Genomic DNA, 105366 nt, shown 5'->3' with positions numbered 1-105366 from the left:
CCCACCTAGTTTTATTAGGAATAAAAAAAGTTACTGGCCGTTATCAAATAGGTACAATAGCAACCTGAGTAATGAGTAAGTAGGTATAGCATAAGAATAGGTACGTTTATCAGAGTATCAATACCATTACCAAAGTTTCGATTTAAAATTTTAGGCGTTCAAAAATTTTCCTGTGAAAAGAACGATTTCGAATATTCACGTTCTGAAAGAAATTAAATATTTATGTCATCCAACAATACTCGAATACTCGTAGATATGATAAGCATACAAAGTATATTTTAAAAGCCGCAAACAACAAGCCTGCCAGCTGTGTTTCTAAATAAAATGCGATAAAATAAAAAGACTCGGCGACAAAACGTAGATACTTACGTTCATACAATGTTATTGCGAACCAGCTTTTTGTTTCATGAAGCTCTTGTTGCCATGAACTTAAAGTTTAAATTTGAAAATAAATATGTTTCGGAGAGGGCTTAAATAAGTTTGTAGGTTTATACATATTTACCACAAAAGCGGCTCAGAGAGAGATCGCGGGATCCGTTCCCCAGTTTTATTTTTCCAAGCTCTAAATGGAGTCGGTGGGGCATTTAAATAAGCTTCGCCGCCTGAAGTATGGTAATGTTGGTAATACGGGAAGTAAGAATGCGTCAGCGATTCAAACATACGCCATTTTGAATTGATGATATTTTAATTTATACATTTATTTATTTCTTTTTTTAAGAAAAGAAGATCTAACTTAACCTATATCTTATTGAACACTCCTTATAGCCCGCGATTTCGTCCGCGTGATATAATTTAGACCAGATAAGTACTAAAACATCTATCTACATAATTTTACCCGACTGCGGCAAAGCCAAAAGGAAGGGTTATGATTTTAACAGTCTATGTAGGTATGAATGTGTGTAAGTATGTGTGGATGTTTGTATTCAGATTCTGTGTGTTCCATCGTAGTGCCTAAACTACTGCGCCGATTTCAGCGTGTCGCAGTCGGATTTTTGTTTTCAACTTTATCTTGTTAGCTACCTATCTAAAAGTGGACAACAATCTACAATAAATAAAATGAAATAACTAAAAATATTTTTATTCAATTAAGCTTTTACAATTAGGTATTCAAATGCATCCACTATATTATTGCAAATTAACCCAAGGGAGAGCTTTCTTTTAACCTTTTAGATCCTCTATCTCCTATCTCCTACATTATATTCTATCTCCTACATTATAAACTAACAAATACAAGTACATCTATAGGTACATGTACGAAAACTTCAAGTTACAAAGGCAAGGTCGTTTCTTCTATGAAAATCTATTGCCTAAAACAATTAATGTAGCCATGAAATCTAAAACCTCGAGCTCCTGCTACGTTGCTACGTAAGTACCTAAGTTGCTAAAAACTATGAAATGAAAGCAAAAAGGTAGCAAAACTATCACTATGGAAATCTAATGCCGAAAAAAATTAACAGCCATGAAAATCGTAAATACTTATATCAAAATATCGTAGCTACTGCTACGTTGCTACGTAGGTACCTAACTACCTACCTAAGTTGCTACGCATTAAATCTACTCGATTTTTTTTTACTTTGATGAATTGATGTACCTACTAAGGCTAGGTAGGACTTGCAAAAGTGATCTGGATTTGTAGGTACCATTTTTTTTTTGTTGGCCAGCACTTTCAGAAAAGGCCCAAAAATGAATGGAACTTGAAATCTCCTTTAATAATTTTTTCTACCAGTTTAAAATTCTTTTGGGTAATCAATCGGTTGATAGGTTTTTTTAACTCAAAGTTAAGGTGTCCACTTTGGGCACACCTCCCCTAAGTACCTATCCATACGTATAACTACGTTTTGGATAAGTAAGTAACCAAACAGTAAACCAACGAGCACATGAAAGGACCGATACCTAAACAGCTGCCGGCGTCTTTGTACCATAATTAGTAACAAATTATGACAAAAACGTGACAAGACAAGATGTCTCCCTTTCTCGCCGCCGCGCTCGACCGTGGCGAAGTAGCTGAACTATAATGATCAGCTAATTAAACACATATTTCTTTGCCGATCACTTACTCTGGGAATTTTAAAACATCTACCTATGTTTATATTCCATATCTATATAGAAAAAGCCGTTAAATTCAAAAAATATTTTAAGAGTTATCGCCAAAAATATTGGAAATTTAGAAAAACTGATGTTCCTAAATAAAGTTTCCAAGCTAAAAACTAACTAAAAACTTTGGTCCTCCGTGGCATTCTTTTTTATAAACATTAGTTTTTCACCATATTTGTGGTGACAACTTTAAAACTACTCGTATTTTTGCAGTTATCGAGATTTTTTAGATAATTTAATTAATGAAATTTACCTAGTTAATTTAAGAACAGTACTTACTTAGAAGTATGAAATTTTGCAAACGGGTTTTCTTTATATAACAAAGACGCTAAAAGTCACTGAGCCTAAGTAATGTCAGTAAAACAAGTGTAAATTAAAAATTTATAACACCCCCGACAAGTGAAAGTTACAGTAACGAGAAAAAAGCTGATAACTTTCAAACGGCTGAACCGATTTTCTTGGATGATAGCTAAAAACACTCTCGATCAAGCCACCTTTCAAACAAAAAAAACTAAATTAAAATCGGTTCATTAGTTTAGGAGCTACGATGCCACAGACAGATACACAGATACACACGTTAAACTTATAACACCCCTCTTTTTGGGTCGGGGGTTAATAAGTAGGATTTTTTAAGAATTATTAGCACAGACGTAAATATAACTGCCTGCTGCCATAGAAGTCATTATGGGTCCTGTAGATCGAAATAATCTTTAGGGTCCGGCGGGTCATCCATCACGGCTCAGGTGTCGACGCCAACGGAACTAAATACGTGTCACTAACCGGTAATGTGCCGTGAAATTACAATACTTACGTATTGTGTGAACCAGTTTGCTTGTGAGGTTAATGATTGATTGATCTATTTGTAAAGAGAAACTGACTGACTGGCACATCAAAGTGTTAATCAAACAGCTAGTTGTAGAAAAGTGTAGGAATTGGGAATTTTGCGTGAAGAATTTCTTTATAAGAAAGAGCCCCTCAGGATTAGATACATAATTTTTGAGCCTATGAGTGGGTGTTAATATTAAAATACCTAAGTAAGTACATTAAAAATTTAGGATTATTATTATGGAGCTAAGAATTAGGAACTATTATTATTAACATATGCCTAATTGCACTGCCGCTGCCATAGAAGTCATTATGGGTCCTGTACATCGAAATAATCTTTAGGGTCCGGCGGGTCATCCATCACGGCTCAGGTGTCGACGCCAACGGAACTAAATACGTGTCACTAACCGGTAATGTGCCGTGAAATTACAATACTTATTGTGTGGTTTCTGATTGATTGATCTATTTATAACGAGAAACTGACTGACTGGCAAATCAACGTGTTGATCAAACAGTTAGCTGTAGAAATTTGGAATATTACATGAACATTTTGTTTATAAGAACGACTCCTCAGAAATACACTGAGCCTCTACTCAATAATACTCAAAATTAATAACTAAGTGCGTTAAAAAATTAGGATTATTCAGCAGTTAGGAATTAGGTATAACTTGCACCGAATAATCGTATTGTCTGATATCATATACCTACTTACGAGTAGAAGTCATTATGGGCACGGTAATATTACCGTGTTATGGGTCTAGGGTCCGGCGGGTCATCCATCACGGCTCAGGTGTCGACGCCTACGGAACTAAATAAGTACGTGTCATTACCGGTAATAAATAAATGAATAATTATTCGTTTATTTTGGACTAGATAGCGCAAACACAGAACACAGGATGCAAACCAGCAACATACAGAGAAAAAATACAAATACTCACAAAATAATGTGTCGTGAAATTACTTATTTTGTTTGTCTATGTGATTAAGTAGTTAAGTATTATATTTTGATTCGCACTCTATCTAAATATAAAGGCAAAGGTGACTGACTGATTTATCAACGCACAGCTCAAACTATTGGATGGGTTATTAGATCAGATTAGATAGATTAGTATCATGTATCATTAGTTAGATACCTATTAAACAAACTAAGTCGTTGTTACACCAACAAAATCGGTCAAGTTCGAGTTGGACTCGAACACGAAGGGTCCCGTATCATCGTACCAGACAAAAAAACTAAGTATTTATTTATTTCAATTTTCATGGTGACCATTTTTAAATTTTTACTATTTTTGTTATTATAGCGACAACAGAAATACATATTCTGTGAAAATTTCAACTCTCTATCTATTACGGTTCACGAGATACTGTTCCGTAACTAACAGATAGACGGACAGCGGAGGCTTAGTAATAGCCATTTGCTCGCTTCGGGTACAGGACTTTTTTTTTTTTAATTTACAGAGCCACAGCGAAAACGCTTGGCTGCAATCAGACTTGCTAGCAAGTGATGATGCGGCTTACGATTGAGCGCGCTTGCCTAGAAAAGAACCCTAAAAAAAGATTCCGACAAATTGAGAACCTCCTCCTTTTTTGAAAGTCGGTTAAAAACAAGCAATCTACACCATCAATCAACCATTATAAACCGATAGACATCACAATCGCATTCCCATAGCAATCGATCGCTCGTTAGATACGTGATCCGGGCCCGCCCTCCGCGTCACGGGCGAGGCTGCGGGGCAATTACTAGCGATACGGAGAATAATTGAAAGGGGATCGCTTTCTAATTGATTGTTTCTGCCTCACTGATTGATATGATAGAACGATTATTGACGCCCACGTATGCGACGATCTAATTACCCACCTAGCTACTGGAGGGGACGTAATGATTGGTCTAAACTAGAACAACCACTGAATTAGTCTATAGAGGAGCCAACTAAAATCATAACCCTTCCTTTCGGCTTTGCCGTAGTCGGGTAATAAGTAGGTAGGACAAACTAATATTATCAAACTAGCGTGGATCGTTTAGTTTTTCTTAAATCCCTTAAATTAAAATTAAAACTTAAGGTAAAACTTAATATATTTAGGTAATAAAAAAAACCAAGTTAAGTGCGAGTCAGACTCGCGCACCGAGGGTTCCGTACTCGGGTATTTTCCGACATTTTGCAGTTGAAACCGAAAACTATATTGTCTATAAAAATAAATAAAAATCTGTTTTATGTACTTACTTTGAAAAATTGAAAATACCAAGTAATTTTATTTGTTCATGAACACATTTCAATTTTTTTGTGATGTAACCACAAATCCAGGGTTTTCGAAATTTTTATTACTTACTTTAGGACAACCAGATTAATTAAGTCAATTATAGGTAGGTATAATACTAATCCCATTACCTAATTTTTAGAATAAATCTGTACAGGAATTCCCGCCACATTTGACATTAAACGCTGCGTTCAGAAACCGCTTATTTCGTTCATTCCAACGTTCCGTTTCACTTGCCGTGTGATCAAAGCGGCTGCGTTGACGTCGGCGCAGTATAACTTAGATTTACAGCTTACGGAAGCTAATTAGGTGGGAGTGGGAGGAACGGAACGTGGCTCACGGATCGCTGGTATCGCGCCGCGCGTTCAACGGAACGTGACTGTTTTAGTTTTAACGCTTTCGGTTACGAGGGTGAGACTATACTTGGGTATAATATTAATGTGCAGTAAATTCTTGGCTGTTAAACCCCTACGGCGCAGGAATGCATGCATGAAGTTTTATCATGGAGCATTTGTGTGCATCCTCTTTTTCTAGGGTTCCGTTCCTACCTAACCCCGACCCGACCCATGCCCGTATTACTTTAAGCCTAACCTGTCCATCTGTCCGTCCGGCTTCACCTCTATTGGCAGTCATCAATTAATGTTACCTACATTAGATGCTAGGTAGGCTATGAAACGACTAGGTTTCTTTAATTTCACATCACCCCAAAACTCTGCTGAAGTTGAATAGTGGGTGAAATCCTTTAAAACGAATGGATAAAAATATCTATCATTCTAAATTCGGATTTGAAACTTCAAAGACTAGTTTTATTGACAACTTGATGTTTGAAATTTATTTTTATACTTTATTGATGTTTATTGGAAATAAAATTAATAAAAATGTTTGTGACACCAGTGAAGCAATTTTAGGGATATCTTGGAGCCAGTACAATGGTATATTGTGATGATGAACGCGTACGCCGCCGCTGCAGCGGGCTTGGCACTCATTGTGTTGGTCCTGTTGGTTCTCTGGAAGTTCAGGAGATCTAAGGTGAGTATCGTTTATCCAGTGATCTATCGGAGCTGGTATAATGATATTCTGTGATGATGAACGCGTAAGCTTGGCACTCATTGTGTTGATTGATCCTGTTGATTCGTTCGAGGAGATCTAAGGTGACTTCTTGTTCTATCCTTTAGTAGAATTATAATAATGACCTAGACATATTTTTATTAGTTTTCATGGCGGCCATTTTGAAATTCTTATTACTTACTAGCTGACGCCCAGGACTTCGTCCGCGTGGGTTTAGCTTTTTCAAAATCCCGTGGGAATTCTTTGATTTTATCTCCATTCCGAATTTCAACCAAATCCGTCTTGTGGTTTTCGCGTGAAGGAGTAACAAACATACACACACACACACACACTTTCGCTTTTATAATATTAGTGTGATTTGTTGTTATAGCGGCAATATTACACATTCTGTGAATATTTCAACTCTGTTACGGTTCACGAGATACGGCCCACTGACAGACAGACGGACGGAATAGAGTCTTAGTAATAGGGTCCCGTTGGCAGCCTTCGGCTACGGAACCCTGATAGTCATGCTTTTAATGTTTCACTATTGCAATTATTTTGCAGCCACCTGAACAACCTTGCCTACCATCTTGCACGCCTGTGCAGCTGGTGCACAAACTGTGTCCTCACAACAACGTGGTGCAGCGGTTCGAGGTGGAGAAGAAGGACAGCCTCGACGAGCACCTCGACGCTCTTACTAGGAAACTTGCTGAGAAAGTTAGTATTATTCTCCTTTCTTTATCCTGAGGGAAATCCGTCATGGACCACACTGTGAAGGGGGAGGGCAACTCCCTCTCCACGTTCCCCATCCTCACCATCTCCCTCGCCCGTCACCAAGCTGGACAGGCGAGAAACCAGTGGGGCAGCCAGTGATTGAATAGGTGATGAAACAGTCATCACCAACCACCCAACACAGTCACACCTTCCACTCCTGGAGCAAAGCCCCACGGGTGCGTCTACTGTGCCCTCTGCTCGGGATACTTAGAGGGACGCGCGGTCAAAACCCCGCGACTAACAATATTCCATGAAGAGAAACTGTCAACCATGTTACCAGGGTTCACCGGCACAAGCACTGCTGTTACCCACAACACTCAGCCATACGGAGAAGATACTTGGCTAACTAACTTGTATCTGAGTTAAAAAATCTAGTGCCTATGACATTTCCTCTTCCGTTTACCTCTGAAATATAAAAATAGAGTAGGTATTATGTTTTGTATTTCAGAGGAAAAGAATTGCAAGACTCCTTTCTGTTTATTTCCTAGGAGGGTCGCCTCCATATGTCTAAATACAAGATCCGGGAGACTCAAGACGAGATCCAAAGCCTTCACGCCATAGACCACGATGTCAGAGCGAAGTATCGTGAGATCATGGATGCTCTGCGATCAGATTTGATGTCCAATGAGAAAGAGTGTAAGAAGCTACAAGAACAGATCGAGTGGGTGTCGCGACGTCGAGCGGAATTGAGGGATGAGGTAGGTAATTGTTTTGCTTTTATGTCCCCATTACTCAAGGCTATAAATCGCAATAATATAGAAATAACCGGCCAAGTGCGAGTCGGACTACCACATGAAGGGTTCCACCGCCAAGAAACAACCTCTTTTTAGGGTTCCGTACCTCAAAAGGAAAAACGGAACCCTTATAGGATCACTTTGTTGTCTGTTTGTATGTCTGTCCGTCCGTCCGTCCGTCGTGTCTGTCAAGAAAACCTATTGACCTAGATCCCGTTGACCCAGAATCATGAAATTTGGCAGGCAGGTAGGTCTTATAGCACAAGTACAGGAATAAATCTGAAACTGCGAATTTGTGGTGACATCATTTAAAGAAAATTAAAATGTGTTTCAATTTTCAAAGTAAGATAACTATACAAAGGGGGGTATCATATGAAAGGGTTTTACTTGTTCATTCTAAAACAGATTTTTATTTATTTTTATGTATAATAGTTTTTGATTTATCGTGCAAAATCTTGGAAAAAATACCCGAGTACATAACCCTCTGCGCAGGTCTGACTCGCACTTGCCGTTTTTTTTAACTTTCATAGTTGCCATTTAAACATTTTTACTATATCCGTCCCGTCCCGTTGGCATCCTAACGGGTACGGAAGCCATACCTAGGTAACTACTTATACCTACCTTGTACCGCTTTCAATTTAGTGCGCTTCCATCCGCGCTCTATTACTTAGGTAAGCTTAATGAAAACTGCCATACCAAGTTAGCCCGCTTCCATCTTAGACTGCATCATAACTTACCACCAGGTCAGATTGCGGTTAAGGGCTAACTTGTATATGAATTTAAAAAAATTAAAGATGTTTTTTCTAGGTGCGTCGAGGTCAGCAGCTATACGGCGATGCAGCCTTGGAACTGGCGACGAATCTGGCTGAACTCCAACGCGGTCGCTGTGCGGTGAATCACAAAGTCACAGATAAGCCACAAGAGCTCTCTTCACACAGCCTGAGGCTGCGTAAGGAGCCACACCTGCCTAGAGCCTCCCACGTCGATTCCCTGGTCATGAAATCATCGCCTCGTCTGTCTAACGAGTCAATGAGTTTTTTCAGACATACCGAGGATGCGTAAGCTGCTAGGCATATTATGGTCATGGATATATTAATTTTTGATAAAATTGAGCTGTGCTTTTATATTCTGTTGGAATTTTTGATATGTTTTAATTTATTGTCTATTTTTAATACACCTTTATTGTATGATATCGGTTTATGTTTTATTTTGCTACTTACGAAAGTACCAGTACCTACTCTCCTTAGCTCTATTGAGTTACGCTTACACTCAATTCCAGGCAATTTAATTACCTAAGTCAAATAGGTACGACGTCACGACCACATTAACTGCAATGCACTTATTGCTCCAGATTGACCCATAAGGTACCTAGTTGCTGAGGAACAATTGCTTAAAAAATTGCCCATGTAAGCGCACCATTTAGAGAGCTTATATAGTAGGTATAGGTAATCGTAGAAAAGCTCCAAAAAACGATCTTTGTGCATCGCAAAGCTGCGAAAGGTATCAAATCTGCTGAAAGCCTCCGAAGTCCTCATTCCGTCACATTCTAACATTTCAACTCATAATTTTAGGTAACAATGAATATTTTTATGTTCATAAAAACTTCCCGAAATCTCCCGACGTGCCTAAAGAGATTTTTATTTCAAAAATATATTTAGAAGTCAGAGTTAATTGAACCCTAAAAAAAGCTCCAAAAACGAACTTTGTGCATCGTAACTGCGAAAGGTATCAAATCTGCTGAAAGCCTCCGAAGTCCTCAAAATTTTGTCATATTCTAACATTTCAACTCATAATTTTAGGTAGCAATGAATATTTTTATGTTCATAAAAACTTCCCGAAATCTCCCAACGTGCCTAAAGAAATTAATATTTCAAAAATATAATATTTAGAACTTCTAAATATTATATTTTTGAAAATTCTAAATTAGAAGTCAGAGTTGATTGAGACCTAAATATTCGCCTGATCAATCTGATCTTTTCTGAACAAAAACATAATCAAGTTAACGACACATTAATAAACGCAACGTGTCCAAAGCACGAGACAAAACCACGACCGATCCTTCCCGTCCCCCTTCCCATATCTCCCGTTAATTCAGAGGGTTAAAATCTCCGAAAAAGTGAGCACTTGCCTTGTTTACAAGGTTTTAGATTTTAATTTAGATTGGGGTCGCCATTTTTGCGCGCGAAACGACGTAAACGTCATCGTGTGTGGCGGGAAATATTGGGTTCTTTTTCATACGCGGTTTGGTTCATGGGTGCTTTATGAGGGGACGGTGAGGCCATTAAAATCGCATTCGTATGTGATCACCTAATACAATATCATCAAGTCCACACCGGGGGTGCTTTTGTGAATAATTTCTCGGCAATCTGCTCCCGTTTGCGTCGGGATTTTATTATAATTCTGTAATTATTGTAGGACGAAGATAACTTGATTAAGTAGGTATCAAAAATCTAAAAAGGCTTATCAAAGTGATAAATTATTATAGTATAATAGGTAGGTAATAGTTACTTAGAGAAATAGGAATATTGAGTATAGAATATTGAGTCTGACCTATTATTTTAAATCTCAATTATAGGAAATACGAAAGTTCGCAACTTCTTTAACCCCTTAATGCATTGTACAGCGGCAGAGATACTTAGCTGTAGCACAAAATTAACCCGCTTTCATCTTAAACTCCATCATCACTTGCCACCAGGTGAGATAACAGTCAGGGGCTAATTTAAAAAAAAGAGTTTATATATACTATAGACAACCACATACGTGGAAATAAAAAACAAATATCAAGCTTTTTAATTAAGCCCACGAACAAGAGTGACATCTGTGCTTTTTAACCGACAGGCCACTATTTTGTCTGTTTGTTAGTTCTCACGCACACTTGTTCCGCCGGGGGATGTTTGTAATTGGATCTACAAACACTTGTCTCTATGTCAATACACTTGTCAAATTGATTTGATTGCTAATGGTAATGGGGTAGTTTTTAAACTCCGGATAATTGGTTAGGAGTGAGCCAGAACTTGGCATTATTGCTACATTTAAATGATGTGTTTTTAAACAATATTAGCCATTTGAATCATGACTAACATTCCCCTTTCCCCTCCAACTAAGCGTAAAGCTTGTGCTAGGAGTGGGTACGACAATTATAGTGCAACGGGTGGAGTTTGAACCGTCGACCTTTCGGATTTCAGTCCACTCCTATAACCGTTGAGCTATTGAGGCTTCAATTAAATGGTGAAATTATTACTATCCTTCACAGTGATTTCACAGGCTATTTTTCACGGAAAGTGATTTTCAATATTCGCCGTTTGCTACATTATTTTCAATGATCAAGGTCAACAGCATTGATATTTCACAGATGGTTTTTCATATTGAAAAGGTAATTTTCACACTTATGATTGAAATGCGAAAATTCGTACAGTTAAATATCACTTTCTTTAACGGTTAAGGAAAACATCGTAAGGAAACTTGCATGCCTGAGTTCTCCATAATGTTCTCAAAGGTGTGTGAAGTCTGCCAATCCGCACTTGGCCAGCGTAGCGCATTAACGCCTAAGGCCTTCTCATTCCGAGAGTAGAGTCAGTAGAGGGCCTGTGGCCAGTAGAGTCAGTATAGGGCCTTGGGCCGGTAGGTTGATCTTGCTGGTTCTTCTCGGTAGGAACGGCATTCCGAACCAGTGGTAGATTATTTTGACGATTCAAAAGCACTTGTAAGAGTCTAATTAAATAAATAAAAAATTGGTTGTCTGTAAAGTCGGTTTACTGACGATAGTTGAACGTGACAACAAAGGCCGATTGTGCTTCTTTGTCGCTCGTTCCGCGCTCTCGCTTGCACTTCAAGCCTTACATGGAACGCCTCAGAGCGAGGTAACGCCGCATGAGTCATGTTTTTTCGTGCGTGCAGCCGGCTCTATCGAATTATAAGACGTTGTCACGTCAATATTTTGAATTTGAATGATGGTGATGAAAATAAAAGGCACTTGCCGTGAACGATACAAACAAAATTAAAATCCTAGGTTTTAAAAACCACTAACGTTTTTGCGCTTTTTCCTTCGGACTCCAGCGAGAGCTCACCAAAAGCAAATTTATTTTTGTGTAACGCAGAAATGAAGAGCGCGGCGCGAGCTGTAAATAAAATAAAAATGTAAATGACGTCCCCCGCCCGCGGCCCGTGCCAATGTGCGGCCGGCTTTACACAGCGGCTCTCAAACTGTGGAATTAACCCGTCTTCACCTCACAAGTCTGAGTACAAGGCAAGGTTAAGAAAAAAACCGGCCAAGCGCGAGTCAGACTCGTGCACCGAGGGTTCCATACTCGGGTATTTTTCCCGACATTTTGCACGATAAATCAAAAACTATCATGCATAAAAATAAATAAAAATCTGTTTTACAATCTACGGATGAAGCCCTTTCATATCATATGATGTCCTACATGGTATATGTAGTTATCTTACTTTGAGAATTGAAACACATTTTTTTTTAATGATGTAACCACAAATTCACGGTTTTCGGATTTATTCCTTTACTTGCGCTATGAGACTTACCTACCTGCCAAATTTCATGACTCTAGTTCAACGGGAAGTACCCTATAGGTTTTCTTGACAGACACGACGGACAGACAGACAGACAGACGACAAAGTGATCCTATAAGGGTACCGTTTTTCCTTTTGAGGTACAGAACCTTAAAAATCGCAATTTCTTCTTTGTGGTTACAATCTTGACGAGCGGTCGTGGTCGTTATTACAATGCTGTGGCACGCTTAACAATGCGTCTCCATTCCTCTCTGATGATTGCCTTCCTCGTGCATTCATGTAAGGCGACGTCCATCGCAGCCCTCACTCACAAGTCTGTCCTTCACTCACTTGGTTTCTGTGTTGGTGTATTTATCTGTAAATGATGGAGGAGGAAGAGCGGGGACCCTGAGATAAAGGTTTTGCAAACTTGCTTCAAGGTCCCCGAGACACTAATATATGTAAAAAGACCTATTTAAAGATAAAATATGTAAATCATTTAAATAATTTACGTTAGTAAAGATGCTTATCTAACATTTCATAGAATGAAAAATTTTAATCATCAAAAATTAAAACCGCATTTCCAAAACTTTGAGAACCACTTTAAAAATTTCCCCACTCGTAATAAGCGCATTAAGGACGAAAAAAATTTAAACTCGCCGCGTCCCGAAACTTTTCGCGTTTTCTTTTTAGGGTTCCGCACCTCAAAAGAAAAAAGGAACCCTTATAGGGTCACTTTGTTGTCTGTCTGTCTGTCAAGGACACGTATAGGGTACTTCTCGGTTCCCGTTGACCTAGAATCATGAAATTTGGCAGGTAGGTAGGTAGGTCTTATAGCACAAATAAAGGAAAAATTCGAAAACCGTGAATTTGTGGTTACTTCACAAAAAAAAATGTGTTCACGAAAAAATTAATTTACTAAATCAGATATAGATGTCGCAGTCCGTCATTAACTTGCAGTGTTCCACACAAAAGTGTTAAACATACAGTGGACCCCCGGTAATCCGGCCCCTGACTAATCCGGCACCCCCTGTAATCCAACATGCTATTATTATTGAATTTACTAAAGACATACATAGTGAAGTGTGATTTGGACTTCAGAGTATCTATAACATAATATACCTACCTATCTAGAATCCTATTATTGTATCTGTAATTTGTCGGATTACAAGGTAACTACTCTTTTGTAAAAAAAATCCGGACTATAGGGGGTCTTAGGTAGTACTCTATAATCCGACAAATTCGATAATTCGACAATGTCCTGCAAAACGTTTGTCGGATTACCGGGGGTCCACTGTATATGTATTATCTTGCACGATGGTACGGAACTCTCTGTGTGCGAGTCCGACTTGCACTAGCCCGGGGTTTTTTTACATTAAAGAACAAAAAGGAAAAAGCGCCTACTTAGTAGGGTGGCACAACTTTTAATATCACCAACTCTACTATAAAAAATTTAAAACAAGCTATATAGGTTTTAAAGCGATGGACATAAGGTTTGTTTTGGTTTGAATGAGATTTTTTTCGTTGGAAAAAACAGAAGCTTGTAAGTTTTAATATAAACACGTTGTATGTGTGAGGCGCTTAGCGAATTTAAAAACTGACGGGGCATGTCGCGGGGGAGTGTTTTACGCCCAAACTGTTTCTCTTATGTAGGTACCTACGAGTATGTACCACATTGTTGAGCGTTTTTGTAAACTCAAATTTAATAATCGTTTCATGACAGAAAACAGTTTTTACGTAAAAGTAAAAACCAGCCAAGTGCGAGTCAGATTCGCGCACTGAGGGTTCCGTACTCGGGTATTTTTTCCAACATTTTGCATAAATCAAAAACTATTATACATAAAAATAAACAAAAATCTGTTTTAGAATGTACAGGTAAAGAAAGCCCTTTCATATGATACTCGACTTGGTATAGTTATTTTACTTTGAAAATTGAAACACATTTTAATTCTTTTTTAATAATGTAACCAGAAAGTCGCGGTTTTCAGATTTATTCCTGTATTTGTGCTATCAGACCTACCTACCAGCCAAATTTCATGATTCTAGGTCAACGGCAAGTAGGTACCCTATAGGTTTCTTGACATACACGACGGACGGACGGACGGACAAACAGACAGACAGATGACACCGCTCCCGCACGTTGAAAGAAGAAGCATTGAAATATGAATAGAGCTTACATCGACTAAAACACGTGAGTACCACCAACCAATCAATCATAAAAGCTATAAAGCTTTTATGATTGGTTGGTGACTCAAAATGGTTAACACCACTGAGATTTTCGTCTCTGTCATTTGTATGGGATTACGTAACAGAGAGAGCTATATACTAACTTCTCAGTCAGATAGACCATCGATTCTCAAACAATTCAAATCATCAGTTGCCTCACTTCAGTTGACTGTGACTGTAGCGCGGATCGATTTATTTGTTAGCATTCCCAAAATAGGAAAACTGTTTTGAAAAACACTGCTGCCTTTCAAGGTTTTAAATAAAACAAAAACTTAGATTCCATGATAACATTTATTTCTATTCCTTAACAGATAATTATAAATTACATAACTTAATGCTAAAAACGTCGATTACGTCAATAATTCCGTTCCACCCCGAAAGGCTTAAAAACTGTAAATAGGTATGTGCCGATGATTATTTTCATACATAACTACTACCCATATTATAAATGCGAAAGTGTGTTAGTTTGTTGGTTTGTCCTTCAATCACATCGCAACAGTGCAACGGATCGATGTGATTTTTTGAGCGGGCATAGTTAAAAACCTGTGAGCTAACAATTTTTTCGCTCAATGAGCGTTTTCGGTCTTCGAGTCTAACATAAATGTATATTATTATGATTTTTATTAAATACATTATTCTATCAGTGCTGATTTCTATACTCTGTCCACTACCATGGTGTAATCGTCGTCTATGACAATCTGAAAAAAAAGAATGAATCTATATCCATACATCCATACTAATATTATAAATATGAAAGTGTGTCTGTCTGCCTGTCTGTCTATCTGTCTGCTAGCTTTTCACGGCCCAACAGTTCAACCAATTTTGATGAAAGGTACAGTTAGTTTAACATCCCGGGGACGGTCCTAGGCTACTTTTCATCCCGGAAAATCACAGAGTTCCCACTGGATTCTTAAAGGCTCATTCATTAACCAATTTAGATGAAAGATACAGAGAAAGCTTGCAACCCGAAAATTGATACAGATCCCGGAAAATCAAGGATTTCGAGCGGGATTTTTAAAAAACCTAAATCCACGCGGACGAAGTAGCGGGCATCATCTAGTTAATAACAAAGTCAAAGTGATGCATATGAGACAAGTAAAACAACCGCTAGCTTAGACGATCCATTTGTAAGGGCCGGCGCACATATGGCGGAGCGCAGCGCAGAGCATTTTTCACATTCAAAATATTATCGACGTGTCCTCATTGAAATAATATCTAAAATCAATTGTGCATCCGTGCGGACACTCGCGCATCCGCGCGCAGTCCCGCGCCTGCTGCTCGCGCATTCTCTGGCAGAAATACGCGTATTGTGTCACGCGATTTGAAAACTTCGCGGGCATGTCTGCGCTGCGCTCCGCCATATGTGCGCCGGCCCTAAGTATAGTGCGGTTCACAGATATACCTACACAAAGTCAAATCACTTATTCAAATTGGGTACCATTGTACAATTTGCACCACACACATTATACCAATTGTTGAATTCACAAGATGTAATAGTGAATAATTAATTACGTAAACTTAAAACTAAAGCTACGAGGGTCAAAATCATGATATTATGTTACCCCTTGCATGTTGGCCACAGCTTGGTCCGTCTCCTTCTCCTCAGAATATTCCTCTTCCTGTTCCTCCACCACCTGCATCTGTCCCTCGTGCTCACCGTCTGTATACAAAACGTTTTTTAAAGTGATTATAAAAAACCCGGGCAAGTGCGAGTCGGACTCGCGCACGAAGGGTTCTGTACCATCATACAAGAAATAACTGTTCCCAAACCTAGCCCATCGTGCACTCGTTATCTCAGAGACTGCGGGTCATAAAATATCCACAGCTTGTACTAAAGATGGGCAGGTTTATTGTAAACCCAAGGATACACACCGCACTATGACAATCTAAATCCTGTAAAATATTATTATGTTCGATCGAACAGCTGTACGGTCGGCCTCAGAATTCGAGTAGCATTCCGCGTAAATATTGCACCAAATAGCTGTCGCACTTATGGTATTTTTCTATAAACAAGCCACACACACCTAACGCTCGTGCATAGCCGTGTGCCACGACAATATGATCATTAAGGTGCTAAACGACTTACGGCCTTTAACTGTACAACAATGCAAGTTAATGACGGACAACGCCATCTATGATGTGATTCAGCAAACATATTATTATTTGGACGTGAACACTTTTTTGTGATGTTACCAAAAATTCAAAGGCTTTTGGATTTTTCGTTTACTTGTGCTATAAGAATGTCAATGGTTAGTACCCTGTAGGTTTTAATTCCCTTGCTTATTAAGCCCCAATCCAAAAAGAAGGGTGTTATAAGTTTGACGTGTGTATCTGTCTGTGGCATCATAGCTCCTAATCTAGTGAACCGATTTTAATTTAGTTTTTTTTTTTTGTTTGAAAGGTGGCTTGATCGAAAGTGTTCATAGCTATAATCCAAGAAAATCGGTTTAGCCGTTTGAAAGATATCAGCTCTTTTCTAGTTACTGTAACCTTCACTTGTCGGGGGTGCTACACTTGTTATCCTTATAGTCATCACTCACCTTCAGAAGTGGTCTGTATGAGTTGCAGTTGTCCGCCCACAATCTGCCCGGTCACCACGCCGGTCAAATTGTTGACGCTGAGTTGTTGTTTGATCTTCTTGGCCTCCTGCTCCAGCTGTTGCTGTATATAAACATCCTTGTGGTGCACTTTGTTGTGGTATTTGAGGTGGTGAGCCTTTGTGAATTTCTTGTTGCATGGAGCACACCTGTTTAACAAGTATTAGAATATTAGTTTTTTTTTTTCACTTCACGTTATTATTAAAAAAAATTTGAAGGTACTTATTACTACTACTTTTTTTTTTTTTTTTTTCTTTATTTAGGGTAAAAACCCAAAAAAGTATACAAAAATTAAATAATAATTTATAATAATATTAACTTTATTTAAATTAAATTCAAAATAGCACACTGGAGGTGAGCAATTTTGAGCTATTTTCTGTTTGAATCTCGATGCATCAACCTCCAATGTGCTATTATTGGACTGCGTAGGTCCTGGCCTACCACCTGGAGGATGCTGTTATCAGAGCCACGCAATCTTTCCCAGAAGGAAGATATCCGCGTCCTGATAACAGCAAAGAAATCGGGCATTCCCGCCTCGGCGAACATGCTCGATGCGCTGCAGTATCTTGGAAGCTTCATAAGGATGCGGTATGCATCATTATATTGCACCCTTATGGTGCTAAAGGACGCCCTCTTGTACCGGTACCATAACTGACAGGTATAAAAACACTGACAGTAAGCCCTGAAGAGGGTGCCCTTTACTTCTGTACTGCATTTAGAAAATCTGCGCGCGAGCATGTTGCACCGAACCGACAATGCCCGCCTTTCTCGTTCCATGTCAAGATCGTCCTTACGATCGTCAGTGACGATGTGGCCAAGATATTTGAACTGCCTAACGACCCGAACCGCTGTCCCGTCCAAAAACACTTCGGGAATCCTCTCCGGACCCTTCCCTGCTTTAAAAATCAACATTTCAGTCTTCAAGACATTGTACTTCAGTCCGTGAGATTTAGCATAATTCTCACAGACTGACAGTAACTTTCTGAGACCTTTGACCGACGGGCTAAGGAGCACCATGTCGTCCGCATAGCTCAGGTTGTTAAAGCAAACACCATCGATATGGCAGCCGACTCCAGCGCTCCTCAGGCCTCCGATCAAGTCATTGACGTACACATTAAAAAGATCCGGAGAGGTCAGTCCGCCCTGACGAACCCCGCACTCTGATCTGTAGGCATCAGAGGTCGTGTCGCCCCACCTTACGTGATTTGTTTGTCCCCCATACCAGTATCTCAACACCTCTACCACTGATTTAGGGACACCTGAGCCGCGCAATTTGCTCCAGAGGATTTCATAATTCACTAGATCAAAAGCGCGGCTCAGATCCAGAAAGCAAGCGTAAACTGACGTGTTACGGCTGACATAATAGTCAACCGTGTGCTTGAGGCTGACGATGGCCGAGTCTGTTGAGACACCGGGACGGAAGCCAAACTGTGCGTCATCTATACACACCTTCTGCAGCAGTTCGGGCTGCAACAGGCGCTCAAACACCTTGCCCACTATGGTGCCCAGAGAAATAGGCCTATAGTTGTTAGACGAGCCCAAGTCTCCTGTTTTGCACTTGACGATGGGCACGACTACTGTCTTCATGAGAGGATCAGGAAGGTAAGCATGCTTCACACATAAATTGTAAAGCACACATAGCTTGGACCATAGGACTTCACCCGCATATAGAATGTGCTCTATACTAAGATCGTCATGGCCAGGAGACTTGCCTCGCTTCATTCCACGTACTGCCTTGGCTACATCGTCGACTGTGAACTGCACCACTGGTTGCGCAGCAACGACAGGGCGAGTTGGCGTCTGCGGGCTTTGAGCTGACATCGAGTGTATTTTGAACTTCGAGGCGAATAATTCTGCTATTTCTCTGGGCTCCTGCAAGCCATCCACGGATACAGGCAGGCTTTGTTTGTGCTGCAATTTTTTTGTTGCAGTCCAAAATTTCGGAAAATTTTTCTCCCTTCTATACATAGCTAGTATGTCCATCTTAATCATTTCCTCATTACGAACACACCATTTCACTTTATTTTTAAATACTTTTCTACTGCCCACCATTCTGTCATATACATACCCCGTGGACGGCTTGCCAGTCACTAACCAGCATTTATAATCAAGGCGAGCCGCTCGGTGACTCTCCCTGACATGGAGGTTCCATCCGGTTACAGGCTTACGATTTTTATTTATGGAAGGACGCACATTTGAACATTTAACGGCACATACTTGTAAAACATTAATAATCCTATCATAATATTCGTCAATATTTTTAAAACAGTCGTCACTATCGCTACTTACACAACTACTACACATATTTATACAACTTACACATTCATACGTATTCACCTTCTCAAGTTCACACTTACAGTATTCGTAATAACCATCTATTTGACTAGCATTTCTGTTCCCCCAACGTATCTTATAATTATGAGTCAGTGCCCGGCTCTCGCTTGGGTTTAGACCACCACAGAGGTCGATCTTACACTCTACGCACAATGGCAGGTGGTCGGACGTTTTGATTTTTAAGGAATAAATATCTTACTAATTATGGTTTTGTGTACTTCTTCTTTTGTAATTATTATTTTTTTGTACCTTAGATCTCTATGTACCACTTTATAACTAGCTTTATAGCTTCATTTTCGAGGGCAGCTGAAAGAAGTTTCTGTAGAAAGAAGTCACCCTAGCGCGTTCCTTAGTGTTCTTCATATAAACAAAGTTCGGTTTACATTCAAATACTAACTGATTTAAATTAAATGTTATTTTGTAGAAACGTTTTGTCTGTGGTTTGCCAGATTTCCATAAAAATAACCTACTTAAAATAACCTACCAAGACTGTACTAAAACTCTTGAGCTTATTAACTTTCAAGGGAAGCTGGAAAAAAAATCTATTAAGAGAAGTCACCCTAGCGCGTTCCTTAGTGCTCTTCATACAAACGAAGTTTGGTTCTCATTCAAATACTAACTGATCAAACTGAATGTTATTTTTTTGAAAGGCTTTGTCTGTGGTTTGCTAGATTTCTATAAAAATAACCTACTTAAAAATATAACCTACCAAGATTACTAAAACTCGTAGGTACTAGGGATACAGTTCAGTATGGGATATGAATACTTACGCATACTTCTTCTCGCCTGTGTGCGTGAGCATGTGATTGGCGAGCACGTACGAGTAAGTGAAAGACTTGCCGCACAGAGCACATTGGTACGGGCGCAGGCCCATGTGTAACCTGTAAAGTAGAACAAAAGGTATTAATAGTGTCTTCTAATCCTAAAATCTTATGTATGCCTAATTTTATTTCAGGTCGGGCTATTTCAAAAACTAAACTAATTAGGATATGAAATTTCGATATATTATGTACCATATACTGTACTTAAACAACAAATACTGAAAACGAAACATAAAGTAGTTTTTTTTTTCTCTCTCGTCTGGCTTTACAAAGATTAGCCAATGTCAAGTTGGTAGTTATTTGTAACAAGTTAGTTAGACTATACAAGTATGGACCCCGTCTGTGCCGGCGCTCGCCGACATACGCACGGCACCCCCTCAGAGCGCTTTCCAGTCAGTTTTAACAAAAAAAACACTCCAAAAAGGCAGAGCACGTCCGCCAGCTAACACCAACACAGACGAAGTCCATAAAGTAGTTTGCAAGCTGTGATCAAAACAAATGAACATTTTTTGGGGTTTTCTTTCAAGTTTTTTACGATGTCTACCTTGGAAATGAAATATTTCATACATCCAAAAGAATAATGTTGTCCATAATTATGTACGGAACCCTAAAACAGCGAGGCCCGACACTTGGCTGGGTTTTTAATTATGTTTATAGTAGGGTACTTACTATTGGCATATGGAGCACTTGTACTGGACAGGTAAGGTCTAGAGCACACATACCACCTTGTGAATGTGATCGCGTGAAGCATTTGTACTGAATAGATAATTTCTAAAGCATACATATTACATACCGCTCGTGAATCTGGTCGCATAAGCAGCTCTTTTACTTGACAGATTAGGTCTAGATCACACATATTTTTTGTGAATTTGGTCGCATAGGCGGCTCTTATACTAGACAGGTAAGGTTTAGAACACACATACCTTTCGTAAATCGCATGATGCACTTGTACTGGACAGATAATTTCTAAAGCACACATACTATTGTGAATCTAGTCACATAAGCAGCACTTGTAGTAAACATATAAGGTCTAGAGCACACATATCACTTGTGAACCTTGTCGCATATGCAATATGCATCACTTGAACTGGACATAATATGAGGTCTAAAGCATTAGTTCCCAAAGTCGTCCAAGAGTACCCCCAAGGGTCCACGGGAGACTCGACGGGGATCTACATTGGCAAAAAAAATTGGTTGTCTGTAAAGTCGGTTTACTGACGATAGTTGAACGTGACAACAAAGGCCGATTGTGCTTCTTTTTCGCTCGTTCCGCGCTCTCGCTTGCACTTCAAGCCTTACATGGAACGCCTCAGAGCGAGGTAACGCCGCATGAGTCATGTTTTTTTGTGCGTGCAGCCGGCTCGTATAAGACGTTGTCACGTCAAAATGGGGGTTCACAATTCGTACTTCGCTTTATTTGCTTTCGATAGTGAAGAACTAAAATGTTGGCTTGATAGTACCTATCAATGTAGGCAGATAATATTTTAAGTTCAGCGGCTGCAGTTACTTTTAAAAACTTGCATATTCCATATTCAGTGTTTCCATATTTAGATCTAATCTTCACATTTTTCTCGAGTTTTGGGAATATGGTAGAAATGTAGCTGCAAGGGGTCCACCGGAACCAACTAAATTTTGAAAGTGGTCTATGAGAAAAAAAGTCTGGGAGCCTCTGGTCTAGAGTATACATACCGCTCATGTTTTTGCCTCGTACCGTAGTCGGTGAAGCGCCGCTCGCATATGCGGCACTTGTAAGGTTTCTCGCCCGTATGTTTCAGCATGTGACGCTTAAGCGCCTCCTTCATCACGCACGCGTAACCGCACACGCTGCCATATTGGATTTTTACTTTTTGTTTTTTTTTTTTTAATATAAAAGTAAATGCGAGGCAAAGGATCTTTATTAATACAGCTTACTTGTACTTTAGATTTTTACTGAATTTTGAAAACAATTGATGTATTTTTTCGGCAAGTTATGTATTTTATAGCTTGGTAATATTCACGACAGATTAAACTAAACTGTAGGTACTTTTTTCACTGCATTTTAAAGACCCTCTATCCTCCACAGACCTTTGGGGTTGAATTCGCTGGCATTAATCGAAATCGCACATCATTTATCCGCATGTTCGTCGATTCTCCTTGTGAAGAATTCTCTCCATACTTGGACCTATTAGGCTATCGATGAATTAGCGAAACTTTTTACATTGCCGCCTTCCCGGCAAAATTTTTCTGCGCCGACCTATTTTGTGAAGAAAATCATTAGAACACTATTTGACATCATAACGTCTCAACAGAAAACATCAACCGATAATTATTATAATGACACACAAAATCGTCGAATCATGAGTCTTTGAATTGTAAAACCCCCGGTTTGTATGACATTTTTAACCGACTTCCTAAAAGTAGGTGGTGCTCAATTCAGTTTTTTTTTTCATACGTATTTACATCGTTTTTTTCGAGGTTTCAGGACCGATTTTCAAATATATTTTTTATAAGCGATATGCCATTACAAATACCTGTCGAGTTATCGCGCGTTTTTGCGGAAGGCGGCAGAATAAAAAGTCGCTAATAGCGTTTACGCTTTTGGACTCGCCTCTCGTGCTTTTGCCGGCTGCCGAAGTCGCCGAAGCGCCTATCGCAGATGCGGCACTTGTAAGGCCGCACTCCGGTGTGACGCATCATGTGCCGCCGGAGTTCCATGTTTAGCACGCAAGAGTAGTCGCATACGCTGTCAAAACCATGTCAATACTTAGAGGGAGGACTAGGAATTCGTAGGAAGAAGTTTTAATTAAGGACTCCTTCGCTGACTGACTACTGATACTGTTTAGTTAATTTAATGGTTAAATTGTAAGTATTACCTATAGTTAAGGCCATGTTTAGCACGCAAGAGTAGTCGCATACGCTGTCAAAACCATGCCAATACTTAGAGGGAGGACTAGGAATTCGTAGGAAGAAGTTTTAATTAAGGACTCCTTCGCTGACTGACTACTGATACTGTTTAGTTAATTTAATGGTTAAATTGTAAGTATTACCTATAGTTAAGGCCATGTTTAGCACGCAAGAGTAGTCGCATACGCTGTCAAAACCATGCCAATACTTAGAGGGAGGACTAGGAATTCGTAGGAAGAAGTTTTAATTAAGGACTCTTTCGCTGACTGACTACTGTTACTATTTACTGTACTGTTTAGTGAATTTAATAGATATATATTGTAAGTATTACCTATAGTTAAGGGCACGGCGCGGCGTAACCTTTTGTGAGCGTGAACTCGCCAACAAGCTGATGAGCAGTTTGGCGAGATTTAAGTCATAAGTTCATATGCATTATCTGTACTAATAAAAAAATTAAAAAAAAAAAAATTGTTTGCATGAAGGGAAACACTCAAGAACATCTATCAATCATCATCTCAAGAGATCTATGCTCAGACTGATAGTACTTTTTTCAAGATTGAGGGAGTACCTTTGAATTAAGAGGAAATTTTTGTGGTATGACGCGTCATGTGCCGCCGGAGTTCCATATTTGGCACGCACGATTAGTCTCATACACTGCCAACACTAAGTGCTAGTCGAAATAGTTTGCGTAAACCGGGAGGGACACCGAAGAATTCAAATCAAGGGTGCATTTTTCAGATTGGGAGAATTGGAGGAATAATTCGTTTGAGAGCGCAGGATAAAATATTTTTTCAAGATAACAGTAGAGGAACTAGGAATTAGTCTAAATAATTTGCACACACTCATATTTAGGGTGCATTTTTTCCAGTTCAAGGAAAAATAACGCAGTTTGGGGGATAAATCGGGGAGGATTTGAATATGGGTGTCAAGAAGTGGTAAGAGATCTTTCGGAACAGAAAAGACTGGCGTATTTGTGTTGGGGAGGGTAGGACTTATTTCGGGTCTGTAATCATATGTGAGAGGTAATTAGAAATTAGACTAACTACAGGGTACCTACTTTGTATCTCTAATGTCGATATACAGATTTGATTTTATCTTCGTTTACGGACTTTATTTGTCGAAATACTTGTGTATAATGCGTTCAAAGTAAGAACGGGAACGCCAGTGACCTCTGTCAAGCAACTGTCACTTGAAGTAAAAAATTACAAGTTTACAGATGTAGATTTTTCTTCATTATTTAACTGTCTTAGCACTAAAATCTATTAAAAATATATTGATACAAAATATATTTACCGTTAAGGCATCACAATATCATCATCATCACCAACCCATCGCCGGCAAATTACTGAGTCTCCTGATGACAGATGAGAATCACAATATGGCGGAAAGTCATTCCTATTCTTAGTTTGAACGCATAAGAACGCGGGTGCGGGTGATACGTTGTGCGATTTCGATTAATTGCCTCAAAATGGGCGCAGGTGTATAATTTTAAGAAAAATATAATCAGTTTGATTAAAAATTTTGTGTGATTGAGCTTTATTTAAATAATAATGTTTTAAATTGAAACTATTATTAGTTTGAAACTACTGATATAATATCTTGAAGACATCTTTTTTAATATCTTGAGATATATATCACCCGCACCCATGTCTTTAAAAGAATCTTTTGCGAAATGCGAAAGTGTCTGTCTGTCAGTCTGCTAGCTTTTCACGGCCCTTAATACTAATTTTGACGTTTGGTACAGCAATAGCATACATCCAAGTGATGGGCATAGGCTACTTTGTCCCAGAAAATCAAAAATTACCACACAGATATTATATATTTAGTACAGAGATTATAGTCCGCGACAGGCTGAGATGACAATCGGGAGACGCACGCGCACGTCACCCGCGCTCGCCCACATCGGGTCCGTGCAGGAGCTGTGCGGGTTGTTTCCTCCCCGATTGTCATTTCAACCTATCGCGTACTATAGCTAAGCATCACATATGGATACAGGATATGACTTTTATTCACGAAAATCGAAGAGTCGATTGGGATTTTTAAAAACCTAAATCCGCCCAGACGAATTTATGTTGCAAATGCAGAATCGCATTTATATTAGTACGGATTATAAAATACTAGATGATACCCGCGACTTCGTTCACGTGGATTTAGGTTTTTTAATCCCGTGGGAACTAAAATAAAAAGTTGCCAAAATGTCAAAGCTTCCTCTGTACCAAATTTCGCATAAATCAGTTTAAAGTATGGGCTTTTAATAATCCCATGGGAACTCTTTGATTTTCCGGGATAAAAAGTAGCCTATTTCCGTCCCCGGGATGTTAGCTGACTATAGCCAATAAAATCGGTCCAATTGTTGGCCGCGAAAACTTAGCATGCAGACAGACAGACACACTTTCGTATTTATAATATTGGTACAGATTGGTATGGACTAATGCAATTCAATACTAGTACATACCTGCAAACGAAGGGCTTGATGCCTAAATGTCGTCGTATGTGCGCTTGTAAAGACGCATTTGACGTAAACGACGCGCCGCAAGTTTCGCACACATGCCTGTAACCAAAGAGTATTTTTAGGGCTCCGACCCTCAAAAGAAAAGAGGTATCAAGGTAAATCACTTCATTATCCGTCTATCCTGTTCATTATCTGCCTCCCAAGACCCTTTTTCTCAGGAGCATGTGGAAGAATCAAGTTTAAATAGGGCTTAGTTTTTGGTATTTGGATTTATTTGGGAAAGTTCGAGGCATTTGGGTTTATTTGAAATATTTTGGGACATTTGAGTTTATGCCAAATTTCATGATTCTAGGTCAACGGGAAGTACCCTATAGGTTTCTTGACAGACAGACAACAAAGTGATCCTATAAAGGTTCCGTTTTTCCTTTTGAAGTACGGAATCCTAAAAATGAACTCACGTCTTTTCATAAACATATTTCTTCTTAGGCCGCTGCTTCCGGTTCTTGGGTTTGGGGTTAAGTATGTGATCCGGTATGGGCTCCGAGAACGCCATGATGGTTTCCTTCAGCAGCATGTCTTCACCTTCCTCCTCTTTCGGTTTCAAGCTCTCTAGAAGCGTTTTGCGAGGCCTGCCGCGTTTCTTTGGAGTTGGCGCCTAGAACAATTTATATCTTTTGAAACCTAATTGAAAAATCCTCTACATGTCTTGAAAGCTCATAAAAGTATTAAACAATAGTAATATTCGACCTGAACTGAGGTAGAGTTTAACTAGATTTATATCCGATATCCACCGAAGAGGAGATGGGCAAAAATGTGTTTAACAAACTTGATTGATTATTAATTATTTTAGATAGAAAATATTAATAATAGATAACATGAAAAAAATTTACAACAGGTACATGGATTTATGGGAGACCCAAAATCTTTTCCTCTTTCATTTGATACAAAACACTACACTTACCACTTGATACAAAGCAAAATAGTTTTTGGAGACCCCACTTTCTTGGATGTAACATCCGTCAGGTAATTTTTTTTCGTTTAAATGTAGCCTATGTTACCCAGGCTATAATAACTGACTGACACTTCATTCATCAAAATCGGCCCAGTAATTTAGATGCTACGGTGGAACACACAGAGTCTGATACAAACATAGATACATTTGCCGTCATAGGGTAACGAAAGATACTACTCATTTTTTGTGGTAAATATAACTAAAAATTTTAATTGGCGCGCGGAACTGCGCACAAAAAAGCAAACGAACACAACTCATAATAATATTCTGATTTGTATTTGTAGCACTTAGCAAGATTAAGATAATAACAATCATTGCCTTACCGCCTTTTTCACTTCAGCGTCAGAATCTACGTCATCCGCGCCGGGTGTAAAGTCAGGGTCATCCGCCGACCCTCCATCATAGTCTAGAAGAAAAACAAATACATAATATAGTTATATACATAATATAGTTATCTACATAATAAAAAACCCAGTCAAGCGCAAGTTAGATCTCACATGAAGGGTTCTGTACCATTGTACAAGAAACAACACTTTTAATTGTTTTGTGATATAACCACAAGTTCAGCTTTTGGATTTTTCCCTTTACTTGTGCTTATACAAGTGTAAATTAAAAAATTTCAACACCCCGACAAATCATTTTCAAATAAATAATTATGTATATCTAGGCAACGTCCATCTTGACAGCTTGACAGCTTGACATTTGTCAATTGACACTTGAATATTATGAACCTAAGGGTTATCTAACCTTCTTTTCTACAAGAAAACTAGAAAAGAGCTGATAACTTTTAAACGGCTGAACCAATTTTTTTGGATTATAGCTAAGAACACTCTCGATCAAGCCACCTTTCAAACAAAAAAAAGTAAATTAAAATCGGTTCATTCGTTTAGGCGCTACGATGCCACAGACAGATACACACGTCAAACTTATGACACCCCTCTTTTTGGGTCGGGGGTTAAAAACATTGCTACTTATATATCATCATCATCATCATCGTCATCAGCCTGTGGACGTCCACTGTTGGACATAGGCCTTCCCTATAGAGCGCCACCACATCCGGTCCTCAGCCTTCCTCATCCAGCCACTTCCCGCCAGCCGCTTTATATCGTCGGTCCATCGTGCTGGAGGGCGTCCCACACTACGCTTGCTTAAACGCGGTCTCCACTCAAGGACTTTCCAGCTCCAATCGCCTCTACGTCAGGCAAGGCTTGCCCACTGCCACTTCAGCTTGCTAATAGTTTGGGCTATGTCAGGGCCCAACCTACGCTGCTGTATGCTTTTACTTTATATTATTTTACTAGCTGATGCCCGTGACTTCGTCCGCGTGGAATTAGGTTTTTAAAAATCCCGTGGGAACTCTTTGATTTCCCGGGATAAAAAGTAGCCTTTGTGCTAATCCAGGATATTTATTATCTATATCCATTCCAAATTTCAGCGAAATCCGTCCAGTAGTTTTGCGTGAAGGAGTAACAAACATACATACACACACACACACACACACACACACACACACACACACACACACACACACACACACACACACACACACACACACACACACACACACACACACACACACACACACACACACACGCATACACACACACACGCATACACACATACACACAAACTTTCGCCTTTATAATATTAGTGTGAAGTGTGATAATTCTAGGTCAACGATTAGATTACAACATAGTTACAATTAGTAGAACGATTAGACATGACAGAATGGCTGACAGACAGACTGACAAGGAAGGATTCCTTTAATCTCTGGAAATAAGGAACCCTAAAAATCAGTTTACCTTCAGTGAATTCCTCCTCTGGTTCTTGTTTAAGCTCCAGAGAATCTTTTGCCAGTAGAGTTGTTAAGGCTTCAGGCTCTTTTGCTTCTCGCTTAGGTTTTTTGCGTTGGTATGGCGATAGATCTAAAAGCATTGTCACATTTTGGAAAAAAAAAAATCACGAGCAAATGCTACGCGTGTATCACAGGAAGAAAAAGTGAAAGCTTGCAAGATGGCCACCGAAAAGTGCCAACTTCGTTCGGGAAAAACGAGCTGTCAAAATGTTACCCGTATCCTCAATATGAAAGAAGGTTTGACAGATGGTTAAATGACATTCCCGAACGTCACGCCTAAACGTCATTGTGAAGTTTGGGGCATGGACAACTGACATATGAAAAGGTAAACAATGAGATTTGAGGTTATGTTAACAATTTTCTATAAGAAATGCAATTAAAATAAGGGATGTAAGGAGACCGCTCAGGTACACGTTACAATATATAAAATTGTGAATAAAATTATTTTTTTTGGAGTACAAAGTTGTGAAGCATTCATTATTTAAATAATAATAAAAAGTAAATAATGCATAAAATAAATAATTATTTTTACAAGATGAAATAAGTAATATTTTAAGATGGTAAGGTGAGATGCTGGGTTTAATAAATTTTGCACAACATTATTAATAGAATGTGCGATGACTTAATTCTTGAGATCCATGTAAATAATATGCATGTACCATATTCTAGCGAAATTAATGGTGACTAGCTGATGCCCGCAGCTTCGCCCGCGTGGATTTAGGTTTTTAGAAATCCCGTGGGAACTTTTGAGTTCCCAGGACAAAAGTAGTCTATCTGTACCGCGTGACAAAGTCTTTACTTGGTAAATATACCTTCAATATCAAGTTATAACCGACGACAGTTTCTAAATCACAACCACTTTGGTGATCAGATCCCCTGCAGCATCAGGATTGAGGAGTTGGAATCTAAATTTTTTATAGGGCAATGTCGCAAAGTTCCTCTATCGATTAAAAAAAAAATACTCAAATCGGTTCAGAAATCTCTGAGATTTCGGTATACATAGGTAGAAAAACACAACTCCTTTTTTGAAAGTCGGTTAAAAAAGTAGCCTATGTTACACCCTGATGAATCCTCTACTTGTCTGTGAAAGTCCCGTCAAAATCGGTTCAGCCGTTCCGAAGATTAGCCTTTTCAAACAGACAGACAGACAGACAGACAAAAATTTTAAAAATGTGTGATTCGGTTATGGTATCGTTCAAATAACCATATGAGCTTTATATGAGGTAGTTATTTCGAAATTACAGACAGACACTCCAATTTTATTTATTAGTATAGATAATAAAAAAATAAATAAAAAAAAAGGAATATCTGGCTGAGTTTGTTGTGGGCTCTCAGCCTCGTAGCTTTAGTTTTAAGTTACATAATTAATTATTATCACCACTTTATTGTACAAATTTAGCAATTCTGACTACCAAAAGGAGTTCAATTGTACCTACTTTGAATAAATGATTTTGACTTTGACTTTGACTTAAACAATTATGAGTCTGATTACGAATCTCACGCTTCTTCAACACTTCTAGTATACCTACTTGTTCTGAGTTCAGTTACGTACCAATCTGGCCTTGTTCATTCGGATACTTCCTCGGCCGTCCCCTCTTCTTCTGCCCCGGTGCCTTAGTAACCACTGTACCAGACGGGGTCTTGTTAACTGTCCGCATCCATGTGGTCTGAGGATCATGTTCCACTGGCAACTCATACTGCAGTAACAGACCGTTTTCTTGCTTGATTGTGATTGTTTCTGTTTCATTTGAGTCTGAAATTATGATTGATTGATTTTGTGATTATTGCATAGTGATATTGTTATTGTTGTTTTGCTTGAATGTGTGGTATGGTATAAAAAAAAAAAAGTTGTGTGAAAAACAAGTAATTCACTCTGAACTGAATCTGATTGGATTCCATGCAATCACTATAAGTACATCATTTGAAAAGCATGGGGTCCCGAGGTGCTGCATTAGCAACCTCAGTTTTTGCCCATGAATATGTCCTCGAGTAGAAATCCTTTGATTTTCTGGGATTAAGAATATCCTGTCTCTTGGATGCACTCTGTACGTACCTACCCAAAAGGTCCGAACTTCAAAAGTTAATTTGTGAAAAGACAGACATTAAAATTAATATGGATTGTTTACATTACACTTTGCTGTGTTGTCTGTTGAATAGTGTAGGTTCACTACTGACTTTTTTAAGGTTTAAAATTAAATCAATTTCGAAGCCTTACCTTCGTTTTTACTCGCTGAAACAGCCTGTGAAGTCTTAAGAAATTCATCGAGACATTCTTTTAGGGTTTCATTCGAAGAAAGACACTGCTTTTTGAACTGACACGCGTATGTAAGGCGGTCCACGCAATTCAAACAGATCAGCGTTGGTAGCGAGTCATCTTTGGACACCTAAAAATAATTACAAATGCAAATCACAGTAAATAACAAGTTGCGATATCAAAACACGAAAATTCTCTGGGATGTCAGCAAAAAATCCCAAATTCACTTCAAAGAAACAATATAGCAACATTAATGTTGGAAACTAGGAAAAAATTATAGGGTGGCCATCGCAACCATTTTGCAGTGGTAATTTTTAGTACCTCGACGCCGCAGCAGTACGTATACTTGTCCCCCAGTTGTTCATTATTTTCATCCCAATCAAACAGGGAAACCATGTCGCCTGTTTCCAGACAAACGCGACACGTTAATTGCCAATCCATTTTTCATAATCAAAAGGTGTGATTATTGAGAAAATAAAACTTAATCTTCCACAAAATTCCACTAAATATAACCGGAAGTTTGCATGACAGATGTCGTTGCCAACATGACAGATACGAAAACAATGCGTCGATACACCGTTTCTTCACACGCACAAAACTAAGGTAATAGACTCATAGAGCAAAGTTATATAATTTATGATTCATACAGTATCTCTAAATTGATCGACAATAATTTCTAATAAAAAAATTGCATGACATTCATATTATACCTACTTAAATCATAAATAACTATTATTAATACAAAAAGTTAGAATGAATCAATAATTGATGCTAATCAATAACCAGTGTCCGCCTACGTAGAATGAAACAGCATAGTCATTGCCAGTAAACCAATCGCATAACGTTTCCGCTCCTCCCCTCTGATAAACGTCAAATTATATACAAATTACAATAACAATAAACACAATGAAAATTAGTGAAAAATACAAAACGTGAAATAAAATTCAATAAAAATGGAACTGTTTCGGTCGGAATCTTATTATATATTTGTCAGGAATGAGTCGAGCCTTTGGTGGAATCGAATAACTGGTGCATTTTCAGTTCGTTCAGGTACGTATTTAATTATCGTTTTCCTCGAATTTTGTGGTCTTGAACTAAATAAAAAATATACAATTACATATTAAATTAATCTCTTATTGGACTGTTTAGTATTTAAATTTATTTTAATGTTTTTAAGCATGGGACCTATCGGATATCGAAGATATAGAATGCTTGGGTATAACAGAAGGAATTATAGGAAAAGTAGAACACACAAATATATACGAGCCACGGTTGATTATAATAAAAGAAAGCGTGCCCGTCGGTCAAATATATTTCCACCATACAATATATAAAATAAAATCAATATGCTTCCTGAACATGGGAGCTACAAATCAAGAGGTAGATTTATGTCCATGTACTAAACACGGCTCTTCGACTATACTTGCGAACCGAGGGGGCGGTAAGAAAATGGGTGCTCGCTTGTTTGAGAATTCTGTGTTTCTTAACAAAACTGCTGGCGCAGTCAAGAATGTGAGCAACACTATCAAAACAACCACACAGCAGGCTGCTACACAGGTAAAATTTATAAATGTACTAAGAATTTTCATCCACCATTTAAACACCAATCCTAAGCCCAAATTTAAATGTCTTTTAATCTTCTTATAAGATTTTTAACTTAATTTCGATATGAAGTTAAATATGAACTTATTTTTACATTACAAACAAAAATACTGCAGGATCATCTGAAACTAACTAAAATTGATCAAACTTAAAACTCTGAGCAAAAAATATAATAACTGCATAAATTCATATACAAAGCATTTAGCGTTTTTTTGCGTTTAGTAAAAACAGACATATTTGCCCAGTGTTTTAGTTTTATTTACTGTGCTTAAGTTGTTTGATATTATTATTGAAATTTGCCACACATGAATCCTGTATGCATATAAAAACAGCATTATAATTATAACCCACTTTAAATTTAATTTAAAGGTGAAACAGACAGTCAAAAAACAACGAGACCCAAAATTAGCAGAGCGTTTTGAAAAACGACTCACTGATGAGCTCCACAAGATATTTGATGACTCAGACAGTTTCTATTACTCACGGACACTTGACCTCACAAACAGCTTGCAACGACAATACGAAATTGAAAAAGTTTTGGAAACGGAGGAGGGTAACAAGAAACCGATCACGGATATCACTAGATGGTGGAAACATGTTGATGATAGATTCTTCTGGAACAAACATATGCTTAGGGATATTATAGCCTTGGAGGTGAGTTACTTCTAGTCTTCACATTTGCTTCTTTAGGTTTTGGATAGTTTCGCAAAACAAGAAGTCTATTCTGAACATGGGATGTAGAATAGAATAGAAATATTTTTGTTCAAATAAACTTTTACAAGTATTTTTGAATGGTCAAATGCATCTACCACAGGTTCGGAATGCCTTTCTGCTGAGAAGAACCAGCAAAAACTACATGGGGTGTATGACTGTGCCTTGTACAAATACAGATCTCTGTTAGACATATCTATTCATTCTTAGTCCATGATCTGTGCAAACCACCATTTTGCAAATTCAATCTGGACTTCTTGTTCTGTGCACACTCTGTAGTTTAAAAAATCTATTTTTATGTTGAATATTTGATTATTCTAATGTATTTGTTATTTTAAATAATCAAAATACCTGCTTATTTATTATTATTAAGGATAAATAGTTGCATTTCCTAAAATAACTACTATTTTTAGTGTAGTAATGCAAATGACATCATTAACAGAAATATGGAAATGTAATCATGGAATAAGTGTATGTGCAAAGAAGTACATATAAAATACATACACAAAATACTATTTAGCTGTGTTACCAGTATGCTTCTATTCTTAAGTAGAAATAGAAATATAAAGATTTTTTATTCAAATAATCTTACAAGTGCTTTTGAATCATCAAATAATTCTACCACAATTGGAATGCCTTTCGTACCGAGAAGAACCAGCAAGAAACTTAATGGTTGTTCTTTTCAAATATTCAATTTTGGATATTAGGTATATGGATGTAGGTATGCCATATAAAGCTGTGGCCCAACCACATTGGTTTAGTTTAATTTTTAAATGGCTGTGACACACAGACAGACTGGATGAAACTTACGGTTTCTGATTTTAAACCCTAAAAATGGTCACAATGCTACATCTGGTTTCTAAGATGTGCCCATTATTAACCGGCCAAGTGCGAGTCGGACTCGCGCACTGAGGGTTCCGTACTCAGGTATTTTTTTCGACATTTTGGACAATAAATCAAAAACTATAATGCATAAAAATAAATAAAAATCTGTTTTAGAATGTACCCTTTCATATGATACCCCACTTGGTATAGTTATCTTACTTTGAATATTGATACATATGTATTTTAATTTTTTTTTATATAGCCACAAATTCGCAGTTTTCAAATTTATTCCTGTACCTGTGCTATACTCGTAATACCTATTTACCCGCCTTTCATGATTCTAGGTCAACGGGAAGTACCCTATAGGTTTTCTTGACAGATATGACGGACGGACGGACGCACGGACAGACAGACAACGAAGTGATCCTATAAGGGCTCCGTTTTTCGTTTTGAGGTACAGAACCCTAAAAATGTTTCTGCAAATAAAGAATCTTGAATCTTGAGTCTTCTATTTTCTTTAGAGTCCAGATTGTGACCAATGGGTACTGCCCATCATCCAAGGCTACGTCCATCTCTCACAAATAGCAGTGGAGCCAGCCGATGCCAATCCCCTGAACACAGAGTCATTGTCAAACTCTAGCACATGTGATGAAACATTCACTTTGGGACTCATTTCCAGACGATCAAGATATCAGGCTGGGACTAGGTAAGTGTACCCGATAAGTTTTATACTAGGTTTTTCATTTGTTTTTTTATTCCATTAAAGTTAGCCCCATGACTGAATTGTGATCCACCTAGTGGTAAGTGATGAAGATGATGCAGTTTTGGGATTCAACGTTTTAGGGTTTCAACATTCTGGGCTGTAAGGCGTTTCTAGCCTAGGATGGAAGTGGGCTAACTTGGAAAGGGAATAGTAGTTTCATTGAATCCATATCTTTTATTGGTTTCTACATACTATTGTACTGGAATGCTAAACCCTTTGGCGGCACGACTTTGCTGGTACATACCATTCCAACTAAAGACAAAGAGTTCCCACACCATTTTTAAAACCTAAATCTACACTTAAAAGGTTGTGGGTATCATCTGCTTTGTACAGAAATAGCTTGCATCCCAGAGATGGATATAGGCTACTTTTTAACCCAGAAAATCAAAGAGATGCCACAGGTTTTTTTTTAAAGGTATTATTGTTAAACTGTTAAAATTTTTATGGGTGCTGTTCAATCATAAGGAATTTTATTTATTCAAATTGTTTGGCGTTTTCAAGGTATAATCGCAGAGGCATTGAACCAGAGGGCAAAGTGGCTAACTATGTGGAAACAGAACAAATTGTCTCCATCATATGCTCCGACAGTATACACAGGGCTTCCTTTGTGCAGGTTTGTTGGAAAATCTTAAATTAATATTGACGCTGGTTCCCTGGGAACGGAGTCGGGCCCTAATGTGACGCGACGTGCGTTGAAACATTGGCTCCATCTCATACCAGGGAGACAGCATCAAGACCGGGAGCCGCAGCAGAAATGGCTGAAACTGGCAACCGGCGCAAATATTCCGCCGATATTATAAGAGTTCCGTTTGCCGTGGAGCCATGGGGCCATGGAGTGTTAGTGCTTAAAAAATTTACGAGACATTTCACCGCGAATAACAGCCTCATCTTATGACAGAGGGGCAGGCTCATTTTTTTGCGCTAAGGATCAGCCTGGCTGTCGAGCGCGAAAATGCAGCCAGTATTCTTGGCACAATTCCATGTGGGCATGATTTGTACAGTAAATAGATAGATACTAGGTTTAATATTTTTAATAATAAAAATTATTAAAATATTTTTAATAGCGCTTGTGTCAGGAAAGTTGTCCAAGGTCTTTGATTCAAAGTCAAAAATTCATTACCATCCATTTAATTTTGCAATGTTTCCGCATTAAGTGCTGGCTGTAGATGTATGAATGAAATTGAGCTTTATAACAAGGATATTAAGGTCTATATTACTCTAGTGCAAGCTCAGCTTAAGTGTTTTTAGTTTCGACTCTTTTATTTTATCAAGGGTGCTTTTTAATTTAAAAAAAAATCTATTTTTTTTTTTGGGCTTTTCTTTAAAAAACAAGAGTGCCAGCCTCGTCCTTCCCTAATTTAACCATACACACTTAACTTTTTTTATACTTATAACTAAGTATCTTAGTCTACAAGTGTAAATTAAAAATGTTTAATACCCCCGACAAGTGAAGGTTACAGTAACTAGAAAAGAGCTGATAACTTTCAAACGGCTGAACCGATTTTCTTGGATTATAGCTAAGAACACTCTGGATCAAGCCACCTTTCAAACAAAAAAAAACTAAATTAAAATTGGTTCATTAGTTTAGGAGCTACGATGCCACAGACAGATACACAGATACACACGTCAAACTTATAACAACCCTGTTTTTGGGTCGGAGGTTAAAAATCATAAAGCATCCTGGCTGCCTCTAAAGTAGGGACAGCCAGAATAATTTGAAATATTTCTACATTATTTAAGTTCTTATAATTTCAAGTATTTTGATTTCATTCCGGACATCAACGTTCAAAAAACATAAAATTCAACATTACAATTCGTTCAACAAAGATAAAATCTTACACTATTCTGTAAGGTTATTTTTAAAAATTGATTTGAGTTGTCAAAAATAATATAAAATTAATAATTTATCTAATGCAGGTAGATTGATAAAATCGATATTTGGCTCATTCGATGTCTTACAATCTGTTGCTAGGAGGCCAACAAGATTGAACTTGCGTAAATACGGGTGTTTCGAAGGTTTTAGTTCAGTCTCCTTCTGAGATTCGGAGCGATATCGCATATTTTCGGTATTTGGATTGTGAACTGAATAATTAGATGTTGTGATAGCAATCACGCTCTAGTTAAATTATTTATTTTGGCATTAGTTTGTTTAGATTAAAACTCTCGGATAACCTTACACATTAAACTTGTGTTTTTTGTGTTGGTAAATGAGAGGACATTCCAATAATTCCATAAAAATAGTTAAATAATACCTGCTTTTCTGAGTGACGCCAATAATTCAATTCAATTAAAAATGTTTTTATTCAATTAAACTTTTACAAGTGCTTTTGAATCGTCAAAAAATCTACCACTGGTTCGGAATGCCGTTCCTACCGAGAAGAACTAAAGCCTCAGTAGTACGGCTGACGCTAAAAAATATAAATACATAATAATAAAAATATAAATGTAGTTATAATATGTTCTATCTTTGTCATCGAGATAAGATAAAAGCTTTTAGCCAGTTTCTCGTAGAGTGCATCATTAAAACTAAAACACTCAAGGGTGTTGGATAAAAGCCAGTATTGCAGTAGAGCACAAATTCTTTTTTATTTTCTTGACTCAATGCGAATTATTATTTAAAAAGATACATATTATAAGGATTCCTTAAAATAACGAAATACTATTAAATAAACTTAGTAGGTAGGTACCTATATAGGTAAAATAATTAATTATCTTGCAACAATACTTAGTAAACAAGTGTAAATTAAAAATTTATAACACCCCCGACAAGTGAAGGTTGTAGTAACTAGAAAAGAGCTGACAACTTTCAAACGGCTGAACCGATTATCTTGGATTATAGCTAAGAACACTCTCGATCAAGCCACCTTTGAAACAAAAAAGACTAAATTAAAATCGTTTCACTAGTTTAGGAGCTACGATGCCACAGACAGATAGACAGATACACACGTCAAACTTATAACACCCCTCTTTTTGGGTCGGGGGTTAAAAACAGCACTAAAGCCCGACTTCTACTCGCGAATTGCCGATAGATAGAATAAAATTGTTGAACGCACACTTATCCGAGCCGAACGCGTCGAATATTCGAACGAAACGAATTTTAGAATTCGGTATATGTATATGAAATCTCTAGGAACCTCACACTTCCGCGCGTCGAAGTTTCGGACGAATCGACGGGTTTCATGAGATTTGATACTCAGAATTCTAAAATTCCTTTCCTTCGACTCGTTCGACGCGTTCGGCTCCGATAAGTGTGTGTTTACCTTTAGAAAAAGAACATAATATCTGACAAAACTTTGCAATCCTTGACTCTAGCGATTGACCTTCGAATAAGCGTCTTATGTATGTCGTCAGGTCCGTGGATCGGTGCCAATATTTTGGAGCCAGCCCGACTACAAGTTTCGACCTCCCCCGAGACTTGATAAAAGTTAGTATTGATTTTTTTAAATAGGTTCAATTCTTAGTACCTAACTATTGTATATTTTGAGGAAATTTCAATCTTCTAAAAACTTGAATTATGAAATACAGTTTAATAAAAAATAAAATTATTGTGTTTGAAAGTTATTTCTTTTGCTATTGTTAATTTTATATTTTTTTATTTGATTGTTTTAATTAAATTAAAAAATAAATTTAATAATAATAAATTTATTAATTTAAATTAAAAAACCCTCGTAGCTTTAGTTTGAAGTTACGTAATTAATTATCACCATTATATCGTACAAATTTAACAATTTCGACCATCAAAAAGAGTACAATTGTACCTACTTTGAATAAATGATTTTGACTTTGACTTATACCGTTCTAATGAAAAAAACCGGCCGAATGCGAGTCAGACTCGCGCACCGAGTTATTTGTTCATGAACACACTATTTTTGTGATGTGACCACAAATTCACGGTTTTTGGATTTTTTCCTTTACTTGTGCTATAAGATCTACCTACCTGCCTTTCATGATTCTAGGTCGACGGGAAGTTAATAGAATAGGTTTCCTTGATTGACACGACAGACTTACAGACGGACAGACAGATAACAAAGTGATCCTGTAAGGGTTCCGTTTTTTCTTTTGAGGTACGGAACCTTAAAAAATGTTCTCCATCTCCGAAGATATTCATCAGATCTTCACCAAATTTACATGGGACCACCTGCAAAGTATACCCTTTCAAACAGAAAAAAATCCAAATCGGTCCAGGCGTCTTTGAGTAATTGGGGAACATACATTAAAAAAAAAGATTCCGACGAATTGAGAACCTTTTCTTGAATTCGTTTAAAAACGGATGAAATGTTAAATCTTCTTACGTATCCACAATAGCGGAAGAGGAATCGCATGCAGCGTTCAAAAAGCACTTCGAAGACGAGCTCAAGATGTACAAGCAAGTGTGTATAGTGAACCTGGTGGAGCAGCAGGGCCGCGAGCGCGTCATATGGGAGGCCTACTCCAACCACGTGCTGCGGTACAACAGCCCCGACGTCATATACGCCACCTTCGACTTCCACGAGTACTGGTATGTTGTAGTTGTTAGTTCTAATAAGTTTAAGTGACATTGAGATATTATTCATTAATTTGAACAACTCGATGAGTGATGGTTGTCTCGAAACAGCTGTTATGTTTGGCGGCCATTGAAAATTTGCAATGAAAAAATATACGTTACTCTCATGTCGCGTCTTAAAAACGCATATCATTCGAGTATTTTCTTTGAACAGAATCACACTACGAACAAACGACGGGTTAAATATTGTCCTTGATGTTTTAGCCGCGGAATGCACTACGAGAACGTCAGTATACTGATAAACGCGATCGCCGACATCATATGCGAGATGCGATTTTGCTGGCGCGACGACCGCGGCGTTATCTGCACGCAAAATGGCGTCTTTCGTGTCAATTGCATCGACTGTCTTGATCGCACCAACGTTGTTCAGGTCAGTTAATCCTTATTCTCCAATGTATGTACATTTAAAAAACTCGGTCAAGTGCGAGGCGGACTCGCACACGAAGGGTTCCGCACCACCATACGAGATATACTTAGTACTTTTATGTAGAACACTGAGAACATTGCAAGTTAGTAACGGACAGCGCCATCTAAATGTGATTTAGTAAACTAATTATTTTTTCTTGAACACATTCTAGTATTATTTGTTGTGATGCAACCACAAATTAGCGGTATTCGGTTGTTTCCTTTACTTGTGTTACAAAACCTATCTACCTGCCAAATTTATGATTCTAGATCAACGGAAAGTATTACGTTTTCTGGACAGACACGAGTGACAGCTTGTTATGGCAACCGGGTTAGGGGACTCCCCATACATCCGCACAGCCCCCGCACTAACTCTCTCCGGGTGAGCGCGGGTGACGTACGGGTGTGCAGGGCATCCCCCCGCCTCATACCACGATTGCCATCTCAACCTGTCGCGTACTATACCTAGTGTGTACAGTTTGAATTATGTTGTACCATCTTATCTCTTTCCCTTTTGTGAATGAAATATATCACAGTGTAAAATATTTCTCTTGCAGACGGCAATAGCGAAATATGTTTTGGAACTGCAGCTGTGTAGACTGGGCCTGGGTACCCCAGGCTGTGGCCTCCCGCCGTCGTTGAGACAAGCTTTTCTGACCATGTGGGCAGACAGTGGTGACTTGGTATCACGGCAGTATGCTGGGACTAAAGCGTTGAAAGTAAGTTTCAATAACTTTTTATCGGCTGACTAGCATATTGCAAAAGACTCAGTATGCAATGGAAAACGTTGTAATTTTATGTCTTTTTAACAGGGTGATTACACACGCACTGGTGAAAGAAAGTTTACAGGAATGATGAAAGATGGTGTAGCATCCGCAAATAGGTATTTAGTACTTATCTTTATTCCCGAGAGCATAATTTATAAACTTAAAAACAGAAAGGTTTAAAAAAATTTAAAAATCCTTTTAACTGTATGAATTGTCTCAATTCCGAAGAATATAATCACTGAAATGTCTTAAACAGTAATCACAAAACAAGTTGTCCAATCTGAAGTTGCAACATGGCGGTCTGCGCAGGTAAAGCCAAAGACACAAGCCCCGCTGACTGATATCTGTTTTTGTATACTGCGCATTTTTTGGCTGCTTTGCCTATAAGGCTCAGCAACATAATATGCCCTGCATCCTATTATTGCAATAGACGTTGATGTTTAGCTGATCAGAAACCCTGGTTATAAGTAATGAAAACATTTGCAGGTATTATCTGTCAACGTTCAAGGACGCCCTTCGCCAAGTGGCCATAGACGTAATGACAGGAGAATCCCGATTTATTCCGGAGCAGCTGATCGTTCCGGATGGCACCCGCTGCACGTCTGTTAAGGTTCTTACGCTGAATGTGCGTGCATGGTGTAGCTTTATTGTTACTAGTTAAAAGATAAGTTACCCGGCGTGGAGTACCTCGAGTGCTATTATCAGACTATGATCAAAACTAGCTATAAATGTGATAACGAGAGAATGTAGGTGTATTAAAGAGTAGCTAATTGTTCAGGATAGCAATCGCTGCATAAATTACGATCTTCATGCTGAATGTGCGTGCATGGTATAGCTTTATTGTTACTAGTTAAGAGATAAGTTACCCAGCGTGGAGTACCTCGTGTGATCACTATGATCAAAACTAGCTATAAATGTGATAACGAGAGAATTTAGGTGTATTAAAGAGTAGCTAATTGTTTAAGATAGCAATCGCTGCAAGTCTGTTACGATCTTCATGTTGAATGTGCGTGCGTGGTATAGCTTTATTGTTACTAGTTAAGAGATAAGTTACCCGGCGTGGAGTACCTCGTATTATCAGACTATGATCAAAACTAGCTATAAATGTGATAACGAGAGAATGTAAATGCAGTAAAGAGTAGCTAATTGTTCAGGATAGCAATCGCTGCAAGTCTGTTAACTTCATGTCGAATGTGCGTGCATGGTGTAGCTTTATTGTTATTAGTCAAGAGATTTGTTACCCGGCGTGGAGTACCTCGAATGCTATCATCAGAGTATGGACACAACTTTACAGTTATTAATAAACTAGCTACAAATGTGATGAGTGAATCTACGTATATCCCAGAGCTAATTGTTGAGGATAGCACTCGCTGCATGTCTGTTCAGATCTTTATGCTGAATGTGCTTGCATGGTGTAACTTTATTGTTACTAGTTAAAAATTTCGCTACCCGGACTGGAATACCTCGTGTGCTATCACCAGACTATGGTCACAACTTTACAGTTATCACTGAAACTACACGTATAGTATTTATAAATTTCTCACTACAACGCTCTCGATCAAGACGCCATTAACGTGATAACTGGAAAGTCTAAGTTTATTTCGGAGCAGTTGGTTGTTCCGAACGGCACTCCCTGCTTGTCTGCTAAGGTCCTTATGTTGAATGTGCGTGCATGTTGTAGCTTTATTGTTAGTAGTTAAGAGAATTGTTACCCGGTATGGAATACCTCGTGTACTATCGTCAGACTATGGTCACAACTTTACAGATATTATTGAGACTATCTAAAATACATTTCTCACTACAACGCTCTCCGCCAGACTTACCGAATAATGATAATCGTTATGAGAAATGTTAAGTAGTATGATTAGGTACTAGGTACTTAGGTAGTATCAGTAGTGACAAAAAAACTCGCTTGGCTTGCATTAGTGTTGTTACGCTAACGTTTTATGTTAGCGTGGTTGTGCTTATAGTTTTCGATTTGCCTTCATGTCTTCTATGACTGACATATACAGCTCAAACCTCAGTCTCAGAGGTTGCATGTAGATTCCCTCTATAACGTGGATCCAAAATAAGAAAATATTTTGAGCATTCCATGCAGACGAAGTCGCGAGAAAAAACAAGTTAGGCTTCCGTATCCGAAGGGTGCCAACGGGACATAAAAACGGACGGACAGCGGCTAGATTACTAAGCCTCCGCTGTCCGTCTGTCTGTCTGTCTGTCTGTCAGCGGGCTGTATCTCGTAAACCGTAATAGTTAGAGTTGAATTTTGCTCAGAATTTGTATTGCCGCTAAAACAACAAATAATAAAATTTCAAAATGGCCAACATGAAAATTAACAAAAAAAGTGTTATTTCTTGTTCGATGGTACGGAACCTTTCATGTGCAAGCCCGACTCGCACTTTGCCGATTTTTTTATTTTGTATTAGTTAATTTTGTGTACAGTCCACAAACAAATTGAATTAACTTAATAATATCAAAAAATCCTTTATAATGTTTTCTTGTCTGTGGACCAACTCTCAGGACCAACCTGTACCGGACACAGCAGCAATGGCCCAACACGTCAAATCCTTGATCGACGACTGCAAGAAGTTACTCGTCGATACTGAACCAGTGCTTGGTTCGTGGGGACTTATTGATGCTGACCCACAGTACGTACTTATTTGTTACCTGACTACGGCAAAGCCAAAAGAAAAGATTATGAATTTTAGTAGTCAATGTATGTATGTATGTATCAGATTCTGTGTGTTCCGCCGTAGCGCCTAAATTACTGGGCCGTTTTTGATAATTGAGGTGTCAATCGTGGTCTGGGTGATATAGGCTACATTTTATAGGAAAAAAATTGACCTGGCGGATGTTACATCAAAAAAAGTGGTTGTGTGATGTGTCCAAAATTTTTCTTTGCTATTTTATCGAGTGGGATATCAAATGAAAGAGGAAGAAGTTCTAAGTTTATAAATATAAATATAGTTAAGATGCACCGGGTGACAGAAAAATAAATTTACTATATCTATCTCTATCTATCGGCAGTTCGCGGGTAGTAGTCGGGTTTTATTGCTGTTTAACTTTATCTTGTTTACTATATAGTGGCGACAAATCTAGTGTTTTTCTCTATACTTATCAGACTTGATGGCAAATGGATGCAGCCTTAGATGGAGCCTGCTTGCCTAGAAGATGCCTATTCACTCTTGCCTTGAAGATACCCATATTAAAAGTGGAGCTAGCGGTTCGGATTAGAAACGAGGAAGCAAATCGCTTCATTCGTGTCCGAGAAATTTCAACAACACAGACCTTGACGATGCCTTGCAGTACGATGGTAGAAAGGTGAAAGAGGAACCAGGTCAAAGAGCAGAAGATGTCGAATTTTCGGATTTTTTCCTTTACTTGTGCTATAAGACATACCTACCTGCCAAATCATGATTCTAGGTCAACGAGAAGTTCTCTATAGGTTTTCTTGACAGACAACATAGATTGAGAGACGGACAGACAGACAGTCCTATAAGGCTTCCGTTTTTCCTTTTGAGGTATGGACCCCTAAAAGTCCTTAAATTTTTCAGCACTGGCGATCCCCAGGAAACTGAAATGGACAGTGTGCTGGTGTTAACAAGTGAGGCGTACTACGTGACCGATTATGATGAAACTTCAGACCGCCTGCTGTCCGTACAGAGAGTTCCCCTGAGGGACGTCACTTCCGTCGAACTGGGGACTTTGGACTCCAGTGCCACGGTAGGGCTCAGAATTCGAGTAGCAATTTCGCGAAACTATTGCATCAAAAACCTGTTGCACTTATGACCTTTTTCTATAAACATGCCAAACACACCTAATGCATGTGCCTAACCGTGCCACGCGAATATGATCATTATACATGTTGTACAAAAAGAGTGTATTTTAGATTGTAGAATAATAATACATCTCATCCCATAACTATTGGAAATTAGACCTTATATTGTGTTTTAAATAAACTCCATTTCAGATCTTCACGAACTCGACGACGGAGGCAGTGCACTGTATACGTATAAACTATGTACATAACAACGAACTCGCCTATTTCTTCATGTTCTTAATGAAAAACACTAACACCATAGAAATAGAGTCTATTTTAGATTGAAGATTACGAATACATTTCGTCGTCATCAAAAAGTAGACCTTATTGTAATGTAAATAAACTCCATTTCAGATCTTCAATGTTGGCCGCAAGAACACGACAGAGCCAGTGCACTGTATACGTATAAACTATGTACATAACAACGAACTCGCCTATTTCTTCATGTTCTTAATGAAAAACACTAACACCATAGAAATAGAGTCTATTTTAGATTGAAGATTACGAATACATTTCGTCGTCATCAAAAAGTAGACCTTATTGTAATGTAAATAAACTCCATTTCAGATCTTCAATGTTGGCCGCAAGAACACGACAGAGCCAGTGCACTGTATACGTATAAACTATGTACATAACAACGAACTCGCCTATTTCTTCATGTTCTTAATGAAAAACACTAACACCATAGAAATAGAGTCTATTTTAGATTGAAGATTACGAATACATTTCGTCGTCATCAAAAAGTAGACCTTATTGTAATGTAAATAAACTCCATTTCAGATCTTCAATGTTGGCCGCAAGAACACGACAGAGCCAGTGCACTGTATACGTATAAACTATGTATACAACACCGAATCCGGCTACTTTCATATGTTCAGATCAACTTCGCTGAGATTCTTCAACAATATGGCTGTGGTTATTAACACTAAGGATGAAATGATTGGTGAGTTTCATCCCTTTTATTTTTTATCTTTCAGGTAATAGGTACACAACTAAATTCATGTAGATTACGAGTAAGTTTTCTTAAAAAACCCTTGAGCACTTCTGGGGTTCAGATTTTCTCAGTATCGGTGAAAGGCATGGGCCGTGAAAAGGTAACTCATAGACACTTTCGTATAAATCTAAAATTAGCGTTAACTTTTACTGTTTTAAATTTATTCAAAGACATATTTTATTCAAGATAGGTACCGCTACACACTTTTTGAGTGTCCATTGTTCAATTTGTAAGATAAATGATGCAATGGTAATAATAATAGTTAATTACATAAATACTAGGAACCAAAAGCTTAATTTGCTATAATCCGCTAAACCAACGAAATCTGTATGGTGCGCAGCACCACACAAATTCCAACACCACTCGACGCGCGTTTCGCCCCGACACCGGAGCATCCTCAGGAGATGTAGACCTTACAATGCCTTATTGCAAAGTCAGCAAGTTTGCAATTTGACATTGTATATCATGGACTTCCGCAAAATAACGCCTGCTTCTATAATACATTTAATTACATAAACTTAACACTAAAGCTGCAAGGGTTCCAAACGCGCCCTGGTCTGAGAAGTCCACAACAAACTCAGTACTTGTTTTCAGAATCATTACACTCCATTTGCGAGTCGTTGGTAGTGGCTCGCGATATCGCAAAACTACCACCGATATCGTTCCATGATGGCGTCAAACTGGAAAGGAAAAAGTCTAAGGTAAATCCACGAACCGATAAAAATGATTTCAATTTATTACCGCACAAGTGTATATTTTGGAGCCGGTGCCAATTAGCTGTACGAACCGTTCACTCTTCATATTGTTTGTGACTCCAAATTAGCACCGACTCTAAAAAATCAATACTAATAAATAAAATTGAAGTTCCTGTCTGTTTGAACAGGCTAATCTTCGGAATCAGATCTTCACCAAATCTTCATCAAATTAATATGGGACCACCTGGGAAGTATACCCTTTCAAACAAAACAAGAATTTTCCAAATCGGTCCAGGCTTTGAGTGGGGAACATACATAAGATTCCGACGAATTGAGAACCTCCTCCTTTTTGAAGTCGGTAAAAAATAAATAAAAAAGGGTTATTTCTTGTATGATGGCACGGAACCCTTCCTTTGCGAGTCCTACTCGCGCTTGACCGGGTTATTAACCCTCGACCCAAAAAGAGGGGTGTTATAAGTTTGACGTGTGTATCTGTATATCTGTCTGTGGCATCGTAGCTCCTAAACTAATGAACCGATTTTAATTTAGTTTTTTTTTTGTTTGAAAGGTGGTGGTGATCGAGAGTGTTCTTAGCTATAATCGAAAAAAATCGGTTCAGCCGATTAAAAGTTATTAGCTCTTTTCTAGTTATTACTGTAACCTTCACTTGTCGGGGGTGTTATAAATTTTTAATTTACACTTGTTCATTAATAGGTGCATCCAACGCAAGGCACGTCGGGCGGCGCGAGGTCGTCCCTGTATTTGGACTTGTCTCGACTGCCCACACTCACTCGAAACGTGAGCGAAACTCAACTGGTCGCAGATATACGAAGCGTTGGTAAGTTTATTGCGATTGTCTTCACACTAATTATTATCATAGTATAAAGGGGAAAGTATGTGTGTATGTTTGTTACTCCTTCACGCAAAAACTACTGAACGGATTGGGCTGAAATTTAGAATAGAGATAGATTATACCCTGGATTAGCACATAGGCTACTTTATCCCGTAAAATTAAATAAATCCCACGGGATTTTTAAAAACTTACATCCACGCGGACGAAGTCGCGGGCGTCAGCTAGTAGAGTATAATTTTGTTTGTGTAAAGAAATTGACTTGAAATTAAAATTTCAACGACGCGACCTTGAAGTTTTTGCTCATCCCGAAATCGCCCAACGCGCCTCAAGAAGTTTTCAATTTAAAAATAGAATGATCGGCGTAATACGTTTGTATGGTAAAGTGCGTAAGAAGTGTAACCTTAACAATCGCTTTCCCATCCCAGATTCCCAAACATCAGCCGAATCCTCGCTGACATATTCAGTGTTAGATCAGATCCTGCGCCTCGTTCCTGTGAAGTTCAATTGCACGAAATATCGGTTAATATCCCCAACCAAGTCCTCGCAGACTTCAACTCCAAGCGCTGAGTCTATTTGTGTTAGTTCCTATACCTGTTACGTAATATTGAGTTAATGTGAAATGAAATGAATAGAGTCTCGGACTGTAGTCAAAAAATGATGTGATGTTTTGTATATAGTAATATATTATTGAAAAAAAATAGATTTTTCGAAATTTTTGACATAATTAATTGTTATTTAACGTCACGCTGTACGGAATGCGATCAAAGACGTCACAAGGCGTAAACGACAAATATTTTTCAATTTTTTAACATAAAAATAGAGTAATTCCTGCAGGAAACTATGTATTTAAAAATATATAAAAAAATATTTAAATAAAAATTGGGCAGTATTTCTCTTTTGCTAATTCTGCCGTAAATTAACGAGTATGAAAAAGTATCTTCATATCTACGTCTTGTCGATAGAAAAAATTGAAGATACTTTTAGACCTGTCAATTTGGTTCAACAATGGATTTTTGTACAACTTGTACCTACCACCAATGTTTTTTGAAAGACTTATAAATAATTTGTAATATTACAGGATCAAAAGCTCTGAACAACATGACCGAACAGTTCAGCAAACTAAACAAACTGGGCGCGAGAGCTCGACCGAGTTTACAGTTGAAATTCGACCAAGGCGCTTCGCGTACTAAGAAAATTTTCACGTTAGGCCAAAACAAATCCGATGGCAAAAAGAAGGGAAGCCAATCCGACGGTTTGAGTTCCGATTACTCCTCGGACGACGAAAACAGAACTAATATCTTCGAACCAACGTTGGATAATTTCGAAAACATGCAACACTATATCGGCGGTCAACAGAAGAAGGACGAAAATGATTGCGATCTGATCGAAAATCCTTTGTATTCCTCCAAAATTGAACCTCACGAAGAAACTGTAGAAGCTAGTATACCAATTTCAACAGAAAAGCAAACTCTAAAAACTCCAAGCAATAATTTCAAAAGAAATCCGTTCGACTCAGAATCGATAACCCCTGAAATTCAAGTCGAAATGGATGGGACGTTCAACAAACCAGCGCCACCTAATTCTTTATTGCTATCCCAAAAGTTATCCCAAAGTTCGGGGTACATCAACTTCGATGAGGGGTCCAATATTGCGGAAGGTGTCAGCTACCATATGAGGTCGAACTCTCAACATGAAATTACGTTCAATATTGCTCAGTCGCACAGTGAATCCGCTTTGAAACAGTTGAAAAATATCGCCAGTCCGGTATCAAGTGCTACAAGAGAAATGGTGTTGTCGCCTTTATCCAAATTGGCGAAAGGCGTGCAGACTTTGGGAGCTAACTTGGACCCGAGGAAGATAAAGGTTTATTTTTTATTTTACTACTTTTTCTTTGTCACTTTCTCAAATTTGTCTCCGCTAGTGAAGGCAACATATTTTAATCAAGATTCAAAATTCTTTATTTCATTTTTTTTTTCATTTTTCATTGGATCGAACCTTCAATTTTTTTGACAAGCAATGCCCTTCTCACCTCGCTGAGATCCGCCGCCAGCATCACTTTTCGTAATGTTTTCTAGACTAGATATCCGTAGAACAAGGAACATGTAAGGTGTAAATAAATGGTGTGTCTTAGTAAACAAATTAAAGGCCCAGTAAAATAGAATTTTTTAGTCAATAAATAATATAAATATTTTTATTCAAATGGTCTTTTATAAGTACTTTTGAATCATCAAATGCATCTGCCACTGAAATGCCTTCGAAATGTCTTTTCTACCGAGAAAAACCAGCTAGAAACTCGGCAGATGACTCTAATAGTAATAAATAATCGAGATCACCACACGTGGATATGAGTTTTTTTAATCCCATGAAAAATCATTATTTTCCGAGAATAAAAAGAAGCCTAGAGATAATTCTATAAATCAGTTTAGTGGTTTTGAAGATTACCCCAGACAAATATACGACACTAGATGATACCCGCGACTTCGTCCGCGTGGATTTAGGTTTTTAGAAATAATCTAATTGCTGTCCGTCTCTCTGCAGGGCCCGGCGTCAGTGAAACATATTTCCGAACAACAATACGAAGAGCACAAAAAACTGCAGGAAAAATGGCAGGACTGCAACACACGACTCGTCGCCCTGTAAAAACCCAGTAGGTATAGCTCGTGTCACGAAAGTTGAAACACAATAGTCAATTTTAGAACAAGCAGTGGTTTAAAGCTTAGATCTATAGAACGCACTTTGACTTTGCTCAGGCTTAAGACAGACGATTCTCCATTGGCACTCTAATAGGGATGTTTTTTTTAAAACTCGGATACAAGTTAGAGCCTCGATAGCTCAACGGTTGAGGAGTGAATTCCGGAAGGTCCGCGGTTCAAACCCCGCCTGTTGCACAATTGACGTACCCACTCCTAGCACAAGGTTTACGCTTAATTGGAGGGGAAAGGGGAGTATTAATCATGATTAGCATGGCTAATATTCTTTTAGAAAAAAAAAAGTTAGCCCTTTGTTGCAATATCACCTGGTGGTAAGTGATGATGCAGCCTAAGATGGAAGCGGGCTAGCCTGGAAGGGGTATGGCAGTTTTCTTCAAACCCATACTCCTTTGGCTTCTACACGGCATCGTACCAGAACGCTAAATAGCTTGGCGGCACGGCTTTGCCGGTGGAGTATGAGTACTATATTCTGATTTTTTATTCGGTGGAATTCTGACTTGTCTCTAAACTTAGTAAGGAAGCTTGTATAAAATACATAGATGTGACTTTTGACGTATGATAATTTAAAGTGGTTAGCACACTTAAAACACACACATACACATAAATCGGTCTTGTTTTAACTCTGTCTTTAGTCTGAGCAAACATTACCTACAACGAAGCAAGCGCATAGATCCGTCTGCTAAAACTGAACCATTATGCTGTTTTCTTTCGTGGCTCGTAAGTACCTGTCGAATGTTACCAGTATAGAAAAACAACATCCTCCGATTAAAGTTGCCTTCAAACTACGGATATATAATATAATATATAAATATCCCCTATTTTGAAATGTCACTGTTCACACTTAGATGTAATATAATATTATATATTACATATTATATTATATATTACATATTATATTACATCTAAGTGTTAACAGTTACATTTCAAAGTTGGGTGAGCGATATTTATATATTATATTATATTATATTATACTAGAGGATGCCCGCGGCTTTGCCCGCGTTGATTTTGTTTTTTTTAATCCTGTAGGAACTCTTCTATTTTCCGGGATAAAAAGTAGCCCATGTCCTTCCCCGGGATGAACCCAGAGTCTGTACCAAATTTCATTAAAATCGGTTCAGCGGTTGGGCCGTGAAAACGTAGCAGACAAACAGACAGACAGACACACTTTCGCATTTATAATATTAGTATGGATTTCCGTAGTTTGAAGGCAACTTAAAAGATTTTTTTGTCTTGTCACAAATCCTATACTCCCACTTTGCCAGTGAAATTCAATTTTTTAATTCGATATAGTTCAGTAGATACTATTTTTCTTGGCACAGACTAAAGAAAAAATAGATGGAATATTTTGATCATAAAATTGAAGTCAATTTTATGCATAGGATGGCATGCATTGCACTAACGTAAAATTATTATTAAGTAAATTAGGTGATAGAGGAATTGGCTTTTTTCTTTCAAATCGGCTTACGAGTCTATTTATTGACGAAGGTTTGTTTGGTTTATTTCTTTTAGTCTGTATAATATGTGCCTTCATTTATCTTCGGTTTTCGGTTTATCGAAACCTCATTTTGAAAAATGACCAGCAGTTATATCATCACATTTACTTATATCGAATTAAAAAATTAATACAAATTATATAAATAATTTGAGGTGAATGCTCCTTTAAATTACACACCAAAACTTGAGAAAAAGTTGACGGAAAATATAAAAGTCACCTCAAAATGTTCCAATGCTTGCGAGATTAAGAGAGGCAATCGCATCTTTCGCTTAGTTCAATTATTAGAATAATGATTCAACAACAACTGTATTAAGAAAATTCTGATTGCAATGCAATGATCACATTGTTGTTATTGATTGGATTCATGATATTGTTCTTAATGCTTATACTATGTATATTACCCAATAAAGAGAAGTGATTGTATTTAAAAGTATCAAAATTTCAGCGAATTGTGCTATTCGACTATATACAAATATCTAGACTAAATATTTTAGTGCTATCATTTTCTGCAAGAAACAATATGAAAAGGACAGCACTATTGCAGTTGAGTTGCAATTTACTGCGATCCAAATCAGCATCAATAACAAGAATTTTGATCATTACAGTGGTAACTTCATGAATTTCGTAATACAGTGACATAATAGCGTTAAATTATTATAATCATGTAACCAGCACAGATAAAAGGAATAGATAGATGGCGAGGCATTTCGAAATACCTACCGTGTTCATAAGAACAAGTATGTACCGAAATAAAAAATTGATCCTATAAGGGTTCCATTTTTCCTATTGAGGTACGGAACCCTAAAAACTTTGAGACGTTTCTGTTGCTGCGAGTCGTTGGGACCAGCACCTTGGGACCCCAAAGTCTATCGGTTCGTCGATGCCCCAAACATTGCCACTTTCAGCTTCGCAACCCATTGAGTTAGTTATATCAGTTACTCCGGTTCTCCTACGGAATTCATATCTGATTTGATCAAGTGAAGAAACTACAAGCATAGCTTTCCCATCGCTCTGTTTTTTCTGATTGTTTGTACTTGGTATATATTTCAAAAGTAGCAGAATAATCGGTTACTTTCTACCTGCTCAATTTACTGTCGGTCTATCTATCTTTTCCTTTTAATCTTTGGAATTATTAGTAATTTTATTGTAATCTTGACTTCGAAAATGTATTTGAGATTATTGACTCGATATGTTCTAGTGGGCTAGTGTTGTTATGTATTGAGTAATTTGGATGTTAAAGTGAGTACAGCACTACCACGTTTATAAGTCGCATCGGTTAAATTCGTTCGTTGTATAGAAGCAGGCGATATTGTGCGGAATTCCATGATATACAAGGAACCAAAATCTTAATTTGCTATAATCCGCTAAACTAGACAAATCTACAGGGTGTTTGGTAATTAGTATATAATGACGACACGTAGCCATGCTACTTTGATCTGATAAACACATGGCTGAAGTATAATGACGAAATAAAATTACAAAAATTTCCATACAAAATTTTAAAAAAATTATGTTAAAGTTTTCATGGTCCTAACGTGCCCTAACTCACTGAGATTGTTGGCCATCTTTAGACAGGGCGAGGCCAACGATCTCAGTGAGTTAGGGCACATTAGGGCCATGATTCAAATTCAAATTCAAATTATTTTTATTCAATTAAACTTTTACAAGTGCTTTTGAATCGTCAAAATAATCTACCACTTGAAAACTTGGTCATAAAAAAAATTAAAATTTTGTATGGAAATTTTTATAATTTTATTTCGTCATTTTACTTCAACATTGTATTTATCAGATCAAAGTAGTTAGCATGGGTACGTGTCGTCATTATATACTAATTACCAAACACCCTGTATAAGGTACCACGCAGCACCACACAGATCCCAAAACCACTTGGCGCACGTTTCGCCCCGACACCGGAGCATCCTCAGGAGATGTAGACCTTACAATTCTTAATTCACTTTGCAATTAGGCATTGTAAGGTCTATATCTCCTGAGGACGCTTCGGTGTCGGGGCGAAACGTGCGCCAAGTGGTTTTGGGATCTGTGTGGTGCTGCGTGGTACCATTGTAGATTTGTCTGGTTTAGCTGATTATATATAGCAAATTTAGCTTTTCATAAAATCCTTCCTTGTATATCAGAAAAGCGCAACCTAACGCCGACGAAAACCGAATGTACACCAATGGAGAATAGACTTTATTGCTTGACGTTAAGATTTTAATTTAAACACAAGAACATCTGACTCATGCTATCTTGCTCATAATTTGCGCGTACAAAACATGGCGCTTAGGCCAAACCAATAGCGGCCGGACGCTCGCTATGATTGGCTGAGATATTTTCGCGCCATTCAAATATTAGATTTCCGCGCAGGTACATCGGTCTAACTTATAAAAGTGGTAGTACTGTATTAAGCTTGCCACATATTAGGGATAACTGCGCCGGTAAAAAATGTAGAATGCGTTCAAACTAGCGGGGCGTTCCCACCCCGATTGCCATCTCGCCCTGTCGTGTACTATAGGTACTATTAAAGTTTTTAACGGTGCGGTGTCTATCCAAATATGTGCGAGCTTGTAGGGTACAAAAACAATTCCTATTTGTAATTTAGTGAGGTTTTTAATTTTTTGACGTGATAGAATACTGAAGCTTGAATTTAATTATTTGTTTATTATTATTTTTACTCATGTGTACATTTTGATTCAATTATAATTATATTATATTTATTTTAAAAAATTGAATAGTATTAAGATAGAGTGCAAAATATACCCAAGTACAATTATTTATTTATGTATAACAGTTAAAGTAAACATGGCCACATATGTTAATTATTAAGTTTGTCGTATATTTCTTTTGCATTTTGGAAAAATGTGTTGCAGAAACAGAACTATACAAACAGTCTTACATAGAATGAAAAAAAAAATAGCGAGATTTTGAATAATGGAATGAACAGTATGGTGAGATACTTTTCATAAAAGAGTCCAAGACCCGTATTGACATGTTCAAAGTATTAACGAATCCTGTCACGAAAGTTGAATCATTTAAAACAGCTTATATACTCAATAAAACGTAAATTACAAAAATATGTTTTATCATAATTAATATTATTTTAATTTTTGGAATCTACATAATGAGCGAAATCATTTAATTTGCTCCTAAATTGTTATTTTGTCTCAATTTACTTTTTACTTCTTCATGTTGGTCTTCACTATTTAAAATATTATTCTTATCTGTACAGTACAACCAAATTTATAATGCGCATAGAAATCTTCGTCACTGTTCGGCAACGGTCGTATGATACACATGATATTGACTCCTATTTGTTTATAACAAGGTTCAAAATTCGTCGTATTCCCAGAAACACCCGAATCATTGAATCGTAAGAGCCCTAAACAATGCACTTGCATTTTGCACCTTGTTGTAAACAAATAGGAGTCAATATCATGTGTATCATACGACCGTTGCCGAACAGTGACGAAGATTTCTATGCGCATTATTAATTTGGTTGTACTGTACTTTTATAGTATCTCTGTAAAAATGAAAAATCCGTCGTAGTCAGGTAAAAATAACTGTCAAACTTTCCAACCCTTTCCAACTTTCGTGACGAATATAGTCTTACTCAATAAAATAATAGTTAAATGTTGTGTGTTATATCTAGCGTCTAGACTCTAGAGAAAGACTAGGCAGGGTCAACGGAGTTTTAAAGATACATAGCTTAGTTAATAGCTTTTTAGCGAAACTTACATTCCTTATGATTAATATAAATTAAATTACATAGGTACATAACACGGTAACAAACCTTTAAAACTTTCCGATTCTTTATAGCGATTTTTACGCAAGACATTTTTATAATAGCTGTTTTTTTATTGTTTTAATTCAATCTGGGTTTTACTTGTAAATGTCCGCGACTTCGCCAGTTTTATGAAAATCCCGCGGGAACTCTGCAGGAAAATCAGGAAACTTCATTCCCAGCCAAATCGCCATGTTGGCACTTTAAGGTCGATTCACACCAATTGCGTATGCAGCACGTACACATGACACGTGCGTAGTGACACATAACTGCACGCATCACGTCTGCGTGAACGTTCACGCCACGCAAGCGGTATGCCATGTTTCATACAGTTCCATACATTACAACGCAGTCTACGCTTACGCCACGCTTACGCAACCTGTGTGAACGAGCTGTTAGATAGGACTAGTACATGTTTTGTGATCTCTGTACCTACCATTTAACATCACTTTGTAATTACCTATTTTCAATCCCAGTGTTCTTTAAATATTCAACCGATTATTTCGATATTTCTACCGATATATTATCGAATTTATCGCTGGCTATTTCCTGAAAAAAAAAAAACAATAAAAACTGCGTTCGCTCTTTTCAGTAAGTATATTTATTTATTATATGTGAATCGTATTTCAATGTCTTGCATGAACATCGAAATGAAAAAAATTTTGACGGCACTTTACCTTTTTGACACGTCTATCTATATGTACTAAGATCGACACACTTTTCCTCCTAAACTAAAAAGAAAAGCTTAATACCTCATTAGTTGTTGCAAAATTCCCAACAGTATTAATACTTAAAAAGTCGTATCGTATATTATTAAATAGTATCTATTTGACAAGTACCTACTTATATTTATAACACAAATACAAATCCACACCAGCGCACGCGCACGAATTGTGTACACAACGCACGTGTTCTCGAGTGGATTGCGATCGGTTCGAATGCATGTTGTAGTAACAGCACAATACATGTTTGTGTGTTTTTGGAAATATGATATACGCGTTCGCGACCCTGTACACGTCGCACAGCGACAGTGACGCGTCCATAGGCGCGCGTTATGTACACGGTTCGTGCGCTTGCGCAGGTGTCGATCCACCTTTAAGAACCGATTTTTCAATCGCTGTTTAACTGACGAATTTTAAATGTTGACAGGACGATATAACGGTTAATCTTACTTAGCATTGAAAAAGATCGGTCCTTAAAATGTTAGATACAAGATTAGGTCCATTCAAATGTGCGCGCTACATTAGGTATCTTGTCCATTAAGGTGATTACACATTAGCACATGTTATAGCCATCGAATTTGCTGTTACGTTTCCGTACCGCCGCACGCATTTAGCTTATCGTAGGTACATGCAGTTATCATCATCATCATCATTATCGACCGATAGAAATCCACCTGCTGGAAATAGGTCTCTTGTAGAGACTTCCACACGCCCCGGTCGTTCTATCGTTTTTTTCGAACTATGTGCCCCGCCCAATGCCACTTCAGCTTGTATAAAGGCAATAGCACGAACCATATTCGCTATTCGGTTAATGAGCCAAGAAATAAAACTGTATTGATGCCCTATCAGCCTTAAAAAGTTAGTTAATTTGTACAATCAGCATACAATACAATCATTTTATTGGCCTGTATTGAACATAGGCCTTCCCTAATGAAACTTCCTCATCCAGCCGCCATTCCATTTTATATCGTCAGTCCATCGTACTGGAGGTCGTCCCGCACTTCTCCACTCTCGGAAATTTTAGCTCCAACGGCTATCGTTCCTACGACAACCATAACTAACCGTTCGGTGCGTACGGTATAAATGTGTGGTCACCTTTTCTTTTTTTCTATAATAGTGAAATAAAGATGCGCAGATTAAATATTTCTGTACCTTTTAATATATATTTATCATGTAATATATTTTATAGCTAAGATTTACTTAAATGTCTAAATTAACTTAAAACCATGTGCAAAATATTTATAAAATCAATAGGTACGTATATAACACTTGTAAACTTGCTTTATTTATTTTATACAAAAACTCATTTGTATAAATTTCTTTCTAATCAGTTTTTGTATACGATATACCTACCTACCTTCTGCTATGTTTATAATATCTTAAATATGAAGTATGCCCTACAATAAAGTATTAGTATTGTAGAATGCCGTATGTTGGCTTTAAAGACAAAAAAACTTGTAGTTTATAGTTTAGTGAAATATTTATCCCTTTTCGACGCGTGTACAGAATACAGATAGCTAAACAAATATACAAATATATGATTATAACATAGTATTTAACAGTTGTGACGTCACAAACATAAAATATAATATGTATAAAGGTCGTCACTGCCTTAAGCTAATGGCACATTTTGGATTTTTTATCAGAAACTGCAAACCATCGGATCCAACCAAAATGATCTTTAATATTATGATAAATTCACCGCTTGCGGCTCAACTCTGCTGTAGTATGCGATTAGCATTATATCGTACAGTGCCTACTTTATTTTGAAAGAGAAGAACGAAATAGTTGATGCGCGCGAATAATATGATGTTCCAATTCACGAAGACCGTTGCTATGTTTGTGTGAATGCACACGTACACATTGTTATAGTATGTCGACTGCTTACTTTACGCACACAAATGCGTTAACGCTTAAGGCCGATTCACACCAATTGCGTATGCAGCACGTACACGTGACACGTGTGTAAACCCCTAACACACCGGGTTACGCAAACGTCCACGCTTTACGCAAGCGGTGTGCCATGTTTCATACAGTTCCATACATTACAACGCAATGTCTACGCTTACGCAGCCTGTGTGAACAAGCTATTATCGGTACACTAACCGGCTGGTACACTACTAAGCCTGATCGGTCATCGTGAAATAGAACATCTATGTCTGCAAGTAGGATTCGAGTTAAAAACACTATTGTCAAAGTAAAATGCACCTAAACTTCTTTGTGTTAGGGTCGATTCGTTTACACAAATACGGTCATGTTAAGTCAGTGACAATCTTTAGCCACTCATTCCATTCCAAACTTGTTTTATTTTAGTTTTATTTATTATTTGTATTCAAAAGTTGAAGAAACTTGGTCTATATAGGTAATTTTGAATTATTGATTAAATTATTTAAATGAAAATGTTAGGTACACATTTTATGAAATGGTTAAAGTACCTATGTAGGTACTTATAATTATTATTGTAATTTAATATTATTGTAATATAAATTGTTTTTAAACTTTGTTTGTCTGTGATTGTATTATGTATAAAAATTGTTTTTCTATTTATTTAAATAATTAAAAATACGTAAAATAAATTGCTTTAACATACTTATTTATTGTTTAATTAGAAGGTACCTACTCCTATAGGTATATGTTGCGGCGTCGTAGATCGGAACGCTGACCGCGGGCGTGGGCCAACCTGATTGGTCCACGTAGCTGTGTCGTCGACTTTTCAAAACGTCAATTCAAATGAACATTCAAAATTCGCTTTTCGTTTATATAATATCATCGTTTTTTTGAAATCGCATATTGTAATCGCTAATTAGTTTAATTAAATCGAAATATCAAAAGTTCTTTATTTTTCTTCAAATACCAAGCGCAAACATAAATTTGTGGACCTTCTGCACCGGATATATACGAAAACGCCGACTTCGAGACGCGCAGGATACGGTCAACCTATCCAGGAACCACCCAACCCGTTGCTTCACTTGGTTAATATAGTGCTGTTCTTTCGTAAACGTGCATGTGCAACCTGCTAGCTGCTATAAGGTAAGTACTCCCACGTAAGTACTTCCACTTTCCCAAAATGGCAAATCGCGACAAATCTCCGCAATTAGGGCTCAACGATGATAAGTTAGAACTACTCGTACGCGATCTAATTAAGAAACGTGGCACTCTCAAAGGTAGATTAACAAAATTTGGTACTTATATTAATAATTTTGATGCAAATGTTGTAACGCCTCAGAACAAAATAGATTTAAAGTTACGCATTGAAGGTGCCACGAATCTTTATCGTGAGTTCGATAGCATTCAGTCTAGGATAGAGGAATGTGTCAGCGAAACTGATCTAGATGATCAATTAACTCAGAGAGAGCAGTTCGAGGACTGCTACTATAGTACATTGTCGCAGGCTGAGTTATTATCAAATAGGTGTGGCAGCAGTAGTAGTAGTAAGGTCACAGCTTGTTCGAAAACATGCGAAAATAGTCAGTTACGATCTGTAAAATTACCTACCATAACTTTGCCATCCTTTGATGGGTCATACGAACACTGGCTGGAATTTCGGGATACATTTCAATCACTCATACACGATTCAGATGAAATTAACACCATCCAGAAATTCCACTACCTAAAGTCCTCCCTGAAGGGTAGTGCCGAGCTGGTTATTGACGCATTGGAGTTCACGTCTAGTAATTATTCTGTCGCCTGGGAACTCTTACTCGACCGGTATAATAACAACAGACTATTAATTCAAAATCACATAAAAACAATATTTAATATCCAACCATTGAGTAAAGAGTCCCCAGTGGCGATAAGAACACTTAGTGACACAATTTTAAAAAACATACGCGCATTAAAGATCCTAGGGGAGCCGGTGGACTCCTGGGATACACTTATTATTTTTATAATTGTGTCTAAGCTAGACAAAACAACGGAACGCGAGTGGGAACAGCATAAAGGCACTTTGATAACTAACAATAACGATTCCAAGTTAAAATTAAAGGTTGATGATTTAATTAACTTCCTAAAAAATCGGGCGGACATGCTAGAAACATTACATTCATCACAAATTAATAAACAGTCAATATACACGAAAAACGATCGAATGAAATCCACAAAATGCAATGTTTCTAGCACCAAGCCGCACGAACGTCACTCCGCGCCTAAAAACTGTGTTATGTGCAATGGAGCTCATCAACTTTACGCATGTTCACAATTCATTAACTCTAATTTGGAATCGAAATTGAAGTTTCTTCGCGATAGGAAATTATGCGAAAATTGCATGAAAAGTAGTAGCCATACTGCTGAATTTTGCAAATTTGGCGGTTGCCGTCGTTGTTTCAAAAAGCATAATTCCCTAATTCATCCTTCGGATGATTTAAATCATCCCCCGGATGATACGAAAACGATAGGTAACACTAGCGGTTCCCTAACAATGCACTCGTCATTCGATAATAATCGGCAACTGATGAACGGCGCTCGCGCAGCGTCGCTCCCGAGCGGCGCCGCGCCGCTCCTCAACCCCGCGGATGCAGTGTGCTATGCAAATAATGCACACAGTAACGATAAACGCACACATCGTTCTTTGCAACCGGTTTTGTTGTCCACCGCGCTAATCGAAGTACGAACTCGAAATAATCTTTATTTACTCGCAAATGCATTATTAGATAACGGAAGCGAACGCAGTTTCATAACCGAAGCCTTTAGTAAAAAACTAGGGGTAGAATTATTACAGTCCACTCACGAAATAAGAGGTGTAGGTAATTCAGTGACGCAATGCACGAAATCATGCGACATTGAGATTAAATCGCGCATATCTACCTACACTACTAAAATACATTGTTTCATATTGCCGCTAATTTCAAGTACGTTGCCCGCTGTACATTATGAACGCGCGAAGTTTCGTATACCTAATAGTTTACAGCTGGCAGACCCGCATTTTCTTGATTCTCGAAAAATTGATATTTTAATCGGCGCAGATATATTTTGGGAATTAATACACGAAGGTAATATAAGGTTACCTAACGGACCTTATTTACAAAATACGCATTTAGGCTGGATAATATCGGGACCTATCGTATTTAATACGCGCAACGATAGGCTTATTCAGTGTAATTTCACGCAATCGATAGACACGCAATTACGCCAATTCTGGGAGATCGAGGAGCTGCCTCGGGATCGGGATACGCGCACGGATGCTGAGCGTGCTTGCGAAGAACTGTTCACTCGTACTACGACGCGCAATGACGAGGGACGGTTTATTGTTAGCATACCTCTTAAGTCATCACCCGATCTTTTGGGCGAATCACTTCCACAGGCGGAACGACGCTTCCTAGCGTTAGAAAAGCGGTTAGAACGCGCGCCCGCTTACAAAAAATTATACGCAGATTTTCTTCATGAGTATGAGAGCCTAGGTCACATGACTCGCGTTTCGACCTACGGAACCCCTCATTATTTTATGCCGCATCACGGTGTATTTCGCGAAAATCATTCGACTACTAAACTTAGAGTTGTTTACGATGCTGGGGCCGTTTCTAGCACGGGAATCAGCTATAATGACCTACAGTTGGTAGGCCCGCCTATCCAAGGCGACCTAATTTCAATTATATTGCGCTTCAGGCAACATCGGTACGTCGCATGCGCAGACATCGAAAAGATGTACCGACAGTGCCTTGTTGATGAAAAGCAGCGAGATCTTCAGCTGATTCTCTGGCGCGACGAACCCACGCAGCCACTCGGTGTCTATCGACTCAACACGGTCACCTACGGAACCGCATCCGCGCCGTTTTTAAGTTGTCGCTGCCTAAAACAACTTGCATGCGAAGCAACCAATCCCGAAGTGTCGCGAATCATCAATGAAGATTTTTACGTCGACGACATGATCACGGGTTCTCACGACAAAGAAACATTATTAAAATTGTGCGAAGAAACAACCAAGACGTTGCAAGCTGGTTGTTTCCCACTACGCAAGTGGATCTTCAATTTTACGTGTGAACCCGAGATGACGTCATCGTCGTGCGCTTCTAAGCAAATACTGGCGGAGAATACAAATCACAAAACATTAGGTATTGGTTGGCTCAATGACAGCGACGAATTTTATTTCAATACGGAATTTGAGTCTAGTAATGAACCTATAACTAAACGCATAATTCTATCATACGCATCTCAAATTTTCGATCCACTGGGGATTTTAAGTCCGTTCATCTTGACTGCAAAAATGTTATTACAACAGTTGTGGTTATTAAAATTGGACTGGGACGACATCGTACCTACTGACATCGCGCGTCAGTGGAACCGGTTTCTCGCTTCGCTGTCGATCCTAAAAACGATACGTGTTCCTCGATATGTCATGGATATTGATCCTATATCTACCGAGATGCATATTTTAGCGACGCTTCTCAAACCGCGTACGGCGCGTGCGTTTATATAAGGACCGTAAGCGCTAATACGGTCAAAGTGCAATTGCTCTGTTCTAAAGGGAAGGTTGCACCGCTAAAAACCGTCAGCATCCCACGGTTAGAGCTTCTCGGTGCTCTAGTGGGTGCTCGCCTTTATAACAAGGTTCGAGATTCACTTCACTGCAACTTCGATCACGTAATATTTTGGACGGACTCGACAATTGTCTTAGGTTGGCTGCGCATGCCGCCACGATTGTTAAAAACGTTCGTTCAAAATAGGACGATAGAAATTCACGATTTGACGAAGGATCTCCCGTGGCGTCATGTAAGCGGGAAGGAGAACCCAGCTGATCTCGTTTCGCGTGGGGTTGTAAATCTCGAGGAGCTCTCTTCGTCTGATTTGTGGTGGGAAGGGCCAGCCTTCCTTCGTGACACTAAATTTGACTGTGAAAACGTACCTCCCTTTTACACGCACGAAGATCAGTCAAATGACTTACCTGAAATAAAGGGTAGTGACGTCACCGCGTTAGTAGCCCAGGATAGGTCGAGCTCTGAAGATGGATCTATTATCGATTTCCAACGATTCTCTCAGTTCAGCCGGCTGAGACGCTCAACTGCTTATGTTTTACGGTTTTTACATAATACGCGCAATAAACTTAATAAGCGGTCGGGCGTTCTTACCGTCGATGAACTGAGAGAAGCCGACAACTTGTTGGTTAGGCTGTCTCAACTGGAATCTTTTCCAGTTGAGTACAAGTCAATAGCCAACAATCGCGCGCTAAAAAATAAACATAATTTAAGTAAATTAAATCTGTTTATTGATGACAATAAACTGTTGCGAGTTGGCGGCAGGTTGGACTATTCAGAGTTCGACTATAATAAAAAACACCCAATTTTACTGTCAGGCAAACATCATTTTACGCTTCTTCTTTTTCGCCACGAACACAAATCCTTGCTACACGCAGCCCCGCAGGCGCTTCTTTTTCACCTTCGTGAATCTTGGTGGCCAATCTCAGGCAGAAATCTCGCTAGAAAGGTAGTTCATGACTGCGTGGTGTGTAAGCGCCTGCGAGGTCAAACACTTACCCCTCTGATGGGAAATCTTCCCAGCGAGAGGATTACACCCACTTTTCCGTTCTTTCGATGCGGCGTTGACTATGCCGGCCCAGTGTTCGTTTTGACCAGAAAAGGTAGGGGAGCTAAAACTACAAAGGCATACATTTGCATTTTTATATGCCTCGTTACGCGCGCTGTGCATTTAGAGCTGGTGAGTGATCTTACTACTAAAGCGTACTGTCTCACACTCAACCGCTTTGTCTCACGCAGGTCAAAACCCGCTGAAATGTGGTCTGATAATGGCCGCACCATGGTCGGCCTTAAAAACGAATTCGCGCAATTTTTAGAACGCTGTAGTTCTGACATTATTGAATACGCAAATCAACAAAAAATTAAATTTAAATTCATTGTGCCGTATGCCAGCCACTTTGGTGGACTGTGGGAACGTGGAGTACGGTCGTGCAAGTACCACCTTCGCCGCGTGGTCGGTAACGCACATCTCACATACGAAGAGTTCAGCACAGTATTAGCACAAGTTGAAGCTGTCCTGAATTCTCGTCCCCTCTCCCCAATGTCTTCCGATCCTAACGACTTCCTTCCTCTTAGTCCTGCTCATTTCCTGGTTGGCCGTACGCTCACCGCACCTGCCTACGACAACCTGGTGGATACGCCCACGCATAGACTCGATCGGTACCAGAGGGTTGAGCAAATTCGACAACACTTTTGGAGACGCTGGTCGAAAGAATACATATCCGAGCTACAAACACGGACGAAGTGGAGACTAAACACGCAAGACCTCAAACCCAACACTATGGTCATCATCAAAGAGGACAACTTCCCGCCGTTGAAATGGCATCTCGGACGAGTCATCAGAAACATACCTGGGAAGGATGGAATCTCAAGAGTCGCGGAAATACAAACTGCATCCGGGCTTGTGAGGCGAGCTTATGCGAAGATCTGCCCATTAGTCGACCCTGATGAGGACAGTCTTGGAAGCCAAGAGCTCCAAGGCCGGGGGCATGTTGCGGCGTCGTAGATCGGAACGCTGACCGCGGGCGTGGGCCAACCTGATTGGTCCACGTAGCTGTGTCGTCGACTTTTCAAAACGTCAATTCAAATGAACATTCAAAATTCGCTTTTCGTTTATATAATATCATCGTTTTTTTGAAATCGCATATTGTAATCGCTAATTAGTTTAATTAAATCGAAATATCAAAAGTTCTTTATTTTTCTTCAAATACCAAGCGCAAACAGTATATAATATAATACGCGACAGATTAAGATGCGCGAAGCCGGTGCGGGATAGAGCGGGTGTGCGGGGCGTCCTCCCGCCTCATACCCCGATTGCCATCTCAACCTGTCGCGTACTATGTAGTAAGTTAGTAGCATCTCAAAAACTCCGTAGTTTCATTTTCAAAGAGCTGAAGAGACAACAGTGGAAAGGATGCGTTTATGCAAAGGTGCCTACTGCTCTTTTATACTGCGCGGGAAACTATAGGTTGACTGGCGAACCAATCGCGCGGCCTGATAGCCACCCCCACCATCGCGTCTCACTTCGTTGTTGTACTACATAATGGTTCTATAAATCGCCCACTACCAGCCATGGGTTGATTACTGAAGGCGAGAAAATGCAGGAAATTAGACTTCACCTAGATGACCTATCGCTTAGTCAAAGAAAAAGCAGCTGATAGTTTTGAATATTTATTATAATAAGTTCTATGAATTGTATCATTAAACTTTACTCTTATAAGAAAGGCGAACCACATCTTTATTCTCTTGTAGCGATACCACGTCTAGTCACTGCAACTCAAAGTACAAGGATTTACAGCTACATAGCAAGCCTGCTAAAATACATATATGTACTTATAACCAGTGGTACATATTAAGTTCCATGGACATCTCCAAACATAGTAGAAGTTGCCTGAAAGTGGAGGTTGTCTGTCATCATCATTAAATCTTTGTCATTCCTTTGGGGCAGCTCAGACACCAATCTTCTCCAAGCTAATCTAAGCAATTGAGACCAATCTTTTTTGCCTTACTGAGATAGTATGTATATGGCTGCATTAATATTGTTTTGGCCATCCACACTTATTATGGACTTGCTGGCAATGCAATACTGACCAAATTGAATCTGCTGTGTGCAGCCCCTTACATAAGTGTACCAGGCTGTTTGCTAACAGAGAAGTGGTATGATGGCAACAACCACTCTACCAAACAGTTTACTGAAGAGATATCTGACATAGGCATTGCCACTTGGCAATAAACCCAAGGCAAGAATGTAGGGAAATAGATTCTTGACCAGACCATGCTGTAATTGGATTGAATCACCAACACTGATGATGGTGTACTAATATTCACTCACTATTGTTGCTGATACATTTGTAAGCTGATTTGTTGAAACGAGGTTTCAAGCAGGCCCTCTTATGTACAAGTCTTTCATGCTTCAACATGTCATATCTGTAACCAAAAGCTGCGCCACAAACGTCACATTGATGCTTTTTAAGTTTTAAGTGTGATGCTTCTATATGCCTCTGGAGATGCAAACTATAGTGATATGCTTTATCACAATAATCACATTTAAATTCGGGCTCTGTATGCTTTAACTTGACATGATCATTCAACCTACCTCTAGAATTATACCTAGCAGGGCATTGTGTGCATAGGTATTTTAAGTCTCCAATATGTACACGCATATGCATGGCCAGTCTCGCTTTGTAGCGTCCTGCATAAGGACATAAGTCACATTTAAAAATGTATCGGGTCTCATGTCGTTCCATGTGTCCACTGTAAACTTTCTTCAACTTGAACGACTTTCCACAAATATCACACACATATTGGTCTGGGAGATTTGGATTGTGTAGTTGCAAATGAATATTATAGTAGTAGGACTTTCCCAGAAGTTTTTTACATAAGGGGCATTCAACTTTGTTGCCCTTTATTATTGGCTCTTCTTTACATTCAAAATTAGGCTGTTTTTTGCATTTGAAATCTTTAGGTGAATAATCCTGTGATTTGTCATCTTCAAATGTTCCTAAATAGTCATAATCGTTGAGATGGTCGGGTGATTGTTTCATGAAGGTTTCCCTTAATGTTTCGTTTGTGCGGTGCACAACTTTTCTGAATAAAATAGCACTCTTTAGAAACTTGTAACAAATATAGCACAAATAGATAGGATTTTCGACATCGTCATCGGTTTCGATGTTACCAAAAATATTTAGGGCTTCAGTCATCTCATTGGGTTTCGTGATGTTGGTTATCAGTATATCACCTTCCTGCATGCAAGCCTTACATTTAGTTTTATGCTGTAAATGCTTACTAAACACTGGTAGTGGCATATTGTGTAAACCATTGTAGTATTCTTCAATGTTTACTCTTTTCTTGTTCATCTTCTTGTAAAATGATGTCACCAATAATAATAACAATAAAATTAGTACAGTACTAGATAGTGAATTATTTAGTGAAGTTCAAAGATTCTAATATTATTAGGTACCTATGTTTCAGTATGGTAATAATGTGGTTTCAGTGGGTTTCAGCCAAAAAGTACCTTTATTGTAATCACTACGTTCGTTTCAGTTTGATAAAAATTTAAAAAAGTAATCTACTAAAAAAACATTAAAAAAATGATAATATTTTTTTATTTATTTACCACACGACCACAGACCAGTGTACAAACTACAAAGTATTGTAGGGACTTCGGCTGTGTTGGTGTTAGCTGGCGGGCGTGCTCTGCCTTTTTGAAGTGTTTTTTTTTTTTGTAAAACTGACTGGAAAGCGCTCTAAGGAGGTGCCGTGCGTGTGTCGGCGAGCGCCGGCACAGACGGGGTTCATACTTGTATAGTTTAACTAACTAAGAACTAACTTGTTACAAATAACTACAAACTTGACATTGGCTAATCTTTGTAAAGCCAGATGAGAGAGAAAAAAAAAGTATTGTAGTTTTTGTACTATTATTTACGGCCTTGGATTCGAATCCTTGGCCTTACTTTTAACCCTCTTGCAAAGAGTATATTTATGTAATTACTAAGTTTTCCCCCTTACCTTGACGCTTAAAAAGAGGCTCTTTCTGAAAACTGAATTGTAATTTTTTTTTTAATTAAAAAAATATTTCTTATTTAGTTCAATACCTCGAAGTTATGGGAATTCGTCCGGAACATGTATGGGTACTTAAATGTTTAAATTAACTTAAAACCATGCGCAAAATATCAAAGGTGCCTACTGCTCTTTTATACTGCGCGGGAAACGATAAGTTGACTGGCTAACCAATCGCGTGGCAGGATAGCCACCTCCACCATCGCGTCTCACTTCGTCGTTGTACTACATAATGGTTCTTTAAATCGCCCACTGCAAGCCATGGGCTGATTGGTGAAGTAGGCGAGAAAATGTAGGAAATTGGACTCCATCTAGATGACCTATCGCTAAGTCAAAGAAAAAGCAGCTGATAGTTTTGAATATTTACTACAATTAGTTCTATGAATTGTATCATTAAACTTTACTCTTATAAGAAAGGAGAACCACATCTTTATTCTCTTGTAGCGATATCACGCCTAGTCACTGCAACTCAAAGTACATGGATTTATTCATATTAAGTTTCTTAGACATCTCCAAACATAGTAGAAGTAGCCAGAAAATGAAGGTTGTCTGTCATCATCCTCACTAAATCTTTGTTATCCTTTCGGGGTGGCTCAGACACTACTCTTCTCCAAGCTAATCTATATATAGGCCACCTTATGCTTCAACTTACCCCAAGTGAGACTAATCTTTTTTGCCTCATCTGAAATAGTATGTTGTCACATTTGTTTTGGGCATCCACACTTTTTTTTTGCGGGCAGTGCCAATTAATTAAATCTGCTGTAGGCAACCCCTTGTGTGCCAAGCTGTTTGCCAACAGAGAAGTGGTATGGTATGATGGCAACAACCACTCTACCGGTGTTTACTGAAGATATATTTGACATAGGCATTGCCACTTGGAAGAATAAATCCAAGGCAAGAATTCAGGGGAAATAGATTCTTGACCAGACCATGCTATAATTGGATTGAATCACCAACACTGATGATGGTGTACTAATATTCACTCGCTATTGTTGCTGGTACGTTTGTAAGCTGATTTGAAGAAACGAGGCCTTAAGTTAGCCCTCTTGTGTACAAGTCTTTCATGCTTCAACATGTCATGTCTGTAACCAAAAGCTGCGCCACATACATCACATTGATGCTTTTTAATTTTTAAGTGTGATGCTTCTATATGCCTCTGGAGATTCAAACTATTGTGATATGCTTTATCACAAGAATCACATTTAAATTCGGGCTCTGTATGCTTTAACTTGACATGATCATTCAACCTACCTCTAGAATTATACCTAGCAGGGCATTGTGTGCATAAGTATTTTAACTCTCCAGTATGTACACGCATATGCATGGAGAGTCTCTCTTTGTAGCGTCCTGCATAAGGACATAAGTCACATTTAAAAATGTATCGGGTCTCGTGCCGTTCCATGTGTCCACTGTAAACTTTCTTCAACTTGAATGACTTTCCACAAATATCACACACATATTGGTCTGGGAGATTTGGATTGTGTAGTTGCAAATGAATATTATAGTAGTAGGACTTTCCCAGAAGTTTTTTACATAAGGGGCATTCAACTTTGTTGCCCTTTATTATTGGCTCTTCTTTACATTCAAAATTAGGCTGTTTTTTGCATTTGAAATCTTTAGGTGAATAATCCTGTGATTTGTCATCTTCAAATGTTCCTAAATAGTCATAATCGTTGAGATGGTCGGGTGATTGTTTCATGAAGGTTTCCCTTAATGTTTCGTTTGTGCGGTGCACAACTTTTCTGAATAAAATAGCACTCTTTAGAAACTTGTAACAAATATAGCACAAATAGATAGGATTTTCGACATCGTCATCGGTTTCGATGTTACCAAAAATATTTAGGGCTTCAGTCATCTCATTGGGTTTCGTGATGTTGGTTATCAGTATATCACCTTCCTGCATGCAAGCCTTACATTTAGTTTTATGCTGTAAATGCTTACTAAACACTGGTAGTGGCATATTGTGTAAACCATTGTAGTATTCTTCAATGTTTACTCTTTTCTTGTTCATCTTCTTGTAAAATGATGTCACCAATAATAATAACAATAAAATTAGTACAGTACTAGATAGTGAATTATTTAGTGAAGTTCAAAGATTCTAATATTATTAGGTACCTATGTTTCAGTATGGTAATAATGTGGTTTCAGTGGGTTTCAGCCAAAAAGTACCTTTATTGTAATCACTACGTTCGTTTCAGTTTGATAAAAATTTAAAAAAGTAATCTACTAAAAAAACATTAAAAAAATGATAATATTTTTTTATTTATTTACCACACGACCACAGACCAGTGTACAAACTACAAAGTATTGTAGGGACTTCGGCTGTGTTGGTGTTAGCTGGCGGGCGTGCTCTGCCTTTTTGAAGTGTTTTTTTTTTTTGTAAAACTGACTGGAAAGCGCTCTAAGGAGGTGCCGTGCGTGTGTCGGCGAGCGCCGGCACAGACGGGGTTCATACTTGTATAGTTTAACTAACTAAGAACTAACTTGTTACAAATAACTACAAACTTGACATTGGCTAATCTTTGTAAAGCCAGATGAGAGAGAAAAAAAAAGTATTGTAGTTTTTGTACTATTATTTACGGCCTTGGATTCGAATCCTTGGCCTTACTTTTAACCCTCTTGCAAAGAGTATATTTATGTAATTACTAAGTTTTCCCCCTTACCTTGACGCTTAAAAAGAGGCTCTTTCTGAAAACTGAATTGTAATTTTTTTTTTAATTAAAAAAATATTTCTTATTTAGTTCAATACCTCGAAGTTATGGGAATTCGTCCGGAACATGTATGGGTACTTAAATGTTTAAATTAACTTAAAACCATGCGCAAAATATCAAAGGTGCCTACTGCTCTTTTATACTGCGCGGGAAACGATAAGTTGACTGGCTAACCAATCGCGTGGCAGGATAGCCACCTCCACCATCGCGTCTCACTTCGTCGTTGTACTACATAATGGTTCTTTAAATCGCCCACTGCAAGCCATGGGCTGATTGGTGAAGTAGGCGAGAAAATGTAGGAAATTGGACTCCATCTAGATGACCTATCGCTAAGTCAAAGAAAAAGCAGCTGATAGTTTTGAATATTTACTACAATTAGTTCTATGAATTGTATCATTAAACTTTACTCTTATAAGAAAGGAGAACCACATCTTTATTCTCTTGTAGCGATATCACGCCTAGTCACTGCAACTCAAAGTACATGGATTTATTCATATTAAGTTTCTTAGACATCTCCAAACATAGTAGAAGTAGCCAGAAAATGAAGGTTGTCTGTCATCATCCTCACTAAATCTTTGTTATCCTTTCGGGGTGGCTCAGACACTACTCTTCTCCAAGCTAATCTATATATAGGCCACCTTATGCTTCAACTTACCCCAAGTGAGACTAATCTTTTTTGCCTCATCTGAAATAGTATGTTGTCACATTTGTTTTGGGCATCCACACTTTTTTTTTGCGGGCAGTGCCAATTAATTAAATCTGCTGTAGGCAACCCCTTGTGTGCCAAGCTGTTTGCCAACAGAGAAGTGGTATGGTATGATGGCAACAACCACTCTACCGGTGTTTACTGAAGATATATTTGACATAGGCATTGCCACTTGGAAGAATAAATCCAAGGCAAGAATTCAGGGGAAATAGATTCTTGACCAGACCATGCTATAATTGGATTGAATCACCAACACTGATGATGGTGTACTAATATTCACTCGCTATTGTTGCTGGTACGTTTGTAAGCTGATTTGAAGAAACGAGGCCTTAAGTTAGCCCTCTTGTGTACAAGTCTTTCATGCTTCAACATGTCATGTCTGTAACCAAAAGCTGCGCCACATACATCACATTGATGCTTTTTAATTTTTAAGTGTGATGCTTCTATATGCCTCTGGAGATTCAAACTATTGTGATATGCTTTATCACAAGAATCACATTTAAATTCGGGCTCTGTATGCTTTAACTTGACATGATCATTCAACCTACCTCTAGAATTATACCTAGCAGGGCATTGTGTGCATAAGTATTTTAACTCTCCAGTATGTACACGCATATGCATGGAGAGTCTCTCTTTGTAGCGTCCTGCATAAGGACATAAGTCACATTTAAAAATGTATCGGGTCTCGTGCCGTTCCATGTGTCCACTGTAAACTTTCTTCAACTTGAATGACTTTCCACAAATATCACACACATATTGGTCTGGGAGATTTGGATTGTGTAGTTGCAAATGAATATTATAGTAGTAGGACTTTCCCAGAAGTTTTTTACATAAGGGGCATTCAACTTTGTTGCCCTTTATTATTGGCTCTTCTTTACATTCAAAATTAGGCTGTTTTTTGCATTTGAAATCTTTAGGTGAATAATCCTGTGATTTGTCATCTTCAAATGTTCCTAAATAGTCATAATCGTTGAGATGGTCGGGTGATTGTTTCACGAAGGTTTGCCTTAATGTTTCGTTTGTGCGTTGCACAACTTTCCTGAATAGAATAGCGCTCTTTAGAAATTTGTAGCAAATATAGCACAAATAGATAGGATTTTCGACATCGTCATCGGTTTCGATGTTACCAAAAATATTTAGGGCCTCAGTCATCTCATTGGGTTTCGTGATGTTGGTTATCAGTATATCACCTTCCTGCATGCAAGCCCTACATATAGTTTTATGCTTTAAATGCTTGCTAAACACAGGTAGTGGCATATTGTGTAAACCATTGAAGTATTCTTCTATATTAACTCTTTTCTTGTTCATCTTCTAGTAAAAATCTAAATGATGTCAACATTAAACAACAATAAAATAAGTACTAGTGAAGTACACCTATTAGTGAAGTTCAAAGATACTGATATTAGGTATGTTTCAGTGTGGTAATATTATGGTTTCAGTGAGTATATTATAATATCACTACGTTCGTTTCAGTTTGATAAATGTTTAAAAAAAGTAATCTACTAAAAAGTAAAAACAATTGAAAATATTTTTTTTATTTTAGCACAGAGTACAGACTACAAAGAATTGTAGTTTTTTACTATTATTTACGGCCTTGGATTCGAGTCTTTTATGGCCTTATTTTTATAATATACTATAACTAAGGGATGACCGCGGCTTCGCGCGCGTGGATTTCGATTTTCTAAATCCCGTAGGATTTTTGATTTTCCGGGATAAAAAGTAGCCTATGTCCTTCCCCGGGAAGTAGATATCCCAAGTCTGTACCAAATTTCATTAAAATCGGTTCAGCAGTTGAGTCGTGAAAACGTAGCAGACAGACACAATTTCGCATATATAATATTATTAGTATCTATAGTACCTATGGATGTTTTTAACCCTCTTGCAAAGAGTAAATATTTATGTAACTAGTTACGTTACTACATTTTACCCTTGCCTCGACGCTTAAAAAGAGGAATGTTTTAATATAGGTTTTTTTTTTATAATAAAATTCTTATATACTTATACAAGTTAGCCCTTGACTGCAATCAGAGAGTGCTTTGGTACTATACACCTGGTGATAAGTGATGATGCAGTCTAAACATGCACATACACATCTAACTCGCTTGGAGTTAACTTGGAAGGGGTATAGCAGTTTTTATTAAACCCAAACTCTTTGGTTTCTATACGGCATCGTATTGGAACGCTAAATCGCTTGGCGGCACGGTTTTGCAGGTAGGGTGGTAACTGGTAACTAGCCACAGCTGAAGCGTCCCACCAGACAGACATACAGGTACCTTATACCTATTTAAACTCATAGGAGTGTTTTTACCTACACTTCAATCAAGTGTGTATCTTACTATGTAGGTTCATGTGTGGTATTGTAGCTTCCAAACAGATGAACCAATTTATTTTAAATTTTTGCTTGAAAGATGGCTTGAGTCTTCATCGGCAGCTAGCTATGATTCAAGAAAATCTGTCATTGTTTCAGGATCATCATGAAAATTAAATTTACATCCATAAGATGGTTTTGGCGAAAATAATACAATCATTTTATAAAATAAGCTTTATTTGAATAATTCAAAATGTTCACACAATGTTTTTCTATAGAATAGGTAAATGTTTTGAAGTTTTAGGTTTTAGCACATATATTTATATATTTTAGCAATAGCTTTTTCTTTACAAAACCTACAGGTTATACTTTATTGCTACAACTGATTTCTCCTAGAGATTATGGGTTTCTAAATACACAATGTTACCCATACACTACTAATACCTAAATTCCTTACAATGATTTAATTAAATTGTTTATTGAATTTACTTAGAAAATTAATGAGTTCCTAAAGGATTTTATAATACAATGTTTGGAGCAGTATGTAGTAAACTATTATAATTATCATCTTTAGAAAACTTAAGAGGTAGGATTTGATACTGTAAGTCCTTACTTAGGATCTACTATACTCTAGAGTCTAAACTAACAGCTTATTTTTAAAATCATAATTATTATTTATTGTGTTAACATCCATACACTATTGTTGCTTGACAGATTTTCTATCCAATCTTCTGACGTTAGGCCTCAAACTTGTTTTGTGAATTATCTTTAGATGCTCCAACAATTTTTTTCTGTAGCTGAATGTTTTGCTGCATAGATTACACTCATGACTCTTAATCCCTAAATGTGCTGCGTCAATATGCCTTTGAAGATATAAACTGCTATGATATGCTTTAACACAATAAGTACATTTATATTGTGGCTTAGTGTGTTTCAATTTGACATGGTCGTTCAACCTGCCTCGAGTGACATATCTAGCAGGGCACTGAGTGCACAAGTATTTCAACTCTCCAGTATGTACACGCATGTGCATAGATAGTCTCTCTTTGTAGCGTCCTGCATAAGGACATAAGTCACATTTAAAAATGTATCGGGTCTCGTGTCGTTCCATGTGTCCACTGTAAACTTTCTTCAACTTGAACGACTTTCCACAAATATCACACACATATTGGTCTGGGAGATTTGGATTGTGTAGTTGCAAATGAATATTATAGTAGTAGGACTTTCCAAGAAGTTTTTTACATATGGGGCATTCAACTTTGTTACCCTTTACTATTGGCTCTTGTTTACATTCAAAATTAGGCTGTTTTTTGCATTTGAAATCTTTAGTCGAATAAATCTGATCTGATTGATCATCTTCAAATGTTCCCAGATTGTCTTCATAATCATTGAGATGATCGGGCGATTGTTTCACTAAGGGTTGCCTCAAAGTTTCGTTTGTGCGTTGTGCAACTTTTCTGAATAAAATAGCACTCTTTAAAAACTTGTAACAAATATAGCACAAATAGGTAGGATTTTCTAAATCATCATCAGTTTCGATGTTACCAAAAATATTTAGGGCTTCAGTCATCTCATTGGGTTTCGTGATGTTGGTTATCAGTATATCACCTTCCTGCATGCAAGCCCTACATTTAGTTTTACGCTTTAAATGCTTACTAAACACAGGTAATGGCATATTGTGTATACCACTGTAGTACTCCTCCATATTGACCCTTATCTTGTTCACCTTCATATTGTACCAATTCACCGTTTTCTAATGGTATTATTAAACCTGTGTCTGTTTATGTTTACAAAATACAATGCTTTGAAAATCAAGTACCTAATTTTCTGGATTTGTACAATAATAATGTAAATAATAATGAAATCCAAAGAAAATCGAATCAATGCTGCGCCCGAAGGCTTCTTAATTTTTTTTAAACTGGCCAAAGAATAAACATTCACTTACGTTCAAGGAATATACTACTCTAAAACTGGCGCGGTGGCGCCAGTGATACGGTGGCAAAAGGGTAATTCTACCGAGTGATAAAAATAAAAAAATAAAATTTTATTTAACAATATCAACTTTTTGTTGGGTTATTATCATAAGTTTTAATGTAATAATCATCTAAAAAATTGAAACAGAGATCAATAACAATAATATTTTGAAATAATCGCATTTTTTGGTTCTTTCATATCGACAGGAGTGACATAAATTTCGCCATGAGTGACAGGAATTTTCTTAAAATTACAAATTTATGTAAGAATGCAAAAAAAATAACCAGGCTTAATTGTTTTTGGTGTCAACAGTCTTAATATGTCAATTTCAGGAAGTGAAATTTAGTTAAAACTATTAAAAAAAATTCAACAAACATGTTCTACAGAAATGATGTACTTAAACATAAGATTCCTGTAGAATAAGATCCTGAAAATAGAATCATTACAAAATATCATTTTCTTCGTCTGGCGAAGCAAAAAAAGTTTTTAAAACATGTTTTATGACATTATCGAACGTATCATACTAATAATATTTTATTTTCTGGTTTGCATTTTCCCTACCCTCACATTCAAAGGTTGATCTGTAAAAAATTTCAACCCTGGACTTGACGTTGTCGCTATTGGGTTCCTGTATATTCCTATATTATGATTGGTTCTGCAGATACCAGCTGTGAATGGGTTGGTTTCGTTAAATCAGCTCAGTCTTCAGTTTTTTTTGGGAGTAAAGTAAATAAGCCTAATTTTGTAATGGGAGCAAATCCGAGCTGTTTTTCAAACTCTGCCAGCTTAATTTTCTTAGCTTAAGAAGCAAATTTTCTAATTTCAGTGTTCATCTATTTTTGTCTGCAAGACTTTGATCTAAGGAAAATCTAGAAAATACTGTAGATATTTGTGAAACTGGACTTGAAGGAGAATTGTCTTCTTTTCAATCCTTATACACGCTCTGGCCAACTCTTTCTTATTGTTTTTTGTGCTCTTGGTGTGTAGTCTTTAATTGATTTTATTTTCCCAGCTTCTTAATAGTTTTTTTTAGTATCTTTCTCTATATTTTCGATGTGCTCCTTCCGGTCCAGCTTTGGTCATTTTTTGTCTCTTCTTCGGTATCCAAGCCTTTTTTTGTTCTTCCTAAACGTTACTCTTTTTCTTTCTCCAATCGCGTTTTGCCTGATATGCCTGAAAAAACTACCAAAAAGAGCCATGCTTATTGTTCCTGTAGAAAACAAGTCACTTCTGTCGAAAATAATAATAATAAAGCTAGCAGTACAATATCTAAAACCAGTTCATAATAAAAAACAGCATTCTGCATTAGTTAAATTATAATAATTATAAATTTGTATTTGTACACAGAAGATAAAATATATCAGAATAATAAGTAAATTATCATTTCTGTAGAAATATCTCACTTCTGGAGAAAGCTATATCAACAGAAGTGAATTCTACAGAAGTGGCGTTTTAACTTAAAAATATGTTTTCGGTGCAAAACTTTAAGTTATGAAAACAAGATTCACTCGATTATATTAATTAATCAACTTATTAATAAGGCCCTAAGCAAATCATATTTTTAAATTCTTTACTTACTTTTTTTTATTGAGTACAGAAATGAGACTTCAACTTTGACACTGGTGTAGAACGCCTATACAACTTAATGATTCTCTGAAATGCTATCACTTGCAGAAATATGGCCTACACTAGTCATAACAAGGCAAATCATAGAGTTGCTAGAGCTATAAACTAATGTTCCAACTTGAAAAATAAAAATTTTAGCATTTCGGCAATTTTGTTCTACAGGTGTGATTATTTTTCACGAACATTGTAGAATGATAAATAACTTTTAAAATAATAAGTGAGATTTTTTATTATTTTTATTGGTGCTTTCTTTGTCATATACTTTACACAATAATTAATTTGCCATACATGTTGAGTCTTTCTAAATAATTTTTAGAGACACGTCAATATTATATCCTATGTCGCGAACATTCTACAGGACGTGAGTAATCACGTACTGTACCACTGAAATAAAGTAAAATTTAATATTTAATTATAAAAATAGTTATTTAATATGTTGAAGAAGGTCATTAAATTTAATAATTAGGTTTTAAAATTAGTTCAAATTTACGGAGCTACGATATATTTTAAGCGAACACAAATATAGCGTTTCGGTAGAATGACCCAAAAACAAACTGCAGGCATCGACAAAATACAAATACCATAGTGATTTGATATTAATTTTTAACTCAGACAAAGAATTAAGGTGTATTAATTTATACACTGTGTTTGGCTCAGTAGCCAATGAGCCAATCGGATTATTTGCTAAATAGGTATTATATTATGCTAAATAGTACTCCGTGGTTGAGCTTGCATTACAGACTACAGTTCCTGATAGTTACTCTTCAAAGTTTATTAGCTGATGATAAATTCTTCCAAGCGTCATATGCTTTTATTTCTGGTGTGCAAGATATTTGAATAGAATGGATATAGTGCAACTAGCCACGAAATATTCTACTGTCTGCAGCATTGAATTCAATGACAGTGGTACTGATTCTGTTGGCAACTAAATAGAGTATTCGCATCCTCTTCTTACTAATGTAATATGAAAAGGACAGACATATCTTGACAGATCTAAATTTAATTTAGAGCTGTCAAACCTCGTGACTTAAGCGGCCAGTCGCGAGCCTATTGTTTAAATTTATAGCGTGCACTAAAAGGTCTTTAAATGTAAAATTCATGTTCCGCCCCTTTTCAAGAATATTAAAAGGAGGAGGACGCAGATACTCTTAAAAGGGCTAGAACCCAGAGCCGTAAAACCAGTTTAAAAAATCGTATGTCATGTATGATAGGTATTCTTTGCCGTGCGTTGCGTTGTGGGTTTTACGTAAGGCGCGAGATTCAAATACACATTAGTAGTTCGTTTTGCTAATAACTTTTTCTATTCAAGGCAAGGGTTGTTGGCGCGAGAGCGCGTGTCCCCCGGAGGGTTGCCACCAATGCAGAATATCTCCTGTTTTTTTATTCATAGGCTAGCGCTTGACCACAATCACACCTGATGGAAAGTGATAATGTGGCCTAAGATGAGACACGTTTACCTAGTCGGCCTGAATGGGCTTAGGCCTATTCACTCTTGTTTTAAAGATACCTACCCGGTTTGTAATTGGTGGGAATCACAGATCGCGGAAGAGTATTGTACTGCTTAGACATGCGTGTGAGGAATGATTAAGCTTTGTCATCTTAATGTCTGTGCATATTCTTCGACATATCACACTAATATTATAAGGGCGAAAGTTTGTGTGTGTGTGTGTGTGTGTGTGTGTATGTTTGTTACTCCTTCACGCTAAAACTACTGGACGGATTGGGCTGAAATTTAGAATGGAGATAGATTATACTCTGGATTAGCACATAGGCTACTTTTTATCCCGGAAAATCAAAGAGTTCCCACGGGATTTTTAAAAAACTACATCCACGCGAACAAAGTCGCGGGCATCAGCTAGTATCCTATAAAACACGATAAGCTGGCGACCTTACGCCGGTGATCGAGACTTTGAAGTCTTCGCCTATGAGTCTCCTAGCTCGACGATCAACAGCATTCAGAGCCACTAGTTGGCACTTAGCAGAGCCATCATAGAGATGACTACAGTACTCCATGCATGTAACTCGAACTCCATTTCAAATAGAATTAGCCTCATCGCAATTATTTTATCTTTGGTCTTGAGATTATGGTGTAAAATAAAAACGTTAAAAGAGAAATATAGAATATTTATATTTTATAAGTAATCAAGGTACTTACATGAAATTAAAACAATGTTTCCAATATGAATAACCACAAGTACTTATCCTAGAAAACTGCATAGCATAAAATAAGAGAAACAAGTCTGATTTTCCATAAGGACATCATAAAATAGAAATAATTATTCTTCTATAAATCTTTATGGTAGTTTAATGAACATATTATTTTAAATCATTTGCATATCATTGATAGTCTTTACAATATAATTTGCGAGCTAATTTGACATATTGTGATAGTCTCTTGTGAACATCTTAAATGGCTTCAGAGTCCCGGTTGACACCTAAAATCAGCTATTTGTGCAGGAATCAGCTAACAGCTAGCACATAACCACTAAAAAGATTAGTGTCCGAGTGCAGAACCCTCGGTGCGCGAGTCTGACTTGCACTGGACTGGTTTTTAATAAACCAACATCCCATTGATTTTTACATGGCATTGTACTGTATAGCAAAATTGCTTGGCGTCACTGCTTTTCCAGTAACAGCACTTTAGTGTAATTATCATAATATTAATGATATCATCATTCAGTATTGTCGCTATTTAAAGGTTTCTTAATTTTTCTGACATTAGGCCTAACATATGATTCATGAATATTTCTTTGATGCTGCAACAATTTATTCCTGTAGCCAAATTTTTTGCCGCACAGATTGCACTCGTGGTTCTTAATGCCCAAATGTGCAACATCGACATGCCTTTGAAGATTTAAATTATCATAAAAAGCTTTGTCGCACAAATCACATTTACGTTGTGGCTCTGTATGCCTAAACTTGATGTGATCATTCAAGCTGCTTCTGTTGATGTACCTAGCAGGGCACTGAGTGCATAGATATTTCAGATCTCTAGTATGTACACGCATATGCATAGATAGTCTCTCTTTGTAGCGGCCTACGTAGGGACATAATGAGCATTTAAAAAGGTATCTAGTCTCATGTCGTTCCCTGTGTCTTAAGTAAAAAGACTTGACCTTGAATGATTTTCCACAAACATCACACACATATGGTTCTGCTGCATCTGGATTGTGGTGTTCTAAATGTTTCTTATAGTATGATTTACTGAGAACTTGCTTACATATGGGACATTCAACTTTGCCACCACCTTCTTCTGGCTCTTTTTTACATTCGAAAACTTGAGTCAGATAAACCTGATTTGATTTATCTTCAAATGTTATGTTATAGTCATAGTCGTTGTGATGACCTGGCGACTGTTTCAGTAAGGGTTGCCTTAATGTTACATTCGTTCGATACGCAATTTTCCTGAATAAAATAGCACTCTTTAGAAACTTGTAGCAAACATTACACAAATATGTTGGGTTATCGTCATCATCATCAATTTGGATGTTACCAAAAATATGTAGGGCTTCTGTCATTTCATCGTAGTTCGCGACATTGGTAATCGGTATATCGCCTTCCTGCAGACAAGCCCTACATTTAGTTTTACGCTTCAAATGCTCACTAAAAACAGGTAGTGGCATACTACATAAACCATTATAGTACTCTTCCATGCTGGTTGTTTTCTCGTTCATCTTCATAATGTAAAATGATGTCACCATTTTTAACTGTTTATTTTAATATTGTGCTTATTTTATTGTAGGTATCACACCAAATTAAGTTAATGTCGAAAATATGTCGAAAATCAAATCACCTGTCTTTTTACTTTGGTCTTTGACTCACAAGTCACAGACCAATAACAGCTTTTTTTTTCTCTCTCGTCTGGCTTTTCAAAGATAAGCCAATATGTCAAGTTTGTAGTTATTTGAGTAACAAGTTAGTTAAACTCAGAGATAATTATTTAGGTAGCACGTCTCTCGTTCATCAAAATACCATTCGACGAGGGTAACATTAAAAAGGTAAACATTGATATAGTAGCGGGGGTTGGTGTGTGGTATATTTTGTGAAATTAAGCGTTTCTAGTTCTAGATGTTACTAAAAGTGTTGTGTAAATGTTAATAATGTGCAACACAAAATAAAATAATAAATAGTCGTATGTAATTATAAAATTAGGTATTTTGTACTATGGCAAAGTTTCCACACAATTTCGGGTAACTTTGTGAATGGAATACTTTTCAAGGTATTATATTTTACCTATGAGGGTTCCGAAGGATTTAAAAAAAACCGAAATCCAAATGTCTCTATTTCTTTTTAGACATAAACAGAATATATTAATAAATAATAATATTAGATATTACCTACCTATATAAATATTGCTTTCCACCAAGGATGACATTCAAACAAACCTACAATAAATGAAACCTAGAATTTCTCTTAGATATTGCAGATGTCCACAAAATATTTCACCTTTTTAACACATCAGTTTCTTTATGAATCCCAGGATTTGATACCATATTTTGAGCCCTTGATTAGGATTATTTAATTCAAATTACTAGGCTTAACAGCTTAAAAGTATTTATAATATATTAAAAGTATAATTATTTATTATTATTAATTACTGATTACATTCATCCACTTTCACATTCTTGGTAGATTTTTTATCCAATCTCTTGACATTAGGTCTCAAGCCTACCATCTTATGAATTTTTCTTTGATGATCCAGCATTTTTTTTCTGTAACCAAATGTTTTGCCACATACATTACACTCATGGTTCTTAATTCCTAAATGTGCTGTATCAATGTGCCTCTGCAGATTCAAATTATTATGATATGCTTTATCACAAGAATCACATTTATATTGTGGCTCAGTATGCTTCAACTTCATGTGATCACTCAAACTGCCGCCAGTAGTGTATCTGGCTGGGCATTCTGTACACAAGTATTTCAATTCGCCAGTATGCACACGCATATGCATCCACAGTCTTTCTCTGTACCTGCCTGCATAAGGACACAGTTCACATTTGAAAATATATCTGGTTTCATGTCGTTCCTTATGTCTATTGTAAACCTCCTTTAACTTGAATGCCTTCCCACAAATATCACATACATGTTGGGCAGGAATATCTGGATTGTGTAGATCCATGTGTTTCTTATAATAAGACTTACTGAGAAGTTTTTGACATATGGGACATGGAATTTTGGTTGACTCTTCTTCGAAGTCTTCCTCGCACTCTGCTTCAGTTGAATGATCCGGTTTATCCTCATCAGGCGTTCCAGAATATTCATAATCTTGAAAATGATCAGGTGACTGTTTTAATGTTTGTTGTATTGGTGATTGTTTGATTGTTTTTGCTAAGGATGATTGCTTTAAAGTTTCATTCGTTCGTTGCGCAACTTTCCTAAATAAAATAGCATTTTTAAGAAATTTGTAGCAAACATAGCACAAAATATATGTTTGGTCTTTATCACTATCCTGAAACTCGATGTCAGCAAATATATTTAAGGCTTCCTTCATTTCATTGTGGTTTGTGACACTGTTCATGGGCAAGTCGCCATCCTGCAGGCAAACCCTACATTTAGTTTTACGCTTTAAATTCTTACTAAATACAGGTAGTGGAGTGTTGTGTAAATCACTGTAGTATTCTTCCATATTAACTCTAGCCTCATTCAACTTCATAATGTAAAACGAGGTCACCATTTTCAATAAGCTGGTACTTGTTTATAAATTAAATTCAGGCTTTAATAATTCTAGAAAGTAATGTAACAAAGTAATACTCAAAATGAAATGCTATTTTTTACTGTACCTATTTATTTGTGTACCTATACTAAAAATATTTTTAAAGGTTGTCACAGGTCACTTATCCAGCAGCTGTTTTGACGTTTCTCTTCTCATTTCCAGACTTGAATACAGTGGTTACGGGTAACTTTAGAATCATGGAAAATGTGAGACCACGTAATTTTCACGTTTCTTTAGTGCACAGAATACAAATACTCCAAGCTTTAGCGTTTCCTAATTAATCACCTACAAAAACAGCAATAACTTCCCAACATTTTGCACACTAAATCAAAAACTATAATATTATACATAAAAATAAATAAATATGTTTTAGAATGTACTTACAGGTAAAGCCCTTTCAGATACCCCACTTGGTATAGTTATGTTACTTTGAAAATTGAAACACATTTTTTTTTAAATGATGTAACCACAAATTCGTCGTTTTCAGATTTATTCCTGTACTTGTGCTATAAAACCTACCTACATACAGTGACGGATTAACCCTTAATCAAATTAAGCAATTGCCTAGGGCATCACGTCTGAGGGGGCACCAGAAGAAGCACAAAAAAAATCCGCCCTTAGGGCATCACGTCTCACCTCACTCACGTCACCAAAAACCTCACCAAAAAGAGTTTCTAGGACTAATTTGAAAATTCGCGCGTTTCAAGTTGACATAGAGTCCGATCTAGAGTCATAACCCCACTCCAGCTTGCCCACTCGCTACCCGCTTGTTGTGCATTCGACAATTCGAATGCCCCCGAAAGCCGCAAGGCGCATTTAAATAAATAAATAAATTATGCTTTGGTTTTTATTGTTGTCGCACCTACTTCACTTCTAAAGTACGTTACATCTCATCATCTTATTTTACAAAAAACTAATGTTTTTAGGCGGTAAAGGTTTAAAGACCGATTCTAGTGGACACACGGATATGGGGGCCCAAAGGCATGGATTGCTTAGGGCACCAAGTAGTCTTAATCCGTCACTGCCTACATACCAAATTTCATGATTCTACGTCAACGGGAAGTATCCTATAGGTTTCTTGACAGACATGACGGACAGACAGACAGACAGACAACGAAGTGATCCTATAAGGGTTCCGTTTTTCCTTTTGAGGTACGAAACCCTAAAAACCCACGGCTATCATTGATTTATATCCTATATATCTGTCATTGATTTCTAGGAACTCCCCATTCCACAAAATATACTTACTATTTTTGAAAATGACATCTTAAAACCCCTACTGTTGTACCAATGTTACCCGTTTCTAGTGATACCTAAGTCATATTTTTTAGGTATCTACACTATTATAAAGAGGAAACCTTTGTATTTTTGTATTTTTGTATGTTTGTATTGGCTCAAAAACTACTGGACCGATTTCAAATCTACAATAAAAGTTAAAACTTAAAGGCTAGCCTTGTCTAGGCTAATCATGCCTGCCTAGAATGCTGCCAAGAATACTGGCTGCATTTCATTTGATTAATGTTCATTCTTCAAAATTCAAATTTTTTGAACTTTGAACGAATACAAGTTTAATGGATTCTTTAATTAATCCTCTAGCGAGCGTTCGTATATTTTTGGCAAATACTTAGCCAGCAAAGATGTTCGATATCAAAAGAGGAACAAGAGAATAATGATACAGTGATTGTTTATCCACTTTCATATTTAGTAGACTTTCTATTCAAGGTCTCAAGCCTGCCATCTTATGAATTTTTCTTTGATGTTCCAACATTTCTTTTAGTCTGTAGCCAAAGCGTTTGCCACATACATTACACTCGTGGTTCTTAATTCCCAAGTGTGACCTTAAACTAGCCCTCTTGTGTACAAGTCTTTGATGGTTTAACATGGCCTTTCTGTAACTAAAACCTGAATCGCAGATGTCACATTGATGTTGTTTAATTTTCAAATGTGCTGCTTCTATATGCCTCTGGAGATTCAAATTATTATGATATGCTTTGTCACAAGAATCACATTTATATTGTGGCTCAGTATGCTTTAACTTGATGTGATAACTCAAACTGCCTCCAGAAGTGTATCTGGCCGGGCATTCTGTACATAAGTATTTTAATTCACCAGTATGTACGCGCATATGCATCCATAGTCCTTGGCTGTGCCTACCTGCATAAGGGCATAGTTCACATTTATAAATGTATCTGGTTTCATGTCTTTTCTTATGACTATAATAACTTTTCTTCGACTTCAATGCCTTCCCACAAATCTCGCACACACGTTGGGCAGGAGTATCTGGATTGTGTAGATCCATGTGTTTCTTATAATAAGACTTACGGAGAAGTTTTTGACATATGGGACATTGAATTTCGGTACACTCTTCTTCAAAGTCTTCCTCACACTCTACTTCAATCGAATGATCCGGTTTATCATCATTAGGTGTTCTAGAATATTCACAATTTTGAAAATTATCCGGTGAATCTCTTAATGTTTGTTGTATTGATGATTGTTTAATCGTTTTTGGTAGCGATGATTGCTTTAAAGTTTCATTCGTTCGTTGCGCAACTTTCCTAAATAAAATAGCATTCTTAAGAAATTTGTAGCAAACATAGCACAAAATATATGTTTGGTCTTCATCACTATTGTGAAACTCGATGTCAGCAAATATGTTTAAGGCTTCCTTCATTTCATTGTGGTTTGTGACGCTGTTCATGGGCATGTCGCCATCCTGCAGGCAAACCCTACATTTAGTTTTACGCTTTAAATGCTTACTAAATACATGTAGTGGAGTGTTGTGTAAATCACTGTAGTACTCTTCCATATTAACTCTGGCCTCATTCAACTTCATAATGTAAAACGAGGTCACCATTTTCAATAAGCTGGTACTTGTTTTATAAATTCAAGCCGGGCTGCAGCAGACTTTACGTATAAATATCTGTTTTACTAAACTTTATAGTTTATTTATATTGCAAAAGTTGAAATTTAAAATTTTGTGCAAAATTAACAAGTCACAAGTGTCATCCCGTGCACTTTATGTTATTTGTCTGTGGTGCACTTGTCCACAGAGTAGGTACCTACATTACAGAGTACATTATACATCGATAATATTTGTTCAATATATCGATATTTTATTTTATTTTAGATTCTTGCAATGCTCACGACTGATGCCAACGAGCATTACAAGTTACGAATAACATATCAATAAACATTTAACATGCCAACTATCGAAAAGGTTTAAAAATCGATATTTTTTTCGGACCGACAAACAAATAGTCTACGCTACGGTTTTTACTCAAAATATCGATGCTCGATCGGATTAGGCTCATAAAGGCCTAGAACTCAGAGTCGCGTCGTAAAAAATCTTTGTCTAAATATCATAAATATGGTTTATATCTGGACTATATCAAGACATAGAGTTGTCTACGCCATCTACAGATTTCAGCCTAAGAATCTACTATACCGGGGAACGCAATTCGCGTGGGAGTCTTAAGGCTCAGAAAGGCTAGAATCCAGTTAAAAAAGAGAGTCCCGGTTCTCGGATAGTGTGTACGCACCTTAGTACTTAAGTGTACCCACCACAGATACCCACATGGAAAAATTAAACTTGTTTTTTTTTATAAATTGTAATAATTATATTATGCACTAAATACACGCATAATTCACATATAATTATATTCGTAATAATCTAAAATACCGGCTGCATATTATATAAAGTAACTAACAGGCATTAATTTGAAAAAAAATTTTTACAGATATTCAGCATTAAGATTTTTGTTTTCAGCCTGTAAATATGATGGCATTCTTGAGAATGACAATTTAGCCCTTTTATGAACATGCCTTTGGTGCTTCATCATTGCGTTTCTATACCCAAATGCCTTGCCACATATATCGCATACATGATTTTTTAAACCTAAATGCTGAGCATCATAATGGCTTTTGAGTATTAATTTTGTGTGAAACACTTTTTTGCAGGAATCACATTTATGTTGGGGTGTGCTATGCCTTATTAAGTTGTGGCGGTTTAGATTGCTTTTGAACAGGAATCTGGCCGGGCATTCTGTGCACATGTACCTGTAGTCACCTGTATGTGTACGCATGTGATTTTTCAGAAGCTCTTTATATCTGCCTTTGTAAGGGCAAAACTGGCATTTGAATGCAAAGTCGGTCCTGTGCCTCAAACTATGATTATGATAAGAGCATCTCAATCTGAATGACTTGCCGCATATATCACATACATATTTGTTGTGATTTGGATCATGCATTGTTACATGTTCCTTGAAGTATGCACTTGTAACAATTTTATTGCATATAGTGCACTGGACTTTGGCATCTTTAATTTTTTCTTTATCCTTTTTAGTATGAGTGGGAACAAATGTGTCTATGTCGTCAAGATATTGTTCTGGTATATCAAGTTCATCCACTAAGTTTTCCTGTGAATCTTGGTAATAATCAAACTGCTCAGCCTTTATGTGTTTCTTTAAAACCTCATCAGATTGCTGTGCTACTTTACGAAAAGAAATCGCACTTCTGATAAACTTATGACAGATCTTACATAAATGTTTGGGATAGTCATTATCTTCATCAACCTCCAAGTTGGCAAATATCTGCAATGCATCTGCAATTTCTGAACCGTCTTCGACGCTGAATATTGGGATCGATCCGTTGTTGAGACAAACTCTGCATCGTGGTTGTTTGGGAGATACTTTCAGGCCTTTAATGTGCAAGGTACTGTAATATTCATCAATGTCCATGCCTTTGCTTGGTTCGTTCATTTTCATTATGTAGTACGAGGTAACCATGTTTATTTATCACCAGCCGGTTTAGTTAAATAAATTTTTTTCTTGAGATTTTGTCTTTTATTTCACCTAGATTACTTACGCAATGTACTAATGAATTGTATTCATGGTTAAAAAATAATACTAGGACTTTCTTAGAACTCTGTAGTAGGTACTTACTTTGAATAATTTTACTTGACTTATTTATCAAATATAAATTTTTTTTGGTACTTGATTTGATTCTTTTTTTTTTTGCCCTAAATCGACAACATACAAAGTAGACCACAGACTAGTAATACAGAGAGGTAGTGCATTTTTTCATTATCTGGTTTTACGGCTCTGGGTTCTAGCCCTTTTAAGCCTGGTAGTTTGAAATTACAGGGTCATTAATTCAATGCTGCAATATATATATAACGGAGGCCGAGGGTGTTATCAGGTTATCGTGGGCATATTTTTCACTTTTTTTATTACTTAATTGTGGGTAGGCGAACATACAATCGCGAGAAACTGATTACGAGATTTATCGCACACACGAATACACTTTGTAGAGTAATTAACGCACAGTAATTGGCACGGTTAACACTTCTTCCCTTTTCAAACCCATTGTAATAACTAGGCGCACAATGCACACACCACTCTGCGAACTGATGGGTTTGGTGTGGCGCAGCGGTGATAGTTTCTGACCATGCTCTATGGAGCTTCGATGAGAACTGAACCACAGACCACGAATCCGGAGATAGACGACGAAGTTCCATAGATCTGTTTATGATTAGTAGCGAGTACTATACATACCAATAATATCGGATTATATATGGAAAAAATCAATATCTATCTATAATAAACTTTCTTTGTATCATGGTCTTTCTATTTCACCCTCTTATGGCAATTTAACACTATACATTACACATCTCTTTCCCACAATATAATATAGATGTAAACGGTTGCGGCGAAACGTCACGATGACGTCATGACAGCCTAGTAATTTTAGGGATGAGCTTCGAAAATCGTAATGAATCGCAAATTAAATATAGTGTCGCACTTTATCGTAAAAATATCGGTTTTTCGGTTTTCATTTACCGATTTTCGGCAAATAACCGATTTATTCAACTTTTTTTGGTCAACAAAAATAAAACGAAATAAAATAATTTAAATAATTTATTAACGATTTAAAAATCTTATTAACTATTTTTGGTTCAATGACGTGATGGTGATAAATATTAGCACGCTTAAAAATTAAGATGGATGCGACGGGTCTGCCCGCGAAATTCAAATTTAATTTGGTTTTTCGCAATTTGTAAACTAATACGACAACGTAGGCTTATGGCATTCTATTTGCGACAATAACAGTATCATCCCCAACTATTTATTTAAAAATCTTCACTTGAAAGGGTCCAGTTTAAGAAATTAGCTCTAGTACCCACTATAACCCACAAATTAGTCGACGATACTAGAGCTAATTTCTTAAACTGGACCCTTTCAAGTAAAGGTTTTTATATAAACCTGTGAGGATGCTACTGCCATTGGAGCAATTAAAATGCCATAAGCCTAGGTTGTTGTATTAGTTTACAAATTGCGAAAAATCAAATTAAAATTGAATTTCGCGGGCAGACCCGTCTCATGCCCTTAAGGGCCGGCGCACACATGGCGGAGTGCGGCGGAGTTCAGCGCAGAGCATGCCCGCAAAGTTTTCTAATCGCGTGACACATTACGCGAATTTCTACCATAGAATGCGCGAGCACGCGCGGGACTGCGCAAGTATCCGCACGGATGCACAATTAAATTTAGATATTATTTCAATGAGGACAAAGTCGATAATACTTTTACTGTGAAAAATGCTCTGCGCTGCGCTCCCCCATATGTGCGCCGGCCCTTAAAGTACCTAAACTAAACCTTCGTAGGGTTCCAATGCACCACAACAAACTCAGCTGGGTATTTTTTTGTTATTGCCATCTCACAATCACACTTAAAACTAGTCAGAGCAATTTAATCATACTATTTTTTTATCATTATCTTTTAGAAAATAAAAACTTTAGATTTCAAGATACATCTCCAAAACGTTGTTTTGAGAGATTATTATAAACTGTATAACAATTAAATATCATAAAATGAATTGCTATAAGTGTAATAATTGTAGTTTTCTGACCAGCGTTTTATATTTAACACAATCGAACGTCTTGGACGAATTATACAAGACGCAAATGCCAAATTATCGCAGTCTTCATAAAGATATTATTCATTTAAACTTTAAAGTTACTGAGGTCAAGTCTGCCGTCCTAACAAAGAGTGCAATAAGTCGAGTTTTTGGGCAAATTGACTTAAGACCATATCCGTAATCACGAAAATGCTCTATATTTTCGCCTTAGACGTCTTTTTTGTATCTTCAGTAGTTTCGGTTCTGTTGGTTATCAAAACTGCAATATGTAATATTACGATTTGTAAGTAGCTAATCATAACCGCGAATATCTCGAAAGTAGTCGAAACCTAGTTATTGCTCTCTTCGTTAGGGTAATCAGGAAAATGAGCTCTATATTTTCGCCTTAGACGTCTTTTTTGTATCTTCAGTAGTTTCGGTTCTGTTGGTTATCAAAACTTCAATATGTAATATTACGATTTGTAAGTAGCTAATCATAACCGCGAATATCTCGAAAGTAGTCGAAACCTAGTTATTGCTCTCTTCGTTAGGACGGCAGAAGTATCAACCGATTTAAGTAATAAAATTTACATTGTCAGGAAATACAATACAAAACCAGATAATGCAACAAGAATTTTGCATAACAACATGACTTATCTCATACTTATACTGATACTTATACATACTTACATAATGACATACTTTTGTGTCTTATGACACAAAAGTATGTCATTATTATTCAGTTACTAGCCGATGCCCGCGACTTCGCCCGCGTGGATTTAGGTTTTCCGAAATCCCGTGGGAACTCTTTGATTTTCCGGGATAAAAAGTAGCCTATGTGCTAATCCAGGATATTATCTATCTCCATTCCAAATTTCAGCCAAATCCGTCCAGTAGTTTTTGCGTGAAGGAGTAACAAACATACACACACACACACACATACAAACTTTCGCCTTTATAATATTAGTGTGATGTAGTCATGTTTTCAACAATAATAATTGTACTTGATTCTAAAAATACCATTCAAGTGAGAGTCGGATTCGCACAGAAGGGTTCCGCACGATCGTACAAGAAATCTCAAACCAGTGTAATAAAACTGTGCAAATTAATGACGAATGTGATTTAGTTAAACTAATTATTTGATTGGGAACACAAATCTTTAATTTTTTTGTGATGTAACCATAAGTTCACGGTTTTCAAATTTTTTCGTTCAATTGTGCTTTAAGACATTGCCACCAGCCAAATGTCATGATTCCTATTTTGATTCCCCCAAAATGGCAGACACGGGGGGCAGACAGACAGACAATGAAGTGATCCTTTATAGGTTCCTGTTTTCCTTTTGAGGTATGAAACCCTCGACAAATGTAAATCTTTTCCATTAAACTAGGTACATTAACCAAAATATATTCTAGTAAAATGTATAAAACAAAAATTTTCAAAATCTATTTATGTGGATTTAGAAAATCATGATCAGTTTACAAATTCACAAAAAATTAAGTTTACTAAATCAGATATAGATGGCGCTGTTGCCAATATCTTGTATAATGATATGGAAACCTTCGTGGGTGAGTCCGACTCGCACTTGACCGGATTTTTTATACCTAAAGCCTGACCAACTAAATTCGTCATCATTCCAAAACGCTAAATGGTTGCAATTTTCCGGACAATGCGTTCTTAAAACCACTTTTAGAATGACCACAACCGTTTAAGCAATCGAATAAATTATTTATAAATAAAATTATCTCTGTAATGAAAATGCCATCATCGATGTTTACAGGTATCGTACAATAATCGTCAATTGTTAAAATGTCCATGTATGTCTTCATCCGCATTGACACAGTGAGGGCCACCTCTCTGCTAAAGACTCTTACAGCAAAAGCTTCTCTTAAAGCTTGACCTGAAAGGTAAAATGAATTATCAATGAATTACACAAATTCGAGCAAATTGTTAGTTATAATATTATGAGACATAAATCACAACATTTCATGATAATCTTTGACTTTGATTAGATATGTGATGTAACCACAAATTCATGGTTTCGGATTTTTCCCTTTATTAATTATTGTGCTATTAGGACATTGCTAGCTACCAAATGTCATGGATTATATACGGGAAGTATCTCAAGAGCTTTGATTCCCTTGTCTTGATAGAGACACAGATAGACAGACAGAAAACGAAGTATAAGGATTCCTTTTTTCTTTGGAGATACGGAACCCTAAAAATAAAAGACCTAAATGAATTAAAATAAATGCTAATACATAATTCAAGAAATTGTTGGGCTGGACCTTAAAAATAGTGCCACTGGTGCCGCTATTTTATGCACCAATTGGTCAAACCAATAATTAGTGGGACAAATTGAACTTTAAAATGTTATACAATCTACTTTGTCCTACTTGGAGGGGCAATGTGTAATAAGCCAAAATAAAAATCGGTCAAGTGTGAGTTGGACTCGCACACAAAAGGTTCCGTACCATCGCACAAGATATAACACTATTTAGCACGCTGAAAAACAGACATACAGACAAACGGATGGACAGGTGGACGTGTAAGCGGACGGACGGACAGTGGAGGCTTAGTAATAGAGTCTCATTGGCACCCTTCACGTACGGAACCCTAAAAATTGATACGAGTCGTTGCAATGCTAAATACTTTTGGGTGCTCACACCTGTTTCTTCATAAAATGTTTGTAAAACTTCAGTTTGGTATGGTAAGATGTCTTTACTTGCCTTCATATTATCGACAGAATTTGGTTTCAAATGTCTATCTGTTAGTCGAGTATTCCTTACAGTGCCACCAATCCCACCTACCGCATATATTTTTTCAATGATCTGACACCCAAATAGCACGGCGATTACCGATGATTAGGTCCTTTTTCTGAAATTGTTTAAATGACATTTTAGTAGATGTGGAACATCACATATATTATGATATACTTTTTTGCCATTCATAATATAATAATAAACATTCAACCCATCTTTGCCACTGCGAAGGAGATTGGTAAACTTTTTTTTAGAAAAAGTGCTATTATGCCATAAATGATCTTCTTAACGACTTAAATATAATATAAATAAAAATATGGGTCTCCCTGCTAGGGCCCGCTGCACAGACCAAATTGCAACACCCAAAACTGGGTATCTATAATACTACCATAGTACTTTGTTCCAAACTAGAGGATGCCCGCGACTTCGTCCGCGTGGATTTAGGTTTTTAAAGATCCCGTGGGAACTGGTTGATTTTCCAGGATAAAAAGTTGCCTATGTCAATTACAGGGACGCAAGCTACCTTGGTACCAAATTTCATACAAATCGTAAAGCGCATAGGTTTTTAAGAATCCCGTGGGAACTCTTTGATTTTCCGGGATAAAAAGTAGCCTGTGTCCGTCCCCAGGATATAAGCTAACCCTATACCAAATTTCGTCAGAATCGGTTAAACTGTTGGGCGGTGAAAAAGTAGCAGGCAGGCAGGCAGACAGACAGACAGACAGACAGACAGACAGACAGACAGAATCGTAAAGCGGATAGGTTTTTAAGAATCCCGTGGGAACTCTTTGATTTTCCGGGATAAAAAGTAGCCTGTGTCCGTCCCCGGGATATAAGCTGACCCTATACCAAATTTCGTCAGAATCGGTTAAACTGTTGGGCGGTGAAAAAGTAGCAGGCAGGCAGACAGACAGACAGACAGACACACTTTCGCAATTATAATATTAGTATGGATATTAGATTTAAGGAAAGTATTTATGGAATTGCTATAAAAAACAAATAAATAAAAAATATCTTCATGTGCATCTGACATCTGAAACTGCTGAACCGATTTTTAAAATTCTTAGACCAGTAGAAAGCTGAGCAATTCATGAGTGACATAGGCTATATTTTATTTTCAAAAAGTTAGAGATCTTTACTAAAATTGTAATTAGCTACCTGTGCATGTCACTTTTTCATAGCTTAACAATAAAACCAATTTAGATGTATATCAGAAAGATAGCTTGCATCCTGAAGATGGATACCATACTATTTATACTGGAAAATTAAATAAAGTCTAAATAAAGCCATTATTGTTTTACTACAGACAAAATGACGGGTGTAAGCTTGTATAGTGAATGTAAAATAAGTAGTACAGATTCTTAATTCTTAAGAGGTGTATGACAATAGTCTGCACATTGTATAAAAACAGAAATCAGCCAAGTTTGTGTATTTAATCCTTAGTCTATGACATTCAATTCCATCAGCCTGTATGCGTTCACTGCTGGACATAGGCCTTTCCAAGAGTGGGCCACCAAACACGGTTCTCCACCTTACGTGTGGACTATACAAATTTCAAACCCCTATTTTACCCCCTTATGGGTTGAATTTTCAAAAATCCCTTCTTAGCTACGTCTACCATAATGACTATTTGCATACCAAATTTCAGCCCCATCCGTCAAGTAGTTTGAGCTGTGCATTGGTAAGTCAGTCAGTCAGTGATTTTTATATGTATAGATATATGGTATGATATTTAATAAACCACTATTTTACTTGCCTCAATTTGTTCATAGGAATGCAGGTATAGTTCCAACATGTTTCTTTATCAGTTTTGTAGCTTCTCACACAGCACCTCAGGTGCAGGATTTCACTGTGTTCCCAGTGTAAACACAAATTCAGATGATCAACTCCTTATTCTGGAAAGTTAAGGCAGAAACATAAAGTAAATGGTAAATTATATTATCATTCATTAATAGAGTAAATTTTCTTTTTTTAGCTCAACAAAAGAACCAGTTTTGGAGAAATCCCACAGAGAAACAGCTTGCATCTGGAGACACAGATAGGCATTTTAAGAGCCATGCTTTTTATCCTAGAAAATTAAAGAGTATCCATCTCATAGATAGGAATTTTGAAAAACCGAAACAAAGTCATGAGTATCAAAGTGTTTATTTTATAGGAAGCTTTGAAGTGTATTAAAGAGTTCATACTTCACAATGAACAACATAATGAACATTTTTAGCCACTCATCAGTGAGAATATCCCTGTTTATTTGGTATAATGGATATATTTGGATTTGGCATGTTTAATGAAGAAATTCATCTGAAATTAATCCATACCAATATTATGAACGTGAAAGTGTAACTGTAACTTTTCACAGCCTATCCATTTAACCAATTTTGACGAAATTTTGTGGTGATAGCTTGCATCTCGGAGATGGATGCAGGCTATTTCTTGTTCCATGAAATGAAAGAGTTCTTAAAAATCTAATTCCACGTGGATGAAGTCACAGGCATCATCTATTTGGCACTGAAATAGCTTGCATCCTGGAGGATACTAATTTTCATCCCAGAAAATGAAAGAGTTCCCATGGGATTTAAAAAATCTAAGTCACGCGAACAAAGTCGCGGGCATCATCTAGTAATACTTACTCTGTGATGACAAAACTATGCTTTCCACCTCCGTAATTGCAGTCTTATATAGTTATGATACTGCATGCATGTATGAGAGTCCCTTTAGCCTTTTCCATCCAGTCGTTCTCGTCCAGCCACTCTCCTGAGGTAGTTTTTCCAGCAGCTTGCACTTGGAGGTTGTTTTACATGCCCTTATCGCCTTCACAGTAAGAACACCCCCAGAAGTCCCCAGAACCCCCAGAAGATGTTTGGTGCATCTTCGGCATTCGCTAGATGTGGCCCACCTTTCCTTTGATCTTCGTGAAAACGCAAAATGCAAGTCCAAACCAAGGAATACATTTCTCAATCGCGGTTATGGTTATTAGCGCTCACTGATTCTTTATACGAGTGTATACAAAACAAGTATACTCAATTTAAGAAAAAAAGACGATAAATTTCTAAGAAAAACATATGAAACAGTGATTTAAATTGGCTAAAAAGTTTTCGTATTTTATTGATTTCTACGTTACGCCATTTTTACAGTGTTGTCGACATTTGATTTTATTTCCCCCAAATTCAGATTTTTAATCGTACCTATTGAAATGATAAATCCAATGAACGACATTGAACATTTTTATATTTTGTATGTTACTGCTACTCTGTTTTATATTACTTTATTCAAAAAATGGTTATCATGTTATATCACTGTAATTTCAAACCTAAATATATTATTTTACTTAAATTTGCTCTATGATTCTTAAAAACCTTTAATTTTGGCAACATGAAATTTAAAGTTAAATCCAATAAAATATTATACTTTTTTCTATAAAAATCTAAGCTAGTTTTTCTTCCACCTTTAGGGTAAAACCCTTAGCTGGTCACACTCCTCGTGCGACCATTCCATATAACTATAATACATATAGTAATAAAAAATTTCAAACGTGTGCGTAAAATATAGCTGTGGTAGTGAAGCGAGAAGCTTAATGTCTACCCATACTAATTATGTGAGATAGAAGACATGTACTTGCAATGTACCTAAGCATATTTGAAATACCATAGGATAGCCGGCCCTGAACTGAACTGTTGTCCTTAGGACAACGCTGTACGAACCGTGGTATGATAACCTGCTCCCCGCCACACCAACCCCACCCAGGCTTGTACCGACAATTCAATGATCGAATCAACTAAACCTGAGTCCGCAAACAGATGTCGCTCTACAATTCAGTATAGTGCAACCATTTCATAACAGATGGTGCTTTAAATAATGGCCACTTTAATGTTAGTCTCCGATATATATATATATATATATATGACGGAGTCAGAGGGTGTTATCAGGTTATCGTGGGCATATTTTCACTCTTTTATTACTTTGTAGGCGCTTCTAATGATTATTAAGATTGAAGCATGATCTAACCACTAGTAAACCTGGATAATAACTAACCGGATACGTCAGGATAGCAACCTTTAGATTAACCGAGCTTTCGTGGGCGTACTAACGATATTCTTGGACTATCAAGTGATATTGAACTACCTTCGACTATAACCATGCTAACTCTCACTTACTGCATGTCACAACTACCAGCGTAACTAGGTAAACCTAACCTAGCCTACCTAGACCGGCTCCTCCACCCCTACACCGGTCCCAAACCGACCATCTAACCTAATCACCATAATATCAACTCGTCTAACCAACAGTACCACTTTAGGTAACCACAATTCTACAGTACGACAGACTATGCCTACTGAGAAGTGTCCTCGGCAACAATCGGACGAAAAATGCCCCGCTACGCACAGCGTGTCTGATTTTATAGTCCAACGACGACAGTGGGGAGATGACGTAATGCTCAGTGAGAAAAGTGTTGACAGCTAAAAGTCGGTACCGCCGACACACCAAAACTTACAATAACAACAACAATTAGTCATGTCTAAATCAACTCTGAGGGTATTTTAGTACTTGATGAACAAAGTAATGTTTAACTTTTGATTTGAATAGTTTGATTATTAGTAACTATTAACGCCTTCGCGCCGACACGGCCATACTGACAGGCGGTGCGCGCTCTGCACCTGCCTAACGATTGATGTTGATTCTGAAACTAAAATACATTCTCTTCTGAGTTTGGTATCTGTCAGCATCAAATGATGCTTAGTTATATTTGTAGTAAACCAGCACATCTTCAATGTTTCTGGTTTTTGAGCTTATTTAGTAACAAGTAAAATCTCGTTAGTATTTGTGTGTGTGTGTGTGTGCGTGTGCGTGTGTGTGTGTGTGTGTGTGTGTGTGCGTGCGTGTGTGAGTACGTGTGTGTGTGTGTTTCGTGGATAACTCGTGGATTTCTCGTAGATAAACTCGTGAATTTCTCGTAGATAAACTCGTGGATTTCTCGTGGATTGTCTCGTAGATAAACTCGTGGATTTCTCGTAGATAAACTCGTGGATTTCTCGTAGATAAACTCGTGGATTTCTCGTGGATTGTCTCGTAGATAAACTCGTGGATTTCTCGTAGATAAACTCGTGGATTTCTCGTGGATTGTCTCGTAGATAAACTCGTGGATTTCTCGCAGATAAACTCGTGGGTTGTCTCGTAGATAAACTCGTGGATAGAACTTGTGTCTGTGTGTGCGTGTGTGTGTGTGTGTGTGTGTGTGTGTGTGTGCGTCTGTGTGTGTGTGGCTCGTGTAAAAGAGTCTCGTAGATAAACTCGTGGATTTCTCGTGGATTGTCTCGTAGATAAACTCGTGGATTTCTCGTAGATAAACTCGTGGATTTCTCGTGGATTGTCTCGTAGATAAACTCGTGGATTTCTCGCAGATAAACTCGTGGATTGTCTCGTAGATAAACTCGTGGATAGAACTTGTGTGTGTGTCTGTGTGTGCGTGTGTGTGTGTGTGTGCGTCTGTGTGTGTGTGGCTCGTGTAAAAGAGTCTCGTAGATAAACTCGTGGATTTCTCGTGGATTGTCTCGTAGATAAACTCGTGGATTTCTCGTAGATAAACTCGTGGATTTCTCGTAGATAAACTCGTGGATTGTCTCGTAGATAAACTCGTGGATAGAACTTGTGTGTGTGTGTGTGTGTGTGTGTGTGTGCGTGTGTGTGTGCGTGTGTGTGTGTCTGTGTGTGTGTGGCTTGTGTAAAAGAGAAAACTTGCTATAATCAAAGGCTCGGCTTTTCCTGATTAACTTTTAGTAAAAGAGTTCATTACGTAACAAAGTACAACGCTAGTGCTAAACAACAAGTTCATTGTTGACATCGTACTGCTACAGCTACAATACGAAATTGTCTTTAATTCTATACAGCATGGTTGGATAAGAAATCAACTCTATCTCATTAGTGAAGACCATCCCAATAGTGAATAGTATCACGTGTCTTAGTCAGCAAAAGTGTCGTTACTATCACCTATATCGAGCAATAGTAACTCATACCACCTAAACCAAGTGACGAATGACGATAAACTAGTCGTTACTGTCACCTAAATCGAGCAATAGTAAGTAATGCTACCTAAATCGAGGTACGATAAACTTGTCGTTACTATCACCTAAATCGGGTGACGATAACTATGCGCAAGGTTTTGGATAATTGGGTTTTAGAATATGGTAACTCGGCGTTTTTATTCCGTCTCATTTTCCATGGTTGCTTCTTGAGTGAGTTGTTCCAGCGACTCTTCTCGAGAAGTGGATGATCCGGGATCCGTGTATACGTCTTCTGGCGCCGACACGGTTTCTTGACTACTTCATTTCGAGGTTCGATGACAAGGTGGTTTTGCGGCGGCATATCTGATGATCGACCTGGTGGATCAGCGGTCGATCCCACTTCTGATGACGGAGTCAGAGGGTGTTATCAGGTTATCGTGGGCATATTTTCACTCTTTTATTACTTTGTAGGCGCTTCTAATGATTATTAAGATTGAAGCATGATCTAACCACTAGTAAACCTGGATAATAACTAACCGGATACGTCAGGATAGCAACCTTTAGATTAACCGAGCTTTCGTGGGCGTACTAACGATATTCTTGGACTATCAAGTGATATTGAACTACCTTCGACTATAACCATGCTAACTCTCACTTACTGCATGTCACAACTACCAGCGTAACTAGGTAAACCTAACCTAGCCTACCTAGACCGGCTCCTCCACCCCTACACCGGTCCCAAACCGACCATCTAACCTAATCACCATAATATCAACTCGTCTAACCAACAGTACCACTTTAGGTAACCACAATTCTACAGTACGACAGACTATGCCTACTGAGAAGTGTCCTCGGCAACAATCGGACGAAAAATGCCCCGCTACGCACAGCGTGTCTGATTTTATAGTCCAACGACGACAGTGGGGAGATGACGTAATGCTCAGTGAGAAAAGTGTTGACAGCTAAAAGTCGGTACCGCCGACACACCAAAACTTACAATAACAACAACAATTAGTCATGTCTAAATCAACTCTGAGGGTATTTTAGTACTTGATGAACAAAGTAATGTTTAACTTTTGATTTGAATAGTTTGATTATTAGTAACTATTAACGCCTTCGCGCCGACATATATATATATATATGTACTAATTTACAGAAATTCTAATTATTTACACATAACAGCATATATTCTGGATCTTGCTTTGCAACTATTTGCTCAGCTGGAAGCTCAAAAAGCTAGAACCCAGAGCCGTAAAACTAGTTTTAAAAAATCGGTTAAATCAGAGCGCAAGTAGTTTTGATAAAAGTAGCCGGGTTTTGTGTTTTAGATGTTTTTAGTGGTGGAACTGACTGGGAAGCGCTCTAAAGGGGCGACGCGCGTGTGTCGGCGAGCGCCGGCACAGACGAAGTCCATACATATATAGTTCCTTAACTTGTAAATAACTACGAACTGGACATTGGCTAATCTTTGTAAAGCCAGACGAGAGAGGAAAAAAAAAGAATATCAATACCTTTTGTTTCTAGTCTGTGATCAATACCTAGTTATTTACAAAATATATATCCATTAATCAACAGAGCAAAATAACACCAAATTCTAACTATTATTATCAAATTATTTCAGTGCTTTAATCATAAATGTGCCAAAAATTACAATTAGTATATAAGTACGGTTATTAAAAGAAAACAACTACCTATTGCTAAGCTTTTCGAAACATTCCAAAATGGTAACATCTTATTACATTATGAAAATGATTAACAACAAGAAATATGTTGATACAGAAGAATACTACAGTGGTTTAGAGTGTGCGCCTAGAATAGCCGTGTGTAATAAACAATTAAAGTGCCGAGTTTGTCTCCAGGATGGTGAAGTGGCAATTTTTGGCGCTGACAGAACTCAATGTATAAAAGAGGCTCTGGAAATTTTCGGCGAAATCGATGACTTAAACGATGCTGATGAAAATCCAAAATATCTATGCAATATCTGTTACAAGTTTATAAAGAGTGCTATTTTGTTCAGGATAATTCTTAGGAGAACTAACGAAATCCTAAAACAACCGTTAGAAGTGCCATCACCTGAACATACTCATGGACGTGACCAAGGTTCATCTGAAGACGATAAATTGAATTCAGATTCGATTTACGAAGATTTTTCTCCTCCCGTAAAACCTCCCAAAGTGCAGTGTGGCATATGCAAAAAAATGTTCAGTAAAAGGTACTATACAACACACATGACAATGCACAATCCTAAACATCACAACCAGTATGTTTGTGACACATGTGGTAAATCTTTCCGATTAAGGGTCAGTTATTACAAACATAGGCTCAGACATAGAACAGATTATGCTTTCAAATGTCAAATGTGCCCGTTCAAAGCCAGATATGATGAAAGCCTAAAACGTCATATGCGTTCCCATATCCGTGATTACAAATACATGTGCACAGAATGTCCAGCTCAATTTTTGTATAAAAGTAATTTAAATTATCACATCATGGTAAAACACAAAGAACCTGGATTCAAATGTGGTTCTTGTGACAAAGCATTTCATACAAAACTTAATCTAGACCGGCATTATGATGTAGAACACCTTGGGAATAAAAGTCATGCTTGTAATATGTGTGGAAGAGCATTCGGCTACAGAAAAGCAATGGTGAAACATCAAATAAGGGTACACAAGAGGGAAAAATTGAAGTTACGTTTCAACAATTCAAATTACAAGCCCATGTGTGCTGATAATAAAGAATAATAATGAACAATAAATCAGTTTTTTCTTTGCTTAGGGCATCCATCATTCATTTCATTTCATCATTCATTCATTTTTGAATTAAATTACCTAGGTAGGTATCCCTTGAATTTTATAATCTAGCAATTTTAACGATAATAGTAACAACATAATTAATCTTTTGATATAATTGAAAAAATCACCTAAGTATAGTTGCTGCCTGTTGCTGTTTGTTGTTTAAAATATGTTGTATTCGAAAACTTATCTGAGGCATTGGTTTTTTGAAACTACTAGAACAGTCCCTAGCGCAGTAGTAAGCGGTCTTTTAATTGGGCAATCCTGGATTTGAATCCTGGCAGGGGGTTGGAACTTTATAATTTCTAAATTCTGGTCTGTTCTCGGGATGCTTTAACTATAGCCTTTAATAATGTAAGTTACGTATCTTGCTTTTATATTTAACAAAATTCATACAACATATTACATTTTTTTAAAAGCGGTTTGTCAGTTACAGATCAAAATTTCTCTATGATTAAACCTGGCTGCAAGTCAAACAAAAAGTCTGATGTTTGTTGATAGTCGATGCTGATGCTTGCTGTTTCACAAGCCTGGCACCTAGCACCAGCTTGAAGAGGACTCTAGGATCAAAAAAGGTAGAATCCAGAGCCGTAAAGCCAGTTGAAAAAAAGCATTTTGACAACGCCTCAGACAAAGTCAAGATTTGATTTTAATGACAAAGAGTATATAACTATATAATCACTACCATGATTACATACTCTTTGATCACTAGGTTTTGATTTTTTTGATAAAATAATTTTATTTTAAAATTATGTATCCCATTCAAAGAGTAAATGTGACCACTTTGATGTACCCACGGAAGGTTAAGGCAAAGACTACAATATTATACTGAGTTTACGGTCGGTACTGAGTAGTGAGTACCTATAACTGACCTATTGTGTCAGATTTCAATTATTATCTTGCTAAAAGAAACCAATTGTTTTCACTGTTTTCTTTCCTGAAGTCTACAACAAACGTGTCGAGTGAAAGAATGGAAAATAAGACTATACAAATAGAAGTAAAACTTGAACTCCCGGATGATTATGAGAAAAAGTGTAGAATATGTTTACTTGAAGGTACACTATTAATATTTTCCGAGGCATCTGATTTGTTGGAATCGATACAATTTTTTGGTGGTATCAATATATCAGAAGATGATACTTTCCCTAAATATTTGTGTAAATCCTGTTATTGTTTGCTCCAAAACGCTATTTTATTTAGAAAGAAAGCTCAAGAAACCAATTCACAGTTACTTTTAGAATGTGAACGAAAAAAATTTAGCCCTTTAGTTGATGTAAAAAATACACCAGAGGGAAATGAAGATATTATTAAAAGTGAAGGCTTTAATAGTTTTGGTAATGATGATGAAAATGCATCAGAAGCTAGTTTTAAAAGTGAATCCTCCAATGTATGTGAAAATAATGTTCAAGATACACCAGAGGGAACTAATGTTATTAAAAGTGAAAGCTCAAATGTATCTAGAAATGTTTTAAATACACCAAAGAGAAACAAAGTTACTATCAAAAATGAAGACTGTAATGTATCAAGAAGTGATGTCCAAAATACACAGGTGGGAAATAAAGATGGCAACAAGAGTGAAGGCTCTAGAAATATATCTAACAGCTACAGCAAAAAAATATATGAGTGTGCCAGCTGTAAAATTGAATTCAGTAAAAGAAAAGATTATACCAGTCACAACAAATCCAAACATAGTCACATACAGTGCACAATATGTCAAAAGTTAGCACCAGCTCAGCGGTATAAGAGGCATTTAGCAAGTCATGAAACAGATTCTTATGTTATTTGCGAGATCTGTGGTAAATTGTTCAAAAAAGGAGCCATGGCGAAACACCTGCTATTACACAACAATAATCTGCCTTTTCCATGTAAGCTCTGTCCGTACCGGGGTCGGTATTATGAAGCATTGAGGCTTCATATGCGAAAACATACCGGTCAAAAACCATACTCATGTGATATTTGCCAAATGAACTTCATCACTAAAAGTAATTTAAACAGGCATAGTCTGAAACATAGCAAGCTGAGGTCTCACAAATGTGGCCAGTGTAATAAAGCTTTTAGCACAAATAGAGATATGGTAATTCACATTAAGAAAGATCACGATGGAATAAAAGAATTTGAATGTAAAATATGCGGCAATAAATATGGCGCAAAGAGAGTTCTTAGGAAACATGAAATAACAGTTCATAAAAGAGATAAAATGATACCAGGTCGAAAGCCCTTGTATTTGCAACCTGAATATAAAACCCAACTTTAGATATTCAAAAGTTATCAATTTGGCAAAAAAACTGGTCATACAAGATATATCTAACATTTTTATGTCGACCACTGCAAGTTAATGGTGGACTGTGCAATCTATATTATGTAACTTAGTAAATTATTTTTTTCGTGAACACATTTTAAAAAAAATATAACCACAGACTCACGGTTTTTGAATTTTTCCCTTGTGCAAAGACCTACCTATCAGCCAAATTTCATAATTCTCGGTCAACGGGATACCCTATAGGGTTTCTTGACAGACAACAAAGTGATCCTATAAAGGTTCTTTTTGAGTTACAGAACCCTAAAAATGTCAAAGCTACCCTAATTAGGCTCAGCTCTTTGACCAAGTAAGCTGGAATTTCTTGCAAAAGTCAACTTTAATACACTGTAAATATTTACAAGTCAAGTCATCAAGATAGCATCAAGCTTCTAGAAAATATGAAAATATCCTCCAATCTCAACTTTTGACAATGCATCAAATCCAGGGCAAAACTGATCCCTCTACTTTTGATATAGGTACCTTCAAGTCAAGAGTGAATAGGCATCTGTTGGGCAAGCTCCATCTTAGGCTGCACCTCTAATGTCTGCAGAACTTATTACAGCCAAGCATTAGTATATAAATTTAAAAAAAACTTGCACAGCCACATGCATGACTTTTGCAAGAAAACTTGCCTGTGGTCTTACATGGAATAATAATAAAGACATCTGGAATCTATACTAATAAATAAAATTGGAGTGTCTGTCTGTAATTTCGAAATAACTACCACATATTAAGGTCATATGGTTATTTGAACGATACCATAACTGAATCACACGTTTTTAAAATTTTTGTCTGTCTGTCTGTTTGAAAAGGCTAATCTTCGGAACGGCTGAACCGATTTTAACGGGATTTTCACATACAAGTAGAGGATTGACCAGGGTGTAACATAGGCTACTTTTTTAACCGACTTTCAAGAAGGGAGTTGTGTTTTTCTACCTATGTACACCGAAATCTCCGAGATTTCTGAACAGATTTGCGTCATTTCTTTTTTAATCGATAGAGGAACTTTGCGACATTGTTTCATAAAAAATTTGGATTCCAACTCCTCAATCCTGATGCTGCAGGGGATCTGACCAATCCACGCGGGCGAAGCTGCGGGCATCAGCTAGTTTAATTATAAGTACATCAGAAGCATGCAAGGGTGATCAGTTTTATAAAATAAAAAAATCATCCAAGCATGACTAGAATATTTAATGACTCAATACACATTTTAAATTCAACAATTAGGTATACAAAATGGGTACAAAATGCAAATACATTTTACTATTATTATTATTGTATAAATCTAAGCACATGGTAAATACTTTGTTCCTTATAATAGGTGACTACTTTTATTTTTAATCTGGATATTTTGTAAATCTTTGGTGTCAATACAATACACTATTTTTATTTTACTAATATATAATGGAAGATTCACGATGATAAACAATGTAATGTTTTACATCAAGGCCACATATATTATCACTTTAGGGTTAGATCAGAAATATATAACACAAGTACCTACCGGTATGGATCTAAAAGGCACAACCTTGAATGTGCAATAAAACATGTACTGGGAAAAGAGATTTATATCAAGTTATCAAGAACACTCCAAAGAATTTGTATAATTTATATAAAATATCTTATATTCTAAGATCTATACTAGATCTTTATATATATTTTTTAGTTTTCTACCCTCTTGCTAGTGAATATAAATAACAGGTGCACAAAAAAATTGATTTTGGTATATGAATGTTTGGTAAATATTATGTCATGAAAGTTGAAATATTGAGCCAACTCAGATGTGAGTAACACTTGAAAGTCAATTACCTACTGCAATGTTTCAACTTTCCTGACGGGAATTGTATATCAACATCTATAAAAATACTTCACACTAGTTTTATACAAACGATTGCTGCAAATGGTTTTGTCATAGTGAGAAGATAAAATACAATATTTTTTGCATTGTTAAACAATAAATTTTCTTTGTTATCCTCAGGTATTTCATTTGTTAAGTAGTTATATTAATATAAATAAATAAGCTACAATTCTGTAAATCAATACATGATTCAAATTTTAATAATTTACTTAACATTTAAATCTCAATAGGTATTTAATGTAATTTTCATTCAAGCTTTCCAAAATTACTTGATATTTTTCTGAGATAGGCAGTAAAGGCCAGTACCTATATTGTTTTTATCTACAAATTTTGTTATACCTATAAATATAGTTTAAAACAATTTTATACTTTATTTCTTAAATATAAAGTAGTAAATATCATACACAACACTTATTATAATGCAATCAAAGAAAGTCTCAATTTGCATTCAAATGAAATTATTAATCATCACAAAAAGGCCACACAATTTTTGACAAATAACAATGGTGCTAACATGTTCTAAGTAACCTATCAACAAATTAATAACTATAGGATCAATTATATTTTTGAGTTAGTTAAAATATAGAGGCAAGATAAAGGGCTGGCGCGATTTTGAGCCCAAAAAATGATTCAATGACCACCAACCTGTCATTGCATGTATGATGCATAATCTTTCTTTTCTACATCAAGTAAATATTACAAAATCTATAGAAGTATTATATTTCAATAAAATGCATTGACCACTAATATGTCACAAGATGGCAGAAAGTCTTGTCTATTCTTACTTTGATTGCATAATACAAAATACAAAGCAACTAATTGGATTTATGGGTTACTATTTTGTTTAC

The 105366-nt window shown here is 37.2% G+C and overlaps 13 protein-coding genes and 2 long non-coding RNA genes across 24 annotated transcripts; 4 read left to right on the top strand and 11 right to left on the bottom strand.

Annotated features, from left to right (window-relative positions):
* The first annotated feature begins 5967 nt into the window (after positions 1-5967).
* LOC123877907 lies at positions 5968-8925 on the top strand. Its single transcript, XM_045924857.1, has 4 exons — positions 5968-6204; positions 6790-6942; positions 7488-7697; positions 8541-8925. The coding sequence occupies exons 1-4, from the start codon at positions 6118-6120 to the stop codon at positions 8793-8795; spliced, it is 705 nt and encodes a 234-aa protein (XP_045780813.1). The 5' UTR covers positions 5968-6117; the 3' UTR covers positions 8796-8925.
* A 5809-nt stretch (positions 8926-14734) lies between these two features.
* On the bottom strand, positions 14735-31228 carry LOC123877882 (zinc finger and BTB domain-containing protein 14-like). 5 transcript variants are annotated; one of them, XM_045924822.1, is made up of 12 exons: positions 30992-31228; positions 30632-30800; positions 29969-30169; positions 28364-28486; positions 26885-26967; positions 26008-26204; positions 25553-25648; positions 22802-22936; positions 20164-20274; positions 17003-17208; positions 16025-16122; positions 14735-15160 (listed from the first exon to the last, which is right to left on the bottom strand). In XM_045924822.1, exons 1-12 carry the CDS (start codon positions 31109-31111, stop codon positions 15116-15118), a joined length of 1584 nt encoding a protein of 527 aa, XP_045780778.1. In that variant the 5' UTR covers positions 31112-31228; the 3' UTR covers positions 14735-15115. The 5 variants fall into 5 exon arrangements, with proteins under 5 accessions (XP_045780778.1, XP_045780779.1, XP_045780780.1 ...); XM_045924823.1 differs by lacking the exon at positions 22802-22936 and adding an exon at positions 21904-22038; XM_045924824.1 differs by having other exon boundaries at positions 26888-26967.
* Positions 31229-31331: 103 nt separating this feature from the next.
* Positions 31332-49520, top strand: LOC123877873 (phosphatidylinositide phosphatase SAC2). Of its 2 annotated transcripts, none has more exons than XM_045924803.1 (18): positions 31332-31720; positions 31848-32227; positions 32642-32926; positions 34330-34514; positions 35073-35184; positions 37923-37995; positions 38877-39069; positions 39319-39484; positions 40077-40238; positions 40332-40402; positions 40773-40896; positions 42807-42934; positions 43841-44009; positions 44887-45049; positions 45695-45801; positions 46510-46633; positions 47727-48511; positions 49187-49520. In XM_045924803.1, exons 1-18 carry the CDS (start codon positions 31624-31626, stop codon positions 49286-49288), a joined length of 3426 nt encoding a protein of 1141 aa, XP_045780759.1. In that variant the 5' UTR covers positions 31332-31623; the 3' UTR covers positions 49289-49520. The 2 variants fall into 2 exon arrangements, with proteins under 2 accessions (XP_045780759.1, XP_045780758.1); XM_045924802.1 differs by having other exon boundaries at positions 40773-40911.
* Positions 49521-64478: 14958 nt separating this feature from the next.
* On the bottom strand, positions 64479-66431 carry LOC123877897 (zinc finger protein 62-like). The gene has a single exon (XM_045924848.1). It carries the CDS (start codon positions 66174-66176, stop codon positions 65145-65147), a length of 1032 nt encoding a protein of 343 aa, XP_045780804.1. The 5' UTR covers positions 66177-66431; the 3' UTR covers positions 64479-65144.
* Positions 66432-67229: 798 nt separating this feature from the next.
* Positions 67230-69145, bottom strand: LOC123877895 (zinc finger protein 226-like). The gene has a single exon (XM_045924846.1). The coding sequence runs from the start codon at positions 68888-68890 to the stop codon at positions 67859-67861; it is 1032 nt and encodes a 343-aa protein (XP_045780802.1). The 5' UTR covers positions 68891-69145; the 3' UTR covers positions 67230-67858.
* Positions 69146-69943: 798 nt separating this feature from the next.
* Positions 69944-71820, bottom strand: LOC123877896 (zinc finger protein 471-like). Its single transcript, XM_045924847.1, has one exon. The coding sequence runs from the start codon at positions 71602-71604 to the stop codon at positions 70573-70575; it is 1032 nt and encodes a 343-aa protein (XP_045780803.1). The 5' UTR covers positions 71605-71820; the 3' UTR covers positions 69944-70572.
* A 1479-nt stretch (positions 71821-73299) lies between these two features.
* On the bottom strand, positions 73300-74549 carry LOC123877894 (zinc finger protein 62-like). The gene has a single exon (XM_045924845.1). The coding sequence runs from the start codon at positions 74334-74336 to the stop codon at positions 73302-73304; it is 1035 nt and encodes a 344-aa protein (XP_045780801.1). The 5' UTR covers positions 74337-74549; the 3' UTR covers positions 73300-73301.
* A 1077-nt stretch (positions 74550-75626) lies between these two features.
* Positions 75627-76751, bottom strand: LOC123877915. The gene is made up of 2 exons (XR_006798700.1): positions 76157-76751; positions 75627-75760 (listed from the first exon to the last, which is right to left on the bottom strand). It is a non-coding gene; the product is annotated as an uncharacterized LOC123877915 (long non-coding RNA).
* A 2040-nt stretch (positions 76752-78791) lies between these two features.
* Positions 78792-80014, bottom strand: LOC123877898 (zinc finger protein 559-like). Its single transcript, XM_045924849.1, has one exon. It carries the CDS (start codon positions 79903-79905, stop codon positions 78877-78879), a length of 1029 nt encoding a protein of 342 aa, XP_045780805.1. The 5' UTR covers positions 79906-80014; the 3' UTR covers positions 78792-78876.
* Positions 80015-80481: 467 nt separating this feature from the next.
* On the bottom strand, positions 80482-82059 carry LOC123877892 (zinc finger protein 16-like). Of its 2 annotated transcripts, XM_045924842.1 has the most exons (2): positions 81988-82049; positions 80482-81740 (listed from the first exon to the last, which is right to left on the bottom strand). In XM_045924842.1, exon 2 carries the CDS (start codon positions 81723-81725, stop codon positions 80799-80801), a length of 927 nt encoding a protein of 308 aa, XP_045780798.1. In that variant the 5' UTR covers positions 81726-81740; positions 81988-82049; the 3' UTR covers positions 80482-80798. The 2 variants fall into 2 exon arrangements, with proteins under 2 accessions (XP_045780798.1, XP_045780797.1); XM_045924841.1 differs by having other exon boundaries at positions 80482-82059.
* A 1528-nt stretch (positions 82060-83587) lies between these two features.
* LOC123877891 (zinc finger protein 667-like) lies at positions 83588-84938 on the bottom strand. The gene has a single exon (XM_045924840.1). It carries the CDS (start codon positions 84772-84774, stop codon positions 83638-83640), a length of 1137 nt encoding a protein of 378 aa, XP_045780796.1. The 5' UTR covers positions 84775-84938; the 3' UTR covers positions 83588-83637.
* A 578-nt stretch (positions 84939-85516) lies between these two features.
* LOC123877893 (zinc finger protein 234-like) lies at positions 85517-86966 on the bottom strand. The gene has a single exon (XM_045924843.1). It carries the CDS (start codon positions 86702-86704, stop codon positions 85652-85654), a length of 1053 nt encoding a protein of 350 aa, XP_045780799.1. The 5' UTR covers positions 86705-86966; the 3' UTR covers positions 85517-85651.
* A 6360-nt stretch (positions 86967-93326) lies between these two features.
* On the bottom strand, positions 93327-94705 carry LOC123877913. Its single transcript, XR_006798698.1, has 2 exons — positions 94198-94705; positions 93327-93465 (listed from the first exon to the last, which is right to left on the bottom strand). It is a non-coding gene; the product is annotated as an uncharacterized LOC123877913 (long non-coding RNA).
* LOC123877886 (zinc finger protein 461-like) lies at positions 94009-103243 on the top strand. 4 transcript variants are annotated; one of them, XM_045924834.1, is made up of 3 exons: positions 94009-94020; positions 99872-99880; positions 101327-102788. In XM_045924834.1, exon 3 carries the CDS (start codon positions 101332-101334, stop codon positions 102613-102615), a length of 1284 nt encoding a protein of 427 aa, XP_045780790.1. In that variant the 5' UTR covers positions 94009-94020; positions 99872-99880; positions 101327-101331; the 3' UTR covers positions 102616-102788. The 4 variants fall into 4 exon arrangements, with proteins under 4 accessions (XP_045780790.1, XP_045780789.1, XP_045780791.1 ...); XM_045924833.1 differs by lacking the exons at positions 94009-94020; positions 99872-99880 and adding an exon at positions 102924-103243 and having other exon boundaries at positions 101044-102639; XM_045924835.1 differs by lacking the exons at positions 94009-94020; positions 99872-99880 and having other exon boundaries at positions 101045-101861; positions 101931-102788.
* LOC123877899 (zinc finger protein 888-like) lies at positions 99067-100353 on the top strand. Its single transcript, XM_045924850.1, has one exon. The coding sequence runs from the start codon at positions 99288-99290 to the stop codon at positions 100308-100310; it is 1023 nt and encodes a 340-aa protein (XP_045780806.1). The 5' UTR covers positions 99067-99287; the 3' UTR covers positions 100311-100353.
* Positions 103244-105366: the final 2123 nt, after the last annotated feature.

Source organism: Maniola jurtina, chromosome 24, assembly GCF_905333055.1.
Source record: "Maniola jurtina chromosome 24, ilManJurt1.1, whole genome shotgun sequence".
In the NCBI taxonomy this organism is placed as follows: Eukaryota; Metazoa; Arthropoda; class Insecta; order Lepidoptera; family Nymphalidae; genus Maniola; species Maniola jurtina.
Note: the sequence above shows the minus strand (reverse complement) of the source record. Positions and strands in the feature narration are given on the sequence as shown.

Coding starts and splice junctions, on each gene's coding strand:
- LOC123877898 (XM_045924849.1), bottom strand. CDS start 79,905: ATGGTGACATCATTTTACATTATGAAGATGAACGAGAAAACAACCAGC.
- LOC123877892 (XM_045924841.1), bottom strand. CDS start 81,881: ATGGTGACCTCGTTTTACATTATGAAGTTGAATGAGGCTAGAGTTAAT.
- LOC123877897 (XM_045924848.1), bottom strand. CDS start 66,176: ATGAACAAGAAAAGAGTAAACATTGAAGAATACTACAATGGTTTACAC.
- LOC123877893 (XM_045924843.1), bottom strand. CDS start 86,704: ATGGTTACCTCGTACTACATAATGAAAATGAACGAACCAAGCAAAGGC.
- LOC123877899 (XM_045924850.1), top strand. CDS start 99,288: ATGGTAACATCTTATTACATTATGAAAATGATTAACAACAAGAAATAT.
- LOC123877873 (XM_045924802.1), top strand. CDS start 31,624: ATGGAACTGTTTCGGTCGGAATCTTATTATATATTTGTCAGGAATGAG. Junction 39,485..40,076: donor ATCGCACCAACGTTGTTCAG/GTCAGTTAATCC, acceptor TTTCTCTTGCAG/ACGGCAATAGCGAAATATGT. Junction 45,802..46,509: donor TGGAAAGGAAAAAGTCTAAG/GTAAATCCACGA, acceptor GTTCATTAATAG/GTGCATCCAACGCAAGGCAC.
- LOC123877907 (XM_045924857.1), top strand. CDS start 6,118: ATGATGAACGCGTACGCCGCCGCTGCAGCGGGCTTGGCACTCATTGTG. Junction 6,205..6,789: donor GGAAGTTCAGGAGATCTAAG/GTGAGTATCGTT, acceptor ATTATTTTGCAG/CCACCTGAACAACCTTGCCT. Junction 6,943..7,487: donor CTAGGAAACTTGCTGAGAAA/GTTAGTATTATT, acceptor TTTATTTCCTAG/GAGGGTCGCCTCCATATGTC.
- LOC123877895 (XM_045924846.1), bottom strand. CDS start 68,890: ATGAACAAGAAAAGAGTAAACATTGAAGAATACTACAATGGTTTACAC.
- LOC123877896 (XM_045924847.1), bottom strand. CDS start 71,604: ATGAACAAGAAAAGAGTTAATATAGAAGAATACTTCAATGGTTTACAC.
- LOC123877894 (XM_045924845.1), bottom strand. CDS start 74,336: ATGAAGGTGAACAAGATAAGGGTCAATATGGAGGAGTACTACAGTGGT.
- LOC123877886 (XM_045924833.1), top strand. CDS start 101,332: ATGGAAAATAAGACTATACAAATAGAAGTAAAACTTGAACTCCCGGAT.
- LOC123877891 (XM_045924840.1), bottom strand. CDS start 84,774: ATGGTGACCTCGTTTTACATTATGAAGTTGAATGAGGCCAGAGTTAAT.
- LOC123877882 (XM_045924822.1), bottom strand. CDS start 31,111: ATGGATTGGCAATTAACGTGTCGCGTTTGTCTGGAAACAGGCGACATG. Junction 25,649..26,007: donor AAATATGTTTATGAAAAGAC/GTGAGTTCATTT, acceptor CTTTGGTTACAG/GCATGTGTGCGAAACTTGCG. Junction 16,123..17,002: donor CATACAGACCACTTCTGAAG/GTGAGTGATGAC, acceptor TTTTGTATACAG/ACGGTGAGCACGAGGGACAG.